General features: G+C 35.9%; 1 long non-coding RNA gene across 3 annotated transcripts; it reads left to right on the top strand.

Annotated features, from left to right (window-relative positions):
• Positions 1-42,095: 42,095 nt before the first annotated feature.
• Positions 42,096-102,320, top strand: LOC121830427 (uncharacterized). 3 transcript variants are annotated; one of them, XR_013052048.1, is made up of 7 exons: positions 42,096-42,294; positions 59,036-59,285; positions 68,558-68,647; positions 71,831-71,923; positions 96,364-96,426; positions 100,118-100,343; positions 100,898-102,320. It is a non-coding gene; the product is annotated as an uncharacterized LOC121830427 (long non-coding RNA). The 3 variants fall into 3 exon arrangements; XR_013052047.1 differs by lacking the exon at positions 59,036-59,285; XR_013052049.1 differs by lacking the exons at positions 59,036-59,285; positions 96,364-96,426.
• The last annotated feature ends 41,859 nt before the right edge of the window (positions 102,321-144,179 follow it).

Genomic DNA, 144,179 nt, shown 5'->3' with positions numbered 1-144,179 from the left:
CACTGAATTTTTGCATTTCTTTAAGCAATGGACAATAGGAAACGTCCATTTGATCCATGAGTGATTTCTGCTTAATGAGAACATTGCAGCCTGGCTGTGCTATGATGTCATTGAGAATGGATTAGTCATAAAACACTGCTAAGTCACCCACCCAAATAAGTCAGGTGAGAATAAACAGCATTAAATAAAGGAAATAGGTAAACAGAATACTGTTTGTTTAATGCTAGTTTAGAAAAAGGGTTCACATAATAAAGTTAAAAAGGGGTGCTCCTGTAACCTGCAGTTGCAGTCTCTAGTTACCTGACCCTGTTTTGTGGGGTCTGTAAATGCACTGTGTAACATGGTTGGAACATACTGATGGAGGAGAATAGTCTCAGTCACTGAGGCTGAGAAGCAGAAAGCAAATGAAAAGGTTATTGGGTCCAATATTTATTTCTAAAATGATTTACATATGCTAAATTTTTTTCTAATAATCCTTACCTACCAAAACTCACTCATCTCCCCAAAGTGATACTTTTTACAATATTCAAAGCCCAAATTAAATAAAAGGATATAGGACAACTGAGGTGAGAAACCAACAGGGTGGCTCTCTGCAGAATGCACCAAAAACACCTGAAGGGGCAATTTAGTACATTCCACTGTTGTGAGGATACACTGGTCCCTGTGAGACCCTGGAATAGACAAACTCAGTGCGGGAGGTCTTGAGCCATTGGTAGGAAACCTCTGTGTATATTTGGGTGGCTAAGGGGGCAAGCAGGGCATGAGAGGTGAGGAGAGGCAGAATATGAATCCAGATTCGTGAGGGATGCCACAATCTGTGAATACTGTGCAGATTTTATTTAACTCCAAATGGATCAGCTATTGGACAGCTTGAGCAGAGGAATGACTTGATTTAATCCTATAAAAAACTGCTGTGTTTCTTCTAAGAGCAGATTTATACAAATATTCAACAAAACAAAACCCAATTCAAATAAAAATAACAATAAAAGAGCAGTGTGCCATCTCCATCAATATTATCCATTCTTACATTAATTTATGATTTTATGTGTTGAGACAGTGTTCCCTGTTGGCCTGGAGTTCCTCATATAAGTTAGCTGTCTGTCCAAGGATTTCTTTGTGTTCAATCTCCTTAGCTTTGGAATTTCATGTGTGTGTGTTACCGGTCTTGAGCTTTTTTTCATGGTCTCTAGTGAAATTATTTAGATAGTAATGCAAACACTTCAATGGACTGAGATGTCTTCTTACATTTCACAAATGGTTTTGGAGTTTAAGGAACGAAATTAATTGGCAGAGCTTTTTCCTTGAATGTGAGGGATCTTCCATTCATTTCCTACAGCAAATTACCAAGCAAACACAAACAAGCCCTAACCATTTTTGTATCCCACCCTTCTCATATTTTACCAGTTGTTATCCATGCTTAGCTTTATTTCATGGATTGTATCAGCCATATTTCATAAACTTCACATAAATATTACATAAATAGAATGCAATATAGGTAAAAGACTCACATCATATCATTTCCTTATACAAATAATGGAAATCTCAAACCATTTTATAATAAATCATCTTTACATACAAACATACACAAACACACACACAAATATTGAGCACATGTTATAATACCTTAGTAATAATATATAATATTTACATTTATCCTCAGAGTTTTTATTCTAAAGGATGCACTACTTATATAACAAAATAAAAGTTAGTGGGATAAGGACCAATTTGTTTACCAACACACACACACACACACACACACACACTGATGTCCTGGTATAGAATGCTTTTTTTGATAAGATACTATGTGTAATCAAGGAAATACGTACATAATATAAAAGTCATAGGCATTTTATGATGACAAATTCAGATTATATTTAGAGAAAACAATCATAAAAACAATCAAGTACTTCCTGCATTTTGCATAAAATTGACCTTATTTAAGGTTCTCTGTGATTTTCCTATATTGTAAGATTTATTTATAGTAAATAAAATTTTCTATGAAAACAAATCCCTAGGCAAGAATAAAACCCAGTGTTCACTTGTCAGGAAGAATTCCTTTCCTGAGGGAAAAACTGCTGAATTTGCAATGTGCTTGATTAGACTATTTTCAGATCACACTTTGACAAGGATTTCTGCTGGAAGATGGGATGGTCAAGGCTTTTTAAAATTCATAGGCATTTTTCTCCTTCACTAGATGAAAAGCTCAGCATTGAACAGCATTGAACATTCCACGGAGGTTCAACCACCACCTCCCAAAAGAATTCCGATATTCCAGTCTCCCTTCTTATCATGAAACTTGTACAACTTTGACAACTATTTTTTCCACTGAACCAGAATCATATTACTATGGGACAAGCCACGATATCTAATTTTAGTTTTGCAGAGAGTGTTGTTTTCTTGCTTGCAAAGCTTCTCTTTCCCTGTGAATTTGTGTAGTGGGATGTGTCAACTTGGAGTTAATCTTTTGTACTTCCTCTAAATAAATACAGAATTTAAAGAACTGATATGGAATATTGATGTTTCAGTATCTATTTATATTGTTATAAAATTTAATCTTAATCATGGGTATAATGCTAACTTCCACATTTATTAGGTAATTTTTAATTTAGAAGCTTATTATTAAAAATATGTAAGGGTGTATTCAGTGAGGTAAGATGGATTTGGAGATACTTTTGAAGGGATCACTATTTAAGAATTGTCTTGCCGGGCGGTGGTGGCACATGCCTTTAATCCCAGCACTTAGGAGGCAGAGCTGGGCAGATCTCTGTGAGTTCAAGGCCAGCCTGGGCTACCGAGTGAGTTCCAGGAAAGGCACAAAGCTATACAGAGAAACCCTGTCATGAAAAACCAAAAAAAAAAAAAAAAAAAAAAAAAAAAAAAAAAAAAAGAAGAAGAAGAAAAGAATTGTCTCTCTGAGATTTAATGCTCTGCGTCTTAGGCCTGGTCTAAACTTGAACTACAGGACCGTCTGCTGCTTTTTGCCTGCATTTCTCTAACCAAGTTTCCTGTCGTGCTTATGTGGTGGTGTCATTTGCTTTTCAAAACAACTTCTTTTCTCTATAATATCTGCATCATACTTTATAGTTTATAATGTTTCTCATGCATCATATTTCAGTATACATCTACAATAATACAAAAGTAATCTTATGTACTAGTATATAATTGCTTCTTTATATCATTTTTATTTTTCTTTGTGTTTAAGAGCTCGCACATATTTATTTTAAATTGGATACTGGCAGTTACATAGAAAAGGCCAGATTGATGCCACATTCACTTTCAAATGTGCTGAATAGAAAATATGTGCAATGGAAGCTGGATCAAACACAGTTCAGAACAAAATGAACACTATGATTTCTTTTAGGCCACGTTTAGGAAATTGGGTAATGAAATAACTACTTTTCATCATTATGGGTTGGCTTCTAGAATGAAGAAATGTCATGCAGAAACTTGGATGACAGCTTTGAAATCTGGCTCTTGTGTTCTTTCTAATGTGTTGAAAACCTCTGTGTGGATTATTTCTTAAGAAACATTGCTCTCCTCTACATGAGAACACCATAGTTGAGCTTCCTCTATGAAAGTCCTCAAATGTGACTCATACAATCAACACTCTATTTCCTTTCAGAGATGTGTATCTTCTTTTTCAAGGAGTCTCCATTAAATATTGCAAAAGATCCAACAATATTTCATGTCCAAATGATAAACTCTGAAGATTTATAGCAAAAATAAATATGGTATAGATATCATGCAAAGAGAAAATAGAATGCTGAAGTAACTATAAGTAGATGAATCTTGAGTGATCAGCCTAGGAGGATACCTTAAATATCTTGCCATAGTGATGGTCTCTTCATTTGAAGTGAGCTGTCCCTGAGGATCTTGGGACTACCAGAGAATATAAAACCTACAGATTCAAAATTTAAAATAATAAACAAAACATACCTATAGTGTTGTATTTAATTTTGTAAATGTGAAGATTTTCTGAAAGCCCGTGCTTTATCCAAAAGATATGAGATACATATTTAAACAAAGCACTTCATCATTTTTATTTTATATTTTTGTGTTATAACTGTAAAATTACAAATTATCCTTTTCTTCATCTGAAAACATATATCCTTTTGTCACTTTTAAATTTTTATCTATATAAATTTGACAAATTTTGGATATATGATTTACACATGTATACAATTATACTTTGGAAGATTAATAAGTAAGCAGTAGAACGGGATAGAATGAAATAGAATAGTGAAGAAAGCATAGACTAGAAATTAAAATAATATAATATGCTGACTTTGAATACTTACCATGTTCTAGAATGTCTCAGCACTTTGTTTTCATTCCACATGGCAGCGTGATGAAAAAGAAAACATGAGAAGACTTTTTCTCTTCAGGAAAGCTCTGTAAAGTCTGATCATCATTTTCTTTTAATTTAGAATATTCTACAGAAAGGAAGTGCAGATTACAGTGTTAACTCATCACTAACAAACAGCCCAGTAAACTTCAGAATATTAATCTTAGAAATGTAAAGGAAAAAGGATAAATAAGTATTTGGAAATTTCTACAAAGCTTTACACAGGTGACTCACAAGCTTAATGAGATATATCACATAATAATTATTATGGGGAAAAGATTTCTAGTTTTTGCAGTCCCAATAACAATCTGTGATCTCATGAGCAAAAACCTTGGTTCTTATTTGAGGCACATTAGCCCTGTGTGTGTGTGTCAAGTGCTTAACTGGCTAGAGAAAATATAATGTTAGGACAGAACCACTGTATGACATCTGGAGTAGTGTTGGGAATGCCTAAGGTCAACACCCACTGCATCTGTGGACTCCCAAGTTAGAGCTGCATCATTTTGAATTCTATTATTCAGAATGTAGGGAGTGATACTCTATAACTTCTCTACCCTCACTTCCAGTTTCTTTTTTATGAGGAAAAGGCTTAAAACTTTGCTAATATGATCATTTTGCCACGTGACTTCTTGAGGTAAAAGGGTATCACGGAAACAATAAGATTTTCAGTATGTGTCCTGGTCTAGATGACAGCTTCACAAGCCTTTGAAATCAAAGTTACTTAGATGTGTCCTATGACCTAAATCTTCCTAAGTTCTCAGTTTGCCCCTCCTCCCTCCTATAGTTTCCTTGGTTCTCCTAGACAATTTCACTTCTTTTCAATATATGCATACCACAGTGAAAATAAATGCTGTCTTATTGAGATTGGCTTAATATATCCTCTTAAGTGCCACTTTCCACATTTCTGTTTATGGCTGAACACCTTCCATTTTGCACACATACCATATTTTCTTCGTTACTCTATTTTCAGACACCAAAGTTGGCCCAATAAACTTGCTATTGTAAATACATGCAGAAATAAACACTGATTTACAAGCATCTATGGCATTTGTTGACTCAGAATCTTTAGGTAATTACCACAGAGTTATATAGCTGGGCTCTATGGGACATCCAGGTCTGGCTTTCAAGAAACCTTGATAAAAATTTCAATAGAGTTGAGACTTACTTATGCCTGCCAGCAATGTATAAGGATTCCATATTGACAACACCTTTCCAGAATTGATGTTTACTTTTTTACTGATTTTCTTCATATTTTGATAAATTCACATGAGGATTAAATTTACATTATTTCTATTTCTCTCTCTGCCCCTCCAGTTCCTTCTAGGGCTCCTAGTCCCTTTCAAGTTTGTGACATCTTCCTCTATATGTATTATTGTCAAATGAACACATACACACACACACACACAAAAAAAAAAAAAAAAAAAAAACTATCTCCTTTTAGTGTTGCTTTCATTCCATGTGTTTAAGCTTGACCACTTGGAATTAGAAAACCGAGCAGGAGCTCATCTCTGGGGAAGACAGAGGCTCCTTTCAGTAGGCAGTCATTGCCTGTAGCTTTATATAATTTTAACTGTGCTATAAGAGTGAGGTTGGTTGAACAAATATTCATGTGATTGCTAGCTATATATATATATATATATATATATATATATATATATATATATATATATATATATATAATCTTTTGCAAATGTATGTTCATTTAATTAATCCATTGCATGATGAATTAATTTCTTATTGGAGGAAAATATTATAAATGTATTTCATGACATAGACTCAGGAAATGGCTTCTAAATATGACTCCAGTCACCCAAGAAAAATAAAAAACAGGCAAACAATGAAACCTCAATAAATTCAAAGCTTCTGTAGGAAAAAGGAAGCAGATAATCAGATAAAATATAGTCTACATTACTGAATAAAATCTTTGCTATTTGTAATCTGACAAAGGAGTAATATCTAGAATACACAAAGAACTTAACAGAGCACCAGTTTAATAACCAACCAGCATAATGTTAATATTATTCTACTGTCTGGGGAATCTGTATCTGCCCAGTTGGAGAGCATATTACTAATTAGCACCATGTATGGGAAATAAGTATGACCTTAAATAAGTTTTGCATTTACCTAAAGTCAACATCAATGCATCAGGTATCAGATATACACAGAAATCTCACTGCACTTTTTTTTAAGATCTATAAACACTTTCAATCCGCATATATGTGACTGAATAGTAGCTTTCAGTAGCGTGGCTATAGAAAAAACACATCTCTTTGGAAATGAATGATTTTTCACGTTTGTTCAGAAGTAATTTGTACATCTTAAGTACTGAGACATCTTGTTTTTAGGTGGATATTTCAAACTGCGGGATTCACGATCCATTTTACAATATTTGACTATATGCAATAAACTAATATTACCATGCTTAAATCAAATAATAATTATGATTCTATACAAAATTACTAAAATATGGTTTTATTGAAAATAATTATAACATTTAAGACCCAAATAATTATTTTGTGTCATCAATATATATGTTTTAAGAATTGTTTTTTATTAGTTCATTTTTTTAAATTTATTTAAATTCATTTTAATTTAAACCAATGAATGTCAATTTCTTTAGAATGTTACATTTATATTTAACAAGAGACTATAAAAATTATAAATGCCTACAAATACTTAAACATTTAACAAAGTGATGTATTTTTAATCTTTGAAATAACAGTTTAAGAAGCATAATAATATAAAGCAATGTGCTAATAACATTGATCTTAGTAAATTCGTAAGTATATTTTAGCATGTCTGTGATAAATTTGAAGAAATTTCCAAGGATGTAGAATATAGAGACTTATGTATGAATCATGAAAGTCCTATATTTTGGTTACTTCTCAATATAGAATGAAATTCAGTTATTTGAAAAAAAGATGAATGAATAATAAGAATATATTATTAGAATACCAAAAAAGTAAGATTAATTCAGCCACAGATTTTTTGACAGTCTCAGGAAAACAGAATAATATTAGTTTTTAATTTGAAAAATCATAAATCATAAGGGATTTCCCAGGAGTACAAACATGTCTGTTATTGGAAACAATTTTGATAATGTTATTGGTATGTGGAGATACAGATCATATCCACATACAGTGTTTCTGTTTTAAAAATGGGAAAAGTAAAGGAAAGACAACGAGATTATAATTGGTTTCTAAGGGAGACTGAATTTAGTTTGCAAGGTGGTTGGACATTTTCACCTAAGTAATACTGAGTTAGAGAAAGTTATTAGGAAAAGAGTTGTGAAATATGAACCACCCTGGTTTACATGACCACATTTTCTGTGGAAGTTGTATTGATTGCAGAAAATGGAGGCTAAGAAGCAGAGCCTGACCGAGGCAAAGTGAGCGAGCTGAGACCTCATCAAATGTGTGTTTTGGCAAATGAGAACTGTCTGGTAAATAAATAGACATTCAATAGATTATAATTTGTATATAGCTCCAAGGCTTCTGACTATGTTTGTATTCTTTATGCCTGACCAGGCTTTTGTTAGTGATCGACTCTTAAGGTAAAATAAACTATTTCCCAAGTTGCTTTTGGTTATGCTGTTTGGTTAGTTATTAACACCTAAGCAAGCAGGTGTCTGAGTTTTGTTTTGTTTTTTGTTTTTTGTAGGGCAATTAACAAATGGAATTTTCTGTCTTCTAAAGTTTTTCCTAGTATTTCAGTCTCTCTTGGAATTCCACCAAACTCTATTGACTCAAGTCTTCAGAAGCTGGGCTAAAAGCCATTGGGTAGCTTGTACATTGTGGAAGGCAGGCACCTGGGCAATGGCATTCATACTCACAGAGATGCTACGTTTGAATCAGTCATAACTCTAACTTGTACTCTAGAGTTAGTTCCAAGGAAGAGCTGATGCTCTTTGGATATAGATAAGAGCACTGAGCTCTAATATACATAGAGCCTGACTGCTTTGCTGTCTTGAGATTTCCTCACCCAAACAAGTTAGCTCCTTTTGAATTCAGGTTAACTCAAGTTCATAGAACTTGAGGAGAGTGCAGCCAGGATTTTGCCAGTATATGTGGCATTACTATACTTCAGTCCAATTCCTGATAGAATCTGCAATGCTCAGATATCTCATGTGACTAGCTTTCACTTTCAATATTTCCTCTGTCATTGTATTTATTCTAACTTCTGATGTCCTACCAAAATCTGAACCAGCATTCTGTTCTTTCAAAATCCCATTATAGTTGGCAAGTTAAGCTTTTCTTATAATATTTTAGACTTTTCTATCACAAAATTAAAGTTCTTTAGCCCTTTTGCTTCAAATCAACTCTAATATCTAATAAGTACATGGTCAAGTTTATATAATAATGGACACATTTGTGGTACCAAATTTCTGCAGTAGGTACTGTGGTGTTTTGAAAGAAAATGTTCCCTAAAGGGAGTGAGACTATTAGGAGAACAAACATAGTATGTACTCAGTCACAAGTGGATACTAGATGTAAAGCAAAGGATAACCAGACTACAACCCACAGCTCCAGGGAAGCTAGCTAACAAGGAGGACCCTAAGAGGGACACATGGATTGCCCTGGGAAGGGGAAATTGGTGAGATCTCCACGAGTAAACTGGGGGTGAGGAGGCCAATAGAGGGTAGGGGATGGGGGATAAGAACATAAGAAAAGAGGATGGTTGATCTGGAGTAAGGACGGAGTTGGAAAGCAATGAAAGAGATACCATGATAGAGGGAGACATCATGGGGATGGGAGAAATTGGGTGCTAGGGAGGTTCCCAGTATTCTACAAGGATAACCCCAACAATAGTGGAGAAGGTGCTTGTACTGGTTTAACCCAATAATCTAAGTAGTGAATACCCTAATTGTCATCACAGAGTCTTCATCCAGTAACTGATGGAAGAAGATGCAGAGATTCAAAGCCAAGCACCAGGAGTTCAGTTGAAAAGAGAGAAGAGGGATTCTGTGGGCAAAGGGCCTTATGATTATGAAAGGGAAACCTACAGAGACAGCCAAACCGAATTAGTTGGAACTCATGAGCTTTAGACCAACAGCTGTAGAGACTCCATGGGACTGCACTAAGCCCTTTGCATAAGTGAGACTTTACTGTTGTGTGTAGCTTGATCTGCTTAAGGGGTCCCCTGGCAGTAGGATCAGGATCCATCCCTGGTGCATGAGCTGGCTTTTGAAAGCCCACTCCCTATGGTGGGACACTTTGCTCAGCCTTGATGTGGGTGGAGGGGCTTGGACTTGCCTCAACTGAATGTACCAAGCTCTGCTGACTCCCCATGAGAGACCTTACCTTGTCTGAGGAGGGAATGGGGGTGTGGGTTAGGGGTGGGAGACTGGGGGCCAGGAGGAGGGAAAATAGGGGCATCTGTGGTTGGTATGTAAAATGAATAAAAAATTTCTTAATAAAAAAAATAAAAAATGGCCCCCAAAGGGAGTAGCACTATTAGGAAGGGGGGCCTTGTTGGAGTGGGTGCGGTCTTATTGGAGAAAGTGAGTCACCGTAGGGATGGGATTTGAGGTCTCCTATGCTTAAGCTACACTGAGTGAGGTAGACCATTCCTGTTGCCTGTCATTCAAGATGTAAGAACTCTCAGCTACATCTCCAGCACCATGTCTGCTTGCATGGTGCCTTGATTCCCACAATGATGATGATGGAATAAACTTCTCCAGTGTAAGTGAGCCACCACAATTAAATGCTTTCTTTATACGAGTTGCTATGATCATGGTCTTTCTTCACAGCAACAGAAACCCTAACTAAGACAGGTAATCACTCATTAATATGATAGAATACTTTACCAAAATAGTTACAGAAAGGAAAGATTTGTTTTGGGCTACTGTTTCATGGCATAAATGAGATGGCAGAAGGAGTGAAAGAGCTGACCATTGCACCTACAGGCAGGAAACAGTCATGAGTGGATGCTGTTGACTCTATTCAGTGCCAGACATTAGTCTGTAGAAGGGACTGCTTACATTTAGGATGGATCTTCATATCTTCATTATGCCAATCTAAAAACTATCAAAGACATATGTTCAGGGTTTGTGTTCTGGCTAACTCTTGATTTTTTTCTTTATAGTTGCTAATCCATATTAGCCATCACAAATATATATGGGCAAATTGGAAAGATTAACATTATTTTCTCATAAATCCTTTAAGTTTTAACTTTGCATTTATAGTTTCTTAATTTTAAGTATAGAATACATGTCTCCACAGTAATATATTCAGAATCTACTTTTAGATTGGGGAATTTCAAGGCCATCTGAAAGATCTCCCTAGTAGAAATATGGCCTCTATAAAATCTCTCTGGTCTTCTATGTCAATAGTGATGTCAGTCCTTCAAAGCTGCATTTGAAAAGCCTACTAAAATCTACAAGGAATGCTCTCAGCCCAACTGGAAAATTTAAAAAGCATCAATCATTTTCAGTTTGAATTCCCATCATCAAAACATTGAAACTATTTAAATAATATATATTTATATAATTTATATTTTACCTCCTGGTATAGTCTTAATGATATATTTTAAAAGACAAAGTCCTTGTAGAAAATGTAACCTTAGATTTTGATCAAATGATTTTTGAGAGAGAGTTATAGACAGTATTTGAAGGATATCTTTAACCATTGTTTTAATTTATTTGTAATTCAAGGAACAATTTTGAATTCCACAAAAATAAAACATGATTACAGTGTTTGAATATCTTTTCCACCAGCCTATTTGAAAATATGAGACTTTTTCAGAATCATGTTTGACATTTTTAACACAAGTTACTATTTTAAAATACCAAATAAATGTCTTCATAAAAATAATCTATTATTTAAATAGATTATTGAAGACACAAAAATTTTATTTTTTCATATGAAAATTCCTACAAAATTTTGAGATAGTTATTACTTATTATATTCATTGTATAAAGTATTACTGAGTTACCAGTCATTATTTATAACTATATATATTACATCTGGTGAAACCACTGAACTCTGTGCAGAAATACTTCTCCATGGAATTAGGTTAAATAGATAGCAGTGGGAAAACATATTTAATAGCATAGCAATTCCCATTACTGTTAATGTCTGTGTGTCTTTGCGGGAGTTAAACTAAGGTAGAGAGAGAGAGAGAGAGAGAGAGAGAGAGAGAGAGATTCTATTTATTTACATTTTCTATGTATGTATTCATTATTTACATATGAATTTATTTAGTGTGTGTGTGTGTGTGTGTGTGTGTGTGTGTGTGTGTTGGGCTGTTTTGAGGACAGCCTCTGAAGGTGAGTTCTGTCCTTCTGCCATGTGGTCCCTGGGAATCAAACTCAGGTCTCCAGACATGTTGGCAACAGTTGTTATCTACATAGCCATCTCTTTGGCCCTTCTTCTTTCAGAAAAAATATAGAAAAGGATATGGTCACAAATAAATTAGTAAAACTGTCAAATATTAAGATAAAGAATATTTTCAATTTCTGAAATGTTTGAGTATTAAGTCCTTGATTTTGGAGTTCTTTTAAGAAATGGACCAGTGATGTCAAATTCAGAAGTGATTGAATATAATGCTGAACACCCAACTTAACCAAAACAATTCCATATAGGTTTGGGTTAAGACTTTCATACTTATTCCATTTCTATTTGGAGAATATTTTCATATACATTTTCTCAAAAAAATCTCAGATTTCAGTGTGGGAATATATTGTGTACAGAAGAATACTTCATAGAAGGAAGGCCTGGGCCTGGAAATGGCTCAGGAGGAAAATGTTCTTCTTGACACCATGCCTAGTGACTTGATATTGATGCCTTAGATCCACATAGTAGATGGAGAAAACCACCTTGCTGTGGGATGGTCTGTATGTGAAATTGTTCTGATTGGTCAATAAATAAAACACTGATTGGCCAGTGGCCAGGCAGGAAGTAGGTGGGACAAGGAGAGAGGAGAATCCTGGCAAGCAGAAGGCTGAGGCAGAGAGACACTGCAGCCACCGCCAGGACAAGCAGCATGTGAAGATGCCGGTAAGCCACCAGCCACGTGGCAAGGTATAGATTTATGGAAATGGACTAATTTAAGCTATAAGCACAGTTAGCAAGAAGCCTGCCACGGCCATACAGTTTGTAAGCAATATAAGTCTCTGTGTTTACTTGGTTGGGTCTGAGCGGCTGTGGGACTGGCGGGTGACAGAGATTTGTGCTGACTGTGGGCAAGGCAGGAAAACTCTAGCTACAAATGGCGCCCAACGTGGGGCAAGAGTTTCTACCTAAAACCTGAGAAAAGATTCTAAAATGGAGCTAAAAACAGCTTCCTAATTGTCTCTCTCAAAGGAGCGGCAGCCTGCCGGTTTGAGCTACTTGTGCGTTCCTGGTGTGTGCGCTTAACCTGCAGTAAGGCGGAAATGAGGCCTCTGCAAGTGGCACATTAAGCTGCATGGTGGATTTAGCCTTTGCTAGTACAAAACAAAAAGAGGTTTCTGGGCTACACACTGCTTGTTTAAAAGCATAGACCCAGGATGGCTCCCAGAGCTGGCGGAAAAGGTACCACCGCCATGTTGGGAAGCTGAAGTGGGCGGAGCCAGTAGCCACAGCGCCGTTTCAGGCTTAAAAGGCTGCAGTTTAAGCAATAGGCTCAAGGTAATATAAAAAATAAGCCATGTAAAGATGGCTACCACACAGAGAATCTGGATTATGTTCTCTTTGATATTTGTAACTGAAGAAAAACATTTGATTGCAAAAGCTGTTGAGTTATGCCAAAATGTGTATTTTAAAGGTACCTTGACTTCAAAATTTGGATATAAGGATATGTTGCTTTGGAAAAGAGGCTCTGGTTTTGTTTCCACAGAAAGCCAGAGGCTATGGATTTGTTCCAGATTAAGATACATCAGGTTTGACCAGCCAAGACCCCCTGAAAGGTCTCCAATGACACCATGGCCCAGATGATCCAACATCCAAAATCGTTTCAAGGCAACTGGCTCAGACGATACAGTCTCATGGACTACTCCATGATCCTAAAATTTTCTTTGTGTCCCCATAAGACACAGCGCCCCCCCTCCAGCAGGAAGTAGTAAGAGAAGCTACGCCCCAATTCCCAAATATACCAAGCTGGCTTTGGAGATATGTAAAAGTTAAAACCTTCCTTTTTAAAAAAAGAAAAGGGGAAGTGCTGTGGGATGGTCTGTATGTGAAATTGTTCTGATTGGTCAATAAATAAAACACTGATTGGCCAGTGGCCAGGCAGGAAGTAGGTGGGACAAGGAGAGAGGAGAATCCTGGCAAGCAGAAGGCTGAGGCAGAGAGACACTGCAGCCACCGCCAGGACAAGCAGCATGTGAAGATGCCGGTAAGCCACCAGCCACGTGGCAAGGTATAGATTTATGGAAATGGACTAATTTAAGCTATAAGCACAGTTAGCAAGAAGCCTGCCACGGCCATACAGTTTGTAAGCAATATAAGTCTCTGTGTTTACTTGGTTGGGTCTGAGCGGCTGTGGGACTGGCGGGTGACAGAGATTTGTGCTGACTGTGGGCAAGGCAGGAAAACTCTAGCTACAAATGGCGCCCAACGTGGGGCAAGAGTTTCTACCTAAAACCTGAGAAAAGATTCTAAAATGGAGCTAAAAACAGCTTCCTAATTGTCTCTCTCAAAGGAGCGGCAGCCTGCCGGTTTGAGCTACTTGTGCGTTCCTGGTGTGTGCGCTTAACCTGCAGTAAGGCGGAAATGAGGCCTCTGCAAGTGGCACATTAAGCTGCATGGTGGATTTAGCCTTTGCTAGTACAAAACAAAAAGAGGTTTCTGGGCTACACACTGCTTGTTTAAAAGCATAGACCCAGGATGGCTCCCAGAGCTGGCGGAAAAGGTACCACCGCCATGTTGGGAAGCTGAAGTGGGCGGAGCCAGTAGCCACAGCGCCGTTTCAGGCTTAAAAGGCTGCAGTTTAAGCAATAGGCTCAAGGTAATATAAAAAATAAGCCATGTAAAGATGGCTACCACACAGAGAATCTGGATTATGTTCTCTTTGATATTTGTAACTGAAGAAAAACATTTGATTGCAAAAGCTGTTGAGTTATGCCAAAATGTGTATTTTAAAGGTACCTTGACTTCAAAATTTGGATATAAGGATATGTTGCTTTGGAAAAGAGGCTCTGGTTTTGTTTCCACAGAAAGCCAGAGGCTATGGATTTGTTCCAGATTAAGATACATCAGGTTTGACCAGCCAAGACCCCCTGAAAGGTCTCCAATGACACCATGGCCCAGATGATCCAACATCCAAAATCGTTTCAAGGCAACTGGCTCAGACGATACAGTCTCATGGACTACTCCATGATCCTAAAATTTTCTTTGTGTCCCCATAAGACACAGCGCCCCCCCTCCAGCAGGAAGTAGTAAGAGAAGCTACGCCCCAATTCCCAAATATACCAAGCTGGCTTTGGAGATATGTAAAAGTTAAAACCTTCCTTTTTAAAAAAAGAAAAGGGGAAGTGCTGTGGGATGGTCTGTATGTGAAATTGTTCTGATTGGTCAATAAATAAAACACTGATTGGCCAGTGGCCAGGCAGGAAGTAGGTGGGACAAGGAGAGAGGAGAATCCTGGCAAGCAGAAGGCTGAGGCAGAGAGACACTGCAGCCACCGCCAGGACAAGCAGCATGTGAAGATGCCGGTAAGCCACCAGCCACGTGGCAAGGTATAGATTTATGGAAATGGACTAATTTAAGCTATAAGCACAGTTAGCAAGAAGCCTGCCACGGCCATACAGTTTGTAAGCAATATAAGTCTCTGTGTTTACTTGGTTGGGTCTGAGCGGCTGTGGGACTGGCGGGTGACAGAGATTTGTGCTGACTGTGGGCAAGGCAGGAAAACTCTAGCTACACCACCTCCCAAAAGTTGTCTTCCGACATGATCATGTAGAACTTACCCCAGAAGTACAAGGGCCATTTAACATATTTAAAACAAATACCACACTAAGAGAAGCCAGATAAACCATATAATCATGTCAATAACAGGTCCACTCAAAAACAGTTGATAATGTCTACAAATATTCATGATGAAACTGTAGGTAAATAATGTTCCAAAAGAAAAATGTCAAAATACATTATTTATTTAAGAAAAATAAAACAGCTTCTATGACATTGAGTGTAGAAACGTGAAGCACTTGTTCCTTAAGATCTGAAAGAAGACCAGAAAGTCTGCCTCCACCATTTTTATATAGTGCATTGCTGGAAGTCTGTGCCACACCAATTAAGGAAGAGAAAGTAAGCCTCATACAAATTAGAAAAGCATTAGCCCACTTGTGTCTCATTTCAGATGACATGGTGTTATATATAGGAGACCCAAAGATCTGCAGAAAATCCTTTGGATTCATGTGCAAGCATAAGATGATTCATGGCAGTGTTCTGGTTTCATTACTTGTTGCTGTGATAAAATAACTTGACTAAAGGAACTTAGAGGGAAAAGGACTTATTTTCACTAAAGTTTCCAGGTTGTAGTACATCATAGCAGGCAGGCCAAGGCAGCAGGAACTGGAAGCTGGTAGTCACAGCCACAGTCCTGAGCAAAGAGATAATTTATGTATCCCTGTGCTAAGCTTACTTTATTAACAGTTTTGGATTGCCTGAGTGGGGAATGGATGACCACAGGGGTTGAGCCTTCCTATTTTAATGAAAGTAATTTGGATAACCTCCCATAGGCATGCTTATAGGCCAACCTAATCTAGATAATTTTACTTTTTTTTTTTTTTTAATTTTTTGAGACAGGGTTTCTCTGTGTAGCTTTGCGCCTTTCCTGGAACTCACTTGGTAGCCCAGGCTGGCCTCGAACTCACAGAGATCCTCCTGGCTCTGCCTCCCGAGTGCTGGGATTAAAGGCGAGCGCCACCACCGCCCGGCTGATAATTTTACTTTTTAGTGTAGTCTCTCAGATGATTCTATATTGTGTTCAGTTGACAATTAAAATGAACCACAGATACATATCAAAGCAAAATGTAGCTTTTCTATATCATAATAGTGAACTCAGAAAACAATTAAAGAGATGTGTCACCATGCATGTGTTGGTGGAAGCTTATCATGGAAAATTTTGTCTCGTAAAGAATATGATTCCCCTGACAAACAGAAGTTCACTTTTGACAGATGGAAAATTAGATGTTAGGGGATACATTCATTAAGTGAGAAGTGTGTGTTAAACTGAAATTGCATGATCTTAGAAAACAATCACAACAGTGGCTCCACAGTTCTGCTTGTAATAACTGAGAAGAAGAAATCTCCTCCAGTTCAAATACTACACAGAGATACTTAGAGGGAGCAAAACACAGCCATATCTCAATCAAACCATCAGCTTTTCAAGTCCAAGATTTCAGAGTTCTGTGATTCAATCAAATGTGAGCACATTGCTAAAGAGGGTATTTCTGCAAGAAAAAGTCAAGGTGTACCTCTGAAACTTTATAAAAGAATATCATTCTTTTTTTTTTTTTTTTTTTTGGTTTTTCGAGACAGGGTTTCTCTGTGTACCTTTGCGCCTTTCCTGGAACTCACTTGGTAGCCCAGGCTGGCCTCGAACTCACAGAGATCCGCCTGGCTCTGCCTCCCAAGTGCTGGAATTAAAGGCGTGCGCCACCACCGCCCGGCAAGAATATCATTCTTAAAGCTAAACATTTTTTATTTACAAAAACATTACAAAATAATTTCAAACTACAAATCTAGACTAAAAATAATATGTATAAAGTGATTGCTTATTCCATGAAAAATATCAAAAAAAGGAATAATTGAGAGAGACATGGCTGAACAAATACACAGGACATGGTACATAAAGAAGACATGGTATATCCTGAAAAGGAGCCCAGTACTGTGTACGGCTTACACTGCAAGCCACTGCTGCCACAGGAGGCTAATAATGGCACTTTTGCCAATGCAGAAGAGTGCTGCTCAAGTAATAAGTCCCGAGAAAAATCAATTTAACATAAAACAGGATCATCTCATAAAACAACACAGTGACTTGAAAATGGGATGCAGCTGGTAATGAGTAAGTTTGTTAGACACACAGCAAATGCATTTCCCTACATGAATGAAGAGAAGAGTAACGGCGTAAACCAGACCATCAAAAGCAATAGCCATATCCACAGGACCCAATAACAATGTGATTTAAATTCCCAGTAGAAAGCAATGGCCAAAGTAAAATTTCAAACCAGATAATGCTCTGGAAGACAATAGAAGGTCAAACAACTTGGTCGATGAGCACCACTGTCAAGACAATGAAAGCAAATAGCATTCTGTCCATTATCCCAATAAACTCTCTCTCTCTCTCTCTCTCTCTCTCTCTCTCTCTCTCTCTCTCTCTCTCTCTCTCAAGTGTTCACACTTGCACATCCATATATGCACACAACACACATAAACATACTCTCATGAATATCACACACATACACCATCCAGACTCACATTTGTACACTCACGCATATGTACCTAATAATACCTAGAGACTCAAATGTACAAGCATAAACACAAAAAACAACAGGCACATAAGCACACACACATATTCACTTGAAATTCTTCCTACTTGTATTTAAGGAAAAATAAAGTCTCCATATGCCAAAAATGCATGTGATGACATTTTTTATTTTTATATTGAATATAAATGATGAATTTATTCAGACTTGTGCCTCTATAACACTGCCTTCTTCAAAAAACAAAGAGGGGAGGAAGGGTGCTTTTGTACACTTTTGCTTTTGTTTATGTCAGTTTGTTTTTGTTTTAAGCAATTTTATATCTGAGGAATTATAAATATATAATATATAAATGTTATATATTATATATTATATATATTTTATATATAAATATATAAAGTTAGGATTAATCAAACGATACCAATCTAAGTCACATGTGCCTTAATGTATTAATCAGAAGCTCATCAGCTACTGATGGTCTAACTGGCTCAAGACACTGATTTATTCTCCCTTATGCTCAATCTTATTTCATGGGAGGATATTATAAATCACCTATCACTTATAGTGTTCATGAGAATTTAGGTGTTTTTAGTTGAGACTTCGATGACCAGTTCACTAAGCATTTCAATTTACCTCTCTTAATTAATATAAGAAACAGCTGCCTCACAAGAGATGTATCTCCTTATCTGTAACTCTATCACTTGTCTACCTAGTACAACATTTGTCTGCTCTAGTGAATAGATAATGCCAAAAGTTCGCCAATGCTTATATATTACTTTCATTTATGCTTATTTTCTAGGAAAGTAATCACCCCTTGTTATCTTTGGATATTTTCAGACTTTCTATTTGGATTTTTAGGTATGTTTATAGGTACATGTATTTGAAAAGAATTACATTTAACAAATAAAAAAATAATCTGGCATGATCAAAATAAGTTTGGTGGGAACTTAACTATCATTGTTGAAAAAGTCTTTTTTCTTGTGTCTTCTCTAGTGTCCAATTTTCTATCAATGTAAGTGTTACTCATAGAATTTGGGTCATAATAACAAAAGTTCTGGCTGTTGTTTGTATTTTAACATTTAATATGAAATTTAGGTTGCACTTTCACACTAACAGTGGTCTTAACTAAAAACCTGTTAGATATTCAATTTACCTCACAAACAATTTAATTTTAAAAATACACAGGTCTTCTTTTGTTTTATTTTGAAGCAAGTATCTCTAATTTTAGTGCATTTATACCCTCCAGTTAAGACATACTTTAACCTTGTTAACTCCTGTACTCACTATGATAGCTCTAGATAACCACTCATCTATGGCTCCTCTCAAGATATTTTGTGCATTTCAGATAACTGTGCTTGACTTCTTTTGCTGAGCACAGGGTTTACGAGCTTCTGTCACATCAGTGTGTATATTGTTCTTTTTTTCTTTTATGAGTACTATGTTAGCCACTTTTTGTCACTGTGGTGAAATGTCTGAGTAAAACACCTTGAAACTAAAAATGCTTTATTGTTAGTCTCAGGTTCCACGCTCATCTGAGTCTTGAGAGGCAGAACAATGGAGTATTTAGCAAAAGAGTCCATTTACTGCATTGAAGCCAGGAAGCAGACAGTGAGAGAAAGTTTGTTGACAGACCTACACCTTCAATGACTCCTCCAACTCAGTGGTTCCTGTTTCTATTTAACCCTCACATGTCTAGAACTCGGTATGTAAAGCAGATTGGTCATGATGTGCATGCTACAATCCTCCTGCCTCTGTATCCTAGGTGATAGGACTATCAGCATTTGCCAAATGCCCACTTCAGATGCACATCTCCATAGTCCCTTCACTTTTGAATTCATTAATTGATTAAGCCATGATGAAGCACTCTTGAGATCCCATCCTTCTCCAGAGTGACATCGGTAGAAGACCTTCAACCTTTACAATTTGGAGGCCCTTTCCCATCTAAACAATAACAGCTGCCAAACAATATTACATTGCATAGATATGTCCAGTCTGCATATCTATTTATTATTTGCTGAGCACATGGATGAGATTAAGTCATTGCATTTACATATGTTTTCATCCTTCTTGGTACATAACTCAAAGTACATTACCAGGTGATGAGGTTACTTCATAGTTTACCCTTCAAAGAGCTATTATTGCTTTTAATACTGCTGCAAGATTTGACAGTTCCCCTAGCAATTTATGAATATTTTGTTGTTTCCCATGCATACCACACATAAAGGTGCTGTGACAATGGAATTAATAGTGTGGAGAGGTGACATCTCACAGTTGCTTGATTTACATTGTCCTCATTATTAATGATGTTAGCCAAACTTTGGTATTAATTTTCAGTACAGTCTCTACCTATCTGCCTTAGAACTATCTAACACAAGATCATTCAGAACACTGAAACTGGTAACTACTTAACATTTAGTAAGTTAATATACATTAATTATTATATATTTATTGTATATAAAGTAATTATATATATATATATATATATTCATTGCATGTAGCTGTGGGCTTCACAAAGTTACTTTTATATATGTATATCATATTCCTTGACCTTATTCATTTCACTAAAATTTCTATTTCTTCTTCTCTCTCTCCCTACTCCCTTTAGTTTCCTCAAACAGTCTTGCTTCTTCCTCCATATCATAAATATGTAAATAATTTTATGGATTTTTATAAAGTATGGAATTTACAATTTAGTGATAATATAGTGGTAGTAGTTCCCATTTTGACTATTTTTAAAAATGTGGTGATCAGTAATTGCATATACATTTTTTTTCAGCAAAAGACTCTTTCTCCTATAAGATGGAATAAAACTGCATTGAATGTATGTACCATATTACATTCATCCATTCATCTCTTGACCATTGACTAGGCAGATTTAGTAGTATATCTCGTCAATAGTGTAAGCAATGAGCATAGATGGCAAGAATCTCTGTGTTTAGGTATTAGGGAATTTTAAGTGTTCTGTGGCTATAACAGGACACTATGTCCTTATCAAATAACATGCTTTGAAAACTGTTTTTTCCCTCATTTTCTGGTTTTGACTTTTCTTTCTTAATTGCTGTTCTGCAACCTGAAGGGTTTCACCTTTTAAGAAATCTCAATTATGTTTTAAAACATCACTTTTAATAATGTATAAGCATATGTGTCTGTGTGGTGGTGTGTCATACAAGTGCCAGTGCCTGCCAAGACTAGAACAGAACATTAGTTTTCCTGGTGCTGAGGCTAAGGAAGTCGTGAGCCACTAAACCTTGGTGGACACCAAACACAGGTCCTCTGCAAGAGCAGTCCTTACCCTTAAATGCTGAGCCATTTCCCAACTGCCTTGTCTGTAATTGTTTCTTGTTTGGGTATTGTTTCCCAAAAGGCCTTTGCTTAAGGTAGTAAAGATGTAGTATTATATTTTATATAGACATTTTACAGCCTTAGCTCTTCTGTTTTATTACATGATTCATTTTATTAAATTCTGTGTGGTGTAATTTAGTGACCCTAAATCTATGACTCTTTTGCACATATCCACTTGTTCCAGAACCATCTACTCAAAATTGTACTTTCTGTTATAGAAGTGTTTTGGAACATGGTCAAATATTAATTGACCATAAATGTAAGAAATTATTTTTAAACTCTCAGTTCTATTCAGTAAATCCATAATTTTGTTCTTGGACCATTAACATGCTGTCTAGAATACTGCAGGCATATTCAAATTGAAAGTAAGAATGGTCTGCTTTTTTTTTCATGATTTATTTCTGGACCCCTTGCATTGGAGAATGAATTGGAGTATAATCTTCTTGTCATTTTTTTCCAAGTACCTTCATAATATTTCTGTGGTGATAGGACTGACTCTCTAGAAAATTTGAGAAAATACTGCTTTATAACAATAAGTCTTTTGAATCATTAATACAGAAAAATTAATTCTTTGTTGCTTAATGCTATACTTTATAATATTGAAGATGTAGACTTTGACATTTATTAGTTCTTATTTTTTGATTGTGTCAGGTTTTCATGTAGCCCTGGCTAGCAGTGAACTTGCTATGTAGCCAAAACTTGCTTTAAACTCCTAATCATCCTTCACCCACTTATCAAGTGCTGAGATTATAGTCATACATCACTTTGCCTATCTCTGTTAAATATGTTTATAAATACTACATTTTTATAGTATTGGGAATAAGAATATTTTCTTTTCTTATTTTCAAGACAGGGTTTCTCTGTGTAGTTTTGGTCCCTCTCCTGAATCTCGCTCTGTAGACCAGGCTGACCTCAAATTCACAGAGATCTGCTTGGCTCTGCCTCCCTAGTGCTGGGATTAAAAGCATGTGCCAACACTGCCTGATCTTTTTCCTTTCCTTTTCTTTTTTAAAAAAAATATATTCTTAATTTCATGGTTGGCATGCACATTGTATTGTTGCATTTCATTAGTTATATTCATAATATCTCATCAAGATCCTTTATTTTCACTTCAAATAAAGCATTCTAGATAGGCAAACCTGGAAAATATGTCCAAAATTTGTTCTGAATTAGTTGCATTTAGCATCAGAAAATTGTAGTTTATACTTGTGGGCATCAAGTTTATTTCTCATCATTTACCTCTAGTTTAAAGGGACAGGACTATCTCATATGGAAGATTCTGAAAAGAATAAATTGATGGAAAATAGAAGAAACTGATTACTTAAGACACCTCATTCTGAAATATTTTTTATCCTGCTCCATAATAATAACTACATTCCCTACCTCTTTTGTAGTAGAATTCACATAATAAAACAGGTTATGTGTTGTTATTTACGTTAAATAACAACATGGATGTTCTTTCTTTTAAGATGACAAATCTTGCTCTCTTTAGGACAGTGTAATTAACACACAAGAATATTTAAAATGTACAGTATCCTATGGGAAGTGTACAGGATTTTGTAAATTCTATGAGGGAAATTCATAACTATATTTGTAAAAATATACACTATTTTGTCATACAATCAGGGGAGAAATAACAGTACAAGTTCCTACTTCCTAATGTGACTAATGTCACACAAGTTACTAATGTCTCCTTAGAGATTATTTTTTTCCTTAAACTATACCAGCAGTAATCATGAATGACATTTATCTATTATGTAAAACTTGATGATACTCAGAATCTGTGTTCTTAATTTTTGTCTGATTTTTCATCATAAATTAAATGTTCACGAGGCTTAATTCAAGTCATGGTTTTTGTATGCTAGTTTTCTTACAAAGCCAGAATGGAATACTCAAATCACCTTTAATATTCATGTTGGTACAGGAGTGAGGAAAAATGTCAAAGTGAGGCCTATGTGAATTCACTTTTTGGTCAGCCATGTTTGGAATATGAATGACTGCACATCTTCACATGGAATAGCAATGCTATCTACAAAAATGATGACTGATTTACCATGATTTTACTTAAATAGATAATGATTTATCTAGATTGCCAGTCAAACAAACCTGAAAAGTTACAGATGTGGAATATCGTTTCTCACATAGGATGTGATTCACACACACACACACACACACACACACACACACACACACACACACTCCAAACTCAAGGTAGTTCATTTTCTTTTTTTTTTCCTTGAGACAGGGTTTTTATGTCTAGTTTTGGTGCCTGTCCTGGATCTTGCACTGTAGACCAGGCTGGCCTCAAAGTCAGAGATCTGCCTGGCTCTGCCTCCCAAGTGCTGAGATTAAAGGTGCGCCACCACAACCCGGCTCTTCTTAGGTAGTTATTTTTAATATCAGGTTGTCTATGAACATAACTATAAACAAACCTGTTTGTTTATCCTGATATAAATACATCAATGGAAAAAGGACAGTGCTTTCATAAGTTCAACAAACTTTCTCTTTTGAAGGTTTAATGGAAAATCCTGATATACCAGTTTTAACTCCAAAAGTTGAGACAGGTACAAACTGGAATTTCAAATGGTTGTTCATACATAGCAATTAATCTACAAAGCAGAGAGTTAAAAATCATTTAACTTCATGTAGCAAGATTTCTCTAAACATGTATTTGAAAGAAGAACTCAGGACTTAGGTCTGACAGATTGAAGCCCCAGAATGAGAACATTTGTTAGAAATTGTTTAAGTTATCACTACCCAATATTTCAGTTTGTTTCTAGCTGTTATCCCTACAAAAGGAAGTTTTAGTTAGCAATGATGCATACAGATATTGCAAACCCAACCATTTCACTTATGAAATGGACTAACATATACAAAACCCATGTGATTTAATATGATTATCTGGAGTGTTTTGTTACCACAGATATTTTTGTTTTAGATAAGGCATCATTTGTGTAAACAATCTCAACTGAGTATTATTATAAAATAATGATCAAGAGAGTAAACTGCTGCCTTAAATTTAGGATCAAAGAAATTGTAAACATTGATAGCTAATTTGACAGTGCCTGGCAATATCATGATTTCAACCCTTATAAGATTGCTGACTGGGTTAAAAGTTTCCTTTTTGTTGTTAGTGTTAGTATAAAATCACTGCAAGTTTGGAGAGTAAATGAATCAAAACATAGCATTTTTATGTTTTTTAGAAATATAGGGAGATATTTTAAAAACATAAAAATCCCTCTTTATATTTACAAATAAACTTATTTAATTTAATTCTTTATAAAATAAGCTTCAAACATCTCTTTTAATTCTGTTTGTGTGCCAGGCACTCTTTAAATACTGATTTGTATTCTGCATTTCCTTTATGTCATGAGATGATTATCAGCAAGATCTTCAAGGTATATAAGAGGAAATTGAAGTGAGGATCAATGACCAAGGAGAAAATCACCATATTTTAATATGGGGATTATCACCCTTGAGTGACAACCAATGCTGCTGTTGTGGACACTCTTGAGTTTTGACCTTTCTGTAGTTCAATCCCCATGTGCAACCCTGGTCTTCTGGCCACTTAAGCTCTTAATTGTTCCTTTCTTCCAAACATTACTTACCCACATTTTATTTATCCAAACTCCCACTTTTAATAGATTATTTTCTTCTGATCCATTGTAATTAGAGAAGTATTAATGGCATATTATTTTCAGAAGTTTGTGATTCAACTTTATTATTGAGTTCTCCTTTCAAACAATAGAGCTGATTTGATTGAGGTAATATAATTATCCTTAAAAACAGAATAGACAATTCATCAGAATATATTGATAACAGATTATGTAGTTATATGTACTCCCCTCCTCCACTGGTCACAGGCCAATTGGTCATTTATATATTGTCAACTGATGAATAATGAATTGTATTTAATAATATGGAGAAAAAACTGATGGAATAGCAGCTAGAATTATATTTTTTTCTAAGAAGAAAATTAAATTTAACCATAGGAATATTCTTGTCCAGTGATGTTATATACTGCAATAATGATAGTTTAAAAATAAATGAAAAGTTTTCTGAATGTATACAATTCAGTACTTTATTCTAATGCCTACTGGTGATAATGAAAGTGATAATGCAATTGAAATTACTTTTAATCATGTGCCCACATTGTTCTAAGTTATACATTATATTTAATATTTGTTGAAAAACTGAAATTTTTGCATAGAGAAACTTCTTTCTACATAATACATCTTATTATTTTTGCCCTACAGTGGAGCCCTGACATCAGATGAGCACCACAGTTATGTTTCATAAGAAGCAAAGATAGCAATTCTTTGAAAGAATCTAACACATTTACCATTCCCATTCCCTGAAAAATTCAATCCTCTGAATGGCTAGTAGAGTGAAGCAAAGCTGGGATGCTTGTCCTTCCATGTGCCAATAACTAGCTTAAAATACAGTAAGCTGAACTCTCAGATACAGTACCTCTATTTCAGAAGCATTGAGACAGCTCAAAAAAAAAAAAAAGAATAGGGAAGTCTGACTTTTCTAAAATGTTGCTTGCTGCCATATGTTGATAACTGTCATCAATAAAATATGTTGAAAAGTTTTCAAGTAGCATATTTTTAACAGTTTTATATAATGGTGACTCAAATTATGATACTTAGAAAAATCAGAGCTTGACTACTAAGGAACTACTGATATTTACTCATAGGTTCTGAGGCTTCAGTCCTTCATGGCAGGGAGATTGATGGAGCAGAATGGCACATGTGCCCAGAAGGCAGAGAGAAACCACGTGACAGCTGACTTATTGTTGCATTTCCACATTTTCCCCCCTGTGGCTGCACATAAATCAACTGGGTCTTCCCTCCTGATTTTCTTCTCTGTGAAATCCACAGTTGAGTGTTTCCATTGTCATAGGTGCTTCTCAAGCCAATCAAGTTAATAACCAAGAAAAATACCAGAATGCTATTGCTAGTTCAATTATGACTTACTTCTAACAAAACCAAATTGTCAATATTAGAATGTCATATCAGATGTTGTCATTGTTTGGTTGATGATGATACAGTTTGACTTAAAAGAGATGTCAGTAGTGTATTTCCAATAGTTAGATATTGATTGATTAGTAACTGACATAGAGCTGAGATATAGCTACATTATCTTCATTATTCTTTCATGTTCCTATTTAATATCTTCATCTGTATATCTCTCTATATTTATTTATCTATACTTTCTCTGCATGGATTTCTCAGCCTGCTTTCTTATAGAACTCATATCTACTAGTCCAGATATGGTACCACCAGAAGGGGCTAGACCCTCCTCATCAATCACCCTATAATCCTTTCTCCCTGTCTTCTGGAAGATTCCAGGGCTCTGCTTAATGTTGGGCTGTGGGTTTACATCCATTTCCATCAATTTCTGGATGAAGTTTCTCTGATGATAATTGGGATAGGCACCAATCTATGACTATTGCAGAATAGCATTAGGCATCATTACATTGACACATTTTCCCCCTCCAGTTATATTTGGTTCTATCCTAGGTCTCTGGTTCATTCAGCCTGTGGGTCCTGGTGCTTCTACAGTGTTGGGGTGGGCTTTTTCTCCTGGCATAGGTTTTAGGCTAGATCAGTCATTGTAGCTGGAGATTTTTTCTCCTGCTCCCGCCAAGCCCCGGCAATCCAGCAGCCCACTTATAAAATAAACACACAGGTGCTTATATTATTTAAACTGTTTGGCCTAATGGCTGAGGCTTCCTGTTATCTAGTTTTTATATCTCAAATTAAGCCATATATATTAGTCTATAAGTTGCCATGTGGTTCATGGCTTTCAGGTACCTTACATCTCGCTTTCCATGGTCGCTGGCAGCATCTCTCTGACTCTGCCTTCCCAATTATCTTCTTTGCTAGTCCTGTCTATACTTCCTGGTTGGCTACTGGCCAATCAGTGTTTTATTTATCAATCAATCATCCACAGCAAGTCATTGCTTGGCCACTCCCTCCGTCTCTAAGCCATACTTACCCAAGCACATGCCATAGGCAGAAAAGACTATAGATAAAAGATTATGTGGCTGGATTGGTTTCCCACTCTTTCCAATTGAAGTTTTGCCTGGTCACAGGATATGCATCTATTATTGCTAGGTGTCTTAGCTGGGGTCATTCTTTTAGATTTTTGGGAAATTCACTTGTGCTTGTCTTTTACCTGACCCGGAAATATTTTCCCATTCCAGTAGTTTCATTCAGTACTCTTTCCCTCTGAACCCCACCTCAACCTGATCACTCATGTTCCCATCCCACCTACCCACATTCCACTCACAAAATCTCTTCGGTGTCCCTTTCCCAGGGATATCTAGAATTCCCCTTTTGAGCCCTATTTTTATCTATTCTTTATGGGTTTGTGGATTGTGGAATACTTATTCTCTATTTTGCAGCTAATAATGAGTACATACCATATTTTTCTTACTGGGTCTGGGCTACCTTACTCAGGATTCTTTTTTTCTAGCTCCATCCATTTGCATTCAAATTTCATGTTGTCATTTTTTTTAACAGGTGAGTAATACCCCATTGTGTATCTGTGCCATATATTCTTTATCCATTCTTCAGCTGAGGGACATTCTGGGTTCTGGCTATTCCAAATGAAGCTGCTCTGAACATACTTGAGCAAGTATTCTTGTGGTATGATTGAGCATCCTTTGGGTATATGACCAAGAGTGGTATAGCTGGATTTTGTGATAGACTGATTCCCAGTTTTCTGAGAAACTGCCACATTGATTTCTGAAGTATCTGTACAAATTTCTATTCCCACCAGCAATGGAGGAGTGTTCTCCTTGCTCCACATACACTCCAGCATTAGATGCTACTTGTGTTTTTGAACTTAGTCATTCTGACAAGTTTAATATGGAATCTCAGAAGTCTTTTTATTTTTATTTCCCTGGTTGCTAAGGATGTTGAACATTTCTTTAAGTGTTTCTCTACTATTAGAGATTCCTCTATTGAGAATTCCCTGTTTAGGTCTTTATCTCACTTTTTTAATTGGATTATTTTGTTTGTTCATGTCTAGTTCTTGAGTTCTTTTTATATTTTGTAAATCAGCCATCTGTCAGATGTGGGGTGGTGAAGATCTTTTTTCATTCTGTAGGCTGTCATTTTGTCCTATTGATGATTTTCTTTGCCTTACAGAAAGTTTTCAGTTTCATGAGGACCCATTTATTATGTGTTGAACTTTGTGTTTACTCTACTGGTGTCCTGTTTATGAAATTGTCCCCTGGGCCAATGTGCTTAAGGCTATTTGCCACTTTCTATTCTATCAGGTTACTGTGTCTGAATTTATGTTGAGGTCTTTGATACACTTGGACTTGAGTTTTGTGCAGAGTGATAGATATGGTTCTATTTGCATTCTTCTACATGTTGACATTGTTACACCAGAACCATTTGTTTAAGATGCTTTCTTTTTACCATTGCATAATTTTAGGTTCTTTGCCAAAAATCATGTGTCTATAGGTGTATAGATTTACATCTAGGTCGTTGATTCAATTCACTTTGTCTTCCTGTCTGTTTTTATGAAAATACCACATGGTGATTATTACTGTAGCTCTGTAGTAGAGCTTGCAATCAGAGATGGTGATACCTTTGGTATTTCTTTTGTTGTGCAGTATTGTTTTAGCTGTCCTGGGTTTTATATTTTTCCATATGAAGTGTGTATTGTTCTTTCAAGGTCTACAAAGGATTGTGTTGTTATTTTAATGGGGATTGCACTGAATCAGTAGATTTCTTTTGATAAGATGGACATTTTTACTATGTTAACTCTACTAATCCATGAGCATGGATGATCTTTCCATCAAAAGCATTTTCTTAATTGCAGTTCTCCTGGGATCTAGCCTCAGCTTGTGCTCAGGTCCTGTGAAAGGGAAGAGTTGTCCATACAAGGGAAAGTTCTGACCACAAAATGAATTGCACTCAAGTGATCCTGAATAGCTCAAGATGCTGTTATTTATATTTTAAGAAAGTTTATTCTACCAGGCTTACATGAACATCTTTATTATTGAATTGTGTTTGGGATATTAAGAAATACATCATATTTTAAGAAATACAAGCCGGGCGGTGGTGGCGCATGCCTTTAATCCCAGCACTCGGGAGGCAGAGCCAGGTGGATCTCTGTGAGTTCGAGGCCAGCCTGGGCTACCAAGTGAGTCCCAGGAAAGGCGCAAAGCTACACAGAGAAACCCTGTCTCGAAAAACCAAAAAAAAAAAAAAAAAGAAAAAAAGAAATACATCATAATTATTATAAAGGCCACCATTGTTCCCTTTATGCTTTGTAGCTGGAGAGTTTTTCTCCAGGTCCCTCTAAGTCCCTGAAGTCCTGTAGCCCACTTATAAAATAGTCACTCAGAAGCTTATATTACTTATAAACTGTGTGGCCATGTCGCTCAGGCTTCTTATATCTTAAATTAACCCATTTCTATAAATCTGTACATTGCCACATGTCTCATGGCTTACCTGTACTTTACATCCTGCTCCTCATGGGTGGTGGCTGGCAGTGTCTCCTGACTCAGACTTCCTGTTCCCAGAATTCTCCTCTCTCTTTGTCCCACCTTTACCTTTTGCCTGGCTACTGGCCAATCAGCTCTTTATTTATTAATTGCTGTGGGATGTTTTGTAAGTTAAATGTGTTGCTCTGATTGGTTAATAAATAAAACACTGATTGGCTAGTAGCCAGGCAGGAAGTATAGGCAGGACAAGGAGAATGGAGAATTCTGGGAAGGATGAGTCAGAGAGGTGCTGCTAGCCACTGCCATGAGAAGATGTTAAGATACCGGTAAGGCACGAGCCATGTGGCTGCTGATAGACTAATAGAAATGGGTTAATTTAAGATATAAGAACTAGATAACAAGAAGCCTGCCACAGCCATACAGTTTGTAAACAATATAAGTCTCTGTGTGTTTACTTGGTTGGGTCTGAGCAGCTGCGGGACTGGTGGGTGAGAGAGATTTGTCCTGACCTGGCTGTGGACCAGGCAGGACTGGAGAAAATCTCAAGCTACTATTAACCAATCAGAGCAACACATTCACAGCATGGAGAACATCCCACAGCAATGCTTCCCCAAATATACTTTTTCACTCCCTACATAACCTTATTCTATATATAGAGTTTATCATTTTTGTCAGTTTATCTAAATATCGAGCCAGACACATCCTGGTCTGGCAGCATTTGTGTCAACTGGTAGTTATATTGCAGTTACAAAGTTAAAAATAATAGATATAGCTACACTGTTTTGTGGACAACAATATTCAAACCCAAACAATTCTTTCATGTCTGAAAGATATGCTTTTATACAGTTCCATTTTCTATAAGAAGGTCTCATGTCTCAAACTCTAAAAGAGGCAGACGTTGATAAGGCACTCTTTTCCCATCCCACTATGCCAATACTTCTACCAATATAAGTTCTTATGTATAGTAAAGATCCATCCCATGTTTAACATTGCATTTTTTCCCATTGGATCATACTAGAGCCTATTATTGATTATATATGCTTGGTGTCCAAGGAAATTACTCTCAACAGGTGGCACTATATATACATATACATATATATATATATATATGTGTGTGTGTGTGTGTGTGTGTGTGTGTGTGTGTCTATGTACATTCATAACCCTTTTTCCATAGTCTCTCTATTCATGCCTTACTCTGCCTACCAGAACTTTGAAACATGGTTAATGTTCCAAATGTTGTTTTGTCATATGTAGCTATCTCTAATGAGTACAGAAAAGTCCCCAGGGTTAGGAGTTGTGGTCAATAATTTCAGATAAGAAATTTGATAAACATTTGCCTCCTACTGAATCTTAGGAGAAAATATTCAAGAAACTACAGAATTTCTGGGGAAAATCACAGCTCTTGCATGTATGACTGACAAAGCAAGACTAAAAACCACACGAAGTATCAACAATATAATGAGAGAGAAAAGAGCCTGCAAGCTCCATGAAGTTTTCAATCTCCTGTGTTGCTCAGTTCTCTACTGGTCCTTGCAAATGAGAAGCCACTTCCACAGGTGCTTTGCCCTGAGGAAGCCTGTTTGAACAGGTAGTCATATGTTGATCCAAGACTAGGCTGCACAGCTCTCAACAAGGTTACATCATCTCAGATGACTTTAACTTCTATCAAATTGACGTAAAACTATCCAACACATGTACTTAGCAGGTTCTTTTGTGTAGTGTTCCTGAATTTATTGAGATCAATTGCCTGATTGAATGATAAAATCAATTGTCTTTAATTACAGCCCTTTTGAAAGAGTCCAGGTCATAAATCCATACATACACATAAGTTCAGCAAATAATAACCCTCCCAAAAGAAATAAACAATGAGTGAGACTTGAGACAGTTATTGTGTTGTACTAAGTAGTTCATGTGAAGAGCATTCAAGTCTGTGGATTCTTGAAGCAATTATCTCAAAAAGGTTAGAAGATAGTGTCCTTAAAGCATCTTAATATCACCACACTTGAAGATCCAAATGTAATCAGATTATTATTTTCCCCAAAAAACACAATCAAAAATTTTAATTTACTTTTTAATAATATTCATCAAAGAGTTAAAGGCTTTGCCAAAAATTATAAACCTTATTGTTTGAAGCACCTCAAACATCTATTTAAATACTGAAATGCCGAGCCGGGCGGTGGTGGCGCACGCCTTTAATCCCAGCACTCGGGAGGCACAGCCAGGCGGATCTCTGTGAGTTCGAGGCCAGCCTGGGCTACCAAGTGAGTTCCAGGAAAAGGCGCAAAGCTACACAGAGAAACCCTGTCTCGAAAAACCAAAAAAAAAAAAAAAAAAAAATACTGAAATGTTTATGTTTATTAATTTGTATGTAGGCTTTTTTCTGAATGTATTAATGACATCAAACTTTAAATCAAGTCTAGGTTAGACTATTAACACTTTATTAATATTAATATTAATGAGAGCTATTTTAAGAAGAGAGACTTTATTGAATTTATTCGGACTCTTTTACAGGGAAAGTATTACACTAACCTGTTGTTCCTGTAGCTTGATGACTGCCAGGGGAACATGCGCAGTGAGTGACCTGCAGCATGGTGTGGAAGTGTTGCCTGACCCAAGGTCCTTATAAATCACCAGATCGAAAACATTGATTTCAAGCAGAAAATATTTTTAAAGTCTTATGTTTTACTTTTACTTTAAAATGTGTGGTTGTCCAATCCTTTTTGTAGTGACTTTACTTGGCTGTTTATGATGGGTAGCTTTCAGTCCTGCTGGAAGAGATGAACACTATGCTTATGTCAATATACAAATTGCAAAGTTTTTAATGTGAGAGGAAAGGAGTGACTAAAGAAGCAGGGAGAGCTGTACATGTAGTTTTATGAAGTAAATTTTATGTGATATTGAGTTATGAATTGACTCAGAATTTTCAGAATAAACATAACCTAAAAGTTGAAATATATTTTAAGCAAAAGAGACAATAATTCAAAATTTTAATGCATTAGGTAAAACATCAATAGACTTAAAAAGTTAAAAATTATTTTTTGCATAAAACAGATTACAAATAATATGTTAAAAACTAAAAAAAGAGATTAAAACTCATCTTCAAATTGTGTGTTATAGGCTTCACATTACTGGAGAGTATAGAAGATAGAGAAACCTTTGAGAACATGTGGAAGAAGAAGGAACTCTAACCCAGGACTTGGCTGAAGGATTTTGCAGCAGAGTATCCAGGATTCTCACACTATTAACAGCTGTTTCATATCTCTTTCCCTTGGCAGCAATAAACTTGCACTTCTCTTGAAATCTCACCACAAACGCCATTTAAGAGAAAGAACATATACTAAGTCCTTGTGCAGGAGACACAGCTTCTGGTTTCACCTAATTGGATTATAAATCCACCCAAAGCACCTGCAGAGCCAACTACATTCTCTCTTATAGATTGAGAAAAAGAAAAAGACCATAGCAACCTTTTAAATATTAATACATTTTATAGATGACCAATATTAAATATTTATTATTAATAATATTTAACTAATTCTTTCAGAATTTCATACAATGTAATTTAAGCATTCATCCTTCCCTCAACTCTTCTCAGATCTACCTTCTGCACTCTGCTTTCCCTACTAACCTGATTTTGAATCTTCTTCATTTTGCAACCTATTGAGTTCACTTGGTGTTTCCCAAGTATTCTCTTCTGAGAGGGGCCTGCCATGATTTGTGCTTGACCTACCAATGGTTATACCATTAATGAAAACTGACTCTTCCATTCCCAGTGGCAATCAAATGCTAATATCTCCTTAGTTAGTTGTGGAATTTTTTGCCAACCTCCTCTTCCCACTCTATGCTGGGATTTTCAACCTGGTAACCATCTAGAAGATTCATCAGTATTGGCTAATTTTCGTGGTGCTGAATGGTGTTGTGAATACTACTGGAGGAGACAAATAATCATTTTTTCTCACTCAGTTTTACACATTTTGAGCTACCACAAAAAACTGGCTTGACAAGATGCCAGCACTCGTGCAGTAATGGAATTATTGTTATGGCAGTAACCAACCACTTTCTGACAAGATCAAAGGCCTACACAATGAGATGAAACCCATTCCTGGCATTATTAATAGGAAAAATGATCTGAGTATAGATACATTGTAGGTCTTTTGATAGAGCCTAATATGATTATTCTGCTAAATGGACGCTGTATTAAAATGGCTTGTAGTGGCATCTTGTTATATTCACAGATGATTGCATTTCAAAGCTCTCACCAGAGAAGCTTCTTCTTATAGTAAATGGGAACCAACTGGTCAGTGTGTAGGAAATAACTGACTGGAATTCTCATACCTCAACACAATGCAGTACCACATCCCTCTACATGGTGTTTAAACAACTTCATGAAAAAATGGGTGGGGAGATTGTAAGAGCCAGAGGTAGATACTTCAAGAATTTTTCTGATACTACTAGGAAGTTTTACATATGAACCCACAGTGATTGTAACATTTTTGCAAGATTTATACAAGCTTAACAATTTTTTTTAAATTTAATTTGAAAGTCACCAAAACTGTATATTTGGCTAATGGTAAGACAATTAATTACGTGTTTTCCATTGAAGAGCTATTGTTCAAACTTGGATATGCCTATTTCTCCTGCACCTCACTCTAGGGAAGAACATATTCCCATTTGAGTAAGTCGTTTTCTGCATTTGAACATTCTAAGATCTCCTGGTAAACTAGGGAAGGGGGTAGGGTGGGTGGGAACATGAGGGATCAGGTTAGGGGCTGGACAGAGGGAGAAAGTCTAATGAAAGAGATTTCACAATGGGAGAGCATTTGAGGGTTAGGGAGAAACCTTGTGCCAGGGAGATTCCCAGGGAATCAACAAGGATGACCCCAGCTAAGACTCATAGCAATAGTAGAGAAGTTGCGTAAACTGAGTATCTTAGGTAATCAGATTGGTGACTACCCTAATTGTCATTGTATAAACTTCATCCAGTAACTGGTGGGAGCAGATGCAGAGATCCACAGCCAAGTACTGGGCCAAGCTCTGGGATCCTGTTGAAGAGAGGGAGGAAAGATTCTAAGAGCCAAGGGGTGGCGTCAAGGTGATTACAAGGGGACCCACAGAAATGACTAACCTGGACTCTTAGGAGCTCATGTACTATGGACCAATAGCTAGGTAGTCTTCATGGGACTGACCTAGGCCCTCTACATATTTGTGACAGTTGTGTAACTTAGTCTATTTGTGGGGCTCCTAGCAGTGGGACCAGGGCCTGACTCTAGTGTTTGACCTTGATTTTGGATTGCTGTTCTACATACTGTGTTGCCTTGCATGGCCTTAATAGAGAGGGAGGAGCTTAGTCTTACTTCCTTTTGATGTGCTTTCTTGACACACGTGGGAGGCCTGTGCCTTTCTGAACAGAAACAGAGGAGTGCTGGGAGGAGAGGGGAGTCAGAGGGGAGGAGTAGAAGGAGAGGTGGAAAGGGAAACTGTGGTTTAGGGTATAAAATAAATAAAAAAGTAACTAAAAAAAGATATCTCTAGTAATAGTCTCCATCTCTGCTTCATAAACTTGCTAGTCTTGAGTTTATTTTCATGGTAAAAATTCAAATCTATGTTTATCCTAATTTGAGATCCCTAAAGGTTTCGATAAATTTCTCTGGAATTCCTTGGGGTTGCACTGTGAAACTGTGTCTCTGTTCTCTCACTGTTCACATAATAGAAATGCAAAGATAGATCAGTAAATTTATGAAAATAATTAGCTCACTCTGGTAGAAGAGTAAATTAAAGTTTTTTTTTCTTTTAAAAAATGAAAAGATGGAAAAAATCTATATAAAGTCCTTGAAAAGATGGCTATTTTTAAAAAAGAAGCATTACCTAGCTTTAAAATGAAAGGGAACGACTTCATTCCCATGATATAGTTGGGCCTGAAAAACATTATGTTAAGTGTGATCAATGTACCCAAAAGGACAACAGCTACATAATCATACATACTCAAAAATTCAACTCAAAAAGCAGAGGAAAGTAGTGATTTTCAGGGCAAGGAGAGGGACAATGGCTGGATCCTCACCAAAGAGCTTGGCTTTCATTAAGAACAGATGAAAAAAGCCTATTCCCTATAGCAAATGATCATTGGTTGTGAATATTAAAAAATTGCCATGATGACAGAACTCATATTCATTTCAGAAAAATGTTATTATTGATAACATAAATGTAGAGAATGCAAGAAGAGCTCTGGAGTTGGGAGATCACTACATGGCATGGATTATGCTCATGCTTCTGTGATGTGTGCTTATCTCCAAACTCATTCAGCTGTACACTTTAAATATGTGAAAACTTGTATGTATAAACACTTTGTATGTATGGCAGCTATATGTCAATAAAGTTTTTCTCAAAACATACATAGAAAGCCATATATATATGTGTATATATATATATATATATATATGTAAATTTCTACTGAAATGAATAACTGATGACAAAAATGAGGCAGAGGCAGGCAGATCTCTGTGAGTTCAAGGCCAGCCTGGTCTACAAAGCCAGTTCCAGGAAAGGCACATAGCTACACAGAGAAACCCTGTCTCGAAAAAAAACAAAAACAAACAAACAAACAAAAATTCAGGTATTATGAAATTCATTTCTGCTTATCAGCTATGTTGCATCTATGTAGAATAAGAAGTCAGGGAGTATGTAGTACATTAAATAACTCGGGGCAGAAGTGTTCAACAAGAAACATAATTTCCACTGAAGATGATCAGAGATTAGCAGATTTGTCAAGGATCAGGTTTATTAGAAAGGATAAAGGATAGCTACCATCACAGGTTAAATATGATTACAGGAAACAAGTTGGCGACATGGGTGGAGAATGACCATGACATTCAGTTTGATATATACATGGGAAAAATAGGATGTTTTTTATTTTCTAGTTACTGGGTTCATTGTTACAAAGGTTAAATTAACACATTATGCATGTCGGTATATATATATATATATATATATATATATATATATATATATATATATGTATATATATACACACATATATATGTATATATATATATATCGTTATATAGCTATAGTTAGATAGATAGATAGATAGATAGATAGATATAGATTTTTTTATATAACAAGTATAAGACACCTAAGTATAGTATTATTTTTATATTCCCAACTAAATATATTGTTTGTGTGTTGGTGTGTTAGACAGGGAAGTTTCTGACATAAGGAGTTTTGAGTAATTACCTGAAGATGCAAACACAGCTTCATTCTTATGTGCTTATGAAAATTGATGATTGCATTGTCAGAAGAAAATAATTGTTGGGCATAGGACATTAAAAATATGGGAAATAATGATGCCTAGTTAGAGAGAAATTAGCAAGACATTCTTGCTCAGATCATCAGAATCTCTGCATCCTTATCTCTTCAGGGGTAAGCACATTCCTTTCTTAAGGTACAGGGAAAGCATTTCTGTAAGAGAGCTTCATTACTTGGCATGGAGTAAGGTCAACTCAAAATTTGACCTTTTTGCATGAGATTAGATGTAAAAGTCAGGTGGAAATGAATTCAGCTATTGCTGCCTTTTTTTTTGTTTTTATCCGAGAGCTAACTGTCACAATTTGAGATTGCATGTTATGAAATGCAACAATCTATAGACTATTAATGACAGGTTTTTATTTCCATTCAGATGAACAGTACAGAGTAGGTTTTGTATAATTTTCAAGAGATAAATCTAAAGAAAGTTGGGAATATGTATGTCACCAAAAAAAAAGCTTGTCTTTTCTTAGAAGGTGAGATGAATTTATACATACTAATGTAAATAGCAATTTCAAGGGGAAAATCTTGTCAGCATAAACAACAGGAGCTCTATGATGTCACACAAGGTAGAGAAACAACAAAACAATGTATTTGAAAATTATCTGAGCAATTTGGATAAAGAAGTATGATTTCTATAGTCACATAATCATATAGATTAACTTTGAATGTATTACTACTATCTTTGAAAGCCTTTCTCTGCACATGAGCAAGAGCCAACATAGATTATTTTCTAGAGATATCATTATTGTTAAGTAGTATTATATTTCCACTGTTAAATGTAAAATGTTTTGTTAATTATTATCTCAGTTCTACGTATGTATTAGTATAATTTAATAATTCAAGACACATACATTGCACATTGATTAAATCAACATTTTTCAATCCTAGTAAGTGAACACAGCTTTGAAATTTTTCTTCCACTGGCTGATAATTGAACAAGCTGTTGAATGTTATAGGATATCCACCAGAGAAGACTATATGGACATGTTGATTGTCTTAGAAATCCAGCTACTACAGAGTGTTTGGGATCCTAGTGTAGATCAGAGTCATTCTCAGGGCAAGCTTTTAATCACAGAAAAACATATCGTGGTCTGACATACTTCACTTAACAAGAACAGCTAGCCAAAAGTGGGACTACAAAAGCTAAAAGGAAAAGCTAAGGACTAGTTCCTACCCTAAACCATTTCAGTACTTTGCCAGAACTATGAACTTTGATAAAATAGGTCTTTGTTTTTCTTCTAGAAGGTGTTGCTTCCCATTTGTTGGTTTTCAAGGCCTAAGTGGTACTTCCAGCATAGTGTCAGTTGTGCTAAGATCAGGAGACCTACTAAGGTCCCTGTTACAAAGGGTAGCAAGTGACTTTTACTAAGAGCATAAATCATTGTCTTCAACAAAAGGCTAGAAGGCAATTCTAAGACCACATATGGTCTTTTATTACCCAGGGTAGTTCAGGGTTTTTACCCAGTCCCAAACTTGTTTAACCTTTTTAAATTTTGTTTCTTTGGGTATTTGCATGTGGATGCAACAGAACAGTGTATCTAGTCCTAATCTAATCTTGTTTATCCAAAAGAAACACACACACACACACACACACACACACACACACACACACACACACACACACACATACGACCAGCTCAGCTACCACCCAGGCCCACAGGCCCACATCCTGGGCCTTAGGTTGGCCTACCCTAACATCTAGCCCATCTATGACCTGCTGGAGTGTGTGAAGGGACTATCCTGGGAAAGGATAACCACAGGATCTTCATGACTCTGGGCAACAGGAGAATATGTGAAAAGATTTTCAGTGAGGTTCATGTGTGATGTGGTGTGCCAGAGTTCTTGAACCAGACCAATGACTCATAGCAATGAGCATTTTGTGGGTGGAGCTGAAAGGAAAAATTAGCAGATAATATGATAGTATACATAAGTGACTGTAAAATTTCCACAGGTTAACTCCTCCACTGATAAACACTTTCAGCAAAATATGAGTATGCAAAGTTAACTCACAAAATCAGTAGCCTTTCTATACATAAATGACAAATCAACCTAGAAAGAAATCACAGAAGTAGTACCATTCACAAATAGCTTCAAATACCTAGGTAACTATAACCAAAAAAGTGAAAGACCTGCATGATACAAACTTCAAGATGTTGAAGAAAGAAGTTGAAGAAGGTATCAGAAGAGGGAAAGATCTTTCATGCACATGGATCTGTAGGATTAATATAGTCAAATGATCATCCTACCAAAAGCAAACTACAGAGTCAACACAATCCCCATCAAAATTCCAACTCAGTTCTTCATAGAACTTCATTAGAGTGTTGGGCATTTTGATGTCTAATTTCTTGAGTTCTTTATATATTCTGGATATCAGCCCTCTGTCAGATGTGGGGTTGGTGAAGATCTTTTCCCATTCTGTAGACTGTCGCTTTATCTTGTTGACCGTGTCCTTTGCTCTACAAAAGCTTCTCAGTTTCAAGAACTTCAAAGGAGAATTTTCAGCTTCATATGGAAACACACACACACACACACACACACACACACACACACACACACACACACACACACAATCAAACAAGCAAAAAAAAACCCCTTGGTTAGTTAGAAACACTACTGAAAGATAAAAATCACTATTGGTGGTATCACCATTCCTGATTCAAGTTGTACTACAGAGCTATAGTAATAAAAAACAAAATGGTATTGGTCCCAAAACAGACAAGGTGATCAATGGAATATAATTCAAGATCCAAACATAAATTCACACACCAATGGACACCTGATTTTAGATGAAGAATCCATAAATACACACAGGACAAAAGACAGTATTTCCAAAAGAAAGGCAATAGTCTATGTGGATAGCTCTATGTAGAAGAATCCAAATAAAGCCACACTAATCGGCCTATATAAAATAAACTCTACATGGATCAAAGACCTCCACATAAGGTCAGGTGTCTGAAATGGAGGAGGAAAATGTGAGAGATAGCCTTGAATTCATTGGCATAATTTCTATATTTCCACCCATTGAACAAGGAGCCTCTGCCCCCAAACCAGGATCTGTGAATATCCTACTCCTTTTGTTCTTTTCTGTTTCAATTGCATTTAATACAAAATGTTGAACTGTGGGCTGGAATCACAGCTCAGTTGAGAGAGCGCTTGTCTAGCATCTGTCACCCTTGCATCTGACGACCAGAAGCCCCATAAACTGGGTGAAGTGTACATGTATACAATCCCAGCACATAAGAAGTAGTCAGGAAGATTTAAAAAAAAAAAAAAAACTTTTATTTCACATACCACTGCTCTCAAATTTAATGGCTTACACTTTTCTTTTTTCCTTTTTGGCAGTATAAGGAAATTAGCTCTGTTTCCTGGCAATTAGTTAGAAGTCCTTCATTTTCACTCTGTTGAAGACTGAAGGACAAATCAGTGATAATAGAATCCAGCACTTGGGTAGTCAGCTAAGAATCTTGTCTAGGAGTCATTTATCAAGGAAATGGTGCCTGCTCTTTAAAAATAATGCAAATTTGAAAATAGCTTTCTGCATGATTGAAGTCTTTGTCAATAGCCTACCACAGCATAAGACAAATGCTAACTTTATTCTGAAGTGATAGATTACTTTGGGAATGGTCTAATTAGCTGAATGTATGTATTTGTACATATTCCAAATCTTCTCTTCACCACTTATATCTTATATGCATCTTATATTTACACTCCTGTAAAGCTTAGTAGACTAAAATTTTCATTAATTTTCTTCTGTGAAAAAACCATAAAATATCTGCAAATTATATATGTTTTTGGTTTCTTTCAAACCTACAATTTCATCAATGTTCTAAGAAAGTATTAGCATTCTAGGACTGTCTACATAAACTATATTTATTAAGCAAATTCAGAAAGCATAGAGTTGATTACATGTATAATGCTGGGTAAATGGATACTCTAAAAGAGAAAACAAAGTTATTATTCTGTACAATTTCAAAACTTTAATTTAAAAAAAATCTAAGTATGCAGTGCATGGGTTTTAATGCAAACAATATTAACAAATGTGGACCTACTCACTGTTGATCCTTATTCCTAAGCCATCACCAAAAAATAAAATAAAATAAAATAAAAAACCATACCAAAGATCTATCAAAGGGACACAGGACACAGAACTTGTTTAAATAATGGCAATACACCAAGAGCTAGAGATTAATTTCAAATAGCAAATCTATTTATATTAGTCAATAAAATATAGTTGATCATATTTAAAATACTGCAATTTTAAATGATTTATTATTTTACTTTGTAGTTATTTTATATCTTGTCAAATTATTCAAATATCCTATTTCATTAAACCTAAACATAGAGCTGATCTTATTGTATGATTATTAAGTTCTCATGGTAATTATTATTCTTTCAACCCTCAAATATGTTAAAATATTCATAAAATAGTGTCATTGTTTTAACTAGACAACTCCAAATATACAAGTTCTTGTGACTGAGATGTTACACCCCAGTACTTTGTGCCAGCTTCTAAGCCTTCCTGGATGTCTCAGTTGGCTGTGTATTTATTGCTCACAAACCTTTCTCTGCCTCCATCCTGTCTCCTGACTACTTGTTACTCTCCTGCTGGGTCATTTGTCTACTTTATACTTTGCAGCTCTCACTGTCTAGGACCACACCTCTGAGAAGATACCCTTCTTTCCTTCCATGTCAGTGCAGCACCGACCTTTGGAATTGGTTTACTGGTCAGGAACCTCCTCAGCTGTCAAAAATACTTCACTCAGGGGAATGAAATGCAGAATAGTATCACTGAGCTCCCGTATGAGTTGAAACCCCCCAACTTAACAGTGTTCAATGAGACCTTTATTATTCCATGGCTCCTTATAAGAATGCTAAGTACACACCACTTTTCCAAGTATTCATCCGAACAATAAAAACATTCACAGATGTTAAAGCAAATTAGCTGCTTTCCGTAAACCAGTAGGTAGAGTTAATTATTTCCCTTCATATACTGGTTGAGAACAGGTGATTCTTCGTTCAGCAAATTTAGTGAATAGGTCAATTTCTCTCTCATTTATTTGGCATATGTTACATTTAAGATATCTTTCCTAGTGTTGCTGACATGGATATTAATGACATGCTATAGATGTGGGATTCATGTATTTGCTCTGAGTTCACAATGGAATATTCTAGAATGCAGAAATGGAATAACCAGTACTTATTGCATCGAGACTTTACCTATCTTGCATATTATTTAAACTGTGAGGAATCAATGAGGTCTGCAATATGAGCAGATCTTTAATATGAACAGAGTGTGTTTGTCTGTCTTCTGTGAGCCAAGGAGAAAAACCAAAAAAGGAAAGAGAAACAACTTTGGTTTGTAGTGGATCATCAGTAAGGTGCTTTGATGTTTTTGCATTTGGAACATAACTGACTTCAGGCCACGCTGAGAAGGTAGGTTGGAGAGGTGGAAAGCCTTAGGGCAGGAAAGCGATGCAGAAGTTTTCAGAAATTCATTAATTAGCTTATCTACCCACATTCCAGAATATAATTTACTCCACAGCAAAACACAGCTGATCCCCCAGTTTAACTGCTGAGCCTCAGCAACTGCAGCTTGCCATCACTCCTGCAGGACAGAGTGATAAGCAGTGAGGCTGAGTACCGTGGGCATCTTAATATTCAGTTCACCTCTTTCACCCTTTGCCTCGGGGCAGCTCACGTACTTTGCACAACCTGAACTTTAGCAGAATTTGGAAGAATTCACCTTCGGGAAATTAAAACTGCAGATCTAGTCAAGGGACCTATGATTACAAATAATTCACACTCTTCTCTTATTTGGCAATAGTTAGCTACAGTAGGGCAGAGGTATAGATTTGTCTACAAGTTTTTCTGGTAGCCATGTGCACTGCAGTAACTTTATTTTAAATATGTCAACTTTTCAGCCTAAATCAAGTTCAATATAGCACAAATAGTTTTTGCAACTTGAATATGGCACATTTTTATTCCTTCCTTCCTTCTAACCTCCCTCTCTCCTTCCTTCATTTTCTTCTATTATGCCTTCCTTCCTTCTTTCCTTTCTTCCTTTCTGCCACGCTCCCTTCCCTCCTTCCTTCTTCCCCTTGATTATGATGTCATTATTTTTCCCATGCTGGAATTGAACATAGGATGCCATGCCTCAGTCTTTCCAGGACCTAAGATTATAGGTGTTCAACACATACCCATTTGAGGGCATAGTTCTAAGAGATAGCATTCAATGCTCACATAACTCTCTTACGCATGCGCGCACACATGCATGTACCACATTGGTGAATGTTTGTTAACTTATGTTAGTGTAAGGTAGATAGATCATTCTCAGAATATATTTCTCCAGGTAGAGGACTCTTGACTGCTGATAAATAACAGCTGAGACCATGTCAGAGGACAGTATAGCAAACTGGCATGTTCAGGGCTATTGCTCCTTACATTTTGTTCTGCTGTTTATACCCACAGATTGTACCTAAGAATTGGTATCTTCCAGGGCTCCCCAGCTCATTTCTCTTGTGTCAGTCTTGGAGAAGAAAAAAGCTTATGTCCCATTTTTCTCTCTGTACACCAGTCCCTTCCTAGACCTCACAAGTTTTAGTCTTCAAATCCTTTTCCATGAAACAGATTAAAAAGAGCTTTCTGTTTCAGAAGCTAGTTCTAAGGAATCCTAAACCATGTAATATCATCTGAATTCTAAAATTAGTCCTTGGTGAAGGAAAGAAGAAGCAAATCCAAGTTATTGGGGAAAATTATAAAGGCCACTCCACATAGTTAAAAGGAAGGTTTATTTAGTGGATGACTTACAAATGAACGAATGGATAGGTTGCGGGGGTCTGGGGAAGGTGTATCACAATCCAGCGGTGTTCTCTGGAGCTCTGCACAGTCAATCTCCACCGTCCAGGGTCCAGGCACAGAGAGCGCGCCCAGAGCAAGCGCTCGCCCATCCAGCTCTCCGGTTTCCAGCGCCTCCCCTCGCCCCGCCTCCTAGGCATGACAGTTGCCAGAGTCTCAATGGGGGTTGGAACTTCCAGATCCAAGTTGGAATGGCTACCCACTACACCAAGTTAAGCTCTTGTGTCCATCTTTTTTATTTTATTTTATTTTATTTTATTTTATTTTATTTTATTTTATTTTATTTTATTTTACAATACTATTCAGTTCTACATAACAGCCATAGATTCCCTTGCTCTCCCCCTTCCTGACCCCTCCCGTTCCCCGCAGCCCACCTCCCATTCCCACCTCCTCCAGAGCAAGGCCTCCCCCGAGGACTGAGATTGACCTGATAGACTCAGTCCAGGCAGGTCCAGTCCCTTCCTCCCAGATTGAGCTAAGAGTCCCTGCATAAGACCCAGGTTTCAAACAGCTAACTCATGCACTGAGCATAGGACCCTAAACAATAAAGGCAATTTACAGCAAGCCAACAGCCAACATCAAATTAAATGGAGAGAAACTCAAAGCAATTCCACTATAATCAGGAATGAGGCAAGGCTGTCCGCTCTCTCCATACTTATTCCATATAGTACTTGAAGTTCTAGCCAGAGCAATAAGACAACATAAGGAGATTAAGGGGATACAAATTGGAAAGGAAGAAGTCAAGCTTTCCCTATTTGCAGATGATATGATAGTATACTTGAGTGACCCCAAAGATTCCACCCAGGAACTGATAAAGCTTATAAACACCTTCAGCAACATAGCAGAATACAAGATCAACTCAAAAAAAAAAAAAACAGTAGCTCTCCTATATACAATGGACAAAGAAGCTGAGAAGGAAATCAGAGATACATCACCATTTACAGTAGCCACAAATGACATAAAATTCCTTGGGGTAACACTAACCAAGCAAGTGAAGGACCTATATGACAAGAACTTGAAGTCCCTGAAAAAAGAAATTGAAGAAGATGTCAGAAAATGGAAAGATCTCCCATGCTCATGGATAGGCAGGGTTAACATAGTAAAAATGGCAATTTTACCAAAAGCAATCTACAGATTCAATTCAATCCCCATCAAAATACTAACACAAATCTTCACAGACCTGGAAAGAATAATACTCAACTTCATATGTAAAAACAAAAAACCCAGGATAGCCAAAAGAATCCTGTACAATAAAACAACCTCTGGAGGCATCACAATCTCTACTTCAAGCTCTACTATAGAGCTACAGTAATAAAAACAGCTTGGTATTGGCATAAAAACCGACATGTGGACCAATGGAATCGAATTGAAGACCCTGACATTAACCCACACACCTATGAACATATAATTTTTGACAAAGAAGCCAAAAGTGTACAATGGAAAAAAGAAAGCATCTTCAACAAATGGTGCTGGCATAACTGGATATCAAAGTGTATGGGACCTCTTGAAACTGAGAAGCTTTTGTAAAGCAAAGGATACCATCAACAAGGCAAAGCAATAGCCTACAGAATGGGAAAAGATCTTCACCAACCCCACATCTGACAGAGGACTGATATCCAGAATATATAAGGAACTCAAGAAATTAGACATCAAAACGACCAATAGTCCAATTAAGAAATGGGCTATATAACTAAACACAGAATTCTCAACAGAGGAAACTCAAATGGCTGAAAGACATTTAAGGAATTGCTCAACATCCCTAATCATCAGGGAAATGCAAATCAAAACAACTCCTGTGTTCATCTTGCTCTATTCATCATACTGGCATTTTCTTTTCAGGAAAAGGAGTAAAGGTCTGGAATAAGACAGGTTTCTTGCAGATTGGTTCTAACCAGTGTTAAATAGATTGCAGCTTCCTAGATATTCATTTGCCTCAGTTATTGAATGATACAGGCATTTGCATCAATTAAAAATAAAATAATAAATCATGTACGTAATTTCTTTCACATTATTTATTTTCATTCTCTGTAGTGCAACTAATTTGCAAATTATAACATCTTGCAGAGTTGTAGCCTCTTGAAAATGGACGTGACTTTCCTTACCTCAAAGCAACAACAGGCTCTTCAATGTTCTGATCCCTAGGACCCTAGAAGACCCTTCCCCCAGAGTGTGACATAAGACTCCACATACTTGCCTTCTAAAAAATCTCTTACACTTTGTGTGATTTGGATCAAGTGAAGATGAATTACTGGTGACACTTCATCTTTTCAAGAGAATCACTAATGTCCTGCTTTTCTTCTCTTTTGCTATTCAGTGAGGGCTAGGTCATAGTTCTTCCTCACCAGACTTGGTAACTTTTCTCCAAACTTCTTTTTCTAAATTTCCTGTCAGCACTACTCTTTATGGAGAGCACATGTGTATAATAACTTAGAGTATGAACTTGGAAATCAGTCATCCTTATTTGCATTCCTCTTATGCCATTTGCAAAATTAAAATTAACATAAATTTTCTGTGAATTCTAAGAGCCCATATGTTCATTTATGTAGTAAAAACGGTGATTTGACCTAGTAGCCAGGCATGACAAAATGATTTAACTATGAGACCTCCTCAAACCATAAACTTAATATTTAACATAGAACCAGTATTTGAAAAACCAGCTATCTGGACAATAAAACAATTGTCATCTTTATCTGTTTCCTTACAAATTTTTAAATCATTATATTATTTCTTTACATTGTCATTATATGATAACATTTCCTCTTGCAAGGTAACATTTAAAACTTCATAAAATGACTTTTGTTAATTCGAATCCCTCAAAATACTAGTTTGTTTCCCTGCACCGCCTTCATTTTTTCCTCATGCATTGAGGCCTATTGTTAGTTTTCTCATGTCTTTTGTACAGGCCCTCTGCCAAACCATTCCACATCCCAATGTTATTCAGTCAGGAATGTTCGATGCTCTGTTACAAACAAGCTATAAAACATAACTGTAGAGAATGAACACCATTTCACATTGGTTAAATATTTAAGAAGTCATCCCACTGTAAAGATTAAGTGAAATTACTCAAAGAAGTTTGAACATATATTGTCCACAGCCAAGTCACAGCAGTACATACTGTCAGTGTGTGTGCTCATCACTGGCACAACCGGAAGCTCAGTGATTGTGAATGTGCACTGACCCTTCAAAAAGCCCTGTTTGTCTTATGCTTCTGTTGTTATCAGCACACACTAAACAGTGCTCTGGTAATCTGAGAGATATTCTTCATCACTTATCTGCAATCTGCTAGTGTTCACTTTTACAAATGTCTGGTCATGATACAAAATCCATATTCTTACTTACAAAAACCCAGGGATATAGTTTCATTTGCCCTCACTCAAGTTTGAATTTCTTTTTGCTATGATGTCTTTATCTATAACAAGTTGCACATAGCTACTCATTCTGTTTATTTGAGTGAAGCAGAGACTGTTTTGTATATATTTATATATGTGTCATCCATCACATTTGATGTATTAACTCATAGTGAATACACTTGATGAAAAGACTGACAGTCTGAGTGTGAACACAAGAACCTATGGTGGTGGGACTGATTGTCTGAAAGTTTTACACACACACACACACACACACACACACACACACATGCACTCACATACACAAACACATGAGAAGATGAAATAACAAACAAATAAATAAATAGATGTAATTTTAAATTTTTATGGTTATAATTTAGTCACAAGCTAACACTGATAATCATTTTAAAGCGTGATGTCTTTGAAAGAAGAAAAGTATAGCAAAGTAAAATTAATAATAAAGAAATAATGATAAAATAACTAATAATAAAATAACTAATGATAAAATAACTACATGATAAAATAATGATAAATAACTAATGATAAAAAATAACTAATTCCATCAACTAGTTTCTCTCTCTTATTGATATTATACAATAAAATAGATTAAATTAATATTTTGATTAATTTATCCAATTTGCAGAGGATACATCAAAATTATAGTGAAGACTTATGTTTTTAGTTTTCTCAGTTTTATTTATCAAATACACACACTCAGACACACACACAAATACCAATACACACACACATGCACACACACACACACAAAATCACCATATACACACATACAATTTCTCTAGATAAGTTACAGTAAAATGAAGGAAAAAGGTATAAAAAAGAAAATAAATGAAAAGATCATTTTAATGGAGGTAAGAAACTGTGGGTTTATTATTGCCATTTTTTTATCTTTAGATGTTATCCATGAGTATGTTTCAAGGTCTCTCACAATCAGCATGCTGAATGCATACCACCAGTTTGATTCTGTCATGAAGCACTGAATTTTGAGACACATTTCCTAAAGAAATGTAAGCAAATGTTTACTCACCTCAGACAGGAAACTGACAATGTACTGAAATGACAATCCTACTGAAATCCAAAAACTATTAAAGAAAAATAGTTTATGGGGTTTACTTACAAAAGTATGGGTGACTCTTATTTACAGTATTAGATAACTGATGGCAGGTTATGGCTCTAAAAGCCCCCAGTCCAGAAAGCGCTGGAACCCTGGAGCTCTCTACATGACTTTTAGACAGCTAGACAGCTTGGAAAACCTCTTCTTAGTCATCCTTACTGCTCATATAACTTTAGAAATTAAGGGACCTTGTAAATTTGGTCCATTTCAGGAACTTCCTGAGAACTGGGAGTTGTTTATTTTTTGGTTCTTAACCAGAACCCTCTTAGAACTTCCTAGTAATGTTGCTCTAGGATGGAATGCTTCAGTCTGAAGGCTATAGCTATAAAACATGGAATTTTAAAGAAAGTGGAATTAATATTCTTCCTATTAATTTTCCCCTGGAGGCTTGTTTATAGTAGACAAAAATAAACAAATGTGCTATAGATTACAAATTATAACATGTGTTTAGAGAAAATTTGGAAAAGACAATATTTTTATTCAGAGAATGGGACAACACTAAATTTGAGATATTTTATAAAAAGTAGAACATAATTAAACTTCTTTTAATCCAGTGTTGGGAAGCGGTGATAGTATGCATTTGTATCAGGGCACCCGCCCCCCATTTTGAGACAAAGTCTCTCATTGAACATCAAGCTTGCTGATTCAGTAAAACTGGATGATTAATAATCCTCTGGGTCCTTCCTGTCTTTGCCAGTGTTAGGATAGTTGATACATGCCAGTGGTCTGGGTTTTTACATAAATGCTCTACCCAAACCCAGGTTTTCATGATTGCATGTCAGTCTCTCTACTAAGAGAACCATCTTCACAGTCCCACAAAAATAGTCAAATAAGAATTTCTATTTTTTAAATATAGTTTAAGAGAATTAAAAAAATAAAAACATGTACAACATCAAAAATATATTTTGTTTACCCCTGAGGTCTTTGGTAACAAAAAGGAAATATAGTTGTGATTCAGATTTGACAGGTTTTCTTTTAACTTGAAAATAATGATGCACAGAATATTCTCAGATAGCTTACTGTTTGTGCCTTAAGCACTGTCTGATCACCCTTTGATTTCAGTGTCTCCAGTGAATGCTCCTTAGGAAACCATTTTATAGTTTAATTAATTAACCTAGCTCATCTTGATGAAAATCCTGGATGTGAGATATTGAGCATATTTTGGAACTTTTAATGTTACTGTGATCCTTAAAAGATGTAGTAAATGCCACAATTTGTTCTATGAAAATTGTTTTATCGAGAAAGACATGAAAGGACTCATTAGATTGTTTCTCAGTCATAATTATATTTTCAAGATAAAGATAATAATTCTATTTGAACTATATAGAAAGATTCAAAACACAACCAAGATTTCATTTATTGTTCTGTTTAATCTTTTATTTAGATTTATCTCATCTATTACTCATATGATAGGTACTCTTGGGAAAATAGTGATATATGTGATAGAAACACTTCTTAACAAACACAGTGGCAACAGTTCTAATTCCAAATGCACTTTAGAATGCAAGCTGATAAGGCAAAAGAAAATGCCTGGAGGAAAATGTAAAAATCATATTACTGTATTTCAAATTTTGATAGAAAAATAAAATGCCCAAAGCTTGATTTATTCATAGATCACCATAGCATTTCAACATCATTACCAATCGGCATACTTTTAACTGTGTTTTTTTTTTTTTTTTTTTCTTTTTTGGTTTTTCGAGACAGGATTTCTCTGTGTAGCTTTGCGCCTTTCCTGGAACTCACTTGGTGGCCCAGGCTGGCCTCGAACTCACAGAGATCCGCCTGGCTCTGCCTCCCGAGTGCTGGGAATAAAGGCGTGCGCCACCACCGCCTGGCTAACTGTGTTGTTTTTAAAGGGATTATTTTTATCACTTTATTTTTGATTTGGTTAATACCTCTGCAAAATATGTTACAAATCATCTATGTCAACTCATTTAATGATCATTAGTAATTGGGAATGAAAAATAGACTATGTGAAAGGAAGGAAACATTTCACTTGAAAACTTGAAAAAAGACCACCTTTGATTCAAGTACTAAAATGTATCAAATGGTGTGACAAAAAAAGGAAATAGATGTATTAGATGATATGTATAGCAAAACAGGATAAGCAATTTAGTTTTCACATATATTAAATATGAATTAGGGAAATACAGTTTATAATCCTCAAACAGAATAAACAACTGAAATGTGGTAGAACCATTTATAGAGAGTGAAACTACAAAGTGTGAGACCATGGGATTTGTAATATATTATATTTTTATATTATATTTGTAATATATATAAATGTAATATATTACTTTAAAGTAATTTCAGGAGGTCTAGAAAGATGAAAGATGACTCAGTGAGTCCAGGTATCTGCTACCAAGTCTGTGGACCTGAGTTTGATGATTCCCCAAATCTACATGGTTGACGAAGGGAAGTGACTACCAGGAGTTGTCCTCTGATCTCCACATGCGTTGTGTGCAACATCCAAGCTCCATTCTCACCCTCTGCATAAATAAATAAAAGTAAAAAATAGATCTCAGTATTTTATTTTCTAAAATTTTGTTAAAATTTGAAACAAAACAGTTTGCTACAAAAATACAACAAAATGCATAAATTTTAACTTTCACAGAGGAGAAAAAGAGATATAACAAAAGCATAAATTCAATTTTTTAAATAAAGAATTTAAGTTAATTAGTCACTATAGGAAATAAATATTAATAATAGTAGAAAATTCAGTTCCTGGTGGAAAGATGTATAATAAGTTAGTAAGCACAATTTGAGAGTTTCTATTACTGAGAGAAATCTGTCCATATCATTGAGTGGTCTACCATTTTGGACACTATTGAAAAAATATGAATATATTGTTTAAAGCTGTCCTTAAAATACAAAGCTGCCCTTGCATTTACCTTCCTTTGTTATTGTCAAATGTTATTGGTGAATTAAAGTCACACTATGAGGTTTCAGAATAACCAAGTAGAACTGATATTATATTGGTTAAAAAGGATTGATTTTTTAATATTTGCATGTTCTTCTTGATTCTACATATTTTGCCTTTAGTAAAATAAGTACTCAAAGTTGTCAGTTTTTTTTTTTTTTTTTGGTTTTTCGAGACAGGGTTTCTCTGTGTAGCTTTGCGCCTTTCCTGGAGCTCACTTGGTAGCCCAGGCTGGCCTCGAACTCACAGAGATCCGCCTGGCTCTGCCTCCCGAGTGCTGAGATTAAAGGCGTGTGCCACCAACGCCCGGCTCAAAGTTGTCAGTTTTTAATTTGACTATTTGCTATTTTGAGCTATAGCTCAAATTTAGATAAATTGCTTAAATAATTTATGCCAATTTTGATATTTTTTATATTTTCAGTATTGCCTTTTGAAATACAAAAGATTTTAATTTTGATGATATCTGATTCTTCAAGTTTTCTCTTATTTTTTTTTAGTTTTTAGACTGTATTTAAGAAATAGGTATTCAAGAAAAATCAAACAGATTTAATATTAATCTAGGCAAATAACATCTCTTTGTAATTTACTGTGCTAGCAATTACACTTAAGAATATGATATTTTATGACATATTTTTTCAATGTAGTGAATGAGACTATATTTCTCCTTGCAATAGATATAAAATAATCTTTTATTTTATTTTATTTTACAATACAATTCTGTTCTACATATCAGCCATGGATTCTCTTGTTCTTCCCCCTTCTCCCCCCCCCCCATTCCCACCTCCTCCAGGGCAAAGCCTCCCCAGAGGACTGAGATCAACCTGGAAGACTCAGTCCAGGCAAGTCCAGTCCCCTCCTCCCAGATTGAGCCAAGCATCCCTGCATAAGTCCCAGGTTTCAACAGCCATCTCATGCAATGAGCACAGAACCTGGTACCACTGCCTAGATGCCTCCCAAACAGATCAAGCCAATCAACTGTCTCACCCATTCAGAGGGCCTGATCCAGTTGGGGGCCCCTCAGCCATTGGTTCATAGTTCATGTGTTTCCCTTCGTTTGGCTATTTGTCCCTGTGCTTTATCCAATCTTGGTTTCAACAATTCTCACTCATATAAACCCTTCTCTTTCTCACTAATTGGACTCCCGGAGCTCCACCCGGGGCCTAGCCGTGGATCTCTGCATCCAGATCCCTCAATCGTTGGATGGAGTTTCTAGCACGACAATTAGGGTGTTTGGCCATCCCATCACCAGAGTAGGTCAGTTAGGGCTGTCTCTCGACCATTGCCAGCATTCTATTGTGGGGGTATCTTTGTGGATTTCTGTGGGCCTCTCTAGCACTTTGCTTCTTCCTATTCTCATGTGGTCTTCATTTACCATGATCTCCTATCCCTTGTTCTCCCTCTCTGTTCTTGATCCAGCTAGGATCTCCTGCTCCCCCAAGTTCTCTTTCCCTTGACCCTCGCCCTTCATTACCTCCACTCATGTCCAGGCTGTTCATGTAGATCTCATCCATTTCTCGGTCTTTAGGCAAAGCAACAGTCTACAGAATGGGAAAAGGTCTTCACCAACCCCACATCTGACAGAGGACTGATATCCAGAATATATAAGAAACTCAAGAAATTAGACATCAAAGTGCCCAACAGTCAAATTAAGAAATGGACTATAGAACTAAACAGAGAATTCTCAACAGAGGAAATTCAAATGCCTGAAAGACATTTAAGGAATTGTTCAACATCCCTAATCATCAGGGAAATGCAAATCAAAACAACTCTGAGACACCACCTTATTCCTGTCAGAATGGCTAAGATCAAAAACACTGAAGACACCTTATGCTGGAGAGGATGTGGAGCTAGGGGAACTCTCTCCTCCACTGCTGGTGGGAATGCAAGCTTATACAACCACTTTGGAAATCAATATGGTGCTTTCTTACAAAATTGGGAATCAATCTCCCCCATTATCCAGCTATACCACTCTTGAGCATATACTCCAGGAATGCTCAATCATACCACAAGAGCACTTGCTCAGCTATGTTCATAGCAGGATTTTTTTAATAGCCAAAACCTGGAAACAACCCAGATGCCCTTCAACTGAAGAATGGATAAATAAAATGTGGTACATATACACAATAGAATACTACTCAGCAGAGAAAAACAATGATATCAAGAAGTTTGCAGGCAATGGATGGATCTAGAAAAAATCATCCTGAGTGAGGTAACCCAGACTCTAGAAAGACAAACATGGTATGTACTCACTCATAGCAGGATACTAGATATGGAACAAGGATGACTGGACTGCTACTCATATCACCAGGGAGGCTACCTGGAAAACAGGACCCCAAGATATAAAATAATCTTAAAGTTGTTTGTTCAGAATGTTGCTCTTTCCCAGTAAATATTTTTGGAAATTTCATTGATAATCATTTGATTACTGATGCATTTTTATTGTTTTTAATTACATTTATTAATTTATTTAATATACATACCCTCACTCCTCTCCTTTTATTTCTCCCCTTTCCCCTCCCAAATCAGCTCCTCCTCTGCCTACTTTCAGAAAAGGGTAGGCCTTCCATGGGCATCAACAAAGCATGACATATCAAGTTGAAGTAGGATCATGTAGGTCCTCCCCCATCCTAATGCTGGGCAAGGCATCCCAGTATGTGGAATAGATTCCTGGAAGCAAAGGTTAAGGCCATGGCCTGTTTCTACCACCAGGAGTCCCACAAGCAGATCAAACTAGACAACTGTCCCATGCAGGATCTCTAGCTGTCAGTCCAGAGTCTATGAGCTTCCATGAACCCAGATTAGTTGTTTCTGAGGGTTCCCTTGTGTTGATCTTGACCCTCCTGGTTAACATCCTTCCTCCCTCTGTTCAACATGAATCTCGGAGCTTGGCCCAGTGCCTGACTGTAGATCTCTGTATCTGTTTCCATCAGTCACTGATGAAGGCTCTCTAATGACGATTGGGGCAGTTACCCATCTGATCACAGGAGATGGCCAGTTCATGAACTCCCTCCACTGTTGCCAGGATTGTAAGCTGGGGCTGCCCTTAGAGATTCGTGTGACTTTCTCTGGTACCTGGTTTATTTGTACCTGACTCCAAAATGCCCCCCATCAAGATGTCTCTTTCATTACTCTCCCCCTCCCTCCACCTCCAACCCAATTTCTCATGTTCCCATCCCTTCCAGGCCCCAGTCTACCCAGGAGATCTCTTCTATTTCCCCTTCCCAGGGAAATCCATGTGTCACTGCTCCATTTTGGGCCCTCCTTGTTACCTAGCCTCTCCCTAGAAACGAAATTTTGGTTTGCAGGTTTCTATTTCGTTTTATATCTGTTGTTTAACTTCAAGCATTTTGAGACCACTACATTCTGGCGTTTATCTTTCTTTAATTTTTTTTACTATCATTTAGTATGTGTGATTGTATGGTCCTACATACATGCACAACCATATGTGAATATCAAACAACAACTTGCAAGAGCCAGTCCTCTCCTTCTATCATGTGGGTTCCAGGGATCAAACTCAGGTCTTCAGCCATAATACCCATTATCACTGCACATTAACCTTGTTTGCCAGTCTATGTCATTTGCCATTCTATGTGGTAAATCAGCTGTTTAAATTTTTGCATTCACTTAGATGTAGTGCTTCTCAGTGCTTGACTATGTGAGTGCATGTGAGGAATCTTTCTTAAAATTTATTGGAAGGGAATTGAACTTCTTTGATTTCTAGATAAAGAAATATTCATGAACATATTTTTGCATTTTTAAGATTTTTGTTTCTTCATCTAGTTTGTTATCTTTTATTCTTGTTCCATTTCCTCCTATGGATGCATGTCAGTATGAAAGAGGTATATTTATGTCTCTATATCTCTTTTTCTCTTTGATTGTCTCTTGTTTATGATCTTCCAATTAAATAATTAAATAAATAACTTTTTCTAATACTTTGTTCAAATTAAATCCCCTGGCACTGTGTAAGTAATTTTTTCTTTTAAATATATATGCATAAATATATAATATATTTAAATATACATATAAATATTCATATATGTATATAAATATTATCAGTATTTGCCGTAATATTGACCCTTTACTTTAAAATTGGTCCTTTTAGTATTTTAAACACATTATTTGTAAATGGTTAGAAGTATTTTTCTGTTATTCCACTATTGGTGCTTTATCCAAAATTACCCAATATCTATATGATTTCATAGTTACACAAGGCCCAAGATCATCCTGAGAACTAGAGACTTCAGATTTGACCTTTTGATTATCTAACACTGAATATGATTTAAATTTGGGAGAAGGAGGAAGTCGGCCTAGTGTTCAGCCAATGACATGCACTCACTGTTCTTTGTGTTGTCCACTGAAAAGACATATTCTTAGCCATTTGCCTTCCCTAAAGTGCTATTAAAGGTGGACTTCGATTTTAGGGGAACTGCCTCTGAATGAATCTATTTCTGGTTTTCCATGTCTAACCCCCATCTACTGTGCATTTTTGAAATCTTTCAGCTGTTTTCAGCATGTTTATAATTAATAAATACATGCAAATTTTATTTAAAATAATTATATAAGAAAAACAATGTGGAGGTATCTTTGTGGATTTCTGGGGACCTCTCTAGCACTTTGCTTCCTCTTATTCCTGTGGAGTCTTCATTTACCATGGTCTTTTTTTCCTTGTTCTCCCTCTCTGTTCTTGATCCAGCTGCGATCTCCCACTCCCCTAAGCTCTCTTTCCCTCGACCCTTGCCCTTCATTAACCCCCTCACATACAGTTTCCTCATGTAGATCTCATCCATTTTTCTGTCGTTGAGCGGTCCCTGTGTCTTCCTTAGGGTTGGTCCTCTTTGACTACTGGCAGTGGTCGAGAGAAAACCTGAACTGACCTACTCTGGTGATTGGATGGCCAAACACCCTAAATGTCATGCTAGAACTCTCATCCAATGACTGATGGAAGCAGATGCAGAGATCCATGGCCAGGCCCTAGGTGGAGCTCCGAGAGTCCAATTGGCAAGAAAGAGGAGGGATTGTATGAGCGAGAATTATTGAGACCATGATTGGAAAAAGCACAGGGACAAATAGCCAAACTAGTGGAAACACATGAACTATGAACCAATAGCTGAGGAACCCCCAACTGGATCAGGCCCTCTGGATAAGTGAAACAGTTGATTAACTTGAACTGTTTGGGAGGCCTCCAGGCAGTGGGACCAGGACCTGTCCTTAGTGCATGAGCTGGCTTTTTGGAACCTAGGGCCTATGCTGAGACATTTTGCTCAGCCTGGGTAAAGGAAGGAGGGGACTGCGCCTTCCTGGACTGAATCTACCAGGCTGAGCTGAATCTCCAGGGGAGTCTTTGCCTTGGAGGAGATGGGAATGGGGGGTTTGCTGGGAGTAGGGCAGGTGGGAGTGTAGGAGGAGGGAGGACAGGGGAATCTGTGGCTGATATGTAAAATTAAATTAAATTATAAAATAAAAAAGTAAGAAAAACAATGAAGTTATTTATTAAAGAATCTTTACAAAGTACAAGACTACATGGCTTTTATGTGAATAAAGTTATAACACAATTAGGACACTGTAACATCAATTCAAACTGGTCTTAACAAGATATCTGTTCTTAAGCCAGATATCAGAGAAAATGCTGAAAGTTCAGGGAAGTAAAGCAGCCACCGTAACCTCTTATCTCCACTACTGCTCAGATTGGAAAAAAGAGCCAAGCTTCTGTCTCCACCATGCCTTATCACTTCCTCTCATCACCCAGCCATATCACTTCCTGTTTTCTCTCAATGCTGGGAATAAAAGTGTGTGCCTCCAGTGTCGGGCTTCTATGGTTAACTAGCAGCTGCTTCTGTCCTCTGATCTCCAGGCAAACTTCATTTGTTAGAGCACAAACCAAGTATCACCATATTCCCCCCTTTTTTTTTTTGTCTAAAATAAAAAAGAGGTTATAACTAACATAAGAAAAACTATATACAATGAGTACAATAACTATGTACAGGCAATAATTACATCAACAATGTCTAGCTCATAAACATTTGACAAATTCAGAGAAAATACTCCATTATCTATTCTATTTTGGTGATTTCAAAAGAATGTACCTAATTCAGTTTCTGTTCTAACTTGCATTACCAAAGCTATATTTTAATATCTACTAGCCCTATACAATTTCCAACTCATTATTGAATGTCTTTTCTGAATATGGTGACAAGGAAAACTATAACTATAAAGTCTTCAACTCCATCTGAGACCTGAGAAGGAAATAATATTACCTGATTAAGCAAGAAGTGCAAGTTAGCAACTTCCAAAAAATGTAAGAAATGACAGAAACATCTGGCTGCTAGGATAGTCACCCTGATTCCTTTGCAACATTAGGGCATCTGTCTTCGGCCTATAGGTCTAGAATATTTGAGAGACTTATCTGTGAAGCAGGATTTTCTGAAAGGTTGTTCTACCTTGTCTTGGCAAAGTTCAGCAATCCTTTCTTTTGTGTCCTGTTTGTCCCATTTGGACACCATACTGTCAGCAGTATGAGGCAAGGGCATTTTCTTGCCTGATGGCCAACTTTTGCCATGAAGAAAGTAAACTCCATATGGAGTTTCTTTGATGCCCATATAAATTATTTATCCTCTCATTTAATTGTTCTATTATCAAACCATCCAATGTATTATCATACAGAGACATTACTCCCCTCCCTCTGTTATATAGTGTTTTCCATTTTTTAATATGAGGGGAAAAGACTCTCTTTTAACTAATTCCTCCCTTTAAAAAAGTCAATTGTCTCACCAAATCTGCCAATGATAACCATGAAGATGTTAGGCTGACAGCTTTGGCATAGGACAGTAGAAGACAAAGTGGGTATCAAGGAAGCTTCATAGTGTGGCAGCAGCCTGATGAGAGGGTCCAGGGAATGCCCCCAACTCACTGGGGAGAGAAAAAGCCAAAGAGCCGGCCATCTGCATGGGAGGAGCATGCAAAAGTGGCCAACTCCTGCCCTTTTAGGAGCCCAGAAGCCTAGGGAGTTTGATGCAGATAGGCTGCAACAGAAAAATTCCAGCTGGCTCAGAGGCTTGAGGAAAAGAAAGGAAAACCTTAGCTGGCAGGGCAATGACTCCAGCCACTTGCAGCTCTTGCCTGTGCTGGTGGCTGCAAAACTACAGGCAAGTGGCTTTTTAATGAATTCATGTCCTAAAAGATGGATGCCAGATGTAGCACAAATCTAAATTGGTCTTAATAATAAAAGCCTGGAGCCACATATTAGGGTAATGTTGAAAGATCCAAGAGACAAATGAGCAAGCCACAGCCACCTCTTACCTAGCCAGCTCCTCAGCCTGAAAAGAGGTGGAACTCCCATCTACACCCTGTCTTATCATTTCCTCTCTCTGCCTAGTCATATCATTTCTCGTTTCCTCCTTCCAAGTGCTGGGATTAAAGGTGTGTGCCACCACTGCCTGGCTTCTATGGTTAACTAGTAGCTATCTCTTCCCTCTGATCTCCAGGCAAGCTTTGAAGACAGACCCATGAAAATGAAAAGTTCACAAAAATGAAAAGAGAAATAGAATCATAACACAAAATCGAATCAGAATATGTTGTGTATTTAATGTACAAGTATATTCAATTCATGATATATAAATATCCAGTGGAGGAATTACAAAGATTTATATTGAATCCTAAAATAGACCTTGCTTAATTTTATTTTATTCCCTCACCTTTAAACTAATGGAAATCCTAATAAACATAAGGCATAGTCAAATACGTCTGCTGAGAACACATGTCTCAAATGTAGGTGTTATTTAAGTATGTTATTTTCTTTTATGGTGAGAGGTTTACTACATGAAATAAAGATTCATAAATTTAAAGATTTTTTTAAATTATGAAAAATGTTAACTTTTATGCATTTTTGGATATCTTGTTTGCTTTTCTTCTCTTCTGTGCCAGGGAGTAAAAGTCAAAGAATTCCTCAGATTTGCTGTAACTCTGCCAATTACTTGTTCTTCTATGCATGGCCTTCTCCAGGGCTGGGAGCTCCCAGCTGTTCACCCATTTGGCCCATACTAAAAAGCAAGTAGGAATTCATACCTCAACCCTGCCAAAAAACTTCCCACTGCCAGCTCTGCTCATGCAATGATGCTGGGGCAAGCATACGGTGCTTTTGGAAGACATAATTCAGAATATGCTCTGTTTTCTGGTATGTATGCTGATACTTCACATAAGAAAAAAATGTTTGTGAGAGAGAAAAATATAAGAAGTGAAATTTTCATGTGGAGTTTAATTTCCTAGGCCTTTAAAAATCCATTATGAGTAGCAGATTCCCATTGAGAGACTATCTGGACCCTAGTGAGGAAAATAAATATAAACTATAGTACTTTGAGTTTTTAAAAACTTTTTTTTTCCTACACAGTAAGCTTGTATAGAAAATGACTTCATTTTGAAAATGGTAAAAACGAAGAAGCCATCCTTCTAAAACATTATAGAAAGCCCAGATGAGAGTTGGTTACTGAACTAGTGAAGTGGGTCTTCAGAAAGTCCCCTCCACATTCAGTGTTGAGAAGTGTGACTCAGGACACACTGTGGAGACTGTGGAAGTGCTCTGTTGAGATAAAAACATCAGGAGGAAACACTGATTCACAAACATTCCCTCTGTTCACTGCAAGTGAGCTTCACTGAGCTTCTTCCTGTTTTCCCCAGATATTCCAAATGTGATGTAATTTCATAGACTTACTATGATTCTTGCCTTGCTTGGAATTCTCTTCTAATCTATTGGTGATATTTTACTTCCTTCTTGTGATTTTGCTCAAAGGTCTTCTTCAAAATGTGGTGTCTACTAAGTTCTCTGTATAATATTCCAAACTACTTCACTATCTGTTCCTGTGTGAATGTTTTTTTTCTTTCTTTTCTTTTCTTTTCTTTTTTTTTTAATGAAGCAGTGTCTGCAGATACTAATTGACTGAATAGAATTTCAGGACTGAAGAGATTGGAGCGTTGCAAGTCCAGAGCCTAAATACCTTATCTTGTGCTAAGTTATAGCCCTCCAGAATAGCCACTCTTTGCCTCTCTATGGGGGAGGAGGAATTAACATCTTGTGAGTAAAAAAATATAAAAGCTTTGGATCTATTGACTTAGCAGACCACTAGCTTTTACCAAGTCAAAACCTGTGTATTTCATCAGATAGAATCTACATCCTTGAGAAATGTTTAGGGCATCTTAGTGTAATTGCCTCTCTGAGGTACCTACTAAAGTATTTTCAACTTGCCTTTGTTTATAGTGTTATATGTACTATAAAACTCTGAAAATGCTTGCACATTGGAACATAGAATTGGGGTCATTTAAATCTGTGTTCCTGGTGTATGGTCACTCAAAAATGGCTAAAGAATTAACTATCTCCTATCTCCTTTAAAATAAAAGTTATGGTTTTTGTATCGACCCTGTAAGCTTATTAACTGTATGCAAATTTTCACTCTGAATGTATAATGTTTTTCTTATCATGTACCTATTTGCTATATAAATATTATTTCTACTTTGTTTCTGGATTCTAAAATCACCTAAGTTTCATTATATAAAGAAGCCTACATAAAACAATTCCTGACAATAAGAAATTTGTCACTACTGGTCAAGTAAATAAAATGCCTATCTTATAGATTGACTTTATCTGATTTAACAGAAACATTTTCTACAATTTAATCCATTTTCTCTCTGTGGCTTAGAGAAAGCCACTTAATTAATCACATTTATTGTTTTTCTCTATTTAAACTGGTGAGAATTACTCAAATCATCTTTAAAACCTCCATTTATCTTAACAGCGCAATGAGCTATCAGTTGTCTAGAGCAATACACAGGTATATTCAAATATCTTTTATTTAATTTAAATTCAGTTACTGTTAAAATTACTCAAATTGTGGTTCAGTGTCTCCCCTTTCTTAATTTTCTACTGTTATATTTCTTTTAGACATTCAATATATTTAAGTTACATTTAATCCTTTTATTCTTATTTGATGTTCTTAGTCTAGGGACTTGTCTTTGATATAATTGCAATAATTTAAAATATCTTACTTGTAGGCACATTCATTGAGTTTCTTAGTTGGTTATTTTGTGATTTTTATTAGGCTTCTCTGTTACATAGACACTACAGTAAAGATAATTTGCCAAAATTAAAATGAGAAAACATACTCCTATATAAGGACACAGAGAGACATAGTTCAGAGCTATAATACAGCTTTATTGATGTCTGTATCATTAGTTAGGACAAAGGTGATTTGTGCAGATACAAAACCGGGTACATTTCCACCTTGCTAATTTTATGTTAAAATGCTGAATCTCTTTCTAACAGTATCTACAATATTTAGAAATAATTCCTTTCTATCTTTGTCATAACCCCTCTCTCTACTGTGGTATCACAGATTTAACATAGGGATAATGCTTATTTTTTTCTGCAGATCAGTGTAGCTAATACTATTTGTCATGAAGTATTTTAGAAGATTTGCTGCTGGCTGAAATGGTTAACAAGATTAAATGAAAACTTTTTTTTCATTTTATCTGCTTTTTCTCTGAAACTTAGTGTAAAACAATTCATCATTTCTTCGTATTTCCTCTCTCTGAACTGGAAGGATTTAACTTAAGTTAAAGGCTTTCTTTAAAAGCTTATCCATTTATCTAATGGCCTTCATCCTAAGCATTTCTTAATTTTTTTATTGAAAACAGTTGTATTTTCACATAATATATACTGATTGCAGTTTCTCCCTCTGTAATCCTTCTCGATCCCCCACACTCCTCCCCATCAGTTCCATCCCCTTTCTGTCTCCCACTAGACGACAAAGAGGCTTCTGAGGAATAAAAATGAATATAATAAAATAAAATGTAATAAGATAAAACAATAATTGAATGTATTACAGTAGGACAAAGCAATCAAAAAGAAGGAAAACAGCCGAAGAAAAAGGAAATTAAATAAATATAGACACAGAGCCCCACTTGTTTACACACTCAACAATCCCATAAAAACACTTAACAAGAAGCCATAATATATACACACAAAGGACCTGCAGGGTAATAAGAGAGAAAAGAAATTCATATATATAAATTTTAATATATATATAAATATATATTTGATGATTTTTAAATATATATGATAATTTTAAAAATAAGGAAAAACCCTGACATGATATAATAAGAAAAAGAACTTCTAAAGATGCCATTGAGTTCATTTTCTGTTGATCATATCACATACTGCTGAGCATGCAGCCTACGCTTAGGAGTGGTTTGTTTCCCCAGTGAAATTAAATTTTCTGTTGCAAGTGATTATCAATTGGTGATTGCTTCTAGTTAGGGATAAGGCCATTTGTCCACTTCTCCATATATCCTGGACTACCTAGTCTTAGGATCTTGGTCACCTGCTTTCAGATATGGGTTCCATTTTATGGAGTAGGTCTTCAGTCATTCAGGATGATTTTTTTTCTAGTTCTATGCATTAATGTGTGATTTTAATTATTTGACTATTTTTAATGACTGAGTAATACTCCATTGAGTAAATGTACACCAATGTGTATTGTACAAAAATTCATTCATCTGTTGACAGACATCTAACGTGTTTACAAATTCTAGATATTATGAATAATGAAGCAATGAACATGGTCGAGCAAGTGTCTCAGTGGAAGAATGAAGGATCTTTTGGGTGTACGACCATGCATAGTATAACTGGATCTTGAGTTATGTCTATTTCCATCTCCCTGAGAAACCACCACGCTGATTTCTATAATGGCTGTATGAGTTTACACTCTCACCAGCAAAAGATGAGTAACTCCATTACTCCACATCCTCAGTGCATGAGCTGTCACTTATTTTAGTGTTCCTTGTCATTCTGATGGGTATAAAATAAAATCTCAAAGTAGTTTTGGTTTGCATTTCCTTGATGACTGACGACATTGTTGATCATTTCATTAAAGGTTTCTTAGCCATTTAAGAGTCCTCTTTTCATTTGGTTATTTGTCCCTGTGCTTTATCCAACCTTGGTTTCAACAATTCTTGCTCATAAATTAATGGAAACACATGAACTATGAACCAAAGGCTGAGGGGCCCCCAACTGGATCAGGCCCTCTGAATAGGTGAGACAGTATATTGGCTTGATCTGTTTGGGAGGCATCTGGGCAGTGGTACCAGGTCCTGGGCTCATTGCATGAGTTAGCTGTTTGAAACCTGGGATTTATGCAGGGACGCTTGGCTCAATCTGGGAGGAGGGGACTGGACCTGCCTGGACTGAGTCTATCAGGTTGATCCCAGTCCTCGGAGGAGACCTTGATCTGGAGGAGGTGGGAATGGGGGATGTGCTGGGGGGAAGGGGAGGGGGCAGGAAAAGAGAGAACAAGGGAATCTGTGGCTATTATGTAGAACTGAATAGTATTGTAAAATAAATACAAAAAAAAGAGTCCTCTTTTCAGCATTATCTGTCTATATCCATATCTCAGTTTTTAGTTATTTGTTTCATGGCTTTCTGACTTTTTTTAGTTCTTATTATATTATGGATACTAGCCTTGTATTAGATGTGTAGTTGGTAAAAATATTTTCTTATTCTCTAGGCTGACGCATTGTCTGAATGATGGTGCCCACTGCTTTAAAGAAGCCTTCAGTTTCATGAGGTTCCATTTATTAATTGTTCATCTTAGTGACTGTGCTAATGGTGCAATTCTGTTCAGAACAGGTAATTCTGTGCCAGTGAGTTCAAGGCTATTCCCTGCTTTCTCTTCTATCAGATACAGCTTGTCCCACAGATTTATGTTGAGAGTTTTGATCCATTTGGGTTTTAGTTTGAGAAAGGATGATAAGTTTATGTCTATTTGGATTCTTCTACATACCGCCTTGCCAGTGGCCAGCACCCTTTTTGAAGATGCTGTCTTTTTTACAATGTGTGTTTCTGACTTCTTTCTCAAAAATCAGGTGTCCAGGGGTGTGTGAATTTATTTCTGGGTCTTTAGTTTTATTCCATTGACTGTTTTTGTGTCATTGCCATACTGTTTTTATTACTACAGCTCTGTAGTACAACTTGAAATAGGGATGGTAATACCTCCAGCCGTTCTTTTGCTATTGAGACTTGTTTTAGCTAGCCTAGTTTTGGGGGGAGAGAAGGGTTTCAGTATAAAGCTGGAAATTGTCCCTTCAAGATCTGTGGAGAGCATTGTTGGAATTTTGAATTCAATTGTTTTGAATTTGTAGATTACTTTTGGTGTGATAGTCATTTTCTGGGTATTAATTCTACCAATCCATGAGAATGGAAGATCTTTCCATATTCTGAGGCATCCTTTCATTTATTTCATTATTTCTTCAATGTCTTGAAGTCCTTATCATGCAAGTCTTCTACTTGATGGGTTAGAATTACCCTAAGATATTTTATATTATTTGAGGTTATTGTGAAAGATTTTATTTCCCGGATTTCTTTCTCAGTTCATTATATGGAATGGCTACTTATTTTTTGTGAGTTAATTTTGCATCCAGCTCCTTTGCTGAAAAAGTTTATCAGCTATAGTAGTTTTCCTGTGCTTGTTTTAGGGTCACTTATGTTTACTATCATATCACCTGCAAATAAAGATATTTTGCTTCCTTCCTTTCCATTTTGTATCCCCTTGATTTCCTTCAGTTGTCTTACTGCAGGTACAAATCAAGTACTATTTTGAACAGCTGTGGAGAGTGAAGAGTGCCGACAGCTTGGCTTCTTCCTGATTTTAGTAAAATTGCTTTGAGTTTCTCTCCATTAAAGTTGATATTGTCTATGGGCTTTCGTTAAACTGCCTTCATTAATGTTGAGGCATTTCTCTTGTGCCTCTGATATCTCCAGGACTTTTATTATTGCAGGATTTTGGATTATTTTCAAAGACCTTTTCTGCATTAATGATATCATCATGTTTTTTTTTTTTTTTTTTTTTTTTTTTTTGTGTGTGTGTCTTTCAGAGTGTTTATATGTTGGATTACATTTATCTATTTGCATATGTGTAACCATGCCTTCATCTCCAGAATGAAGTCCATTTGAATGTGAAGGATGATCTTTTTGATGGCTTCTTGGATTTGTTTTGCAAGTATGTTATGGAGAATATTTTGGATCTATGATCACAAAAGAAATTGATCTGTAATTTGCTTCTTCACGGTGTCTTTACATTGTTTGACTATCAGGATAACTTTGGTCTTATAAAGTGTAATGTGTCCCGTTCATTCTGCTTCTGTTTTATGGAATAATTTGTGGAATATTGGCATTAACTCTTTTTTAAAAGTCCGGTAGAAGTTTATACTAAAACCCTGGCCCTGGGCTCTTTTTGTGTGAGACTTTTAATTATTGTGTCAATATCACTAGGAGTTATTGGTCCATTTATATTGCCTATCTTATCTATCCAGACTGTATTTTTCATCTCTCTGTTGTTTTTTCCCTTTATATTGCTTTATTTCTTTAAAGACTTTATTATTTTTAAACTATGTTTTATAACTCTCTATACCATTTCTCTTTTCTCTTCCAAGTCTATGTACCTGTTTAAACTGACTATGACCCTTTTAGAGGTTTATCTATCTGGGTCTGTATTTACTGCATATTTGTAATCTCTTCTGCCTTCATGAACAAAGAATAAAACTGCTATGTGGCTAGATTCCCGGCATGTTTTCCAGGCTCACTCTGGAAGCTCAAGCCCACAGGCAGCAGCTGGGAGATGCATTTCTGTAACCAGTGCCGGCATGAGGGACATGAGACTAGAAAGTCACATTTGGCTATATTTTTGTGTGATTATAACCTTTTTTTAAGCTTTCCTAGGACTTATGAGGATGTAGGTGCCAGAATTTTGGGAACTATATAGAGGCAGACTTTTCTGACCAGTACCCAAATAGCCACATGGAGACTTACTATTAGTTATAAATGCTCAGCCACTAGCTCAGGCTTGTTAGTAGCTAACCCTTCTATTTTAAATTAACCTATATTTCATATCTACCCTCTGCCACTTGGCTTAGTACCTTTTATCAGTATGGCAAGTATAACTCCTTCTCGCCACATCCTTTGCCATTTCTGAGATTCTGCCCTTCTTTTTCCCAGTGTCCTCTGTGTCTGGCTGCCCCACCTATACATCCTGCCTCGCTACCAGGCAATTACCTCTTTTATTAAACCAATTAAAAGGTGCCTTGGTAAATACATATCTTCACTGTGTGCAAAAAATGATTATTCCATAAAAGATAAATTGTACATATTGAGAAAATTATCCATTTCTTTTAGTTTTTCTAATTTTGTGGAGTGTAGCTTTGCAAAGTATATCCTTATGATTCTCTGGATTTCTTTGATATCTGTTATGTCCCTCATTTCATTCTTAATTTTGTTAATTTGTATATTCTCTCTATTATTTAGTTAATTTTGATAGGGACTTGTTAATTTTGTTTATTATCACAAAGAACCAACATTTGGTTTCATTAATTATTTGTATTTCTTTTTGCCATTTGTTTCTATTATTTTATTTCAGATCTGACTTTGATTATTTCTGGCAATCTATTCCTTCTGGTTTTAATTCTTCATTTTGTTTTAGAGCTTCCAGGTGTGCTGTTAAGTTATCTGTATTTACTTATGAAATATGTTTAATTCTTTTATTTTTCATCATTGTATTTTCCAGAACTCAAAAGAAAGTTTGGCATTGTTGAGCTTCCAAACTTAACTATTTGAAGAGCAAATGATTAATTTCTTACTCTTCCAAAATAACAACTTTTTATTATTATATTTATGATGTATCTCATAGTTAGCATCCTTCTTTCTCTAAAACAAAAATTTAATTGCATCTTTAGAAAAAACTAAAAACTAAATTTTCCATGGTAGTATGTATTATTAGGAACACTATCATGCTCTCCTTCCTTCCTTCCTTCCTTCCTTCCTTCCTTCCTTCCTTCCTTCCTTCCTTCCTTCCTTCCTTCCTTCCTTCCCCCCTTCACTCTCTCCCTCCTTTCCTTCCTTCCTTTCTTTCTATTTTTCTTCCTAACTTTTTTCCCTTCATTTTAAATACTGAATCTTACTGGTAATTCATTTGGCCTTTAAAAAATCTGCCTGCCCCTGACTCCTGAGTGCTGGGATTAAAGCCAAGCAATATAGCTTCTGGCCTTATCAGTTTTAAAATATGATAAAATACCACTGTTTATTTTCCTACTCCAGCTGCAAAACCAGATAACATTAAATCAAGAGTTGGATTTCTCTTCCAGTCACAATACTGCCTTGTAGGTGTGAGGAAATGGGAGAAACCTTAGTTTAAAAGTGAATAGCTGAAAGAATTTTCACTTTCAGTTCCAAGATGTAAAAGATCTTGGGCATTAACATAAGAAAATGTTGGACACACTCAGAATCAGTGTTTTTCTTGACACCATCCAGAAATTTAAGTTGTATGGCAAACTGCCACTCTGCTATTTGGCGAATTTAGGTACTCCCAGAAGCAGTGCAGCCAAGATCTGCTTGCCTGGAACTGACTCTGCTGTTTCTGAAAACCATCTGCATTACTGTTGGCTGGAATATCCTGTCCAGAATGGGAGCATTGCTTCATGTTCTTCATCCAGTCAAGACATTCATCATCTCAATCTACCACAGAAGGAGCAGGCAAGGCTAATACCCTTCCTGCTGTGTGCTGTATTTTGCAAATGGCTTTCTGATCAGCAAAAATCTAGCAAGTGTTAAATTCTTTATATCACACTTTTATTAAAGATTAAAGATATATAGCCTGACTTTATCTTTCTTTAGGCAAAATGGGGCTGTATGTATATGAAAAAGAAGATCCTAACTGACAGGAACTAACCTGTTACTGCTAAGAGTGGGATTGCCATTCACAGTTTTTTTTTTTTAAATCACTTCCTTAAAATTCAAATAATGGATAAGATCCTGTTGTGACCATAATATGTCAAGATCAAAATGATAGACTTGTGGTCATATCTAAACTCACACTAAAAAAAAAAAAGTCTAACCTCAGCCCTACACAAATAAATATAGGAGGCAACTAAGGATTGTGTAGAGTGGGAGAAATAATGTTCCCAAAAGAAGAGCATATCAACTGGTTATCCAATACCAAATGTTCAGCTTAAAAACATGAAAACATTTAACGTTACAAAGACTGAGCAGAATATGTTTATGAATATATATGTATATATTCATATATACATGTATATGCATGTAACAATAATTATTGAAAATGAGAGGTCATAAATTTGAAAGAGAACAAGGAGAGATGATATATGGGAGGTTTGGAGGAAAGAAAGTGAAGGAGATAATGATGTAATCATAATCTCAGAAATATTTTTAAAATGTACAAAAAATTCAAATGTGAATAAATACCCTATATGTGTCCTAAATACCAGCAATGTGTTTTTGTTTGTTTTATTGTGTGGATGTTTGTCTGTGTGGGCTGTTTTGTGAGATGGACTTTGATACATAGCCCAAGGTTGTCTATACTCAAGATAATCATCTTGCCTCAACTTTTTCAGTGTGGAAACCAGGCTTGAACCTCCATTTCCAGCAATCAGTGCTTCCTCACCAATCCGTGAAAGTCCTTCTGATGTTTTAGACTTGTTAAGGTAACTTCTCATCTTTCTTTCTTGTCACTTTTGTAAATAGGATTCACAGAAAATTCTAGTTGTAGAATTGACATCATTTTCAGAGCCAAGCATAATTTTCTTGAACTACAGTTGTTGCTGACTCCAGACGCCAAATATATCCATCCCGATAAGCCCTGATTCTCTATAAGGTCCTTCCCTGCATTCTCTCTAACATGACTGCTCATCTCTGTTTTACTACTGATGTTCTTCTGGTGAGGGGGAACTGAGGTTTTTAATGAGAAATCATGACAATTATAGAACTAAATCTACTTATACTGTACAGCTGAAGTTTAATTTCCACATTATTATTCTTTTATAATTTTATTTCTTGAGGATAGGACACAAGGGCTTTACATACTCTAGACAGCTATACTATCAGTATATATTCTTGGTCACCTCTCCCCTTAAATGATTAGTTACAATTTACACCTAAAAGTATGTTCTTTTCTTTCACTTACCATAAATATTTATTTTTTACATTCATTTATATATTTCTCTCCCTCCCTCCCTCCCTCCCTCCCTCCCTCCCTCCCTCTCTCTGTCTCTCTGTCTCTCTGTCTCTTTCTCTCTCTCTCTCTCTCTCTCTCTCTCTCTCTCTCTCTCTCTCTGTGTGTGTGTGTGTGTGTGTGTGTGTGTGTGTGTGTGTGTGTACATGTTTCTCATTCTCTGTTTTTGTTTGAGTATTAATGATCAAACTCAGTGCTTCATGCAGGCTAGGCAAAAGTTTTATCTCTTAGCTATCCCAAAATGCAAAGCACTGTAAAAAATTATTATGCCACAATCTATTCCTCCTCTCCTGTCTCATGCAAGCCTATTCTTGGCAGCTTTTATGAGTACATTACATGGGAAGTGCTTATATGCTTGAAGCCATGTACAGGAGAGTGATTAAATACTACAGTGTAGAAATGCTGTGAATGTGTATCCTGAAGTCTTACATCCTAGAAGCTTACTGCCCAATGCTAAGCTGTTGAGAGGCAGAGCCTATATAAAATGGAGCTTACTTTGAGGTAATTAATCCAGTGAGCACTACTATTCAGAAGAATGGCAGTTTCAAACTCTGGGTTCCTTACAAAGTACAGACATCCATATCCTTGTTCCTTGTAGATGTCTTTCTCTTCTTCTGCCATGATAGAATTAATATAAGAGACCCTCACTGAAGTCAGTGTTTGGAATTTCAACCTCCAACATTGTGAGTCAAATGACTTTCTTTTATATATGTCACCTAGCCTTAGGTATTTTGTTATAATAACATAAAATAGAATAAAAATAAGTAGCTATCTCTTTCATTGTTTATAAAGCTTATAATACACCAGATGATATGTTATTATTAATGGAATGTACAGTTTGTTTGGCAACACGGTCACTGAACTGTGCATTTATTGCATTTCTACAAAAGACAAGAATAGATGAAGAGTGTACATAGTTCCATAGTCCAGAAGATTTGATGATACTGTTGCAGGAATTTTCAATGGAAAGGGAAAATAAGAGAGCCTTAGGGATGTCTTATGCAGTAGGTTGCCAAATGTCATGGAAGAACGAATGCAAGGGGTGTTGCCTGCATGACTGCATAGCTCCTCCCAGCATCTGTGCTTGCTTAACTTATTTTTCTTCCTATGTATGTACACATTCTGTCTCACAATAGCCATCTATTTTTTTTTCTTATGGTCAATACACCACATGTTGTTGTTGTTTTGCCTGTTTTCCATCACCTCTTGACCAGAAATAACAATCTAAAACACAGAGCTTGCTTATTTAGTTTTGCATTGCAAAGTTTAGAAAGAGGCCATAATTATAGCCGAACAACTGTAGTAAGCAGTGTCCATCAGACACGCCCTTGTTACATCCACTGAAGATTTGTATTTAACTATATCTTGATATGCTAGTTAGCTACATATCTTTATTTTGCTAAAGAATATGAAATTAGCCGATCCATTTGAAAAGAGGTTTAATAGATTCATAGACCACTAAGAAGGTTAGAGTTGTTGTCAGTGGATTTTGGAGGGTTTATTACACAACATTATCACAGAAAAAGCTGAAAAATAGCAAGCCCGCCCAGTCCTACTGCTACTTCTGAGTCATATGTATGCAGAAACATCTTCAGTCTGTCAATGGAGTGCATACTATTACCAGCCAGACTGTATACATGAGCAATCTGACAGCAAAAGGTTAAGGAAAGAAACTTTATACAAGATAATTATTGTAGGGTAACAATTTGAAGCAAGTATTCTGGCTCGAGAATTAGTGTTTTTATATTTAGCAAATAGAAATTACATAAATGTTAATTTGAATTTCACATAAATAATAAATTTCTCCCAGCTGTGGTCTACAAGTAGACCCCAATACTGTAAAGGAATAATGTATTCATGTATTGGAGACTTGGTTCTCAGTGTAGTCCCATGAAAACTACTGAGGCATTTAAGGGTCAAATTGAGGCTGACTATATGGCTCAGTGTTTATGAGCACTTGTTCTTCTAGAAACATGATTTCGCACCCACATTGTGCTGCTCACAACTGCCTGTAAATCTAGCTTCATGGTCTCCAATGCCCTTCTCTAGCTTCTAATGTTATCTATAGACAATGTTATATACTTCTACAAACACACATTCATAGATTGATTCATACAAAATAAAATAAAATAAAAAAATCTTAAAAACAACAACAACAAAAAAGACATCAAATGTATTTGGGGCACATATAGTCAAGGGTAATGTTTACCAAACCAAAAAAAAAGCGAGAGAGAGAGAGAAGAAAAAAACAAACAAAAAAAGAAAAGATTAAGAAAAAGAAAGGCAAATAAAATAGAAAAACAAAAACAAACAAACAAACAAAAAGAATTTACAAATTTACCAGGTAACTCTCATTTAACAATAGCAATTTTGAATCACTAATTCACTTCCTGCTGACAACATCTTCTCCTCCTCTATGCATTAATGTCAATAATAACCAAGAAGCCTTTCTCATAGTTTCACTTGATTTCATGTATCTCAACCTTCAAAACCCTGAGGTAACTAAAAATTCACCTTTATAAAACCACCTACTTCATGTGTTTTTTTACTATAGCAAAATTCTGATTATATGCCCTTTGCAGGAATTTATATTTGTAATTATGACAAATAACAATGAGAAATGCTAGTACTCAAGTTCTAACACTCTTGTGCATAGGTGAATATTGAAATGTTTTCCTTGAGACAAAATGAGGCAATATAATCCATGAATATGAATATGTCAACCATCTATTTGGAAGGAATGTGAAAGGTACGGAAAGGAAACTTGAAAATCTCTCTCTAAAAAATGTAACTCTCATAATGAAAAGTCAAGGAGAAAATCTTGGTGATGTCCATTTTGTAGATTAAAATCAGTTTTAATAAAATGGTCTATCCAGTTGATAAGTAATTTCAGCACTACACAGATGCCATTAATCTGTACCTACATTACAAGGTATAACAACATTTCTTAAAGATTTCACTTTAGCTTCTCCCATGGCTGGGAGTGTGCTGCATTCCTAGTGTAGAATTCTATGCAGGTCATGTCTTAGAGATAGATACTCCCCTGTCAGGAATTCATTCACACCCCAACACTGACCATTGGTTTGTTGCTGGGCATTTTTCTGAAAATTTGGAAAAAGTATGTTGATTACATTGGTTTTTCACTTGTATCTACTCCTAGAGCAAGAAGAAATTAGTAAAACTGTGTTTCCAGAAAACTTTAATGAACAATAAACTTAAGTTGTTTAGACAAACAATGTTACACACAATAATGAACTTTGCTATAGAACCAATAATTATTCAAACAGAACGATCTTCATATTTGTTTAAATTTAAAAATCATTCAGCCCTAATAAAAAAAAATCATGAAATTTTTCAGGTAAATGAACTAGAAAGGATGATCTTGAGTGAGGTAGCTCAGACCCAAAAGACAAATATGACATGTTCCCTCTTATCTGAGGCTCCTTGCTCCAAATCGTGAGATTTGAGTATATATTCTGGAGTCACTGCAGAAACCAGGAAAGGAAAAATGAATCGAGCTGGGGTTGGTGTTGGGGAAGCAATGGAAAGGGGAATAGCAAGGTACAATTGATCTGACTAGGGAAATGGGAAAGGTGGTCTGTAATTGGAGAGGGAAGGGGATAAATATTTAGAAAGAGAAACGTGTAAAATAATAGTAAGGATGTCTGAAAAAGTCACAAAAAATCATACTATTTACTATCTACTTAAAAACAGCCATATAATACACATAAGTCTGAATCAAATTATACATATACAATTTAAATGAAAATTTCTCATCAGGGATAATAATGCTCCCTCCAAAACCGAAAGACCACCTCATAAAAACTCAACACCAGGTATGAAAAACCTGGTGTTGAGTTGTTGGCCAGGGCTGTCACTGTGACTCACAAAACCACAGACTACTGTTAATGACCTTGGTTCACAAGGTAAGTCCTTATTACTAAAGACACCATGAACTTCATGTCATAGAGAGCCCTGAGCTGGAACTGGTTGGGATGAACCCTCCCTGAGGACTAGCTTTCATGGTGTGTAAGGCACCACTCAAACTTCCAAGTGAGGAAAGCATCCAGCAGTCCTATTCAGCTATGCTGTCTATGAACCAAAACAACCAGAATGGCACAATAACCCTATGATATAGTAGTAGCATATATATATATATATATATATATATATACATAGAATGATAACCAACATCTCCTGTTCAAGAAAAGGTAAGTTATGCCTGGTAGTGGAAAATTAACCAGTTATTCATGACTAGTGAAGTCATGGATCTTGGAGAAAACCTAGAACCACCACTTTCCTAAACCAGCATACTGCCTAACTACATTATAAATATCTGTCCTTATACCCACAGATAAATGTAGTCCTCATCCCTCATCAAGGAAATACCTCTTTGCATCAGACAGAGACCACTATAGAAAACCACAACCAATAAATGCAGTTGGTGAGTCTAGTCCCAGTGTATGCATCTACAAAACAATTCCCACACTCAAGGCTTAGGGAACACTGCAGAAGAGGAATGAATGATTGTTAAGAGCAAGAATGTCAGGGAGTTTGTTGGGAGGTTGTGTTTCTAGTAATTTCAGAAGGTACACACAAAAGGTCTCACCATCATGACTGCCAAAAGAGGAATTGAACAAAGAAATAAAATGAGAATAGACATACCAAAGTAGGTGGGGGAAAGGCCACAGGACCCAACCTTACACATACTCACACACACATACACACACAAAATAAATTAATAATAATAATAGTAAAAATAATAACTAAAGCAAAGTAAGGAAGTAGTCTTCTTCATGAAAAAGCACATTAGTTGGTTACCCAATATCAAATGAACAGTACTTAAAACATACATATAAATAACATTGCAAAGAATGAACAGATTATATTTAGCAATATATCTCCATATATATAATTGCGTATATATGTAATTAATAACAATTAATAAAAGAGAGATTATGACTTTTAAACAGAACAAGAAGTGACATGTGGTAGTGTTTGGAGGGAGGAATGGGAAGGAAGAAATGGTTTAAATATAATCTTAAAAATAAAAGAAATACAGAAGAAAAAACAACTACATAAACCCAGAATGGACCGTGGGATGGCTCCATAGTTAACAGTACTTGTCACCTAGTTTGACAATTGGAATTCAATGGTAGAAAGAGAGAGTCACTTTTTACAAATTATCTTTGGACTACACATGTGACATGGCACACACACTTCCACACTCATACACTTCACACACACACACACACACACACACACACACACACACACACAAAGTAAATTAAGAAAATTTAAAAGTTAATTTAAAATATTTCTGCTTAATTTGTTCCACTTATTCTTTCAGTATCTGATATGATATGTTTCAATATGAAAAGTTAAAAAATATATATAATTACTGATTTGGAGAAGTTTGTACATTAGCAACAATGGAAAATCACTAAATAGTAAATACTATAAATAAGTAATTGACATATTATTTTAAAAGATGACTACTGCAGTGAAATCAAGAGAAATACTTCAGGGAGAAGCTCAATGAAAATTGCATGGTGGTATGAAAGAAAATTATAGCAGACAGACTCAAATAGACTCTGGGGGACTTTACCCAAAAGAATTACATAGAGAAAACAGAATTTTCTTAGTCATGCTTGAGAAAAAGTATAACACTTAAAAATCCTCCAATAACCTTGGAGGAAAGTTCTTGGCAATGATAAATGTGAGTATGATTCTGTGGTGTAGTTCTGTCTGCTTGGTAGAATATTCTTAGTAAAGTTTTAGGTGTCTTCTCTCTCAAGTAGACTGGAGATAGAAAATGTCATTCCAGATCATTACATTTCAAAGTGATTGCCCCCAGGTCTTTGAGAAAGACATCCTTGGAATTAGACACTTGAGGAAATTTTATGTCAAAAGACAACAGAGAAATAAGAAAATCGCAATTGCATATTTTGTAAAATAAATGCACAAAAAATGGCCTGAAGTTAGGAAGGAAGCTGTGTGATTTAGAATAGCTGATGGGAACTTTCAGGACACCTTGGTGAGTGTTATGGAGGTGGGATGCTTTGTATACTATTAAGTGTGGTATTTGATGTAGTCCACACTGAGAAGACATTGAAAATAAATGAAACATTGGGACAAGGAGAAACAGTGTTAGTGGGAGGGGAGAGGGAGTTTCTAAGGTAATATATCTCCTGTCATTTCAAAGAAAGCATGAGAGCTTAATGACAGCAGTAGACTATGAACTGCATTTGGAAAATTTAATCAAGAACATTTTGTGACTTTTCAGCTCTGCAAACACATCAATTTTATCTAAAAATTTCCAAAAATTTCAGACAATATCGTCCTATTTCCAGAAAAAAAGAAAGAAAACAAATCATTCAGTATATAGAACAAAAGAGGTTGTAATACTTAAACACACTGGTCAACTAATAAAGAACAGTGAATTCATAAAATGTGCATGAATAAGAAATATGAACTCAAGAGTTAAAAGCAGAAGTATTCTGAGTTCGAGGCCAGCTTAGTCTATGTAGGAAGTCCTAAGGTAGTCTGAGATACACAGCAAGACCTTGTCTCAGAGCAAAAAGGGTCATATGAACAGTGCTCACTTTAGATGATAGGGCACAGGCTTCTGTCCTGAGCACACTCCTCAAGCGAAAGCGAAATACAGTGTGAAACAAAAAATTAGGGCCATAAAATCAACAAGTATTTAACTATTAAATATGTCAAGCTTTTTAAAAGCCAAGTTAAAATAGAAAATACATTTCCATAAACATTTAGTTATTTACCTTAACTCACAAAAGTAGTAGTCATGACAACATACTCCTTTTTAAGAAATTTTATTTATTTTTCACATTATATTATGAGTATTGGCTTGAATGTAAGTATATCTATGGAGGCCACAACAGAGTGTCCCCACATAATGTCCTAGAAATGAATTAATGCATACACCATTGTACTTCTTCAGGTTGTTGCAATTTTGGAGTTGCTTTTAGAATGTAGCACTCTCTGGGTAACAGGAAAATTAAACAAAAACATTTGTCTTAGTGGGAGAAGACTGAAAAAACACAGAATATTGTAACTGAATATTCAGCAAACTCGTGTATGCTCTTGCATATAAGAAAGTTTGTTTTCAATATGTATTCATGCATGAAGATATCTGCATTCATTAGATAATCATATGCATCTTCCTCACATAATTATGGTTATATATATATATATATATATATATATATATATATTCCATATTATTTCCAATCATACAACTTGACACAATATTTTTAAAATTTATTTCTATTTATATGTGTAAGTTTTTGCTTGCATGTATGCATATTGATTGTAGAGACCAGAAGATGCCGCTGGACCCACAGGTAATGAAGTGATGGCTGATTGTGAGCTACGCTGTGGATGCTGGGAATTAATCCAAGTCCACTGTAAGAATTGCAAGTACTCTTAACACTTGAGCCCTCTTTCAAACCCTCATAACGCACTTTTTAGCTTTTATGTATATTATGACATATAGAACAAAAACTTAGAAGTGTGCACAAGGAAATAGAGCACTTGCACACTTACAGACACACACCAGGTACACTGCACCTGCACACACACACACACACACACACACACACACACACACACACATACACACACACACCAATACAGAAGGTGCAACAATTATTTTAATAATAAAACATGTTCATAAATGATTAAATTATATTGTGAATTTACCTTAGTGAGGTTATAATGTTTAACTAATGCTTAGAGATCTTTTAGTATTATTTTATACTTTTAACCTTATACTCATAATCAAGCTTGGAATTTGTTGGCTAAATTCTGAGTGACATAATCTCCAGAATTAATACATTGGTATTTACTTTCATTTGATTAGTGAATATTTGAGCTTGTAATTCTAATACTTCTTAGCAAATATAGATAAAATTCCATGTAAATTGCAACTAACCATATATAAGGAGAGATAAAAATACTTGATTATTTTAAATTTAAATTATTTTAATTAACTAATACATAAATAAAGATGGTAAGTGTTCATGATGTGAACACCCACCCATGAAATTCTCAATCATCCTCCTGCCAAATATTTCTGAGTGTTAGGGTTACAATCTGAGCAGGCATGTCCATTTTAAAGACTTTTATTCTAATACCCTTTAATTATTAAGTAATTTTGTTCACAAACAATTTTTATCAGTGAAATAAATACTTTCTCCTTTCCTTAAACCAGTTCTAACTGAACCATCCCTGTCCATAGAATGGTGGTAGCATTCACTGAGCAGCATTAATATACTGTATATTTTAAGCACGTATTCAGCATGCAAGCCCTTAACATCCTCATTCACTCAAACCTGCAATTTCACCATTATTTCAAGAAAGTAAATGCCTTCTGTTTGGAAGGACTCTTTCTAGGGAACAAGAGCATCATGGATTCTGCCTATCCTCTCTCTTTCTGTGGACTTTAAGGGCTGTGTAGCTTTACTTTGTTCAATATCACCAGAATATAACTTCTACATTATTATATTTGTCTACTTGACTCAGGATAGTCTTCTTGTTATCTGCTTTTCTTCTGTGTCTTGATCCAAATTTACTTCCTTCTCTTTCCTATTTTCAATTTTTATTATATTCTTCAAAGTTTCATAATTGTCTTTTGAGCATAGATCCACACTTCTCATATCCACACTCTTTCTCCACCCATCCAACCTTTGTCTTTTTCCCCCCTTACTAGAGACCAATTTGTGCTGCTCAAACATTCTTGGATGTGCAGTCTTCCATTAGAGACTGGTCAGCTTTCAAGTGCCTTGTTACACTAGCACAGAAAAGCTTCTCTCCCTTTCCCATCATCTAACAAATGTTAAATAGATCCATGGCCAAGAATGTAACTGTGCCCAACTCCTGTCTTCTTACTGGATTTGTCCTTCTAGCTCAGGCTTGCATAGACCTTGTGCATGCTGTCCAACTGCTGTGAGTTCATGAATGCAAATTTCCTAATATGTCCAGAACACACTGTTTCTTTGTAGTAATCCACTGCCTCTGGCTCTTCCACTCTTTCCATCTATTGTCTACAATAATCCTCAGCCTTGGCAGGAGGGGTTCTAGTAGAGAGGGGGTATAATTCCATTTGGTGCTAAAAAATTTTGTTCCTTATTCTCTACAATTTAGGCAGCTGTTGGTCTCTGTTTTAACCATCGTCTACTGCTAATTGATGCTTCTCAGATGAGAGCAAAGAGATGCGTTGATCTGTGAAAATAACAAACTAATTAGGAGTCAGCTTAATTAGTCTGCTTGGTAGACTAATAAAGAACATTATGGACTATCTAGTCAGAAGTACTTGGCTAGATAGTGTTGTCAGCTATGGGTTTTATCTTGTAGGGCAGTATTTCAGTTCAATCAGAACATGGTTTGGTAGTCTAATGATGTTCATGCAACCATAGAACTAACAGGAGTATCTTGCTGGACAGTTGATATTTTAGCTTTAGTGCTTCACTTGTAGGCATAAGTGATGACAGTGTTCATCCTTCAGTGTCTACATAGTACCCTCTAGCACTATGAAAGCTAGCCAGCAGGATAAAGCTTCCACTTCAGTAACAACTTCTTTCCTAAATTTTCTCTGACTCAAATATGTAATGTTTACAGAAATAAGGTCTTACTATTATGTTCTTTAATGTAGCCAAGAACAATGGATATAGCTTCCAATGTTTCATGTCTAAGGGGCCTCATTTGCCAACAACTCCAAAAGAAAACAACCCATTCCTAAGAACTATTTTGTTTCATTTTTTTTGTTTGTTTGTTTGCCTCTGTTGTGTAGTGAGGACTTTATTGCTCCACTATATAACTACATTGTGGGAGCCCATTTTCAGGTTCCTAGCGGCTTTACCCAGCAGATCTGCATAGAGAGGATAATTGGACCACTGGCCTGAGTGGCAGGTGTCTGAGAGAGTCTGCACTTGGCTGTGCTGAAGGGAGGTCTTTTGCTCCACCTCTTGGTGGTTCTATAAATACCTTAGGGCAGAGACAGACAGGGCCCATTGGAATAGGTTCCAGGCCCTCTCGAGGCTATTCTGTATTTTCTGTCCATTTATCTCCACATTCTAAATCCTTCTATCTAATATTTCTTGATTCTCTCACTCAAGAAAACTCTGGGGAACTGTGGGGTTGGTGGGTAGCCGCTCCACATTGCATTTAAAATCTTTTCAAGTAAATATGAAAAAATGTATGGGTGTATGTATGTACATATCTATCTGGAAACTTCTAAGTAGTAGGTTTCCATAGGACTGTTTGAAAAATCTTCATGGGTTTTGATCCATATCCATATTCTCTCCTCAACCCTGCCCCCTGCATCCCTACCCCAATTTAAACCCTTACTAATCCTTAATTCCACACTACCTCTTTGTACTAGTAGATTCTATTTCTCTTTTCAAAACCCTTCCTTGTGGCCTTTTAGCAATTCCCTGGTTTCAATTGCTATTCCTAATGAACCACACTAAAAACTAATATAAAAATATAAAAGAAAATAGGTGATGATTGTATCTTTAGGTTTAATGATTGTTTCAAGCTCTATCAATTTACCTGTGACTTGCACATCATTTTGTAAATATACCACAGTTTTATTATCTATTTTTCACTTGGTAGACATCTAGGCTCTTCCAGTTCCTGGTTATTGTGACTAGAGCAACAGCAAACTTTGATGTGCCAGCATCTCTTTAGGAGGAAATTAACTCTTTGAAATAAAGTCCTAGGAATGATACAGTTGAATTGTGTGGCAGATTATTTCTGTGTGTAGCTTAGCTTTTAGAGGAAGCTTCACACTAATTTCCATGGTGGCTGTACCAGTTTTGTGTTCCTCCTGCCCTTTCTTTATGGCAATATCTCTGTTCTTTGCTTTCTTCTCCCACATAAGCTATTCTGACTGGGATGAGATTTTTTTTTCCATTTCCTTGATGACTAGATTAAGAAAAACTAGTTCTCAGCCATTTGTATTTCATGTTTTGAGAACTTTGTTTAGTTGCATATGCCATCATTGAAATTATCTTACTTCTTTTCTTGATATTTATATTTTCAATTCTTTGTATATCCTAGTATCCTAGATACTAACCCTCCGTTAGATGTATAGCTGATTTTTTTTTTCTGTTCTTTGGGCTAAAACTCCACTATAGCAATGTTGTCCTATGCTGAACAGAAGCATTTTAAGTTCATGAAGTCTTATGTATTAGCTGTTGGACTTCCTGCCTGAATCATGGGTGGTGTGTGGTTCAGAAAGTACTCTTCTGTGCCAGTGAGTTCAAACATATCCCTCACTTTTGCTCTATCACACTGAGAGTATCAGGCCTTTGTTGAGTGCTTGATTCATTTGTGGTTGAATTGTGAAGCTAAGAGATATGGAGGAATTTAATTTTTCAACATGGAGCTGCTGTCTTTTTTTCCAATGTGTATTGTTTGCCTCTTTTAAATCAAGTGACTCTAGAAGTGTGAATTCTGTATATGGGTCTTCAGTTTTATTTAATTGACCAATGAGTTTATCTTCATGCTAGTACCATGCTGTTTTAACTGCTATAGATACGTACTCATTTGAAATATGGGATAGTGCCACTTTCAGTCATTTTGTTTTTCAAGATGGTTTTGGCTGTCCTGGGTGTTTTGTATTTCAACATGAAATTTAAGATTTTTTAAAAAGTTTCTGTGAAGAACTGAATTTGAAATGTTATGGAGATTGTGTTAAATCTGTAGATTGCTTTTGGTAAAATATCATTTTTATAATATTAATCCTCCTAAGCCATGAGCATGGAGGGTTTTTGTGGTGATATTTTATTTGTGCTTTCATAAATAAAGCTTGCCTGAAGATGGGGGAAAAGGCCAGCCATTTTAAGTAAACAAAGATCCCAGGTAGTGGTAGCACACGCCCTTAATCCTATCACTTAGAAGGCAGGATCTCTGTGTGTTCAAGGCCACACTAGGGAACAGAGACAAGCATAATGACATGCACCTTTAATTCCAGTACCAACCATAGAGACCTGGAGGTCTGTACAGACAGACAATGACAGAGCTCAGTAGGAAGAGGAAGTGGGGTAGCTGGGCTACAAGCCAGTGATAGGGCAGAAAAGCAAGGCATATAAGCCTTGGTAGACAGGAAGTTGCTCTCCTTGGAAGCTGTGGAATTGGTGAGGTGAGGTTAGCTGGTGGCTTTCTGTATTTCCCTCATCTCTCTCAAAACTTTAACCCAAATTTCTGGCTCTGTGTTTTTTGTTTAAAAAGATCATTTAGAAATTCATCTACAGTTTTTACATCTTGTACTAAGTTATTCAGATATTTTCCTCAATGTATTGAAGTCTTCAGTGTACAAGACTTGATTTTCATATCCTTAGTTAGATTTATACTAAGATATTTTATTTTATTTTTTAGGTTATTGCATAGAGTATTCTTTCATTCATTTCTTTCTTGCTACATTTTGTCATTTGTGTATAGGAAGGCTACTGTTTTTGTCTGTTAATTTTATATCATCATATTTTCTGCATATGTTTATCAGCCCTAAGAGTTTTTGGTAGAGTATTTAGAGTTTTTATATATAGAATCTCACCATCTGCAAATGAATATACTTTGAATTATTCCTATCCAATTTGTATCTCCTTTATCTCCTTAAGTTGATTTACTTGCAAAGACTAAAAGTATGATGTTGAACAGTTGTGGGCAGAATGGGCATTCTTGTCTTGCTCCTGATTGCAATCAAATGTTCTGAGTATATAGGCACCCCCTCTTTCTTAATTAAGGTTTCTCATCAAGATTTTGCAAAATTAATTTTCTCATTTAACAAATATTTACTGACTGTTTAAGATTCTCCTAAATATTGGATACCCATCAGCAAAAATAATAAATTATACCACAAATCCTGCACACTGTTTATATTCTGTTGTGGAATACTCTTTGTACAGTATACAATACACTGTGAAGATGCATCTTTGCAAAGGCACCTTCTGATTGGTTTAATAGAAAGCTGACTGGCTAATAGCTTTCTGGCAGAAAGAGGTTAGATGGGACTTCCAGGCAGAGACAGGGGGAGCAGAGATGAATCAAGGTGGGGGAGAGATGCCAGAGGACACATTGGGGAAACAGGAGGTACAAGATGGAAGAGAAATAAAAAGCTGTGAGGAAAAATACAGATTTATATAAATGGGTTAATTTAAGCTATAAGAGCGAGTAGGACATGTCTAAGCTATAGGTCGACCATTCATGAAGAATAAGTCTCTGTGTCTTTTTTGTTGTTGTTCTCTCTCTCTCTCTCTCTCTCTCTCTCTCTCTCTCTCTCTCTCTTTCTCTCTCTGTGTGTGTGTGTTTGTGTGTGTGTGTGTGTGTGTGAGAGAGAGAGAGAGAGAGAGAGAGAGAAAGAGAGAGAGAGAGAGAGAGAGAGAGAGAGAGAGAGAGAGAGAGAGAGAGAGAGAGAGAGAGCTGGTAGCCCAAAGAAAAATCCATCTAGAGTATTCTAAAAGTGAGAGAAGTAAAAATTACTAAAGAAATATATATTTTAAACATATCTTTTTATTCCACTTGTTTTGATTATTTATGTGTGTTGGAAGTAGGAGAATATACACCATAGCATATATAGAGATGCCATAGGACAGCTTGTTAGACTAAGCATTCTCCTATCACTATACATGTGCCAAGAATTCAAATCAGGCCATTAGGCTAAGGTCTTTAAGATCCACTGAGCCATCTTGTGGAGAACTAGAATATGCTTGATGTACTATAAAAATGTATTCTAAGAAAAGAAGGTTAAAGGAGGGTTTTTTGTTTGTTTGTTTGTTTGTTTTGTTTTGTTTTTTGTTTTTTTGTTTTTTGTTTTTTGTTTTTGAAAGGGAAGGTTATGTTTAAACAAAAATTGTCAGGGGAGAGCCCTTTATGGGGTTATGTATGTGTACACACAGGAACTGAGTATCAGAAAGGTCCAGAGATTTGAGCTACTTGGTAATGCATTTGAACCATGATTTCTATGATCAGTGACATCATATGTAGATGTAGGTTGCATTGCTGTTAAGCCCACAAATTGCAGGGAGAAAGCCAAACATAGACCTGGAGAGGAGAATGCTAGGCAGAGGACAGAAAAGTAAAGTATTTTAGACAAGCAACTTAGATGCTTATTTCCACCACACAGAAGAGTAGGTATAAGGTACATTCACAAAAGAAATATCAATTGACCTGGGAACACAATTCATTGACCACCATCTACTTAATATTCTTCTTTTTACATCTGAGGAAAAAAAGTCCAATGGATTAATCTGATTTACCTGGTGGATACATGAGTGTACTACACAATGGAGTTTTCTAAAGAATGATTTATTAAAATAGGCTTGTTAAAATAGCCTAAGAGCACATTGCTTGCAAATAAGAGTAGTTTGGTCCTCTTCCTACATACTTATGCTGTGAAACAGCCTATTAAAATGTGTCTGCAGTCTGTGCAGGGACGGCCATCCTCAGAAGAAATTCAAACACATTTGCGTAGTGATTGAAAAATAAATAGAGCTGAGGTTTCTTTTGAGTTGCTGCCTGGTTTTTTCTTCCCATCTGGGACTTTTAGCTCAATCAAAACAAAAAGGATGTTTTGGACAGAGAATTAAAGGAACCTTCTGAGCTGTCTTAGATATACTGTCTGATTTTAACCCTTTTCAACTTTCAAGTTTTAATCTTCTTCTACCACCTCAAAATTTGTCAAGGAGAATTGTAATTCTGCCTCTTTTTTTTTTAATCTTGCTTTTCTGAAAGTGTGCCTTAAATGTCAACAACCTTAACTAAGCTACCAATTTTCAGGCAACAGAAACAGCAGGTTTTCTTTTGCCTACACTTTGGGGTATTAGAGTCTTAAGTGTATTGTGAGTAACTCATTTCAGTGACCAATTACTGGTTCAGAGACACAGGGAAGACTAAGTAAGAAAGCATCCTCCTTCTCATGTTATGAAGTGCAAGTGCTCCGTGTGAGCCAAACTCCATGAAGCGTTGAAGCAAACAACCACAGCAGGCTCCTATCCACTTGGTTATTCTGCATTAATTTCTAAATGCTTGGTTGGGCTTGCTGATGAGTGGCCTGTTCTCTCAGGTATTCTGGAACATTACTTTCCAGGCTAGGAGTGAATGATTTGTTCGTTTTCTCTTTGCATGATTTAGCAGTTAGTATGTTATGAAGAGACGAGGAGGGCGGGATGGGGGGGCGGCTTTTGAATAGATTTGCCCTATTTAGTAATACTTCTGTGAATAGATCGTTTCTTGAAAAAGATTTTTATTTAGGATCTCTTTAATAAGATATTTTCAGTGAATATATAGCCCCTCCAGTCAAAAAAATATTTCTCAAAGAAAAAAAAATTACCAATCATTAGCTCCAATACCTCTGGTGCATTTTGGAAGACCATTTCCTAAGTAGAGATAAGAGTTCATATGCATGTTTGCTGCCTTATAGCTGGATGAAATTCCTGGTAGCTAAAGGGACATCTTTTCAGTTCTCTCTGTGTTCTTATGGAACATGCCAATGAATGTGTGCTCAGCACTTCTGCCTGACAGGCCAGAATATAATGGAAGAATCAATTTATTTTAATATCTCCAAAATAATTATCACACTTATTCAGAAATAAATTCATGATTCACAAAGCACAGTTTCTACCAACAAATCACTGTGTATTTAGTCATGGATATATACAACATATTTTCTTATGAAATCATAAATTTATAAATCATAAATTAAAAATGTTCATCTATGATATTGGTATCACTGACCAAATCATATAGCATATACCTATAAACACTTCAAGTATTTTAAAATGTTATTTACTCTTTAAAGAATTTCTGAAGTATATAATCTTGTATAACTACCCAATTTATAGTAGTTACATTGTCTTCAAATACAGAAGTATGTCTTTTCAATATCAAATAGGGACTTAAATCTTTACATGTATCTCAATATACCAATAGTGATAAAACATATTATGCATTTCATATTTAGAGGAGATAGTTTTGTTTCAGATTCAGAATACAAAATGAAAGACGTTTAGTTTAACACATGTTTAAGTAAAGTGAGTGGTTTGCATGCATTTCTCCTCTATCTGAACATTCCTTGAAAATGCAGTTTTCCTCATGTCAATATCAAAATATCCTATCTGTATAAAATTTCAAACCCTTTCTGTCACAGAAAACTAACAAATTCATGCTTTGTCGCCAAGATTCAAACATAGAATAAAGTTACATATTATGATTACAAAACTGGTCAGCTGTGCTAGGTAGTTTTATGTCAACTTGACAGAAAATGAAATCAGCTGAGAGGTGGGAGCCTCAATTAAGAAAATGCTTCCAGCCAGGTACTGGTGGTGCATGACTTTAATCTCAGCTGAACTTCAACCCAGCCTGGTCTACAGATGAGTTTAGGACAATCAGGGCTACACAGAGAAACCCTGCCTCTGAAAACAAACAAACAAAAGAACAGAATGAAAGGGAGAGGAGGGGGGAGCAGAAAAGAGAGGGGTCTAGTAGAATATTATTTTAACGTGTGTTACTTTTGATCATGTTGCATTTGTTTAACTCTGTGAAGCTGTGTCGCTGTGACTGTGTAAAACACTTGATGGTCTAATAAAGAACGGAATGGCCAACAGCAGGGCAGGAGAAAGGATAGGTGGGGCTGACAGGCAGAGAGAGTATATAGAAGAACAATTCTGGGAGAGAAGCAGAAGGAGCCAGAGAAAGAGGAGGACTTCAGGGGCCAGCTACCCTGCTACACAGCAAGCCATGGAGTAAGAGTGAGGTTTATGGAAATAAGAGAACGGGAAAAGCCCAGAGGCAAAAGGTAGATGGAATCATTTAAGTTAGAGAAAGCTGGCCAGAAAGTAAGTCATGCTAAGGCCGGGCACTCATAAGTAATAATAAGGTTCCCTGTATGATTTATTTGGGAGCTGAGTGGCGCTCACCCCCCCCCCAAAAAAAAAAGAGTCAAAAACAAACAACAACAGAAGGAAGGAGGGAGAGAAAGTCAGCGAGACAGAGAGAGATGGAAGGAAGAAAGGAAGGAAGGAAGGGAGGGAGGGAGGGAGGGAGGGAGGGAGGGAGGGAGGGAGGGAGGGAGGGAGGAAAGGAAGGAAGGAAAGAGATGAAAAGAAATGACTCCATAAGATCAGGTTATACACATGCCTGTAGGGCATTTTCTTAATGCGTGATTGATGGGGGAAGGCCTAGCCCATTGTGGGTGATGCTACCCTGGGTTTTTGGCCCTGGTGTCTATAAGAAAGCAGGCTGATGTCCGCTGGGGAACATGTATGGTACTGAACTAGGGCCTCTGAATGTGAGTGACAGCTATGTGACTAGATTAGTTTGGGAAGCCCCTAGCAGTGGGACCTGGACTTACCCTAGGCGAAATGGCTTTTAGGAACACATTCCCTAGAGTGAGATACTTTGCTCAGCTTTGATACAGTGGGGAGGAGCTTGATCCTGCCTCAGCTTAGTATGGCAAATTTCGTTGACTCCCCAAGTGCAGCTTTACCCTCTCTGAGGAGTAGATAGGGGCTGGGACTGGGTGAGGTGGGCGAGGGCAGGAGAAGGGGAGGGAAGGGAAAATGGGATTGGTATGTAAAATGGGAAAAAAAAAACTTTTTCAAAAATAAATTAATAATCAAGAAAAGAAGAAGAAGGAGGAGGAGGAGGAGGAGGAGGAGGAGGAGGAGGAGGAGGAGGAGGAGGAGGAGGAGGAAGCAGGCTGGGCAAGCCATACCGAGAGTAAAGCAAGTAAGCCACACTCCTCTGTGGCCCCTGCATCAGCTCCTGCCTCCAGGTTCCTGCACTGTTTGAGTTCCTGTCCTGACTTCCTTTGGTGATGGACAGTGATATCGATGTGTAAGCCAAATAAATCCTTTCCTCCCCAGTTTGCTCCAGTGATGATGTTTCTTCAGAAGAATAGAAACCCTAACTCAGATATTAGCAAGTTTATTTCAATTTTATAAAATAACAGAAGAATAAAAATAGGAATATTTAATATTTTGGTGACTACCTTAAAACTAAGAAATTTGTCCTAAAGAAAAATACCATTGCAATTTTTACATTACTACTCTCAACATAGATTCATTATTAAATCAAATGTCTGCACTTTTAAAACTTTTGAAATTTTACCTAATCTCTGCCAAATATTTCAACTTAATTTTTAAAAAATTAAATGTTTGAGCTTACCACCTTTAAATAGCCAACTGATACCAGAAATTAATTGTGATTTTAAAAATATTAGTAAATATTCATATTGTTTCAGATTATGCCTCAAATTTTCTCATAACAATGAGGTCGTGGATATTAGCAACAACAGCTTTAGTTGCTAGTAAAAGTAGAATCACCTGTGCTTTTTGCTCTCTGTCAAGGACACGGGTGAACAGGTATGGAGATGAAAAAAAGGATTCTCATAAACAAATTTATCATAGCACAGCTTCATAATTATAGATTTATTAAAATGAATTTAGTTTTTAATGGACAGTCAATATGCCAAAGAGTATTTCTAATTATCTTGTAAATTGTTTGCATCTGTGACTAATTCTGCTGCAATGCATCTTTGCCAATCAACTCGTCACTCCTGAACAAGGCTTATTTACATTTTTGCCACATTTTTCTTTTGCAATTATTTTTCATCTTCCCTATCTGTATAACAATTGCTTTCTTCTAAAAAGTAATACATAATTTTTATTACATTTTATAACATCAGAAGTTAGGAGGGATTCTAAGGTAATGGTCTTTGCAATAATGTATGTTTTCAGGTTAGCAGTTCCACAATAAATTTTGTATAGTGGGTGTTCAATTTCTGAGGCACCATAGAGAGACAGAAATCTAACCTTCAACAGATGTTACTTTATTTGCTCATACAGGGAGGGTGTAGCCTCTTTCTAGTGGGAATTTGAGTGGTCTGCTGGGGGAAACGTAACCATATATAGGGATGGTGTAAGGGGCTTGAGACTGAGGAAATTGTTGCAGCATATACCCCATGTTTCTCTTCTGTAGCCTCTCCTTCCTGAAATTGTTTGCCCATGGTGTGACAGGCTGCCTTGGGACACAGGTTATCTCTGCAAATATCCTTTTCTTGCCTGATCAACCAAGGTCATCTGTAAACATGTAAGAATCCAGTTTTGTCAATTAGACACTCTATCATTCTAAACCTTGAGGAAGAAAACAAGGGGGATCTGGGGACATGGTTCCTTTCTTCGCTGCTTCCTTCTGAGGAGGGTTGCTGTCACAAAGGAGTAGTTTGGAGTCTATTGAAGAGGAACTTTGGGGTCGCTTAACAGGAGGAGAGTTTGAACTTGATCGGCTGTGATGGATCATCAGATTGTCATCCTTCATTCCTGGAGATGATCTTGAAAAACAATCATTTGAAAGCTGTAAACACATGATTTAGTTACAGAGTTAAAAAATAAATTGCCCGGAAAGGTAGAGAGAAAGTGAAGGGAAGAAGTGCGAGAGATAGAATAAGTGAATAAGTAGGTGAGACAATGTGGGTGTAGAGTAAATTACAAATTCTTCAGGAGTCAGTTTAATGTGACATACATTTAGCAAAATATTAATAGTAGTATGTAATCCCTTGGGGCTGGTGATCTGCCTACCACAGGTTCTTGGTCTGATAACGGTACAATGAATAGGCTTTTTCTTGTCAAAAGGGAATAATATCCAGTTTAAAAGTAGGTGGTTATTATCATGATGTCTGTGCCACTATTTCATTTGTAGGCATGCCTTACCAGGCTGATCTACATTGTATTGCAGTATTTGCAGAAGGGTAAGACTGATGATTACTTTTCTCTTCTGGTAGCATGCATAGAACTTTGCTGTTTGAGATGCTGGAATTTGAAATTACAATGAAATTTCCTGAAATGGTTACAGAAAATAATTCCACCATTTTCTAATATGTGTTTATGAGAAGAGTTATTTTTAGTATTGATTATTTTCAGGTCAGAATATTGATCATCTCTGAAAGGCAGTGAAGATTAAGTTCTGCAGAAAAAATTCATTTAATAGAATAATAAATAAACATGCCTATTTCATTAGTATATAAAGTTAACCTTTAATAAATGGTCAGATTTACGTAAAAAAAGAAATGTTTTAAAATAAATCAAATTACTATTTGTTATCAGGAAAGTTATGCCTATTTAATATACCTGTTCTTGAAGAGTTGGGCAAACTTTCTCAGGGAAAAAAAAAAACTTTAAGAATCATCATGGGATAATGAAAGAGAGAAAAACGATGAAAATCCTGATTAAGTTGCTAATGTTTATTCCCAGGAAATGAGACAGTTACTTACAACTGAATAGCCAGAGGAGTTAGCTAAATCAGTCTGTTAAGAACAGCATATATTACAGAAACAGAGCCTGAGAACATTTCACAAGCAATGGCAAAGATGTCAGAGATGGTATTTAAAGCAGTAATTTGGTTTCTTGATATAAAATCATTCCTGGAACAAAAATAGCATGTCAACTATCTGTAGAAAGATGGTTCATACAATATGTGGAAGGATGCAAAAAAAAACCATAAAGCTGGTTTAATATTGGATTAATGATGCTTCAGCAAAAGACCAGTGTTCAGCAATACAAATGTCTGTAAATCCTTAGAAATGAATGTCCTTTTTGGCTTATCATAGGACTTAATAAATGTTAACCTTAAAAATGAATAATATTGCTTATCTTGTGAATTATCCTAATGATCACATGAAAGATAGTATTTCCAGTACTTATAATCATTAAGAAAAATTATATAGAGAATATTCAAATTAGGAGGAAGGCATATGATCCTCTGATTAGGTATAGAATGCATTGGGACATTACACAATATTTTGAGTGAAATCTTTGTTATTCTGTAGTTCATTCTGTAAACCTATCTTTAATTCCAGCATTTTCTTCTACACGTCGTTCCGTGCAATGGTCACCATCTGGCAGGTATCCCATTTCTAGAATCATGTAGCTTTGGGGCCTTTCTCAGTCAGACTTCTGGAACAAAGTGAGAGATCATTTGGCCAGTGGGCAAATAAATGTCAAAAAGGAGAGGTAATTATAGTTGAGATTTGAAAAACTCTGATGGCAAGTAGTATTCTTCAATGATACTAGAGGAAATGACTTGTTATCATCTGCATGTCCAGTTTGATATAACTGCAACATTGTATGGAATCTTCCTCTGTTTTGTCTCACTCTACTTAGTAATTACTTCCTGAGGACACACTCCACATTTTTGGCTCTGCTGATGTTTTAGGAAAACCAAATATAAATCAGAGATAATGAGAGCCATTCTGATAACTAGCTAAATTTTGTGATATGAAAATGTACATTTTTCAAATGCATTTGTTTATGGTTTGCATATCACATTCATAAAAAAATGAGTACATTAGAATTAGGGTGTTTTTCTTAAATGTGTTCCACTGAAATACATGAAATAAGAACAGAAAAAAAATGACAAATGAACTGAGAGACAAATCAGGGAAAGAACACCCTTCACAACAGCCACAAATGACAAAATATCTTAGAATAATTCTAATCAAACAAGGGAAAGTCTTTAATGACATAAACTTTAAGTCTTTGAAGAACAAATTGAAGAAGATATCAGAATATTGAAAGATCTCCCATGCTCATGGATCAGTAGGATCACCATAGTAAAAATGGCCACCCTACCAAAAGCAATCTATAGATTCAATGCAATCCCCATCAAAAGTCCAAAACAATACTTTGCAGACCTTGAAAAGACAATATCCAATTTCATATGGAAAAACAAAAACTCAGGATAGTTAAAACAATTCCAAACAATAAAAGACCTGCCAGAGGCATCACCATCCCAGATTTCAAGCTGCCAAAGAGAATTATAGCAATAAAAACCATACAATATTGGCATAAAACAGACAGTTTGAGCAATGGAATAAAATAAAAGGCATAGATATAAATGCACACACCTATGGATACCTGAGTTTTTATAAAGAAGCCAGAAATACAGACTGGAAAAATAAAGCATAAAATCTTCAACATCTTCTGTTCTAACCGGATGTCTCCATATAGAAAAATGCAAATAGATCTGTATCTATCACCCTGTACAAAACTCAAGTTTAAGTGGATCAAAGGTCTCAACATAAAACCATGTACACTGCACCCAAAAGAAGAGAAAGTTTGGAGGAGCCTTGAACACATTAACACAGGAGAGACTCTCTGAACAAGACACTAATATTGCAGGTGCTAAGAAAGACAATTAATAAATGGGACCTCATGAAATTGAAAAACTTCTGTAAGGCAAAGGATACCATCAACTGGATAAAGCAACAACCTCTAGAATGAGAATTTTTTTTTTTTTTTACCAACACCACATCTGATAGAGGTCTAATCCAAAATACATAAAGTACCCAAGAAACTAGATATCAAGAAATCAAATAATCCAATTAAAATGGGGTACAGATCTAAACAGAGAATTCTCAACAGAGGAATCCCAAATGGCCAAAAATCACTTAAAGAAATTTGATTCCCACCATCCACATCAGTCAGCTTACAATTTGTAACTCAAGATCTAGAAGATCCAACACTATCTTCTGACTTTCATAGGTGCCTGTATATGTGTTCATGCATGCACGTGCATACACACAACATGATTAAAATTAAGTCTTTAAAGATCAAATACATTAGTTTAAGCAAAAATAAAATTCTATATGTATTGTTTTCCATTTGCAAGTGAAGAAGCTTACCTGTTCAAGGTCATTCGACCAATAAATATGGATCTGAACCAGAATCCACACCTCTTGGAAGGATTTTGCTATTTCTGTGTTGTTATATGAGAAATAAACCTTCAAATACTAAGCTAAAAAAATAGATGTCCGACATCTTTAATCATCAGGAAAATGCAAATCAAAACTGCTTTGAGATTCCATCTTGTACCTTTCAGAATGACTAAGTTCATAAACTCAAGTGACAACTCATGCTGGGAAGAATGTGCAGCAAGGGGATCCCTTACACATTGCTGGTGTGAGTACACAGTTGTACCGCTGTGGGAGGCCTACTCATTTCTCTGTGGGAGGTCTCCCACTTTTATCCCAGGGTGCTCTTGAGGAGGGAGGAGGGAGAAATATTTATATAGAAAGACAGAGGGGATAGAAACAGATAGAAACACAGGATAGCCTCAGGAGGGCCTGGATCAATATCCACTAGACCCTCCTGTATCTTTTAAAGGGCCTTTTATAGGAATGCCAAGTGGTGGAGCAAAAGACCTTGCCCTAGCACAGCCTAATGCGAACCCTTCCAATCATCTGGTAACCACACATGTGGTCAAGTAATCCTCTAATACAATCCTGCTAGGTAAAGCAAGCTCATATCTCACTAGGCAACCTTTGTGGGACTCCACATACAGCTACTTTGGAAATCAATATTGCAGTTCCTCAGAAAACTGTGGATCAATCTATCGCAAGACCCAGCTATACCACTCTTGGGCATATACCCAAAGATGCTCTATTCTACATCAAAGATACTTGCTCAACTATGTTCATAAAAGCTTTCTTCATAAAAGCCAGAAATTGAAAATAACCTATATGTTTGTAAATCAAAGAATGGATAATTAAAATGTGGTGAGTATTTACGCAATAGAGTATTATTTAGTTGTTAAAAAATGATATTATAAAAGCTGCAGACAAATGGATAGAACTAAAAAAGATCATCCTGAGGTAACCCAGACCTCAAAGTGGACATTAGCTGTTAAGTAGATTATAATTATTCTACAGTCCACAGACCCAAAAAGGCCAAGTAACAAGAAGGGATATAGGGGGACACATGTGCTTCCTGGGAAGAGAAAATTGAATAGATTTTGAAGGTAGACAGGAGGCATATGGGAATGGGAAGATGATGGATCAAGTGAAGCAGGAGGGATAGAGGAAGAGAGTACAGGGAGATATGTCTAGAATTGGAGGGCATTTGTGGGGAAGGCAATCTGGAAACTCAGTGCAGTAGAAATTCCCAGGATGCTACAAAGACAACCCCAGCAAAGACCCCTAGTAGTGGGGGATGTGGAGCCTGAACTGAACCAGGCAACTCCCAAAGGTAGGACTGGGTTACCAAGCCAACCATAAAACCTTTGACCTATCATCTATCCTGCCTGCAAGTTGTGCTAGTGCAATGGAGGTGCATAACTTGTATGAGTAGGCAAACAATGACTGGTCTAATGTGAGGCCCATGCCGTGAGAGGGAGCCCATGTCTGACACTGCTTTGGTGACCAAGAACCAGTGGCTGGATAACTCAGAGGACTTAGGGGAAAATAATCAGTGATTCCTAATGATATTCTGCTATACTCAGAGATTGGTCCCTAGCCCCATCGTCATCAGAGAGGCTTCTTCAGGCAGCTTGTGGGAACTGATGCAGAGAGCCACAGCTAAACATTAGGAGAACAGAGAGTCCAAATTAGAGAGCTAGCCGTATACCACCAAAGAAGGGAAGAATTGTAGGGGCCAGAAGGGTCAAGGACACCTGCAGATAAAGGACAAAACTAAGCAAGGCTCATAAGGGCCAAAATAGACTAAAGCAACAATTAATGGAGCCTGCATGGGTCTATACTGGATTTTCTGTGTATGTGTTGTGATTGTTAGCTTGATGTTTTGAGGGATTTTTAACAGTGGGAGTGGGTGTGTTTCTGATTCTTTTGCCAACTCTTGGGACCCTTTCTCATACTGGTTTGCCTTGCCCAGTCTTGTTATGCCCTGTTCTGTTGATATCCCTGGGAGATCTGCTCTTTTCTGAAAGGAAATGGAGCAGGAGTGGATCTGAGGGAGTGGAAGGGTAGAGGGAGGCTAGGAAGACTGGAGAGAGGGGAAACTGTGGTCAGGGTATATTTAGGAGAGAAAAATAAATTATAAAAAACGAATGGAAAATATCAAGGTAACCATTATATTGGCTTTTCTTCCTTCTCTTACATTAGCCCTTAATTTGCCAAGTGTTTCATCAAACTAAAATTGTTATAGGCCTTTATCTAAAACTTCTACAACTCTAAAGCACAAAAGTGATGGTGTATATATGGGCAGCAGTTATACCTAGGTTGGAAGATGTCCTTTTCAGCAACAAAGATTGCAAGTAGTCAAAGAAAACATAAAATTTCACAGTTTTGATTCTGTATATCTTTCAATGATAACTGTCAGTGATTGGTCACTTTCTTCTACTGACCTCAGACAAAGACAGAAATAAATACTTTAAATATTCATAAATTCCTAAATCTATTTTGTATTACAAAATAGAAACATTGATACTCCAGCCACATTCTGCTCACACTAATTTTGTAAAAAGTTTAGTGAAATTACCAGAACATTGGTCCATGTCTTCTGTGTGGTAATTGTATGAGTTACTTTCTTTATTAAAGTGACGAATTATTGGACAAAACACCTTAGGGAGGAAAAGATGCTGGCTTATTATTTGAGGATACCAAGACAAGGAAGGTATGCTGGCAGAAGAATGAAGTGACTTGTCATGTTGAGTACACAGTTAGGAAGCATGGAGAGGAGCAAATGTTGCTGATAACTTCTCTTTCTCCTCTTTTATTCAGTCCAGGACCCAACAGTGATTGAGAGACCCAATGTACAAAAATGGGCTTCCTCCCACAGATGACCATTTTTCTGGAGTTTCTTTTCAGATGACCATGATGGTGAGACTCCTCCCTCAGATGCTCTTCCCCAAATTAGACAAGCATTACTCGGAACTTCTCTGTTATCTGAGTAACTTACCAGACAGACTTGTCTCTTTCAGCAGAGCCTGAACTTGCATTGATTGCTGCAAGGGAAACCTTTGTCCTTTCCTTTTATCTACAAACTGAGTGTCTCTCAAACCAATTTTATCTCCGCATCTTTTTGGAGGACCGGAGCCTTTGTGTTTGTTCTATTCCTGTGTCTATTTGCTGTATTTTATCACTCACTGAGGCAAACCAAGTAAATTGAAGCAAAAACAAAATTATATGCAACACCAAGTAAAAATACGTGAATAGTAGTGGCTTAATTTATCAGACTAATTTTTAATAAATTTATAAATTGTTAATTCTATTGGGAAACAATTTTATATAAATCTTGGATTACTATAGCATTAATATGCAATGCAGTTTTATCTCTTTTGGATAGTAATCACTTGAGGAAAAATATATATTTTCTTCAAGTGTGGTAGATGGAAAATTTAATTAAATTGCCAGTAACTAAAGATAATCTCTCTGATGTAAACATTGGGTCTGTTTTTGAATATTCATTTGAAAGGTCTTTTAATTTTCATAAGTTCATATTGTAATAACTGTAAAAAAAACTAACAGTATATGTACTAATCCACTTTTGTAAAAGCAATGATTTAAGTAATACACATGGCACATCCCAGTAATTCAAGGACTTTGAAAGTAAGTCAGTCAGATCAAAAGTCAAAGACACCTTCTGTTATAAAAGAAATTTGGAACTATGAGATTCTTTCTAGAAAGATAAATAAACAAAACTTACAATATTAAATTTGGAAAACTATTAATACGACTTCTATTCCCTTTGTGCAATGTTTCCTATTATACCTCTGTGCTGAGTAAATATTTTAAATGTAAATTATTTTTAAAAATTGACTTATGTACAAGAATCATAGATTTTTATAGGGCTTTTAATACATTCCTTAATTTAGGTTAACCCTTTCAGCTATGTTTTCAAAATATTTATAAACAGTCATTGATTTAAATAAACATATCATTCTTTAAGTTTCTTCAAACATTAAAAACCCATATCCCTACTTTAGATGGACGCAGATTTGAAGTTAAAGTTATGGCTCTATCAGAAACTACAAAATTGAGTGACTGGATTTAGCACCTCATCTAGGAATTTTTTCCATTACCCTTCAGCACTTTAACTGTCTGTATGTTCAGCTCATGTTTGGTATGATGATTGTTTATGCTAATATAGTAATGTAATGGAGTTTTCAGCGAGGCAGGAAACAGCAAAATGAGCCTGGAGAGGACTCTGCAGCTGTGTGGATTGACTGTATATGGTCCTTGGGGGATGCGATTATCAGACAACTGAACCGTCATTAGGATAATTAGTGTACTAGGCAACTGCATTAGTGGAATTATTGTCATTGCTCACAGCTTGTCAGCACAACGTTTTTTGATTTGGTGAGGCTTGTTTTTACAAATGCAGCTAACTGTGGTTGAAATGAAGAGAAGTAAACATTTCTACTGTCTTGATGCAGTCTCCTAAAGAACCGATACGTGACAGATGAACAATGTCAAGCATGGTGGGACATTTTCTGCAAGTAAGTGGTTAAATTGAAACTGTTCTAGAGATAAATTTAGAGAATTTGAATAAAATCTATTATTATGAGCAAATTAATTATTTGAATCATTTTCCCTACTGAGTGAATTCTTACTGGGAGATACAAAGGTCTCCTTAATTTCTTTTCCAAGGTATTTGACCTGCCAGTATTCCTATAGTGATAACTCAGAAAGGGTTCTAATTTTCCAGATTTCCATTTATAAAACAGTTGTATTTTCAAAAATATAACATAAAATACCACGTGCTGGTAATGCTCAGCAAGGCCGTTTTGTTTGCTTTGTAAGTGGAGTAACTGATTGAGGTTAGGTGAACTTTGATGATTCTAATAACAGACTGCCAATGGCACTGTAGCTATCCTACCCTGGCAAAACTCACCAGGTCTATCCTGGGAGAAAACAGCCTTGATCTCTCTGACATTCATTATCGCTTTCAGCAAAATAAACCTTGAAGAAAAACATTCTCCTGTTTTTTTTTTTTCTTTCTTCTTCTTCTTTCTTGGAATTACCTGGTCCATTTCACACACTATGCAGGAATACAGACTTTTCCACTCCTAGTCAAACCTCATCACTTCTGTTTAAAGAAATGTTTGTTCTCTCTGAAACTATTTGATATGTTTGTGAGTATTTAGTTATTTTCTGTCAGACTTTATGTCTCACCATATTGTTTTGACTTTTCTTTTTTCTTTTCATTTTACTCCTGCTGAGCTTCCCCTAACATCAGTGAGTCACAGCAAATCTGAGTGTACAAGAGCCAGAGAATTAGTACAGCTTTCACAGAAGAATATGATGCTGAACATTACTCATCCACTTGGAAAGATTTAGAATGACTCAGGAATTCACCTTTTGTATATCTGTGAGGCTATGCCCAGCGGTTTTTCCACAGCAAGGGACCACACTGTGGACATGTGCAGCATCATCTCATGCGCTAAGCTCTCAGAGTCAATAAAGGAGGAAGCAACTGAACACAAGGCCTGCCTCTGCTTACTGAATGCTGATCAATGTGACCAGCTGCCTCACGTTTCTGCAGTCATGACTTCCCATCATGATGCGCTGTACTATCGAGCTGTGAGCCAGAATAAACAACATGTTCCTTAAGTCAATTTTACACAGCATTTTTCTCTAACAAGAAGAAAAGAAAAATATAAAAGTTAAAAAATAAAAATACCCATTGGGTTCTCATATTTGGAATATCTTCTAATACATATAAGTTGCAAACTATTTAAATGTTAATATTTTCCTACTCCCTAATGAAGGTCACAAAAAACTAATTAATAAAAGATTACAAGTATAGACTTTAAAATTTGGTCATCTCTAAGGGCTTGCAATATGAACTCTTCCATAATTTTAATAGAAGGACAACAGCAATGAAAGATTATAAGACTATACAAAACTATACAAACTATAACTCATAGTAGACAAATACTAGACCCCATGATAGCAAATCAGCAACAGGACTGAGCAAAAAGCACATTGCTGAATTCTACAGACTCTGGGATACATTGAAAGGGAGTATATTTTCAGCATTTTTAACATACCCCTAACTTTTCCATTCTTTCTCATCATGATCTCGTGCAGAGATGACCAGCCACACTAGTAGAAACCCATGAACTGTGGACTAATAGCTATGGAGCCCCCATAGGACTAGAATAGGCCCTCTGGTTACAGGAGACAGCTGTTTAGCTAAAACTGTTTGGGAGGCCCCCAGGCAGGAGTATCAGGATCCTCCCTGGTGCATTTTTGGGCTTTTTAGAGCCCAGTGCCTAGGGTATGACACCTTGCACAGCCTTAGTGCAGGGGGGAGGGGCTTGGATTGCCTCAGCTGAGTGTGCCAGGTTCTGCTGACTCCCCATGGGAGACTTTGAGTTGGCAAATGTGGGAATGGGGTGTGGGTTTTTTTGGGGGAGAAGGCTGGGAGGTAGGAAGAGGGAGGATCTGTGGTTGGTATGTAAAGTGAATAGAAAGTTTCTTAATAAAAAAAATTAAATGAAAAAAAATTCTTTCTCTCAAGAGCATTTATAATAGATGATGTATAGCATACCCTAAAAGACCTCACTAATCCCAAGGGAAAGCAAGTGGGACTCAATAAAGAAGTGGATGAAAACAATTAACTCATGTTTCAATAACATAATTGATGTTAGACTTGGAAAGCCAAAGCTTTTTTTATTGGTATAAATTAATTTACTTGAAGTATCAGTATTAAATGGTAAATAGTTTAAAAATTATACTAACCAAGTCTCTGCAGGCTACTAAATATTCTACTGAGAATAAGCTCTACATTTCACTCTTGAGCATTCAATTTGCTACCATTAAGAGTCTGCTTTATAAGAAAAATAGCTTTTTTTCTTTCTTTTTCTCTCATTCTTTGTCTTTCTCTCTCTTTCTTTCTTCATTATAGAAAATTAATCCTCTTGATAAACTGCTGCTGTGCTCAGGTACTTGGGCCTTATAATTTTTATTCCACATAACCTTTCCTTCATTATAACTGTAGTGGGTAATGGATGAAGTTGGATAGTTCTTTCACTTTAGTCCAAGCCCAATTGAATTCACACAGAAACCCACAGGGAGTGTAGAGGGCTCATTGAACTGCTATTTTATATATTGGGATTTAACATATATAATTTGAAATCTGAAAAACACTTGACTAACTATGTAATAAAATTAAGAAAGTATCCATATATTGTGAACTCAACTTACTAATCCATGTTATTTTATTGATATTTGCTACCAGTTGTATTTTTCTCCTTAAACTTGTTGTTTTTATTGTTCTTTTTTCTAAATAAGATAAAGTTCTTATTATCTAGTCTATGTTGACTTGGAATTCAGTTTGTTACTCAATTTGTAATATGTTAAGAAAGAATCTAATATGGGAACAGAATCAAAAGCACTTTATAATTCACTAAATGTTCATCATCTTGTCAGTCTATGAGTTAACTTTTTAACCTCCATGTCTCTATAACCAAACCATTTTCTCATCATTGAATTCTTTCTACATATAGAAGATGATGAGATAAATATATACCTGGATCTTGTATTCTTAATTGTAGAATATACATGCCATAGACCCTTACTTATAAAGTATGACCAAGCCATTATGAACACTTCACTTTAGTTGAAAATACTTCCTGAGAAGACCAATACATACCAGATAGCAAGATAAACATGCAATATCATACCTGTCTTAGAAGGGCTAGCATTTTCTTCTGATCTGGGTCTATCTCAATTTCTTGTTACACCTTTTAAAGCACCCCCACTCCAGATACACTTGGGTGATTCTTCTAGAAACACAGAATCTTATAGAACATAGTATATTACCAAGGGAAACTTCCCTCTTTTTACTGGAAAGGAAATGAAGGAATGTACTCATGAAAATTAATTCTACAGGTTCTGCAGTATACCATGTCTTCCAGAGTTTATCCACTTCCTAAATTGAAGGAATGAGTTTTAAGAGATACATTGTCATAGCAAATTAGAAGAAAAAGACTGTGAAACAGGTTTATCATTTAAAATGACAGGCAGAATGTATTTATCAAATTTGGCTCCTGTCTGGTATGGTGATTCTATGTTATATTCTAGGACACATGTCCATGAAATATGTAAAAGCAAGTATTCTCTTCCAGTGACTCACCAGGAACTTTTCTGACTTTCATCCTCATAACTGTCTGTATCATGCAGGACCTTGATCTCCATGAAGGGCGGATTCCAAGCAGAGCACAAAAAAGAATGCCACTGAAGTGTAATTTATGGATTTTACTGGAGTGCTTTGGATATCTGTGTCCACAAAACAGAGAGAACAATGCACTCTCAACATAAATTGGTCCTGACTAGCGGAGAGGATAGAGCTCAGAATACATGGTGGTGTCATGAAGGATTGTATGCTTATCCCTGCTGATCCATTTTTGTGAGTCCTGGCATCTTTCATATCCCCTTTTAACTGACATGGATATAGGCAGTGGCAACTCTCCCCAAATAAGTAAGGAATCATTATCAATAATTCATCCTTAGACACATAGGTGAATTTAAAAGACTAAGTAAATGACAGATAGATGACAAAAATATGGAACTAGGTAGATAAATAGATGGACAGACAGAAAATGAGATGAGAGAGGATTTCTATTTGAATCGTTTTTCTCTAAATCACAAGACTATAGTTTTTAGTGAGTATACAAATGCAACTCCAAAGTAAATTTTCAATTATTAACATGCATTGTATAACCATAAAAAGTCAAGAAAAAATTGCAAACTACCATGCCAAGTCTAATTGTTCTCATGGGATTTCCCAACACTATAGTTTCAAACTTCAAAAAATCAGTATCATATCACAATTAAATGTTTAAATTTATTTGTCTTCTTTGATTAACATTTTCTAGTTAATGGAAGCATTTTTAATTATTGTTTTTATTTTTGAGATTATAATATAATTGCATCATTCTCCGTCATCTTTTCTCTCTCCAGACTCTCCCACCTACAAAATAACTCTTCCTCCTTCACACAAGGCTCACAGAACATTTTGGATGAGGAGGCAGAAAGATTGTAAGAGCCAGAGGATCAATGAGTTTTCTTTGAGACTGTGTTTTCTAGCGACATCAGCAGCTAAACTCATAAAGTGTCACCACCATGACTGACTAAACATGAGGTGAACAAGGACACCAATAAGCGTGCCAAAGTGGATGCCTGCTGAGAGGAGACAACCAGACCTCAAACCTATAAAAAACAAGACAAAGACAACACGGAATGCTGACAGTGGGAGACATAGTCTTCCCTTGGAAGATCACAACTGGTTACTCAGTAACAATTGCTCAGTCCTGAAAACACACATATACATAGCCTAAACTGGTTTTAAAAGTAGGTGTGTACTCACGTGAAAGTCATACACATTGCCAGAAAACTGTTGTGAAAGAGCTTGTTTAATGAATAATTCTGCAAGAGTAGTACAACAATCTTAATGGTTAGAGCTGTATTTTAGTAGCTGATTGAGATGGTTATTAGGAGCTCACATTTCACAGCGTCATCACTGCTCCATGAAGGTGGTCTCTCCTCTGTTTTGTCGTAACCCTCCCGCAGTAAAATCATTTTAGGTCTGAGTGAGTAATCAAAAGCCAATCAAATTAATATCTCAAAACAAGGTATGTGCTATTCTCACTGTTCTCACCCAGCGTCTGTCTGGTTCTACTCAGTGTGCTTATAAAGACAACATAGGCATATAATGAATACACCAAAATGAGTCTATTCCAGATAGTCTTCAGTTTTATTTAGTAATTATGATTTGAGTATTCAAAATGAGTTTCCAATATTAAGTCAATTCTTAAATGGCCAAGAAAGCAGTGTCAATTTGTTTTTATACATCAGAAAAGTGAGCACACACAGGATAGTTTTAAAGCCCTGATGAGAAGATAGATTAGTAGTAAAGGTTCTTTCTACCAAGCCTGGAGACATGAGTTTGATAACAAATACCAACACAGTGGAGAGGAGAATGTTGACTTCTAATTGCTGTTTTCTGACCTCAGTATGTGTTATGTGGTATACACATGTACGTGTACACACACACACACACACACACACACACACACACAGAGAGAGAGAGAGAGAGAGAGAGAGAGAGAGAGAGAGAGAGAGAAAGAGAGAGAGAGAGACAGATTAAATAAATGTTTAAAAACAGAAAACAATATCCTCATTCTCAATGGTTTTCAATTTTCCCAAACTGTGACCCTTTAATACAACTCATTTTGTGATGACCCCAAAACATGAAATAATTTCATTGTTTTCTCTATATATAACTCTAATTCTGTTACTGCTATGAATCATAATGTAGTCCTAAATGGGGTCATATGGCTGAGAACCACTTCTCTCTCTCATTAAGGTTACCCAGTATTTTAAACATAGTAGCAATAAAACCTGAATTTATTCCTTGACTTTGATATGGGTAGTAGCATATATGAATTATTATTAACAACATTGAAAGTAAAATGTGCTTTTGTAATTTGTAAAAGTAGTAAAAGAGCTTGAAAGAATATTTTTTAAAAGTAGTTTAGATAATTTGATGCTAAAGTCCAACCCAATCATGAATATATTCAATAATTATAGGCTTTTAATCATAAATATTTTTAAATAAAATTGACAGTATAGTAATCATTTTATTCCATTAATTCTTATAAACAATAACAACAAATACTTTTGATATATTTCTTACTGTTCTCTAGTTAAATGTCATGTTATCCACAGAGTTGATATAAAGTAAGTTTTGAGGGTTTAGGCTGAGAAGATAACCCTTTTTTCCCTTATGATCCAGAGTACTGACCTAAAGATATGACTTTTAAAGTCAAAATCCTGTGCTATGATATACAAGTGGCAGTAATGTGACCACAATACATTATTATATGATAAAATATTGCAATGTATAAAATAGTGCATTATTTGGCATACCTTAAATTCTTTTTAACTTTTATGGTAGCAGTTATTTACTTGTGTTTATCTAAAAATTAGAGTTTCTGTAAATTTCTCCAAAGGTGACTAATTTGATATGATACTATATTCTCTTGTGCTGCAGGATGTCTTTCTGTATACTGTGGATATGTGTTGCTCCCATTGGCTAGTAAATAATGTTCCTATGGTAAGGCAGCTTAGAGGTAGGCAGGAAATCCAAGCAGAGAGACAGGAGAAAGGTGGAGAGATAAGCCAGCCTGCCACCCAAGGAACAATATGCAGGCAGACCAGTAAAGCCATGGAACATGTGGCGAAACATAGATTAATAGAAATGGGTTAATTTAAGTTACAAGAGCAAGCTAGTGAGAAGGATGAGCCATAAGCCATACAGTTTGTTATTAATATAAGCCTCTGTATGTTTACTTGGGTCTGAGGTGCTGCGGGACTAAGTGGGACACAGGAAAACTTACAGTTACACTCTTGTATTTCAGCTCATGATGAGGTTCCATACTCTCCTGTGCACTTGGGCACTCATGTTCCATGTGATTTTTATGTACTTTATACAGTTTTGTGTATTGATGCTTTGAGAATGTCTTAGAAATTACAATGAATCCTGGAAAATATAATTATGAGATGTACACATTCAACTTCATTAAAATTGTACCTTTTAATTATTATTGATTAAAAAATGTAAATACTGATGTTTCTTTCTGTGCCACTAGAGGCCATCATATGCTTTCTTAAAATAGTAAGAGCATATGTAAATGAAAACCTTAGTTCTAACAACATTTACAAACAGTCCAGAAGTCATCTATTCTATGAAGGGGATGACTCATAGGGAGTCAGAGTGCACTGATCTTTCCTTGAATTAACTAACATACTTGACTAGACTGTTATAAACAAAGTCAAGTTGTTTTTAGTACACATTCTTATTATAGCTAATTAAAATAAATGAGTAAGTAAACAAAGTGAAAGGAAGTCACACCACGATTCTGTCATTCAAACAGTTGTGTTTCTTACAACACATGGAAGGATAGAAAATTGATTAAGAAATTGAACATTAGGTTCTAGAAGTAGTTTAGGCTTTCTTAATATGAATGGATATTAACCAACAAGGTGGCAGTTTTTATTTTACATAGGAACAGCTGCACAGAATATTTTAAAGGCACACACAGTAAGTCTGCTCACATGAGAAGAAAAATACATGAAAATATTTAAATACCTGAGGTTAGAACAAGTCTCTGTCACAGAAAACTCATCTTTTATTCAACTTCTTTAGTAGGCTTAGCTTTTTATGGCTTACATAATAGTCCCCTAAGATGGGCTTCTGCCATTTGATCTTAAGGTCCAAACATTTTTGCTCTTGTATTTTAGGCTATCATACTTCATCATAATGTTTGTATTATGATGTTATATTGGCTCATAGACTTTAATGCAAAAATTACATCATTAAAAGCAGTATCCATTATAATAAAATAAATAGGGAGAATATTTTGAAGGTCAGGTTTAAAGGAATTATAAAATGATATAATAACAAGTGTCTTGAACACAATTAAAATGTTATTGCCAAATATGAAATATAATTTGAAAACATGTAATTATTCTATACATTTCTAAGCAATGACATATCACAATGCCCCTGATTAAGACTGAAAAAAATACTTATCATTACCATAACAATTTTATATCACAGGGGATATGCAACAGGATATAGGAAACATAATTGAGCCCACTTAGATAATTACAGAGGTTGGAGCTTTCACAGCCTTGAGGCTTGTTCTTTTATTTAGGAAAATGGACCCAAATGATTTAAAAATAAAAGCTGAATCACATGAAGTAAAGAACTCTCATGGGCTATTTTATATCCCAATGTCACAAAAATAGAAGATGAGAACTCTTCTGTGTATAATCAAAAATCCAACAGAAATAATCTTTACACCTCAACACAGGACTAAAGATTCAGGTCAGTGGTAGAGCACTTGCCTAGAATATGCTGAATCATACATTACATATTCTGCAAATAAGAAAAGAGGCCCGCAGTTCTTTGTGTAGTGTTGAGTCCTTGTGAGCTATGCCTTGTACTATTTGTCGTGTTCATTGGTTTCATCCTTGTTCATCCCACATTTGGACAGTCGGGTTGTTGAGACTTTACAAGAACAGCTACTGATGTTATTAGCAGATGGAATTTCACAGCAAGCTCCTGATGCTTTCACTCTTGCAATCTTTCTGCCTCCTCTTCTGAAGTATTCCCTGAGCCTATTTAAAATTTGAACATCCTATTCCATTCTATCCCTTTTTTGATTTAAACTTGTATATTCATAATGGTTTGGTATATGATATCAAGCCCATGGTAGCTCTTGTTTAACTCGAGAAAGAAATCAAATATCAGAAAATGCAATTATTTAAATTAATTTAGTGATGCAAGAGGACATTATATAAATCCATTTTTGTATAATTAGAATAAATTGATATGAGAAGCAAGAGAAAGGTTTTAGTTATACTTCTATAAAATTGAAAATGTGTCCTAACTAATTTTGCTAATAGATTTTTTTTGATCATAACAATATGAAAACTGTATGCTGTATGAAAAATATTTTTATTATATAATAACTATTTATAATAGACTACTATACACATATCTTCATAATCTACTGCCTGAGATGCATGACAGTACAAATTTTGTCAAATATCAATTTTATGCTGACTAAATTTTCCCTCTTCAGGAACATTCATTTATGCATAATATTTGGCAAACATTTAATTAAATTTTATCATTGTTATTGACATATTTTATGATTATAACATTAATCTGAAAGTGTCAAACTAGAGATGAAAAGAAAGGGTAAAAGTTTCTTTTCTTTTATTTTGTTTCCACTTTAAAGCATATTATTCATTTTTTTTGATATTTTTCAATTCTTTAATTTTTGATAGATATCAAATAAAGTGAGAACATGACTCCAGGATATTGGGTTAATCCTTCGGATCATTCTTAAGGTGAATTTTTTTCACTAAACTTTAATTTCAGTGACAAAATATTTCTCATGTGTCATATTTCATTATTTTAACAAAATATATTCCAGTAGATTAATGAAATAGAAGTATAACTTATATTAAAACAAACCTAAATCTAATGAATGATGTACACAAACGTTTTCTCTCCAATTTATCACCTTTGATATGGAATTAAAGTTCCTAAATCAAAGGAATAAGTTTATAGTTTTTTGGGGGGAAAAGGCCTTTTCTGAGGGGGAAAAATGATTTATATGTGACTTATAATGGCACTAAAAATAGATATAATAAAACATTTTGAAATGGCAGAAACTGCTACCCTCTCTGGAAACCCTTCAGAACCTAGGTGCTGATACATTTTTTTTTCCTTCCTGTGGAACCTCGCTGCCTTTCCTGCTAACCCAGTCCTAGAAAGGCACTCTACCTGATATTGCCAGTGGCCACTGCAGCTGAGACTAGGATATTTTCACTCTCCTTTGTTTCTTTTATTAAGATCTCTCCAGCGGGACTCTTGAGTGATATTACTACACCAACAACACAGATATTGTTGGGGGCATTGTGCATGTGTGGAATTGGGAAAAGGAGAGATTAAGTAAAGGAAGGAAGAATGGAGGGAGAAAATACAGGGAGAAATGCCTGGAATGGGTGGGCATTGAGCTGGTGATGTGGAAATCTAGTACAGTGACAACTTCCTGGAACTCATGAAGGTTGACCCTAGTGAGGACTACTAGTAATGGAGGATATGGATTTGGAAGCTGCCACCTTCTGTAAGGAGGCTAGTCTTCCAGTGATGGGATTCTGACTCAGACACAAAACCTACATCCCACAACCTGCCCCACCTGCAAGATGCAATGGGGCAATGGTGACTCAGAGCTTGTGGGAATGACCAAACAATGATTGGTCTAACTTGAGCCCCAAGCCACAAGAGGGAGATCATGGCAGACACTTTCTGGATGGCCAGGATCCAGAAGCTGGATAGCTCAGTAGATAACTAGAATAGAACTAAATAAGACTGATTGAAAAAAAAGTAATGAAACAATTTGTAATGATATTCTGTTATAATCATATATTGCTTGGCGCTTAGCCCAACCAATCAGAGAGTCCTCCAAGAACTGTTGGGAGCAGATACAGAGACTGAGAGCCAAACATTAGGTGGAGCTCAGGAAACCTGGCAGAAGACTAGAAAGAAGGATTGTAGGAGCCACAGTTGTCAAGGACACTGGGAGAAACAGGCTCACATAATCTACTAAGCAGGGCTCAAAGGAACTCAAAGAGACTGAAGCAGCAACCCCAGAGCCTACATGGGTCTGCTCTAGGCCCTGTGCATGCATTCTGTGGTTGTTTAGCTCGGAGTTTTACTGGATTCCAACTAGTAGAAGTGAGGGTATCTCTGATTCCTGCCTCCTTGTGGAGCTCTTTTCTTCCTACTGGGTTGCCTTGACCAGCCTTGATATGAGAGTGTGTGTCTAAGCTTATTGGAACATATTATGCTGTGTTCAGTTGATATCACTGGGATCTCTACTCTTTCCTGAAGTGCAATGGAGGGCAAATGGATATGAAGGAGAGGGAAAGTGGGAGGTTACCGGGAGAAGGGGAGACAATGGTCCAGATGTATTATATGACAGAAGAATAAAGAAAAAGAAAAAAGGATCTCTTCAATGTCACACCAACCTTTTAGCAGTCTGCTTACACCTCTCCCCCCACCTCTACTTTACTCACTAGAGGCTCCAGCTCTTGTTCAGACGCAGACTCCCCCTGAGCCTTTTCATCCAGTCTCTCGAGGTGATTCTTTGTCTTATGGCAGCATACTTGGAGGAGCTCCTCCTCCCACCTCTTCTTAAAGCCCTCGGAACCAGCCTCTTGATGAGGACAGCATCCCTTGAGTCTTTGTGGAAGCCCCTTTCAACCTCTTCTCCTAGCCTACCTCTTTGTTTCCCTGTCACTTTGTGACCTGCAGAAGTGCAAAGAAACCATGATCCACCACAGTTTTATAGGATCCAGATTGGGCAAGAGAGACCAAGGAATGGAATACCCACACAAAGAAGACCAGACATCAGCAACTAGAATCACAATCATCACGACTTCCACTGCCTAGATGCTAGCTCAAAAGACAAATATTGACAGCCAAAGCAATATGCCTCAACCAGAATCTGATGTTCCTACTACAGTAGTTCTTGGGAAATATAATATTAATGAAGTACATGTGAATGAATTCAAAACAGGCATTAAGATTATATTTAAATATCGTAAAAAGAATATGAGTACATACCTTATTGAAGTCTGTGAATATACAAACAGTGGAATGGAATAGTCAAAACAATTCAAGACATGAAAATAGAACTACTAAAGAAAATTCAAGCTTAGATGAAATTGGAAATTAAAAATTTTGGGAAGTCAAACAAAAGGTAAGCCTCACCAACAGAATACAAGATATGAATGCAAGCAGCTCAGACAGATACTTCAGTCAAAGGAAATATGAAATATAAAAAAATAGGCACAAAGCATATAGAAAATTTAGGGCACTCTCAAAAGACCAAATCTATGACTAGTAGGACTAGAGGAAGGAAAAGAATCCCACATCTAAGGCACAGAAAATATTTTCAGAAATCATAGAATAAAATTTCTCTTACCTAAAGAAGGTGTCTATCATGTATGAGAAGCATACAGAACACCAAATAGACTGGATCAGAAAAAAAAATCTCTACAAATAATGATATAAACAGTAAACACAGAGGACAAAATACATTAAAAGCTACAAGGGACAAAGACCAAGTAATGTATAAAGGTAGACCAACTAGAATACCTAACTTCTGAATGGAGACTCCACAGGCCAGAAGAGCCTGGACAGGTGTTCTACAAACTCTGTGAGACCACAGACACCAGCCCAGGCAAATATACCCAGGAAAACTATCAATCACAATTGACAGAGAAAGAAAAACATCTCCAAATAAAGCCAAATTTAAGCACAATCAGTCTACAAACCCACCTCTATAGAAGGTGCCAAGAGATGTGAAGAAGTATAGTACATGCAAGAAAACACAAGGAATGAATGATCCCCAAACCGTAAAACAAAAGAGGAAAGTCCCCGTATCATAATGACCAAATAACAGGAAGCAAGAAACACTGCTTCTTGAGAACTCTCAATATTAATAATCTCAATTCCAAAAGAAATAGACACAGACTAACAGAATGAATGAGAAAACAGGACCCATGTTTATGCTGCATCCAAGAAACACAGTTTACTGTCAAAGATAGACATCACATCAGAGTAAAAGGATGGAAAAAGATATTCCAACTAAGTGGACCTGATAAGCAAGCAGGTGTGGCTATTTTAATATCTGACAAAATAGACTTCAAGCCAAGAATAATCAGAAGAGATGGGGAGAGATACTTTATCACTAAAAGAATATCATAATTCTAACTTATTTATGTACCAAACAAAAGGGCACCCATTTTCTAAAAGAAATACTACAGCTGAAATTATTGAGCCTCACACAGTGATAGCAGGTGATTTCATTACCCCGCTATTTCCAATAAACAGGTCATCCAGATAAAATATTAGAGAAATACTGGAGTTAAAGGATATCATAAACCAAATGAACCTAGACAATATTCACATAATATTTCACTCAAAGAGAACAGAATATATTTTCTTCTCAGCAGCTCACTGAACGTTCTTCAAAATTGAACAGATACTTGAAAACAAAGGAAATATCAACTGATATGAGAAAACTGAAATAACACCCTTCATCCTATCTAAAACCCATGGACTAAAGAAAGCTTACATAGGACTGGAAACTAAGCAACCCATGGCTAACTAAACATGGGTCAAGATATATATTAAGAAGGAAAACTAAAACTTAAGAATTCAATGTAAATGAAAAGCAACATACTGAAACCTATGGTATAAAATGAACGCAGTTCAAAGAGGCAATAGCTGAGAGCATCTACTTGAGAGAGAGAGGTCTCATATTAATATCTTAATTGCATGGCTGAATTCTCTAGATTGAAAAACGACAAAATAAACCTAAAGGGAGTAGAGGATGAGAAATAATCAGTCTAAGGGTTGTTATTAATTAAATAGAAACAAATGAACAAAAATACAAGAAAAATTAGAGAAAGTTGGTTCTGTGAAAAATAAATAATACTGAAAAACACTTACCTACCCAAATTAACTAAAAGACACACATATACAGATATTCACATTAATAATATTAAAGAAAAAAGGGATACATCACAACAGACAACATGGAAAGAGAATCATAAGGATACACCTTAAAAATCTGCATTTCACCAAACTGGAAAACGTAAAAGAAATGATTGAATAACTTGATATATACAACCTGCCAAAGTTAAATAAATGAATAGAAGCATTAATTAAAAGTTTCCCAGACAAAACAAACAAAGCAATAAAAAAAAACATCTAGGACAAGATGATTAAGTTTATTTAGTTCAGAATTCTACCAGTACTTCAAAGAAGAATTACCATCATACACCATACTATGCAAAATTATATTTATACAAAATATAAACTGAAGGAACATTGCTTAATTCTTTTACAAGGCAAGATTATTCTGATACCTAAAGTACACAGAGACCCAACAAAAAAGAAAATTTAAGACAATTTCCTTTATAAATAATAACATAAAAATACTAATTGAAATAGTTGCAAATTGAATCCTAGAAAACTTTAAAAAGATTATCCATAATGATCTGGTATGCTTCATCTCAGATATTTCAACATGTGTAAATCAATAAATATATTCAACCATACAAACAAACCAAAACACAAAAAATGTATGTTCGTTTCATTAGAAACTATAAAGGCCTTTGATAAAAGCTATAAACAAAGATGGTTGATACCAAGGAAACAGTGTTTCTTAGACAGAAGAAAATAGACATATATATGAACTCACAGATTCAGTGACAACATGCAAAGGACCTGAAAGGTTCAAGCCATATAGGGTCCCAGTGCAGACCCAACCTTCCAATCCAAACCAAGAAAGTATCTCTAAATGACAACTGCTTGTAAAGAAAAGATCAATTTTCTCCAAAGGAATCTCATTAGGTACTAGCAACATTTAAGGGTAGGCCCCATGCTCAGCAGTAGTTGGCTAAAACAAAAGGTACTCAATGGTGTTTCTGCATCTTTTTTGACTTATATTGCTTTGTTGGGGCAGTTTTTATATTAATGCTCTTTTATTTGTACATTATGGTCTCCAACTTTGTGTTTACAGGCATTGTGTGTGTGTTCATATCATTTTGTACTGCCTCTCTCTTTTTTATATTCTTTTTTCCTTTATTTTATTTAACTCTTTGTTTTCTAAAGAGAGAGAGGAAAATGTGTGAAGTAAGATGGGGTTGAAGTGGGGAAGATCTGAGAGGAGAAGGGGAGGGAACCATGATCTGAGTATACTGTATTTTCAATATTTCAAATTTTCAATAAAACAAAATGGTGGAAACTATAAAATATCATATTAGTAAGTGGAATTTAATATTTCAAAATGGTTTACCCGAATTTAAATATTGTTTCTCTTTTTTGTTTTTAACACTGTGAGGTTTAGTTTCCCTGTTGAAGAGCCATAGTCAATATAAGGGGTATTCCTATTGAGAAAATGAAAACTAAATTTTAACAATCAGAAGCTCTGAACAAAACACATAAAAGCAACAGTAATAATGCAACTTAAGTCATGGATCAAAGGTTAAAATAAAATAACCATATATGTAAACATTTCAATTGAAAAAAACCTATTAATAATAAATGAATCACTTCTTGAAAATCAGAAAATAGATAAAGGGGAGCTGATGCTTGAATATTACTTATGCAGACAACCAGGTAGAAATTAGGTTATTCATGCAAGTGAGAAGATTGATTATCTTCTGGAGACTATATTTCAATCACTAGTATTTTAACTATGAGGGCTTCACAACATCAAATATCTCTCATCTTGATGGAGTATATGATTAATTTCAGTATGCTTCCTTTCATTGGTCCTTTACCATAGAGAAGGTAGATATAAATTAACATTTTACTATTTGGAGTGTGTCAAGAAATAATTTAATTATAGATCTTGGTGATGAAAGCATGACACTCTCACCTGAGTCTGAGATGGGGTGGGAAGTTCCTGTGAACCATTCCCTAAAGGTCTCTGCCTTGCCACACACATCCTATCAGCACTTTTCTAAGGACTGGAGAAATTATTTGAGACCAAACTTTATCAATCAGACTTTTGGCAAGTGTTCTATCCAGTATTAGGAAACTATTTTTCTTTTCTTGGAGAGCTGACTGAAATATGTCATAAAAATTAAGGGTGCATCAGGTCTTCAGCAACATCTGAAAGCTAGCAAGCTAATTCCATCTATGTCATCAGCCATTCAGAACTCAACGTGTGTGACTTTAAATATGGCCTTGAGCTGAGTGGTGGGTAGAGCATATGGAACAGACAACATTGCCCCATGATTTTTTTTTTATTTTATAATACATGCAGGTAAGATTCTAGAAGGGAACTATGATGGTATCGTCATCCACTGCCCACTGCCAGTTTCTTGTCCATTGTTGCCATGGTGTACAGGGTTCTGTGCTCTTTTACAGCAATATCTATATTACCATAAACTGACAACTGTAGTTGGTTGTTTTTCACTCTTTGTTCTTAGGGGATCTGCCACCCAGCTCCCAAATAGATACACAGGGATGTATTCTTACTTATGAATGCCCAGCCTTAGCTTTCATTGGTTCTAGTCAGCTTTTATTAAATTAAAATATCCCATCAACATTTTGTCTTTAGGCTTTTACTTTTCTCTATTCTGTATATCTTCCTTTCCTTGCTCCCTGGCAAGTCTTGGGGCTGGGTGGTTGGTCCCTGGCATCCTCTCTCCTTTTCTTGCTTGTACCTCTTCTCTCTCCTCCTATTTTATTCTCTATGCCCTCTTCCCTGCCTATCCTTTTCTCTGCATAGCTATTGACCATTCAGCTCTTTATTAGACTAATTATGTGTTTTTGACAGGCACCGTAACAGAGCTTCACAGAGTTAAACACATGCAACATGAAAGAGAGCAATGTATCTTTGCATCATTAAACAAATGTTCCTCAGAATAAACAAATGCAACACATCTTCAAGTAACATTCACAACAGACAAGTTGGAATAATGCTTTGGTGTAGCTGCAAGTTTTTCTGTGTCTAGACTGGGGTCAGGACAAATCTCTTACCCGCACTTCTGCACTGCAGCCTTTTATAAAATAATCACACAGAGGCTTAATATTAATTATAACTGCTTGGCCATTAGCTCAGGCTTACTACTAACTAGCTCTTACACTTAAACTCAGCCAATTTCTGTTAATCTATATGTTGCCATATTTTCCATGGCTGAATCTGTGTGCCATTACATTCTGCTTCCTGGTTGGCAGGCCAATCAGTGTTTTATTAAACCACTGTACAAAAGCATGATTCCACAGCATGTCCCCTTTTCTATTTAATTAAAAAGGAAAGGTTTACTTTTACATAGTACAATTATATATAACAAAACAGTTATCAAGCAAGAATTACAGTGATAATATGTAGTCTATTTATATTTGGAAAATTAAAGAAAATATTCTATCATCAATTCTATATTTGTGAGTCTAAAGTTTCATATCTAATTTATTTTTTATCATAATAAGAAAAACTATAATTATATATATCTAGTCTTCAACTACATCAGAAACCCCAGAAGGATATAACATTACTTCAGTAAACAAGAAGTGCATTGTAAGCAACTTCCAGAAATTCTAGAAATGACAGAGACAGCTGCCTGCCTGGACAGTCATTCAAAGTTCCTCTGCAAAGTTGGGGCCTCCATATTTAGGCCTAGAGTTTTTCAGTCACTTTTGTCTGTGTCTTGTAGACTGTCTGGCAGTTTCTTCTGAGAAGCAGGAATCTGAAGGACCATTTTGCCTTGCAAAGTTCAGTGGTCACCTTCCTGTGGGTCCTGCATGTCCAGATGATACAACATTTTATCAAACAGGCCAGGCAAGAACAGTTTCTTGTCCAAATGGCTATTTTTGCTAAGAGGAAGATAAACTCCATATGGAGTGTCTTCGATACCCATCCTTTTGAAATAAATTGGTGCCTCCAGGAGCAGACATGTCTTACTGCCAGAAAGTCTAAGTTTTTAAAACAATTTAAATGCCATATTCTGTAGGTCTTTGAAATGTTTGAAGTTTACCTACCTAATTGAATTATGTCTATGTATACCTAGAAAACTTAACAAGACTATAAGTTTGATTATCATAGAAGACTAATAATTAATCTGTATTTATTAATTATCTCTTACATTTTAAATGTGATACACAAACATAATACCTTAAAGAAGAGTAGAAATATATATACAGTATAAAAATATAACTTCAAATTTATATCAATAGACTAAAATCCATAGCAATGTAAAAAATTTTTAAACAAGTTGTTGCTTTTTAAAAGTAAGTTCAGTAATCTGCCCTTTTATCCTGTCATATCTATATCCTATATTTCTATATCACTTTGAAAACTTCAGAAAGACTACATCTGCATACTTTAGACTTCCCAACTCTGATAATAATGGATCTCCATGGAAATTTTATCTGTCATAGAAATTACATAAGAAGGTAAATATGAAGTGACTTGAATCTTTAGATCAAATGCAAGTGTTCATTCACAGAAGGCCATGTTGCAAAAGCTCTAACTTGAATTTCCTTTGTTTCATTTTATATTGCCCTAACTTTTGGATTCATTAAAGTAAAATAGGTTAAATATATGGAATACCAGACATTATTATATCTATACAATAACAAATAAAGGATGTGACTATAATTTCCATTTGATTGAATGTATATTTCTGAACTTTGTAAAATATGAGGATTTTGCTCTTTTTATTTTCAATTATATATTCATATGTTTGTATTGGGGAGTATGTACATGAGAGTCCAGAGCCCTTGGAGGCAAGGAGATTTTGTTGGGTCCTCTGGAGTTGGAGTTATACAGGCGGTTATGACTGTCTGAAGTGGGTGGGTGAGTTTAACTCTGGTTCTCTGCAAGAGTATTACAGTATCTTAGACATTGAGACATTCAACCAAAACTAGATAACTTAAAAAAAAATTCTGAAAAAAAAGGAACAAGCAATAAACAACACCATAAACACTTGCATAGCATCATTTGATTGACATCACCTCTAAACCTGTGGTACAGTTGCACTCATATTTCAGCGTTATCCTTACATTGAGTGTATTGAAGTGTATAAATATTTCTCTGCAGGGATCTATGTTCTCCCAAAAATGGCATTATACGTGGCATGGCAGGGGCTGTACATGGATAGCGACTCACTGTCTCAGTGAGACTCCAATATCTTTGTAGCTGAAGTACAATTTTTAAAACTCCATTATTGAGAGAATATTCACTTTCTTGAATTTATTACCCCACTTCAAGTGACTATTATATGAATGCAGATATACTCTACAGATGTATTTTTTATTTGAAAAGACTTTGGGTTCTACTATGCAAAGCCTCATCAGGTGACTTTATTTAACATCAAATGAGGTTTAGCCATGAAGCAGACACAATGAGATTCATTCTTCAGTCTTTGAATATCAGGAGAACATGCATGCATTTTCTTTATTACACTGAGAATATGATAAAAGTTTCAAATCAGAGTCATATATACTCTTTTGAGAAACTCTACTTTCTCAGTGATATAGTATCAAGGTTTAGAGTTTACTGCTAGTTGGTTCGCATAGCTAGTGCCTGAAGGTACTGATTTTTAATTGAGATATGGATATTCAGGATCTGTCCAAGAAATGATGAAAAGCAGTCAAAATTATAATAGGAAGGCAATCTGTATTTTAAAGTCACTAGTGGTACACAAAGTGTAAAAAATAATAATATGTGCTCTATGTGAATGTAATCAAATCATGATTAGTTAAATTCAGCTCCTGCTTTATTAAAGTTGGGTACAGGAATTGTAGTAACAAAAGGTTTATTTTGCTGTTTTAATTAACTTTTCTTTGCTGTGAAAGGGTAACCTTTGTATTTATTCACTGTTACAAAGGATTTATTCCATAGCCACCAAGCCCATTCCTTTGGTTCTATGGTAGTATATCTCTTCACATATAGCAGAAAGATGTTATAGAGAAGAAATTTCACCAGAAGGGAATAAAAAAGTTCAGATTAGCCCCTGTCTCCCAGGTCAGAGGCACTATCTGAAAACACACAGCCCACTATAGCCAAGAAAGCAGGATATCAAGAGGTACAAAATGAAAGGAAGAAGACAGACTCTCTGTTTCTGCAGATGATAGGTTAGTATATATGACTAACCCTGAAAATTGCACAAGCAAACTACTACAACTGATAAACACCTTCAACATAGTAGCTGGATACAAAATTAACTCACAAAAGCAAGTAGCCATTCTACACAAAAATGACAAATGGACTGAGAAAGAAACCAGGGAAATAACACCTTACACAAAAGTCTCAAATAAAATAAAATATCTTAAGGTGACTCTAACCAAGCAAGTGAAGACTTGCATGGTAGAAGCTTCAAGAAAGTTTATTAAAGAAAGAAATTTAAAAAGCTATCAGAAGATGGAAAGGTCTTCCATTCTCATGGATTGGTCAGCTTTAACACAATGAAAATGGTCACCCAACCAAAAAGAATCTACAGATGCAACGCAATCTTCATCAAAATCCCAATGCAATTCTTCAAAGATATTGAAATGACAATTTTCTACTTCATATTGAAACACACACACACACGCAGAGAGAGAGAGAGAGAGAGAGAGAGAGAGAGAGAGAGAGAGAGAGAGAGAGAGAGAAATGAAATAAAACAAAAACAAACAAAAAGTCCAAAGCACCAATGACAAAAAGACGATAGCTAAAACAATTCTGAATAATACAAAAACTGCTAGAGGCATCACCATTCCTGCTTTCAAGTTGTAGTACAAAACTTTAGTAATAAAAACATCATGGTATTGGCACAAAAGAAGACCCCATAGTTAACTGAATCAAACTGAATATCCAGACATAAATCAACACATTTATGGACACCTGAGACATTCACACTGGAATAAACAGCATTTTAACAAATGCTGCTGGCTAAACTGGATGATTGCATGTAGAAGAATCCAAACTGATTCCTACCTATTATCCTTCACAAAAATAAGTTCCAAATGGATCAAAGACCTCAACATAAAACCAGACAAACTGGACCTAATAGAAGAGAAAGTGGGGATATAGCCTTGGATGAATTGGCACAGAAAAAGACAATACTAACAGAAAACCATTAGCACAGGCAACATTACCAACAATTAAAAATGGACCTAATGAAGATAAAAAGTTTCTGTACAGCTAAATACGCTTCAATAGGATAAAATAGCAGGTTTCAGTATGGGAAATCACTTTTACAACTCCATACAGTTTGAGGGATAATACCCAAAATATATAAAGAACTCAATAAAGAAGTTATCAAAAAATCAAGTAACATATTTAAAAAATGGTTACAAAGCTTAACAGAGAATTATCAATAGTGAACTTTTAAATGGCTGAGAAATACTTTTAAAATGTCTAATACTATTAGCTATCAAGGAAATGCAAATCAAACCTAATTTGAGATTTAATTTTGCACCTGTCAGAGTGGACAAAAGCAATAAAAAGAAGGGAAAGTTCATGCTGGCAAGGATATAAGGCAAGGGGAACACTGTACATTACTGGTGTGATTTCAAACTTGTACAGCCACTATGGAAATCAGTGTGGTCATTCCTTGGGAATATAGGAATACATTTATTTCAGGATCCAGCTATATCACTCTTGGGCACATGTCCAAAGGACACAAAGACACTTGCTCATCTATGTTCATTGCTTCTTTGTTCCTAGTAGCCAGAAATATTAATCAATCTAGATGACTTTCAACAGAAGAATAGGTAAAGAGAATGTGATATATTTACACAGGGCATATGACTCAAATATTCAAAAAAAGTGACATTATAAAATTTGCAGTCAAATGGATGGAACTAGAAAAAAAAGTCATCCGTAGTGACTAAAAAGACAAATACATTATGCATTGGCTTCTATGAGGATAATAGATCATAAGTAAATGAAAACCAAGCTACAATCCATAGTACCACAGCGGATTTGTATAGAGTAATTGAGTAGAGGGACCAGATAGATTTCCTTTAGGGAAATAGAATATATAATTATGGATGGGGGGATGAAATGAAAGGATCAAGTGGACATGGAATATGTGGAGAGACAACTAAAATTTGAAAGTTTGTATGGAAACCTAATATAGCAGAAAATATATATATAAAACCTTAATATATATATATATAATGTTATCTGAACGATATCATCCAATAATGAGGGGGACAGAATCCCAACTGGCCATCTCTGGTCACCAAATGAAGCTTCCAATACCAGAATTGGATTACACTCGTTTGAGTTTGTTCGCCAAATGGGCCCCCATGGAAATTCCCAATCCATCCTGTTGCCAATACAATTGGTTGCTTTCCACACACTAACAACAATGAACCATTGCTGAAGACATCACCTATACAGTTCATTTATCATGGATATAACAAAATGATATCTATATAGAACCTTCAACCCTACATTCTAGTGTTTTTGATATGGGAATGTAGTCAGACCAGTACCAAAAGAGAAATGTAAACACTAACCCAGCCACAAAACCTTTGATCTACAATTATGTAACACTTGCAAGATATGCCATCACAATGGTGGCATATAGGTTGTGGGAGTAACCAACCAATAACTGCTTTAACTATAGGACCACTACACGAGAAAGAAACCACATCTAACACTGCTTGGATGACCAAGAACCTGAGTCTAGATACGCCAGCACCTAGGGTAAAATCAAAGCCAGATAATACTGGTCTAGAAAAAGAAAAAAATGATAAAATATATCCTAATGATATTATGCTATACTCATAGATCAGTGCCTTGCTCAGCCATTATCAGAGTGAAAACTTTCTACTGCAACAGATGGGAACAAATATCAAGATCAATGGCCAGACATTATACATAGAATGAAAGACCTTGGAACTTTCATCCCTTGATGAGATTCTTCAAATCTCTTAGTGCTATGTTCAGGGGGGTCTACAGAAGAGGAGACAGAAAGAGTGTAAGATCCAGGTGGTATGGCAGACACCTAGAAAATATTGTCATCTAAATCAGCATAAGCAAAGCTGATATGATCCCATAGAGACTGAAGAATCATGCACAGGATCTGCACAGGTCTGTACCAGGCCCTCTACATATATATTATAGCTTCAAGTTTATCACTTTTTTTTTTTTTTTGGTTTTTGGAGACAGGGTTTCTCTGCGTGGCTTTGCGCCTTTCCTGGAGCTCACTTGGTAGCCCAGGCTGGCCTCGAACTCACAGAGATCCGCCTGGCTCTGCCTCCCGAGTGCTGGGATGAAAGGCATGCGCCACCACCGCCCGGCAAGTTTATCACTTTTATTGGGTTCTTGAGTGCATGAATGGTTGGCTCTCTGTTTCTTCTGCCTTCTCTTGGGCTCTTTTTTTTCTTTTAGTTTGTGTTGTACAACTTCTATGTGAAAATATTTTTTCTCATTATTCAATAGTTTGTTATATTTAAGAAAATAACAGAAAAGAGAAAAAAATACATGAAGGGTAGCAAACATTAAAATTCTTCCAGTGATATAATCCTATTGATCTATCTTCCTTTAACCAGGTGTTGATTACTAAGAGTGCAGGTAGTTTCCAGCAGCAAGCAAACAGTCTATGAGACTTTAAGAGATGCTTTGGAATCACACAATAGACGATGATTTTTAAAGAATAGGGGATAGAAATGATAAAAACAAAAAAACATTATATTAGATATGCTAACACTGCTGTGTGGAACATAATACCCCTTTATGTACATTCTCTACATATAAAATACTGTATAAATAGTTAAATATAGATATATTTTGGATAACTATTTTTAATTCACATAGATATATTACTTGTCTTTTTAACAAACATATCAATGTTAAATATTTTAAAATCTTAAATTGTTGCAGTTAATGTCTTTTTTCCCTCAATCTTGGATATTCATATACATGTCTATATTCATTCTAATTAATGACTTATTTCCTCAAATATTTGATATTATAACATAATCAGAGTAAACATGTAACTATTAGAAGACTGAATTATTAAGTATTAAGACAGATTATAAGGCAAAGTATCTCTTATCATTGAGATGAACATACTGTAGAAGCTTCATAAAAACAACTGAGTGACTTTAACACATCTTCTAAATGAAACATTTTTGTAGTTAGATTCCATATTAACTTGCATAAGAAAGTTGTGGACTTACTCATTTCTTAAAGTTAAATTATTTTAGCCAATCTTTATTTGAAAATATAGAAATTTTTAGCTGAAATTATCCTGTCCCTTCCCTGGCTCCTGCAGCCCTCAGACCCAAGCAAACACACAGAGACTCATATTACTTACAGACTGTGTGGCCTAATGGCTCAGGCTTCTTGCTAGCTCTTCTTATATCTTAAATCAACCCATTTCTATTAATCTATAAGTTGCCCCATGGCTCATGGCTTACGAGTATCTTTACATGTTGCTTCTCATCAGGCAGCTGGCAACATCTCCCTGCCTCAGCCTTCCACCTCCCAGAATTCTCCTTTCTGCTTATCCTGCCTATCCTATATTTCCTGCCTGGCTACTGGCCAATGAGCATTTTATTTTTCAATCAACCATAGCAACACATTTTCACAGCATACAGAACATCCCACAGCAGAAATTAGTTTAAGGAAACCTAATGCCAATTGAAGCTAAAATAATAATTTGTTTCAGTGTAAAAAAGTTGTTTAAAATGGTCAAGAATTATTAAATATATCATTTAAAATTTTCAAGTATAGCCTTAGGATAATATGCGTTTTGAAAACTTAACTTTGTTATCAATGTGTTCCATAAAAAAAGTGTACATATGTATTGTCCAGGGAAGAAACTCAGTCTTGGAAATGGAAAATATGTGCTGCACAATGCCAGTAGATGATCAAATCATCCCAAAATAATGCAAGAAAGCAGCAGATATGAAGACTCAAAAACTGAACATGTGATGGATTTTTCTGGTTGTCAACTTAACTACATCTGGAATGAACTACCATTCAGGAATGGAGGATACACCTAGGAGAGATTTTTTTCTTTCTTTGAAGTGGGTAAATCCCGTTCTAGTCCAGACTTTTAGGTAATTTGACCTAAGAAGACATACACTTTTGATACAGCTCTTGAGGCAGGAAGACAGAGGGCTTCAATTTGGATCTAGAGGTTGGAAGACATACTTATAATCTGGTCCACCCCTCTTTGGGGTCATGACTATTGGTACTATGTGTGTTACAGGATTCAAATGGTGTACTGACATGTAGCTTCATGAGTACAGCACAATGTTTTAGGCTTAGGCATGTATGCCAATGACATCCACAAAAATCTGTGCTCACCTCTTGATCTAAGGAACATTGCTACTCAATATCAGGAAATTATCGCATTGTGAGTCTAATTCAGACTATCATTTTAATAAATTTATGGAATTAAACTATTCAGCTGTGTAATTATGCTTTTAAAATATAAGCTTTCAAATTTGAAAGACTTACAGAGATTACAATAGGGACATAATGTGATTGTATACCCTAAATACCTAATTTCCTATGAGAAAGTGACTTTTGATACAACATATTATTTCTAAGTCTATAAACAGTGAATTCAAAAACAGAGAGATAGAAAGAAAGAGAGAGAAAAGTGCAGAAAAAGAAAGGAATAAAATAAAGAAAGAAAGGAAAACAAGCAATTCAAAGAGAAATCATGCAAAAAGAGATGGGGCAGGTAATACTTGAATTCATGATTTCATAAACATTCTAAGAATGTGTTGTCCTTTGTCTTATATGATCCAGTTAATTTTGACCCTGAAATAACATGTGTTCCACAAGGCCATAATTTCCTTTAGGGGCATTGCCTGCAACAAATACTTTTATAAAATAAAGAATAAGATCTGTAGAAGTAACTAATTTTAAAACAGTTTCTTCTTTTTAAAAATCCCTTCTATTTTTTTTTTTTTTTTTTTTTGGTTTTTCGAGACAGGGTTTCTCTGTGTAGCTTTGCGCCTTTCCTGGAACTCACTCTGTAGCCCAGGCTGGCCTCGAACTCACCGAGATCCGCCTGGCTCTGCCTCCCGAGTGCTGGGATTACAGGCGTGCGCCACCACCGCCCGGCTTTCCCTTTTATTTTTAAAATGAGGCCTAACAGATGCAGTACTGCAAAGCAAGTTTCTTCCAATATTAATGTGAAAAAAAAACTGTGACTGAAGCAGAAATTCATAGACATGGAAGAACTCTTTTATTAATTAGAATTTAAATACTTGTCCTGTTCAATTTTATTCATTTTATTTTTAATTTTTTTCAGAGCTGCCTATCTTTTATGGTATGGTCAGGAAGGCTTCTAGAAAACCCCAAAATACAAGCTAAGGAAGGGGTTTTGGGAATAGCAAACCACAAGAACTGAATCAATAGATAATGAAAGATATATCCCCTACTATTGACCATTCACTATACCAATAGGCCAGTGCCCATCTCAGGCCTAGGCATCTATGACTCTCTTCTATCCCACAATGTTCTGAGTGTCTGCCTCCTTAGAATGTTAATAGGCCTCCGAGGTTGTTGTGTTAGTTCTTAGGAGTTACCTGGAACTTGACCTAGGATGCTTCTGAGGTACATAATGAAGCCTCAGTGCCCTGCCTGTCTTAGCACTATGTCTTGGTGACCCACAGTTGGAAAACTCTAGTGTTGTGGATATATTCAGAGATATTCAGAAGTCACTGTCCCTTTGGAAAAATCAGTGTCTTTCCTTGTCTTATTAGCTTATACTAGATTCCTTTCCATAGCTGTATTTCTTCATCTGCTTAAAGTTTAGTTAAAATATTATGATTCATGAGCAGCATCATTGCAACGTTATTCACACTAAAATTCTGATGGGAAAATGTATTAGATACTTTATTAACTTTAATAGATGTGATCAGCCTATTGAGGAAACCACTACCAAGATTCCTGGAAGAAAAAAATAGAGCAAATCCAGTCATAATCTAGGATTAAAAATCATTTTGATATAATAATTCTTTTTATTTAGGATTAAAGAATGCACATGGAATACAGAACAGTATTTATGATCTTTTCTATCTTTCCACATGGTGTCTGGATGCATAGGAAAGAGCCGTTTATGAGCATTTGATTTTAAAGAGATGAGTCAAATATTTCTTCATGAAAGAACCTACTGCATCATCAAATCCATATGGCAACAGATACCATCCCTGTTTCCTTTCCATATTGTGCAAACCAGAATCTCTTTACTGGGAAACAACTAAGCATCCTTGGTATCATTTGATATTCCCAAATCCTCTCATGTCTTGCAGGTTCTCATATGAGTATGCTAATGTGGTACCACTAACATCACAAAGACTAACATTCTACATACTTGAAACAAAAAGAGAAAAAGTAAGAAGTAAACCTCAAAATGATTTTTCATTTGATAGAACAGTTCATTGAAAGAGAAGAGAACTTAGAGAAAATGTCATTCTAATACAATCAGTTTAACCTGGAGATGAAATAAAAAACAGTATCTAATAGGACAACTCCATGGGGATACTTGGCAGTCATGCAATATACATTTATTTAATCATGGTTTAAGCTTTATTCTCTGACTTCCCAACATTCTCTATGGGCTGCATTTCTCTAAGTTTCTAACATTCAAGGACATGTGTAGTAATATTTTATTTGTGCTGACATGGTGATATTTTATTTGTGCTTTTGATAAATAAAGTTTGCCTGGAGAATCAGAGGAAAAAGAAAGCCATTATAAGTAAACAAAGAAGTCAGGTAGTGGTAGCACATGCCCTTAATCCTATTACTTATCAGACAGGATCTCTGTGTGTTCAAGACCACACTAGGGAAGAGAGGCAAGTGTGGTGACATTCTCCTTTAATCCCAGTACCAATTGTAGAGATACTGGCAATGCTGATATCTGTTTGTTTATCTAAAGTAATGTACCTCAGATTTGAGCACACTTAACATAGTCTATAAGACGCCCCTGCACAGAAATATCAAAACCATATTTTGGAAAAACAAATCCATACAATAAATGCAACTGTAAATTTTCCAGACAATGGGAAAAAAAGAAAATTCATCATCAACAAAGAAATCCTTTGTTTCTTGAGACATCAAAACTGTAGGTCTTTTCTGCTATGAAAGACATTTCTCATCAAAACAGTAACATAAATAAAGAAAATATTTACACCCACATCACTTTAGATATATGATTTAGCATTTTAGGAAAAATTTCAAAATTCCAAAAATGATATGTAGTTAATCAAAACTGTATGTATTTTAAGGGTTTCTTTAAATTTTATTTTTATTTAATATTTTATAAAATAAATTTGATTATATTATTTTCCTTCTACAGTTCCTACATATTTAACTATATTACCTTATCTTAAGCATTAAACTTTCATAATCTAGCTATTTTTTAAATACTTAAAATAAAAACAATATGAACTACTACAATACAACTAAATAAACATTTTGCTTTTCTACTACTTGGAATATCATGCTTCTATACTCAACATATTCATTATTCTCTTATTGCTTCTAAGAGCCACTTAAGCCCACAATTTGTGCTCAGCATGGTTACCATTTAAAAGGTTTTCCTTCAAGGTGTCCATAATACTCAATATAACAAGCTGTTTACAACTCTGTGGCAATATGATGGACCTTCCTTGAGCTGGAGAGAAAGTATCTCACATCAGTACAAAGCCTTAGACACCCGGCTTTGCAAAGACAAGACTGTGGAGGAGAGGAGTAATTGAAATGGAAGTTGTGATTTCAGCTTTCAAACTATGTGTCCCAGGTGTCCTAGAAACTGTTAACTACAAGTTTATTACATGAGGTTAAACAATGACATAATGGAAGGATGTCTTTGCTGTGGGACATCATATGCATGCTGTGAATATGTGTTGCTCTAATTGGTTGGTTAAAAAAAAAAAAAAAAGAAGAAGAAACTAGAACGCTGATTTGGCAGTAACCAGGCAGGAAGTATAGGTGGGGTGAGCAGACAAGGAAAATTCAGGGAAGAGGAAGGCTGAGTCAGGAGTCACCAGCCAGACACAGAAGAAGCAAGAAGTCAAGACAGAACTGAGAAAAGATATCAAGCCACATGGCCAAACATAAATAAGAATCATGGGTTAATTTAAGTGTAAGATCTAGCCTGTAATAAGCCTGACCTAATGGCCAAGCAGTTACAACTAATATAAGCTCCTGAGTTTTATAAGTGGGCCACAGAACTGAGGAGGACTTGTGGGACCTGAGAAACTTCAAATGGCGCCCAACCTCAGGTGACTATCCATGAAGGTGGTTGTTTCTGTTATAACTCACATTTTTTGGAAGTCGCTTGTTTGCACTTCCTGTTTTACTAGGTAATATTATTTCCTCCTCAGGTCTCTGAGGGAGTTGAAGATTAGATAGTTGTAGTTACAGTTTTCCTTGTTAACAATTCCAGAAAAGAAACTCACTAAGATGTGTGAAGTATATAATCTTGAAAGACATCATAAGACAGTTTTCTGTTGATAATATAGGATAGAAATTATTATTCTGTTGATAATATAGGATACAAAGTGAACTGGGGCTGGGCAGCAGTGCCACATGCTTTTAATCCAAGCACTTGGGAGGCAGAGGCAATCAGATTTTTGTGAGTTCGAGGCCAGCCTGGACTACAGAATGAGTTCCAGGAAAGGTGCAAAGCTACACGGAGAAACCCTTTCTCTGAAAAAAAAAAAATAGAATGTGAATTGAGTTCATTTAGGACTCACCAAGATAGGATATATAATGGAATATTGTTACTGAATTTGTCAAATGCAAATGGACTAGACATTGTTGATGTATTTACTGCTTGTATATATTGCATATAGTTATTTTACTTATATATAGTTTTTTCTTATATTAGTTATAATTCTTCTTTCACACAAAAGGGAGAAATGTAGTGATGTATTGTACCCACTAATATACTGTGTCCTCCAATAAAATTTATCTGAGGATCACAGGAAAATTCAGCCACTATAAGTAAACATAGAAGTCAGGCAATGGTAGCACATGCCTTTAATCCTATCACTTGTGAGGCAGGGATCTGTCTGGATCTCTGTGAGTTCAAAGTCACACTGGGAACATAGTCAAGTGTGGTGACACATACCTTTAATCCCAGCAGTAACCAAAGAGGTCTGGAGGTCTGTATAGACAGACAGGTATTGAGAGAGCTGGGAAGGAAGAGGAAGTGATGTAGCTGAGCTGAGAGAGAAGAACAGAAAGGCATACAGGAATGAGTATATAGGAAGTAGGTCTCTTTGGAGACTGAGGTGTCAGTGAGGTGCGGTTAGCTTGTGGCTTTTCTTATTTCCCTAATCTCTCAGGTTTTTACCCCTATATCTGGCTCTGGGTTTTTATTTAATAAGACCTTCAGCAATTTGTCTACAATGATGCCCAGACATGGTGGCCAGAGTTTCTACCTAAAACTTGAGAGAACTTTAAAAAAGATTCTGAACTGGAGTAAAAAACAGCTTTCTAATGTGTCTCTCAGACCAACCATGGCCTGTGGGCTTGAGCCACACTATAGAGGGTTTGCAGCATGTGGGCTTGACCTACAGCTTGGTGGATTACTGCTTCAGTACACAGAGGCATTTCCAAGCTGCACAGTATGCTGTGGGGTGGATTTATCTTTCACTAGTACAAAAAAGGAGGTTTTGGGCTACATGCTGCTGGATGGAGGCATGGATCCACTGCCTCCCAGAGTCAGCAGAGAGCATGGCTTCCACAGGGGGCAGTGAATTACTTCTGCGATGTTGAAAAGCTGAGGTGGACAGAATCAGCAGCCAAGGCTGCCACTTCAGTCCTAAACAAGCAGCTTAACAGTTTAAAATCTCTCCAGGTCAAAGAAGGATTATAGATTCACTATAAGTCAGATTCAGATCGAATAAAACTCTAAATGGTTTACATTATGTGTAAAAACGTATGTAGACATGGAAGAGAGAAGAAAATCAATATAGACAATTATATAAAGAAATAGTTTTAAAAAGTAAAATCTTTAAAGATATTGTAAAGGTAATATAAAAAGTAAGCCATGTAATGATAAATATTACACAGAGAATCAAGATTGTGTTGTTGTTGGGATTTTTAACTACAGAAAGACATCTGATTGTAAAGCCTGTTGAGTTAAATCTATTTATGTATCTATGTATGTATCTATGTATGTATCTATGTATGTATCTATGTATCTATCTATCTGGTATTTTGACTTCAAATTAAAATCTAAGGATATGCTGCTTTGGAAAGGGGGTTCTGCTTTTGTTTCCACAGGAAGCAAGAGGCTATAGATTTGTTCCAGGTTAAGATGGATCATATTTGATCAAGCCAGACCACTTGAACCTTAACAGATGGTACCCATCAACAAAGGATATAGCTGCTTTTTCCAGGACTTTACCATTATCTCAGGATCTCCATAAGACTACCAGCTCCTGCAATTGTCAGGAAATAGCCTAGAAAACTATGTCCACATTCCCAAAAACTGGATTATAGATATTTGTCTTTGTTTAGATATTGGTTAAAAATTGTTATTGGTCATAGTCTATAGCCTTCTAAAACAAGGAGGATAAGATGTAGCTATGATAAGATAAAAGGGTAGATTATTGAATCTACTTTTAAAAAGTAACAACTTATTTGAAACGTTTTACATTGCTACAGATTTTAGTTTATTGATACAAATTTAAAGTTAATTTGATATACTATACATACATGTATATATATATATTTCTACTCTTGTTTAAGGTATTATGTTTGTATAGCTCATTTGAAATTGTAATGTATAATTAAGAAATACAGATTAATAATAAGTCACCTATGATAATTAAACTTATAGTCATGTTAGTTTTCTAGATATACATAGATATATTTCAACTAGATAGGTGATCTACAAATACTTCAAAGACCTACAGAATATGGTATTTAAAATGTTCTAAAAACTTAGACTTTCTGGACAGTGAGACAAGTCTGCTCCTGATAGCACTAATTTATTTCAAAGAGGAAGATGAGCATCAAAGACCCTTTATATGGAGTTTATCTTCTTCTTGACAAAAATAGCCATTTGAGCAAGAAACTGATCTTGCTTGGACTCCTTGAGAAGATTTTGAATTGACTGGACATGCAAGATCCATGCAAAAGTGACCACTGAACTTTCCAAGGTGAGATGGCCATTTAGGTTCCTGCTTTCCAGAAGAAAATGCCAGATACTCTACAGGACACAGGAAAAAGTGACGGAAAAACTATAGCCAGTTAGGCTGAAAATGGATGCCCCAATGAACTTTGGATGACTGTCCAGGAAGGCAGCTGTATCTGTTATTTCCAGAATTTAAGAAGTTGCTTACAATACATTTCCTGTTTACTTAGGTAATATTATATTCTTTTGGAGTCTTTGATGTAGTTGAAGACTAGGTAATTATAATTTTCATAGGTTATGATAAAACATAAATTAGATATGAAACTTTAGACTTACAAATATAGGATAGATTTTTTTTAATTTTGCCAAATACAATGACTAGATATTTTAACTGTAATTCTTGCTTGATAACTGTTCTATTATATGTAATTTTACTATGTTGAAGTTAAACTTTTCTTTTTGATTAGGCAGGAAAGGGGAAGTGTTGTGGAATGTTGTTTTATATGCTGTGAATATTTGTTGCTCTGATTGGTTGATAAATAAAACATTGATTGACCAGTAACCAGGTAGGAAGTATAGGTGGGGTGAGCAGGTGAGGCAAATTCTGGGAAGTGGAAGGGTTGAGTCAGGAGTCACCAGCCAGACACAGACAGAACTGAGAAAAGGTATCAAGCCACGTGGCTAAACATAAATACGAATTAGGGTTAATTTAAGTGTAAAAGCTAGTCAGTAATAAACTTGAGCTAATGGTCAAGCAGTTATAATTAATATAAGCTTCTGAATGATAGTTTTATAGGTGGGTCACAGGACTGCGAAGGCCTGGCAGGACTGGAGAAACTTTGGACAACATGTCTTTCATTATTAAATTGATTATTTGTGATGATATAAAATTAGATTATTTGTTTAAATCTTAAGCATTGCTCTGGTTATTCAGCTAGCTATATTTGAGGTGTTAAGTTCCTACAATTCTAGGAAACATTAACTTTTTTTCTCATTGATTTTCAAAAAGTTATTAAACCCAAGATGAGATGTCAACTGTAATAGTAAATAAAATTAGACAATAATTTTATGTTGCCATTTGGTACTAAAGCTACATAAAGATGCTATGCTATTAATATATATATATATATATATATATATATATATATATATATTTAAAGTACTCTAATTTTACCCTTGAATATGATTTTATAACCAACAATATTTAGAATGTATTTACTTTAGAGATAGGAAACTTCGTTTTCTGTACAGGCAAGGATCCAGAGGATGGGAGACATGGACCATGTAGGAATAAAGTGCTTCATTGGGACTGGTTGATAATCATCTCTAATCTTGTAGGTTATTTATAAATAGTTTTGCAGAATAGTGATAAGTCAAGGAACTACCTGATATTATATTTAGAATGAAATCATTTAGACCACAAGCAGATAAAGGAAATTTAGAGTATGTGTCCTCATATACTATTTTTAACTATAGAAACTATAAGTAAATTTGACTACACCTTCAAGGACAGCTCTACTGTGTGGCCCAAGTATGATTCAGGGGCCACACTCCAAAGTGCTATAGCTGATGAGGGGCAGGAACAACTCTCCTGCCCTATGACCTCAGGGCCAGCTCTCCAGCCTGCATCAGGCATTGATGGGCACAGGGTATGGATGGGGGAGGGCATCTCTCCCCTGCCTATGTTGCCACATGACAGATGAATAAAGGAGACAGCTCTCCCTTGTTCAGAACTTTAGGGCTGACATGATGGGAAAGATACAAATAATAAGTAAAAGGAAGTTAAAACAAGCAAACCTACAAAAACAAAACAAAGCAAAACAAAACAAAAGAACCAGAGACTGGATAGCCCAGAGACCTCCCATAGAAACAAACACAACTGGCAAAAATCAAAGCAAAAAAGTCAATGAAATGGTTCCTCGTGCTACAGTAAGATCAGTACCTTGTCCAGCTGTCATCAGAGTCTTCCTCCACTATCAGATGGCAGCAGGACATCGGGTAGAGTCTGAATTGGCATTCTCCATCGAGGAAATCCCCTGGAAGAGAGAGAAGGAAGATGGTTGGTGTCAAAGGGGATAAAGGACACCGGGAACAATGAATCAATGAAGCATGAGCTCACAGAGACTGAAACAGCAAGCGTAGGGCATGCATGGGTCTCTGCCAGGTCTTCTGCATATATGTTGTGGCTATTGGCTTGGTGTTTTTGTGGGACTTTTAACAGTGGGAGCAGGTATCTTTGACTCTTTTGCCTGCTCTAGGGACTCTTTTCACCTTGTTAGATTGCCTTGTCCAACCTTGATATTAGGGTTGTGGTTGTCTTATTGTATTTTGGTTTTATCATGTTTGATCATTGTCTCTTGAAAGTCTGCTTTTTTTTGTAGGGAAATGGGAATGAATTAGATCTGGGAAAGAGGGGAGGTGGGGCAGAGCTGGGAGGAGTGGAGGGAGAGGAAACTGGTCAGATGTATTATTGAGTACAGAATCTATTTTCAATAATAAAAATCCTTGGGCCAAATTTCAGTACACTGGTATTCAATTAGAATGTAATCATTTGTTTGTAATAAATGTGATGGGAGATAGCAATTAGGATCAACTTTTATAGAGAAAAAAAGAAAATCAAAGTTTACTTTCATTGGGGAAGACCTAACTAGCTTGCAAAAATGGAGTGTATAAGTGAGGGAGTACTCTGCCTCTCAAGCACTTGAATTAGAAAGAATTTTTAAAAAGCAGTGAAATAGCATGCCACCACTCATGTCAGTGAATTTGTAGGCTAAAAGAACAGAAAGGATCAATCTGAGTGCTTTAGAAGAGGGAAATTGAGTCATATATTTACTTAAACCTGCTTGAAATAAAAGCTACAAGATTTAAAAAAAAAGAGAATATGCATGAACTTTCAAAATATAAAATTTTATGAATCATGCTTACCAAAATGTTCCACCTTATTTATTTAAACAAAACTACTGTATTTTCTACTTTAATCTATACTAGTTTGGAATTAGAAATGAATCTCATAACACTTTATTTACTCCCTTAATTGTCTCATTTTTTAAAAAAATTCATAATTCATGAGTCAATCTTGCTATTCTTCCTGATATTCAGGGCTTGAAGAATACACCTCAAGCTTGTGTTATTTGTTAAAAAGCAAAACGTTAACACTGGTTATTAGGGAAATCTTTCCACATTAGAAACTTAATACTCAGATATAAAAGCAGTAAATAACACAGTAAGAGTCATCAAAACATATAAAAAAATACTGAAATGTATTTTTTAAAAGATACATTTTAGATTTTCATAATGTCTGGAATATTTAATGGAAGATATTTTTGCTGTGGCATAATTCTTCTGTACACTGTGAAGACAGTATGCTCTCATGTTAATAAAAAGCTGATTGGCCAATGGCTAGGCAGGATTGTCAGGACAAAGAGAATGGTGGGAAGAAGTGGGATGGAGTCTGAGGAGATGCCAGGAGACACAGAGTTAGCAGGATGGGAAGTAGGTACATGAGGGAAACAACCCTAGGGACAGCACATAGATAAATAGAAATGGGTCAATTTAAGTTATAAAAGCTAGCTAAAAATGAGCCTAAGCTTTCAGAAAAGCATTTATAATTAATAATAAATTTCTGTGTGGCTATTTGGGGAGAGGGTGGTGGGACAGAAAAGTCCAACTACATATTTTGACACATATTAATGGGAATATGTATCAGATAATTAATGAATAGCAGCAATTCCTGTTTCTTTTTTGATGAAAATATGCATTACTGTTTTATTACAACATCTCTGTTTACTCAATAGTGTTGTAAAAGTAAGTATTATATTTAAAGTCTCTTAGCACTATTATCTAAGCATATAAGCTATCAATTTGGAAAACAACTTTTCAGCAATTAACCATATAAATATACATCAAGAAGAGAGTCAAATAAAAAAATCTGTGTAACTTTTTCCCTTTATCATGTATGTACACAGAGAACTTACCTGATTTTGAAATAAGAGAAGTTCTTACAACATATAAACAATAGTTACAGTTAAATGTATTGCTCAGTAAATTATTTCAGTCTCCTGAATAGTTAAAGCTTTTAAAATATATTTTGAAAATGATTTATGTAATTTAGAAGATTTGCAACCATCTTTGTTTGGATACTTTCAAAGTTAAACCATATATGAAATAATATCCCTTTTAACCATACACCTTATGCATTTGAATTTTAATTCATGGGTAGTATGATGCTTCTAAGTGTTGAATTCAGGATTAAGCCATATATCATGTCACAGGTATAAAGTGGTATTTTCCATAATAAATCATAGTTTATATGTAGATTTATTTCTTGATGAATGGAGTGCCTACATTATTATAATTTCCATATTGTCTGCAATCATATTATTAAATTTTAACTTAGTGTAATGTAGCTAGAGTTTTCCACCTGGCCCACAGTCAGGACAAATCTCTGTCACCCGCCAGTCCCACAGCCGCTCAGACCCAACCAAGTAGACACAGAGACTTATATTGCTTACAAACTGTATGGCCGTGGCAGGCTTCTTGTTAACTGTTCTTTTATCTTAAATTAACCATTTCCATAAATCTATACCTTGCCACGTGGCTGGTGGCTTACCGGCGTCTTCACATGCTGCTGGTCATGGCGGCGGCTGCAGTGTCTCTCCGCCTCAGCCTTCCGCTTCCCAGAATTCTCCTCTCTCCTTGTCCCACCTACTTCCTGCCTGGCCACTGGCCAATCAGTGTTTTATTTATTGACCAATCAGAGCAATTTGACATACAGACCGTCCCACAGCACTTCCCCTTTCTTTTTTTTAAAAGGAAGGTTTTAACTTTTACACATCTCCAAAGTCAGCTTGGTATATTTGGGAATTTGGGCGTAGCTTCTCTTACTACTTCCTGCTGGAGGGGGGCGCTGTATCTTATGGGGACACAAAGAAAATTTTAGGATCATGGAGTAGTCCGTGAGACCGTATCGTCTGAGCCAGTTGCCTTGAAACAAATTTTGCCTCGCTGGGGATTACAAATTGCTCCTGAAAAGATACAAAGAGGAGATTCTATTAATTATTTAGGATATAAAATAGAGCTACAAAAAATTAGACCCCAAAAGGTGCAAATTCGGAGAGATAGACTACAGACTCTTAATGACTTTCAAAGATTATTTGGAGATATTTCTCATCTACGAACTATTGTTGGGGTAAAAAATGATGAACTGACTAATTTGTTCAAAACCTTAGAAGGTGACAAGGACTTAAATAGTCCAAGAGAATTATCACCTGAAGCTGAGAAAGAATTAGCCTTGGTAGAAAAGAAAGTGCATGAAGGACACGTGAATCGTATTGATCCAAAGCTGGATTGCATTTTGGTTATCTTACCTTCTAGGCGTTCTCCTACTGGAATATTAATGCAGAGGGAAGATATTATATTGGAATGGATATTTTTACCAAATAAACCAAATAAAAAATTAAAAACTTATGTGGAAAAAATCTCTGACTTGATTTACAAAGGAAAAATGAGACTTCGTCAATTAGCAGGCATAGACCCAGCAGAAATTGTCGTACCATTAACTAAGGAGGACATTGAAAAATTATGGACAGAAAGTGAACCTTGGCAAAGAGCTTGCAGTAATTTTTTGGGAGAAATTAACAGCAAATATCCCAAAAGCAATAGAATTGATCTTATAAAGAGAGCTGATTGGATCTTGCCTCGAATTGTACGGCAAAAACCCATATCTGGAGTTCGTACATTTTATACAGATGCCAACAAAGAAGGAAAGGCAGGTTACAAATCAGAAAATTTAAGTAAAGTGGTTCAAAGTCCGTATAATTCAGTTCAAAAATCAGAATTGTATGCTATTCTGTTGGTATTAATGGATTTTTCAGAACCTCTCAACATAGTAACTGACTCTCAGTATGCTGAAAGAGTGGTGTTACATATTGAGACTGCAGAATTTATCCCTGATGCTTCAGAATTAACTTCACTATTTATTCAATTACAAGATACAATCAGGAAAAGGAATCATCCTTTATATATAACTCACATTCGATCCCATACTGCTCTGCCCGGCCCTCTAGCACAAGGCAATGATGAAATTGATAAATTATTGATAGGAAATGTACTGGAGGCCTCAGAATTTGATAAAAAACATCACGTTAATAGTAAAGGTTTAAAAAAGGATTTTTCCATAACCTGGCAACAAGCCAAAGAAATAGTAAAGAAATGTCCTACTTGTTCCTTCTACAATCAGACGCCATTACCAGCAGGATGTAACCCAAAGGGTACTCAGAGAAATGAAATCTGGCAGATGGACGTGTTTCACTTTGCAGAATTTGGAAAATTGAAATATGTACACCACACTATCGATACTTATTCAGGATTTCAATGGGCAACTGCTTTGAGTTCTGAAAAAGCTGATTCTGTAATTACTCATTTGCTAGAAGTTATGGCCATCATGGGTATACCTGCACAAATCAAAACTGACAATGCTCCATCATATGTCTCTGTTAAAATGAAACAGTTTTTTGCTTATTACAATATAAAGCATATTACAGGCATACCACATAATCCTACAGGTCAAGCAGTTATAGAAAGATCAAACAGAACTCTAAAGGATATGCTAAATAAACAGAAATGGGTAACAAAAACCCCCAGACTGCATAATGCTCTTCTAACTTTGAATTTTCTGAATGCCAATGAGAAAGGAACAACAGCTGCAGAGAGACATTGGATAATAGAAAAAACTACAGAATTAAATCAGCCTATATACTTTAAGGATGTGCTGACCTCAGAATGGAAACCAGGGTATGTATTACATTGGGGACGTGGTTTTGCTTTTGTTTCTACAGAAGATAAGCTGTGGGTACCATCAAAATTGATAAAGGTTCGATTTGAACAAGAGAGACCTCTTAATTAGAGGAGGTGATAGTTCATCAACCAGCATGAACATCCAATTTAAACTAACTTGTATCAATAAAACATGCCTTTTCATTTCATCAGATAATAACTTGCCAAAAAGGAACATCCCCAAAATTAGTCTTGGGGAAAGGTTTTTGTTTTTGTCTTTTAGGAGAATGAAGGTTAAGGAATCTGAAGAACACTGGACAAATGAGACAACTGAAGAAAAGGGACAAATCATCTATCCCAAGAAACAGAGTGAAACGGTGTATGGGTATATATTATCTAAAAAAATTTTTATGTCTTCCTAAATGTTTGTTTCTGCTTTTCTCTAAAGATTTAACACTCTTGGTTTTCTAATAGTCCCAGTTCAATTAAAATTTAAAGCTGACTTTGGAGTTGGAGAATGGCTCTCTCCTTCTTTAAAATCAAGCATGTTGTTAAAAGGAAAATGCAAACTCCCTGTATCATGCCAGAATAAGAGCCATCTTCTGCTATGGTACAGGACAAAAGCAAAATTAATTAAGGGACTATTCTATTACTAATCTCAACTCTTTGATTCTATTCTGATTCTTTAAACTTTTCTCAAAGTATAAATTTTATATCAAAATTTACAAGATTAATATATATATATATATATATATATATATACATTTTAAACTTTGTTAAGATATGAATGGTCACATAGAGTACTAACTAATTCTAGAAAAAAGGCTAGCTGCATATATATGTTTTTGTGTTCGAGTCTCTTATCAGTTTTCTGCAGGAAATCATGGCCAGGCCTAACATCAACTGAAGTCTCCAGAAAGAAGATGGGGCCCCACAACAACAACAATTCCACGTGGACAATAATAATATCATTAAGCTGACAAACATCATCCATAGATCAGCTTTGAACTACAAGGTGCTCAGAGCAAATTTGAGATGACTAGCTGAGATGATCCAGTCTCAAAGACTACTTGAATAAGGACTTGAGATAAACCCTGAACTTTGGCATTATACACAGACTGGATAATGAAGGATATAGTTACCTCTCCTAGAATTTGACAATTAACCTAAAATTTTTCTTTCAGGATAAAGAAAACTTCGCCCATACCCAGCAGGAAGCAATTTTAAGAATACGACGCCCACATTCCCAAAGAGGTGGTGTGGGGCGGGTGGTTTTTTGGTCTTTTTAATGGGTTTTGGGTCTGGGATAATTTTCAGTATTTAGGGGGGTTGGTTACAAGTTATTGTCAAGGGTTAGGAAAAAGGCTAAGCAAAGGAGATTAGATTTAAGGTTCTTGTTTAAAAAAAAAAGAGAAAGAAAGAAAAGAGAAAGACAATTACTAGTTTTAAATACTTTACATTGGATTGAATTGTTTTATATTGTACACAAATTTGAAACTGATATTGTTAGAAAATGCTATATGTATATTTCTAATTGTATTTATTCCATCCATTTAACAATGTAATGCAAATTTCTGATCCTTGAATGTTATTATTATCAACTATTAGGATATAAAGAAATGAAAGCTAGTAGTTAGACATTATCATAGAACTTGTAGTCATATTAGATATGTTTTAAAAATTGAGCAGAGATGTTTTAGACAGGTCATCTTCAAACCATTCAGAGATCTACAGAATATGGCATTTAAAATGTTTTAATAACTTAGAAAATTTTTCTTTTTTGAGACATGTCGGCTCCTGGCAGTACCAATCTACTTTAGAGAAAATATGGGCATTAAAGAAACTGCATATGGAGTCAACTTTCATTCTGGCAAAAGTTAGCCACTGGACAACAAAGTATCCTCGAATCAACAGGACAAAATGGACAGACAGATCACGAAACAAGGGACTACTGATTCTTGCCAAAACAAGTGTGGTTATGGCTTTATCAAAAGGCATCTTCTGAGGCCAGGACAATATGGCCCCATCCCTGAAGTGGCCTTCGCATCCGGAAAAGGTATGGTGCCCTTTTCTTCGAAGGCAGCTTAACAGGCAGAGGGCCGATGGATTCTGTTGTACAATGGAACAGCAGCTGAAAGCTCATGCCTCTCAAAAGTAGACTGGCATTTAATAGAGGGATGTGGAGAAGAAGGGGATGCTGAGATGAAGCCATATATACACAGCCAAGAAGAATGGACAGCTGAATTAAAAAACTGTCAACAATTTCCAGAATTTAAAATCCTGAATCATGACAGGACACTAGTGGAATTCAGGTGTTTCTGGTACGTGGACTGCTCTCACCCAATGTGAGGTTGAACTGTTGACCTTGTGTACATCCTACTTCACAAATGAGTCTGTCAGATACACTAAGCCTATAGGCTGAAGATCATTCCCCAACACTGCGGAGAAACCTCAGGTAACTGCCCAGGCAGCTGGCTGTTTCTGTCAACTCACAAAATTTTTTGGAAGTTGCTTGCATGCACTTCCTGTTTTTATTTTTGTTAGCTACTATTATTCCCTTCTTGGGTCTCTGAGGGAGGTGAAGATTTGTTAGTTATAGTTGAAAATTAATTAGGATAGAAAGTGCATTAGATACATCTTGGATTTACCAAAATAGGATAGATAATGGAATTATTTTCTCTGATTTGTCAAATACCTGTTTAGGTATTTATTACTTGTATATATTGTATATAGTTATTGTACTTTTGTATATAGTTTTTCTTTTGTTAGTTATAACCTTTTGCTTTCTTTTTCTTTTTATTAAAATAGAAAAGGGGAAATGTGGTGATAATCTAATTGTACTGAATTATTATTTTTATTGTATGTTAATAAATAAAGTTGTCTGGGAGTCAGAGCTATTAGAGCCATAGCAAGAGTGTGGCGGTGGTGGCACACGCCTTTAATCCCATAGATATCTGTGTGTTCAGGGTCAGAGCTATTAGAGCCATAGCAAGAGTGTGGCGGTGGCGGCACACGCCTTTAATCCCATAAGATCTCTGTGTGTTCAGGGATACAGCCAGCATTGGAGACATATGCCTTTAAGACCTAGGGGGCTGTACATTCAGACAGTGACGAGGCAGTCATGTGTTTGGGTTTACAACCAATGAGAAGGCAGAACAACATACTTTAAAAATACGAACCGACAGGAAGTAGGTCTCTTTTCGCGAAGCTGGGACAGCAGGAGGAAGGGTGAGATTTTAGCTCTGAGCTCTGACTTCTCGGCTTTCTCTTTTACATTGTTTCTGTGTTTCTTATTTAATAAGACGGTTGGTTACATCTACAGTGTAATTCCACTTTATGTTTAGAATAAAATATAACTCAGTCATACCATTGGGAAAATTAAACTTTAGATATCACTTAAGGTATATTTCAGAATAGATTGAATTACATAGTCATATAAAATCACAATTCTATCAATATTCATATTACAGTATAAATTTATTTCCTGTTTAGACATATGTGTCTAAAGCAATCAATAAACTAATTTTTCTATTAAAAAGTTGATACTGCCATTCTCAATTAGATTTTAACTACTTATTTCAAAATAGTTCTTTTCTTTTTTTATGTGACACAGATTCAAAAAGCAACAATCAATGTTCTTGAACAAATGATGCTGTTGAGTATTAAGTGATTTTTGCATATTAAATAATTAGCATAAAATTAGTTAACTGCATGACAAGAACTACAGCTTAGCCTCTGATCCCTGAGAATAAGCAAATATAAAACTGAACTTTCCTGAACTGCCATGTTAACATTATATATATATATATCAGACTTAATCATTCTTTAGTTTTGACAATAAATAAGTTTATACCAAAGTAAATATTTTTAACAGCTGTTATCAGTTTCTTCTAGAAGGCCATTTCCATCTACAATTCTGAATTCCCTAGTATATCTTTTTTAGCATCAGGGCAATACTGACAAATTTTCTTCAACATGAAATCATTCATTCCTTTGCTTTTGAGGACATCGTTTCTACCTCCATTATTTCCTTCTCAGTATACCATTTCTATCATCAAAGTGGTGGAATACCTCATGTAAGATTTTAGCTTTTCATTTTCTGCTTCAGAGCAAGACAACTCAAACATCTGAAGATTGTACCAACCTTAAACCTTGACATTACAGTTTCTAAAAACAACAGCTCTGTCTGTGGACTCCCTCCTGCCACATTAGTGGGTTATGAAGGTCAAGGCAGAAATATCTTTGATATGGAACATTTTATCTCCTACTGCAGAGAAAGGCCATGAAGGTTTCTTTTAACTAGTACATTCCATGTGTCAACTACAAACTTCTGCTGTATTACCATAATGACTAATTTTTCACTTAATTTTTTTGAGAATTTCATTCATGGCCACTATACTTAAATCATTTCCACCTGTCCCTTTCTCCCTCTAATTCTTCCTGTGCTCCTTCTCGCTCTCTCTCTCAAATACATGACCTCATCATCTAAAATATTATTGATGATGGGCACACACACACACACACACACACACACACACACACACACAGGAAATTATCCCAAAATTATCAAATTGGATCCAAGTAGACCAGTGCAGTCCTATGAGCTCTGGTACATGAAAGAGTGACGCAGGGGCTTCAGAAATGAGAAGGATCCCCCTGTCTTTCTTGGGGTCCTTTTTTCCAGGTAGCTTCCCTGGTGATGTGAGTAGCAGTCCAGTCATCCTTGTTCCACATCTAGTATCATCCTATAAGTGATTACATACCATGTTTGTCTTTCTGAGTCTGGGTTACCTCACTCAGGATGATTTTTTCTAGATCCATCCATTTGCCTGCAAACCGTATGATGTCATTGTTTTTCTCTGCTGAGTAGTACTCCATTGTGTATATGTACCACTTTTTTTAAATCCATTCTTCAGTTGAAGGCCATCTAGGTTGTTTCCAGGTTCTGGCTATTACAAACAATGCTGATATGAACATAGTTTAGCAAGTGCTCTTGTGGTATGATTGAGCATTCCTTGGGTATATGCCCAAGAGTGGTATAGCTGGATCTTGGGGGAGATTGATTCCCAGTTTTCTAAGAAAGTATCATATTGATTTCCACAGTGGTTGTACAAGCCTGCATTCCCACCAGCAGTGGAGGAGAGTTTCCCTAGCTCCCAATGATGGAGAAATGGATGAGATCCACATGAACAGCCTGGACATGAGTGGGCGTAATGAAGGGCGAGGGTTGAGGGAAAGAGAGCTTGGTGGAGCAGGAAATCCCAGCTGGATCAAGAACAGAGAGGGAGAACAAGGAATAGGAGACCATGCTAAATGAAGACTACATGAGAATAGGAAGAAGCAAAGTGCTAGAGAGGCCCACAGAAATCCACAAAGATACCCCCACAATAGACTGCTGGCAATGGTCAAGAGACAACCCGAACTGAACTACTCTGGTGATAGGATGGCCAAACACCTTAATTGTCGTGCTAGAAACCCCATCCAATGACTGAGGGAACTAGATGCAGAGATCCATAGCTAGGCCCCGGTTGGAGCTCTGGGATTCTAATTAGCAAGAAAGAGGAGGGTTTATATGATTGAGAATTGTTGAGACCAAGGTTGGATAAAGCACAGGGAAAAATAGCCAAACGAATGGAAACACATGAACTATGAACCAGTGGCTATGGGGCCCTCAAATGGATCAGTCCCTCTGAATATGTGAGACAGTTGATTGGCTTGATCTGTTTGGGAGGCATCCAGGCAGTGGGACCAGGTCCTGCGCTCAGTGCATGAGTTAGCTGTTTGAAACCTGGGCCTATGCAGGGACCCTTGTCTCAGTCTGGGAGGAGGGGACTGGACCTGCCTGGACTGAGTCTACCAGATTGATCTCAATTCTTGGGGGAGGTTTTGCCCTGGAGGAGGTAGGAATGGGGGATGGGCTAGGAGAGAGGGGAGGGTGACAGGAGGGGGGAGAACAAGGGAATCTGTGGCTGATATGTAGAACTAAATTATATTGTAAAAATTAAAGTTAAAAAAAAGAAATGAGATTGAAAGTAATTGGATGTACAAGTAATGGTATAATTGATAGATGAGAGGATGCCATAAGAGGAAAAAAGAATTCAAAAAGCCAATAGGAGCTAGAAATATTAGAAAAATATTTTTTCTTTGAGATCTCAGATGAAATATAACTCCACCAATAATTTGACTGCAGAGTTTTGACCTCTTGAATTGTTAGAGAGTAAGCAAGTTGGTTAAAACGTGCGCATGCGAGCACGCATGAGAAAGAGAGAGAGAGAGACAGACAGACACAGAGAGACAGAGACAGAGCCAGAAAATGAGGCCATGCCATAAACTGTTTTGGTGACCAAAATATATGGCTGTATTTTTAAAACTTAATAAAGTTACATGAAAGTTCCAATTTTTAGGATATAGTTTTCAGAGAATTGGGTTGGGGTGACTAGATAGCCTGTGGACTTTGAGGAAAACCAAACAATACTGGTCTAATGTATATATATATACTTTATGATATATATGTATATATGTAGATATATACTTTATGATATATATATATATATATATATATATATATATATATATATATATATATATGATAAAAATAGATTCGGTACTCCAGTCATTATTAGAGAAGTTTCCTTCTGCAGCAGGTGGGGACAAGTACAGAGACCTAGGAACACTCAGCCCTAAGTGGGATGTCTCCTTCAAATCTCTCCCCCAGAGCTTAGGGTATGCTGCAGAAGATGAGGCAGAAATAATGTAACAGCCAGAGGGAATGAAGGACACTAAGCAAACAAGGTATTCTTGGTCAACATGATCATATGTACTCACAGAGACGGAAGCAGCCTGCACAGTGCCTGTATGGGTCTTCACCAGGTAGGTCCTCTGTGTATATATTATGGCTTCTAGTTTAGTTTTTTAAGGGGGTCCTTGAGTGTGTGAATTTGTGAGTCTCTGATTCTTATGCCTTCTCGGGCTTTTTCTTTCTGTTGGTTGTCTTGCCCAACTTTGATGTGATAGTTTTTGTTTTACTTTATTGTATTTTATTTTATTACATATTTTTTAAATGAATGAATGAAAACCCACCCAGTCGGGTGAAAGTTAAGGACTTAACAGTCACTTATACCTGCTGGGAGAGGGAAAAATCAGTTTTCTCCAGTAGGGTCACAATTGATATATCAAGCACTCTAGGACAGGACTCCATAGTTTTTTGTGTGCTTTTATTTGATTATAGTTATTTTTTGGGGGGGGGTTACATTGTTTTCATGGTTTGGGGGTGTTTGTTGTTGTACTGGGTTTTCACTTTGTTTTTCAGAAAGTACTTAAAGTTGGGTGAGTAGTGAGAGGGAGGAATTTGGGGTAGGAAGGAATATGGTCAATATATATTTAAATTTAAAAATTGATTTAAATAATAAATATAAAAGAAAGGAAGGAAGGAGGGAAGTATCTTCCTTTAGGTTGAACAAGCCCATTTTACAGGGTAGGTATGCAAGTTAGGAATATTATATCCACAAATTCATGATACTTTCTTTAAATCAATAATTTCCTTTATTTTATATTTCCTATCTGGTGCTATATCATCAGCATGGAACTTAGTCATGAAATAAACCCTAGAATAAATATTACATTATAAAATGTTCTGATTCCTAGTAATTAAATTCTTCTATAAACTATCTTTCAAATACAACTTATAAGTCTTTGATGTGGGAATGAGACCTAATGGTTGTTCTCTTTCATAGACCCGTTGATAAGCTTCTGGTTTTATGCTATGTGTACACCCCCACCTGTCTTATTTAACATGTTTTCTATGTTCCATGTATTTTGATGAACAGTGTCTTCTAAAACTTTTTCTATCATCCCTAAACAGTTTTCCTGAGCAAGAATTAGTCCTTATCATTTCTTATTCTTAGGATTAATTTTTGACTCACTAGGGGGTGACTCATGTGTACTTGGTCTCACTATGCCTTTGCTCTACAACAAGATATTTATATAACACCTTGATCCATGAACTACAAAATTGAACATTATAATTTACTATTTCTGGTATGCACTATTTATCATCATATCCATACACACTGAACATATTCAGTAAAATTGGTGAAGGTCTTTCTAATTTATAGCTATTTTCTTTGGCAATAGATTTTGACACCATTTTAGAATGGAGATACCTACAACCAGTATACTTCATATTATTTTTGTAACACATTTATGTCTCTTCATGAGAGGAAAAGGATGTGATTCAAGACCCTGACTGGGAGCTGCAGCAAACTGCGGGGAGGAATTCTTCTTTCTGTTGAATTCACCTTTCTATGAATACTTTTTCTGTTCCTCAACTCACTGTTTTCTATCTAATCTTGATATAATTTATTTTTTCTGAAGCTGTAAAATATTATATTATATGCTAATGATAAACAATTTGAACTATTATATACTGCCCTAGTTCATTTCTAGTGTTTTATCTATGCATCTAGAAAAGAAAGGTCAAATGTTGGTTCTTCAAAAAAGCACATCATGATTTATAACATATAGTGAAAGGATAGGATATTTATATTCTAACTGTCTCAAGGTTCATGAAATTAAAAATAAAATAAATGCAGCATCAAGAAATAAATATAAACACTGGAAATAAAAAATATTATAGACATGCTCATTTTCATTAACATACTAGAATGCATATTTTTTGAAATGATATAATGTAAAATTAGGGTGACACATTAATGCTTTTAGTCCAAATCATTTTAAATAGTTACATAATTAACGTATGTCATTGGAAATAGTTTTATTTAACATACTATAAGCTGCTTATTAAATATTATTGGATAAAGAGATCATTTGGACTTGCATTCAAACAGATTTAGCAGGGTAGACTGAGCTGCATATCTGACAAAGATAATTTAATTGAATATCCATTAATATTGTTTAAATTTAGTAATATTTATTTATTAATTTTAGTATTAAAAGCAACCCACAAATGTTCTTAATTAAGAGCACATTATAAACACACACACACACACACACACACACGTGTGTGTGTGTGTGTGTGTGTGTGTGTGTGTGTGTGTGTGTGTGTGTTAGAGAATATATAACTCAGTAAGAAAATGGTATTACACATAACAAGAGCTTGGAATACTCAGTGGTGTTTAGTTGGTGTCCAGACTGGTCTGAAGGCTCATGAACATGTGTCCTCCTATGCATGACAGAAATAAGCAGAGGGTCAGGGTCAGATAAGTTCTGCCTCAGTATCCACTGAGCTGAG

This window comes from Peromyscus maniculatus, chromosome 6, assembly GCF_049852395.1.
Source record: "Peromyscus maniculatus bairdii isolate BWxNUB_F1_BW_parent chromosome 6, HU_Pman_BW_mat_3.1, whole genome shotgun sequence".
In the NCBI taxonomy this organism is placed as follows: Eukaryota; Metazoa; Chordata; class Mammalia; order Rodentia; family Cricetidae; genus Peromyscus; species Peromyscus maniculatus.
Note: the sequence above shows the minus strand (reverse complement) of the source record. Positions and strands in the feature narration are given on the sequence as shown.